Source organism: Dipodomys spectabilis, unplaced genomic scaffold, assembly GCF_019054845.1.
Source record: "Dipodomys spectabilis isolate Male_0828 unplaced genomic scaffold, ASM1905484v1 ptg000043l, whole genome shotgun sequence".
NCBI classification, from domain to species: Eukaryota; Metazoa; Chordata; class Mammalia; order Rodentia; family Heteromyidae; genus Dipodomys; species Dipodomys spectabilis.
The window spans coordinates 9,045,809-9,189,987 of NW_024870720.1; the positions used below are offsets into that span (position 1 = coordinate 9,045,809).

Below are 144,179 nucleotides of genomic sequence, written 5' to 3' on the forward strand. Positions count from 1 at the left end.
GTACGTAAATGTAATAAAGCAAGTAGAACTGATACTGAGTTGTTTTTTTTTTTTTAATGTTTCAGATGAGAACGAGTGAAATTAATAAAGCAAGTAGAACTGATAGTTTTTTTTTTTAATGATCCATATGAGAACAGTGAAATTAATTTTAAGGGATTGTGACTTTTTTTTTGTTGGTCATGGATCTTGAACTCTGGGCCTAGGCGCTGTCCCTCAGCTCCAGCTCAAGGCTACCACTTGAGCCATAGTGCCACTTCCAGTTTTCTGAGTGGTTTATTGGAGATGAGTCTCAAGGCCTTTCTTGCCTGGGCTGGCTTTGAACTGCAATCCTCAGATCTCAGCCTCCTGAGTCGCTAGGAGTACAGGTGCGAGCCACAGGCTCCAGGCGCAAATATTCTTAACTAAAGCTCAAAGTAGTTTGATTTATAGTTATTCTATAGCTCACTCCTCATGATTAGATCTCCTTCAAAGTTGTCACCCAAGTTTTTAATCAGTAGGTGTCACTCTTTCCTAAGATAGCTCCACTCCCTTTCCACATGCTGTTGGACCATTAAATGCCATTTGAAGTGCTAACTCATAATAAAACTAAGGGTCTGAATTCCATGACCCTTTTTAAAAAAATATGCATTAATTCCATATTGAAAGAACAAGTAGTTTTTTTTAATACTTCGATCTCTTACTGAACTTTATTAGGATGTGAAGGAAAAAAGCAAGACCAACCCTGTAATTGGTAAGGAAGTAGCAGTTACTCATATTACCCAGCATTTTTTTTTTTTTGCCTGGTGACTTTGTCTTTTCTGTTCCGAGACAAGATTAGGAAGAGGCTTTGTCTGATACGAATATTCTGTGAGATTGTTTGTGTTCCATCAGAGCTGTGAGCACCAAGCTAGATCTGGCTTCTCACTTTGTAGATCAATCACCTTGGTATCATTCCACTTTCAAGCAAGAGACTGAGGGGGGCATTTACCCACCAGATCCTGGAACATTCCTTCCCTGGCTTTTCTAGCCTGCCCTGCATGGCTGAGGGGCTTTGGAGTTAAAGTCTTAGGCTTGCTAGCAAGTGCTAACAAGTACTTTCTATGAGTACTTTGTTGTTGCTTGCCATCAGCCTCATGCTAAACCATTGAGTGACACTCCCTGTATGAATACATTATTAAAATATTGAGGTGTTCAAAAGAAGTCCCCTGTCAGTATATGCTCTCTAGGAAATCAGTTAATTAGAAGCTACAGTTAGGAGAGACATACAGATCATGGTCTCTTAGGTTTTTGTTTTTGTTTTTCTTGTACTGCTGAACTCATATAACCAAATCAATTCAGTATTTTTCTTTTTCCTCCATATTCAGATATATAGAGAAATGGTACTTATTTTCATCATCATCATTTTGAGGAAAACTAAATACAGCTAGTTGAACCTTTTAGAGTTCAAACTTTTTGTAATATAAAAACATATTGACTTCCAGTGCTGGTGGCTTATGCCTGTAATCCTAGCTACTGAGTGAGAAGCCTGAGATCTGAAGCTTGTGGTTCAAAGCCAGCCCAGCCAGGAGAGTCCATGAGACTCATCTCTAAAGAGTAGAGGTATAGCCTGGCACTGGTGGCTCCTAGCTACTCAGGAGGCTGAGATCTGAGGACTGCTGTTCAAAGCCAGCCCAGGCAAGAAAGTATGCAGAACTCTTAGCTCCAGTTAATCACCAGAAAACAGGAAGTGGCTTTGTGGCTCAAGTGGAGGAATGCTAACCATGAGCTGAAGAGCACAGAGATGGCACCCAAGTCCCACAATGGACCAAAAAAAGAGGTGTGGCTTAAGTAGTAGGGCCCCAGCCTTGAGTGAAAAAGCTAAGGGACAGCACTCAGGCCCAGAGTTCAAGCCCTGAGTACCAGAATGTGCATGTGTGCATACGGGGACACACACACACACACACACTTCAGGTACTATAGCAGGAATATGGTAGATTTGTACTAGATTTGAAAGTAAATGTGGGTTATATTTAACACCTCATTGGAATTCAATAACTGAAAGTTTCATAGATGCTGTGTGATAATATAGCTCAACTAGAGTTCTCTTCAGTCTGTTTTAATGAGTTGTCCTTTTATGTTCTGGTAGAAACTTACTGCATCTTGTTTTAAGAAGAAAAGCACTGAAAGTAGTGCTGTGGCTCAAGTGGTTTAGCGCTTGCCTTGAGCTGAAGAGTGCAGGGACAGGGCCCAAGCCCAGAGTTCAAGCCCCACGACCAATAAAAAAAAAAAAGAAGAAAGGCACTACTGAAAGTTTGGGAGGCTTCCTGGTAGTTAATTAACCTTGGAAAGAGGTATATTCTGAGGTGATGCGTAGGTGATTACTTAGAAGGAATACTTTCTAGGAGGGATTCCATCCGTAGAGTAGTCTTGCCCCTCTTGTGCTGTACATAGAGGAAGACTGACCTACAATGAGTTATGAATTAATATGGCAAGAGAAAATCCAGTACTCTTTTTTTTTCTAAAGCAGATTCTTTTTCTTGGATAGCTTTTTCGTAGAAAATGGTAGGAAAAGAATATTGATATCTTTGCTAATGTGTATTAGTTCATTTAGGAGAAAGAAGGACCCAAGATTGTTTCATTTTCTGTGTCATAACCTTCAAAATCTATTTTTTTTACTAAGCTCAACATTTTAAAACCTTTGTTTCTTGGTTCATGATAGTTTAATTCTAAACTTTTAATATTTTTCTTTGTAACTTTTAAGAATAATTCTTTTCAACATTGTTTTGTAATTTGAGACAAAAGAGCAAAATCCTGGGAATCTAACATTTACAACATGCATATATTGGAACAAATGTTAAAGGGTCACAGAGTAGAAAAAAAAATCATAAAAACTGCTAGATTTATAAGTACATTGCTGCTCTATATAATGCAATGTATTGAGCTAAAAATGTATATACAGTATGTCAGCACTTCTTAGTAACTTCTTTTGAATCCATTTTTAATATCTAATATTGTATACATTGGGGAGTTATATTCTTCAGGCTAATACTATCCAGACTGTATAAATTTATAAGATAAATTGAAAAACTCATCATTCCCCTGTATTCAAGACCAAAACACATAATGCTAATGTAGGGCTCAGAAGGGAAATATAGTTCTCCTGCATATTTGAGAAAATGTGAAGTCCTTTGAAGAAAATCTAATAAACATAATAATCATAGCCTGCTGACACCAAGGAAAAAGGAGCCCATTCGCTCTTTCTTTTATGCAGCGATTTGCTGGTCCCTACTGATTTCCAAATTGGATCACTGTAGTAAATTATCCATGCTGGTACCTGTGAAAGTAAGCCCTGGGATCCATATTTGTTTTGTGTTCTGCTTAAATCAGCAAGAATGATAAATTTGATGGTATGAAATTGGAAGTATCAAGGGCTTTCTTTGGTGATTGAGCAAAGTGATGTCTCCACTTGTAATTTATTGTGACCCTTTTTCACTGTATGTTCTTTGTGTGCCTAATATTTATTTCAATACAAATTAAATTGTTCCTTTATACTGTTTCATCTGAGATTTTATTGATGTAAAAACCAAATTGTATAATAAAAACCTCTGGATTTAAGCAGGGTTAGAATGTTATGTTGCAAGAGTACAGTTATGGTTGGAATTCAGCTTTCCTTTGAGCTTAATTGCCTTATTGTTAGAATAAGGTGAATTTGAACACTTCATTTGTCTCAGCCTGTTACAAATCATAGAAAGTGCTATGATGCTGAAGTCAAACATGAACCTGGAAAATTGTGTCTGAAAGGTTAAACTGGGAAAAAAGAAATTACATTGGACATTTCAGCTGCTCATTGCGTCTATACTTTTTTTATCTAGTGAATTTAAAACTAGTGGGTGAGTTATTTACAACTTTAAAATGATTCACAATATCCAGCCATCAGTCAACATAGAAAAAGATACTGAGGGGCTGGGAAGGTGGCTCAGTGGTAGAGTGCTTGCCCTGCATGCATGAGGCCCTGGGTTCGATTCCTCAGCACCACAGAAGCAAAAAGAAAAAAGCCAGAAGTGGCGCTGTGGCTCAAGTGGTAGAGCGCTAGCCTTGAGCTGAAGAGCTGAGGGACAGCGCCCAGGCCCAGAGTTCAGGCCCCATGGCCGGACCCAAAAATAAATAAACGAAAAAGATACTGAGGAATGTGTTTCCCTTATAGTCACTGCCTAACAGCTAATATTGAATAATATAATGAACGTTATACAAATCTCATCTACATGGAGATTGTAATCTAAAAGGCATTATAGAAATTAGTTACATAAAAGCAGTTCTGAGCCAGGCACCAGTGGCTCACACCTATAAATCCAAGCTACTCAGGAAGCTGAGATCTGAGGATGGCAGTTCAAAGCTAGTCAGGGCAGAAAAGTCCTTAAGACTTCAATTAACCACCAAGAAGTTGGAAGTGGGGCTGTGGTTTAAGTGTTAAGAGTTAGCCTGGAGCCAAAAAGTTTGTTTTTTTTTAAATTTTTTCGGTGAAAATACCGTACAGAGGGGTTACAATTACATGGGCAAGGTAATGAGTACATTTCTTATCAAGCATTGTTGCCAAAAAGCTCTTAAGTTCCTAATTTCAAGCTCTAGAACTGGCAAAAAAACAAAATAAAAAGCTGTTCTGAAAGGTGAAAACACTATTGAGTTGTCTATGTAAACTCAAGGAATCAAAGACTAGGGTACTGTAGGTGTAGCTCAGAGGTAGAAGTGTAGAGTACTTGCCTAGAATGTATGACGCCCTGGATTTGATAATTTGGTACTAAACACCCCTTTGTGCTTCCCTGTGCCACTGGTGATGACAGGTACAAGCCACTTTGTCCACCCATTGGCTGAGATGGAGTCTGGAGATATTTTTGCCTGGATGGCAAAAATAATCTATGCTTCTCAAGTAGCTAAAATTATAAGTTTGAGCAAATGCACCCAGCTTCATCTAATTTTTTGATAGGGCCTGACTTTTTGCCCAGACTGTCATCTTCCTATCTCTGCCTCTAAATTATCTCAGATTACAGAAGTGAAACACTGTGATCCTCTAATCTCATTCTCTTGACTAGCTAGGACTGCAGGCCTGAGCCACTGGAACTTTATGGATAGGTGATTATTCTAATAATTCTAAACAAAGGAATCAGTGCAATGAGAAGAGTAATCACATAAGATATTTAAGACTCTCATGAAAACATGCTACCTTTGCATCATGAACACACAAGTCCTGAGACCTACCCATTAACAGAGCAACTTGGAGTAGAGAAGATTGTCTCCTTTGGGAGCAAGACTCAAGGGGAGTTGCTAGTACTTTACAAAAAGCACCTCAAAAAGACCATAAGACTATGTGTGTTTATAAGTATTGTATTATACATAGTGAAAGGCAAACGTTACATAATTGAAATTTTTCTTCGAACCATATAAATAATTAAAAGGGGCCAGGATATAGCTCAGTGATAAAAGAGCATAGTTCTGCTATCGATTCTTGTACAAATTACCACCACAAAAATCCTATGAACAGCCTGGTAGCATGTACCTGTAACCCCCAGAAGACTGGGCATCATAGTAAGACTTTATCATAAAGAGTATCGGCAAACCCCCGTAAAAACAGTTAAGAACAGTAAAATCAATTTTGGGTGTTTAGAATATATTCAGAATACTATTTCAGCAGCAGTATACAAGTTATTGTATTATTGCAGCACATCACATATCATTGTCTTTGTCACCATGCTGTCACTACTGCCGCTCCCTAGAGACTGGATTAAGAGTTCATGGTGTGCATTGAATTTAGGGACAAGCTGAGGAGATCAAAACTGTGACTTGCTTGTGATTGATTCTTTGGATTTTTGAGTGTATTCAATTAGTCAACATTGCAGCTCTTTCACTATAAACTATCTGTTTTACTAATGTGTATCAGTCAGTTGTCCTTTGCTGTCATAACATAATCCCAGAGACTGCAGCTGCACCAGCAGCAACTTGTTTTCCCTGTCTGCAGTTTGAGAAGTCCAAGATCAAGGTGCCAACAAGGGTAGGATTCATTCTGAGGCCTCTTATGGTTTGCAGGCAGCTCCCACCTCACATAGCTTTTCCCCAGTACACATACCTTGGGACAGAGATTGCTTTCTTTTAAGTTCTATTAGTGCTTAGGGCACCATTATGGCCTCATTTAACCCAAATGACCCTTGTAAACACAAGTGCTACTTAAAATGTTTGAGATTTCTAGATTAGTGTGATTTGGCATAGTAGTGATGACATTGTGTGTGTGTGTGTAGGGCTTGAACTCAAAGCTCAAAGATAGTGCTCTACCACTTTGAGCCACAGCTCCACTTATGTTTTCTTAGTAGTTAACTGGAGATAAGAGTCTCATGGGGACTTTTCTGCCCAGGCTGGCTTTGAACTGCAATCCTCAGATCTCAGCCTGAGTAGCTAGCATTATAGGTGTGAGCCATCGATGCCCAGCTCTGACATACATTCTTACATGCATCAGATAGCATGAACTCTATAACTCTTCATTAAAAGTTTATTACTAGTTGAAAACACATTAAACTGTATGTGTTAATAACACAGAAGTATAGGTCATCAGAGTGTCTTTAAACCCTCAAAAAATTGTGTAGATGGGCCCTGGTGGCTCACGCCTGAAATCCTAGCTACTGAGGAGACTGAGATGTGAAGATGGCAGTTCAAAGCCAGGCCAAGCCAAAAGTCCATGAGACTCTTACCTCTACCAGAAAAACAGGAGGGTGCTGTGGCTTGAAGTGGTAGAGCACTAGCCTTGAGTGAACAAAAAGCTGAGGGACAGTGCCCAGGCCCTGAGTTCAACACCCACAACCAAAGCAAAAGTGTGTAAGTTATACCTTCAAAATAATAGCCACAATCAGACTACTTTTCTTCACCCCCTTCACTCACCAAGTGGTCCATGTGACCTTCATCTCTCAGCTATTACAATAGCTTACTCGGTTGGCTTTCTCTTATATTGGAGACAACCTCTTCCCCAGTTTTCTTTTTCTCCTCAGCATGAAATCCTTCAGTATATTCCACTACTTTGCCCTTGTACCTATAAGTGCCTTTCTTTCTCCATTCCTCTCCCCTCCCCTCCCCCCCTTTTTTTTGAGAAGAGTCTTGCTGCATTGCCCACTTTGGCTTTCAACTTTTGGGTTCAATTGCATCATCTCAGCACTCATCCATTCTCCAAGTGGTTGGGACCCCAGATGCATGCTACTATGATCTTTTTTTCATCCCTGACCTTGCTTCTATTTCATTTGACTTCTTGTACTCAAATAGTAGTCCAAACACATAGCCTACTGCCTGGAGTATGGTTTCCATTATGGTAGTGCAGTCCTTGGCTGGGTATAGGGTAAGCAAACTACTGGGAGCTTTATTTATAGAAATGGAATAAGGGTACGAGTCCAATGTCAGAATAAGTAGCAAGGACATAAAATAATTGGGCTATTATCTCTGACTTCTTTGTACATTCAGCAACTTTGTCAGGAGAAAGCTTACTGGCCAGTTCCAATGGCAATATTGAAGTCTTGACAACACATTGTCATTCTTTATAATCTTCAGTTTGTTTTTTGCAAGTAGGAAGCAGGTATTACTGTTAAATTATTAGACATTTAAGTTTAGAATTAACTGTCATGCGTCAATCCGCTTGCTGAAATAACACAGCAGATGTTACTGAGCAAGTTAATAATTTTTTTTTTTTGTACTCTGGCCTCTTGACTGCAATTCATTTGTCAAAAACATGGGGTTTAGTAATAATTCTGTTGACACCTTTTTTTTTTTGTTGTTAGCTTTTTTTTTTTTTTTTTGGGTCCGGTTGTGGGGTCTGAACTCTGGGCCTGGGCGCTGTCCCTCAGCTCTTCAGCTCAAGGCTAGCACTCTACCACTTGAGCCACAGCGCCCCTTCCGGCTTTTTTCTTTTTGCTTATGTGGTGCTGAGGAATCGAACCCAGGGCCTCATGCATGCAAGGCAAGCACTCTACCACTGAGCCATCTTCCCAGCCCTTTGGTTAGCTTTTTAAAAAGCATTTTGTTCCTAACTTAATTTTCCTTTTTGTCTTGTTTAGTTCTTTTCGATTTATTTTCCTGCCCAATTCAGTTCTTTGGCAAGTCTCATGGTTCTTATGCTCAACAAAAACTGTGCAGAAGAATGTGAAATATTTCAATGAGTTTACTTTTTCTTACTGTAACTAAGGCAATGCCATGGTCAGGCTGGTTAACCATTTTATAGGCATAGTTGAGGCCTCAGCCTTCAAGAGTCTACTTTCAACCTGTCAAAATCATACTTTGGACTCCCTTCTCCAAGGTCTGCTTCTTCTGAACCAAGAAATGGAGCAAGGGCAAGATTTTCTTTTCCATTCCAGTTTTTCTATTGACATTTATGTCCAGAAATAAATGACTAAAATTTATTGAAGTTGGTAAAATTTCACAAAAATCTAATATTTTGATTGATGTCAGACAAAATTACTTCCATTATGCTACCCAAAGAAAAGAGATGTTAGGAAAAAGTACAGTGAAACTGATCATAACAAACTGTATTGTGTCCATGCTGTTAAACTATATGAAAGATGGCTTAGTAGGAGAGGCTGAAAATAGAGTAAGAACCTAGCTCTGTTTTATCATTTCACTTTCCTATCTCTACTCATAGAGATGTTTGAAGTTAGAAGATAGAGGATACTGCCCCCTATTCCTTTCTCTTTGATTCCCAATTTGAATGCTGATGTAGGGAAGTGGCTTCAGACACGGCCAAAGTTGGTAGGTGAAAAAAAAACTAAGGTATATGTGTAAGGATTTAGGAGTTAAAAATTACACGTATACATGTGTTAGGTGAAAGCTGGTGAGCATTGTCTTTATTTTTTTTTGTCGGTCGTGGGGCTTGAACTCTGGGCCTGGGCGCTGTCCCTCAGCTCTTCAGCTCAAGGCGAGCGCTCTACCACTACAGCGCCACTTCCGGTTTTCTGGTGGTTTATTGGAGATAGGAGTCTCTCGGTCTCTCCTGCCCGGGCTGGCTTTGAACCGCGATCCTCAGATCTCAGCCTCCTGAGTAGCTAGGATTACAGGCGTGAGCCACCAGCGCCCGGCAGCATTGTCTTTATTTAGTCAGTCGTGGGGCTTGAACTCTGGACCTGGGCGCTGTTCCTGAGCTCTTCAGCTCAAGGCTAGCACTCTACCACTTGAGCCACAGAGCCATTTCCAGCTTTTCCTGCTTATGTGGTGCTGAGGAATTGAACCCAGGGCCTCATGTATGTGGGGCACTCTACCAATGAGCCACTTTCCAAGCCCCAGCATTGTCTTTAATACGTAGTGCTCAATTGTTGTAGTCTATCAAAAGTAGCATTCAACATTTTGTTGGATGCAATTCTTTGTGAGGTGTTGCCCTGCACATTGTAGGATATTTATCAGCATCTCTGACCTTGGCCTACTAGTTGTCAGTGCTGTCGGTTATGACAGGCAAAAATGTCTCTAGATGTTGCCAAGAAGCTGCACCTAATTGAGAAGTACTGCTGCAAAGGCCTTTGTGTACTTATAAGTTGACATATTGAATTGAAACCCCTTTGTAGAATTTAGCTGGACATTGGTGGCTCATGCCTGTAATTCTAGTTCCTCAGGAGGCTGAGATCTGAGGATTATGGTTCAAAGGCAGCTCAGTTAGGAAAGTGTGAGACTTTTATCTCTAATTTAAAAAAAAGTTCTAAGTAGAGCTGTGTCTCAAGTGGTAGAACGCTAGTCTTCAGCACAAAAGCTTAGGAACAGTGCCCAAGCCCTGAGTTTAAGACCCAGGACAGGCACAGGTGAGTAAGTTCGTGCACGTGCCTGTGTGGGCACGTACACACAAGCACAATATGTAGTTGAGGATTTGGGACTATGGTCCTTGAGCTAGGGACAGGCACTCTGGAAGGATCTCAGGGAAAGAATAATGAGGGGAGTGGAATGGTGTAGATCCAGCACGTAGATTCCTAAGTCAGAAGGAAAGGAGTTTAGATGCGCAGGGAGTTTAGAGAACAACCTTTCTGTCCAGGCTGGCTTTAAACTGTTATTTTCAGAAGTCAGATACTTGAAGAGCTAGGATTACAGTTGGTGAGCCACCAACTGTGGCTTCAGTGAGACTTTTTAAGATGGTAGATCAAATTTCATATATTTATGTAAAAACAGTATCATAGCAAATGGCTAACTGTAGTCAGCATTTGGGAGGCTGAGGCAGGATGATTTGGGAGTTTGAAACCAGTCTAGGCTACATATTGAGAACTTTTTTTTTTTAAAAAAAAACAACAACCCTAAAACAGAGGGAGGCAAGGAAAAGGGAGAGAGAAAAGAAGAGGAAGAAAAAAGTTGAGGCAAATAGTGATATTTCTCCTAAGTTTATGTTTATTGAGAGGGAAAGAAAATTAATCAGGAAAACTATAGGTGAGTTGAAAGTTCTCTAGGGTAAAAGTTGGATAGATTCCACAGAAAATAGATTCCACAGAAATAACCTAATCTCTTATCTGTCTCAATAAAGGAACCTACAGACTAAGGAATTAAGTTATCTAGTTCTTAAAATTTGTGTTTTTTATGTGCTTACACACATTCTGTCTCCCATAGGGATACACAGGGTCTTCAGTACATTAAATGTAGAAAGATGAAGAAAAACAATCTTGTTTAATGATATTCATGTATATTATATTGATTTCAACTTAAGAGGTACAAGCCTCCTAACTTCTGTACACAGTTCCTTTTTAAACTTCAATGCCTATAGTTATCGGCCTCCTTACTTATTGAAACTTTCTTTACAGATATGGAAACTTAGTCCTACTCAGTTAAAAGAATCTCATATTTAGTTTAAAACTTTGCTCCAAGAAAACTACATCCGTGTTCCAACTCTGCATGTACTTCTCCCTTTTCTACATGCAAGCAAAATACCCTAAGTGCCTGACTGTATGAGGCTACTGTCCCCTTTTTGTAGGTCACTGTGGCTTATCCAGCTTAGTGAGGAGACAGGAGGCTCACAACAGGCTACTGAAAATAAGCTCAAGCCAAAGCAGTCCACTGTGCTAATGGAGTGATATGTAGCCCTTGTTCTCTATCAAAACTGGCTCCCAGTTGGCAGTGGTGAATACTGTGTTCTTGTCACACACCTTTTGTCCCATGTTCTGTTTTACAGTAAGATCATAGGACTAATTTACTCTCTGTGATGCCAATTCTTTTTAGTTCTGTAGGACTAGACAGGACCCATAGTACATGTCGTAAAGTATTCACTGTAGTACTATCTTACTATCCTGCTTTAAAAAAAAAATCACTAATATAGGACCACATCAGTAGACTTGCTGGTTGAGCAAACATCCAAATGATGAATGGAGGCATGTCTTCTTTTTTTGACGACAACCAAAACTTTACTAGCACTATGTAATAGGTAGACATTTCTTAAACAGAACCAAAAACACACTACCAATGATGAGCCACATTAAGGACTTCATCATGACTATCCAAAGGAAGATATCTATTACACATACTTATATCTATACCCAACTAGGAACTTATTTCTATAATATATAAATATCTACACATATATAAATATATATGCACACTAGGAAAAAACGTATGCATGAGTATACATATGAGTTTATATTAACCCTATTGTACTGAGTGAACTGCAGAAGGAAGTTTTAATGGAGAGGCTAGCAGGAGCTGAATAGTGCTAGGACCCAGGAATATTGTTATCATTGAACCGTTTAGTTTTTGGAAATTGCAGAGTGACTGTATAGTTATTTCATATAGTAACTGCAACCAAAGAACTGCGTAATGTTGGGGAAAACCAGTCTTTGCCCTCCCCCATAACCTTCACTTAAACATACAAACAGAGTTGGAACTCCAGAACCTGAGTCTCATCCCATGTTCTCTCGTATTTTTGATGAATGAGTGGAGAAAAATCTCTTGATGAATGAGTGGAGAAAAATCTCTTCTCTGAAAAATAAAAGTGAGAATTGGCAACTTCCTTTGAAACAATATCAACTCCATTGTTTATATATACAATGTGTCTGTGTGGATCTACTTCTAACCAGTTGCACAGCAGTGACACCTTGAGTATTGCCAGATGATTTTCTTTTTTATCCATATGTAAGCCATTTCTTTAAAAAGTGTTGAGGTGGGAAAACTCCTTTATCCTCTAATTCTGCAGGCATAAAGAACACGACATCAACAAATACACCTGTGTTCAAAATTAAACATATTGTTGGTAAGCCACCATCTAGATAAAGCTTCTAACATTATTTTGTAATGAATCATCTAGGTCAATTTTCCATATAAAACAGCCAAGTTTGTCTTGTGATCAGAATCATCACTTTCCCAAAGCTATAAAAAGGATGAAACACAGGAAAAATACTTGCTTCAAGTTTAGAATCAAATTTCTGAGCAATGTTGGAGCTTAATAGGACAGTCTTGAAGGAAAATTTTGGTGCATGAGAGAACAAATCAAACCTCACACTTTCCTATTTCTATTTCCATCTAATATTTCCATATATTTAGGCATTATCTTTCAAATCCTCATAAAACTCAGACTATCTAAAACCATGTTGAGCAACCATGTTGATCATTAAATGATGCAAAAAAAAACCTGAAGAGAGACCATAGTGTTAAACCAATTCTTCTGTGAGATTTCACATTTTCTTCCGTAGGACAGTATCCATTGATTGAAAAAGTATAGTGAACTGGATACCAGTGGCTCACACTTGTAATCCTAGCTACTCAGGAGGCTGTGATCTGAGGATGGAGGCTCAAAGCCAGCCCAGACCGACAAATCCCAGAGATTCTGTCTCCAATTAACCAGAACAAAGCCAGAGGTGAAGGTATGGCTCAAGTGGTAGAGCACCAACCTTGAGTGAAAAAGCTAAGGCCCAGTACAGGCGTATTAAAAAAAAAAAAGTGAGTTGGGCACTGTAATGTTTAGCTGGAAAGAAATCAACGCATGGTTCTGGCGGAAGGAGTTTATTGGGGGGAGAACATACTGCTGCCTGCACAAGATGGAGGCGGAGGCTTGCCAGGAAGGGAAGAAGGGTGACTTCTGGCAGGACTGGGGTTAATATAGGGAGAGGGTGGGGAGGAGTGACCGCAACAGGTGTTGACCTCAGCATCTGGGAACCTGCCAAGGTCTGAAGGAGGTGTAACCACATGTCCAGATGTGACCTCAGAGAAAGGGGAGCTAACTGCCCCCAGGTACCAGGTACACCGGTCACCTGGATAATGCAGGTGCTGGGCAGAGACTTGGGGTGGACAAGTGTGGTCAGGCATGGAAAACAAAGGGGAAGGAGGAGGAAGTCTGCGTGCAGGATGGCACATAGAAAAGTGGCCCTTTCCCCAGGCAGACCTAATAGGTTCACACCTGTAATAATTCTGGCTACTCAGGAGACTCAGATCTAGAGGACTGTGGTCCAAAGCTAACCCAGGCAGAAAAATGTTAAATTCTGTCTCCAAAACAAAGCAGCAAAAGGCAGAGCTGGAGGCATGGCGCATGCGACAAGAATGCCAGTGAAGTAAGCAAACCAGATGAGCATGAGGCCCTTAGTTCAAACCCCAGTACTACCAAAAGAAACAAGTAGCACTTAAGAGTGAGGTCCTTGTGCCTTAGTTTTCTTAAGTTCTGGAACTTTTAAGTGTTGTGAATGGGATAATGGCCAGAAAATGAGAAAATAAGCAATGTTTTTACTACTACAATTTAAAATTATGTCTACATAAACTTTGTTCCTTCCAATAGAAAGGAACATTCTATTATCATAGGCTCTATGATAATAGAATCCTGTTTAGTATTACAGGGAAATGTTGCATGTGTCTCAAATACAGTAAAAAAGAAAAAAAAAATCCTAGCCACGTGGCAGTGGCTCACGCCTGTAATCCTAGCTACTCAGGAGGCTGAGATCTGAGAATCACAGTTGGAAGTCAAGCTGGGCAGAACTACAATTAACCACCAGAAAACCGGAATTGGCACTGTGGCTCAAAGTGGTAGAGCACAAGCCCTCAGTAAAAAAGCTCAGGGACAGTGCCCAGGCCCTGAATTCAAGCCCCACGACTAACAACAACAACAAAAAGTAAAATCCCTTAGTAAGTATGGGGCTTCTCAAAAGAATCCAATGCAAAGATAATGCCTTAAGGAACTCTCAAACTGACGTAACATTTCAGCACTTGGGGGAAATTTTATAAAGATAACCCGTGTGTGTGTGTGTGTGTGTGTGTGTGTGCGCGCGCACCTTGAAAAGTGAATACAGTTCGGGGTGTCGGGGTGGCACTTGGGGGAAATTTTATAAAGATAACCCATGTGTGTGTGTGTGTGTGTGTGTGTGTGTGTGTGTGTGTGCGCGCGCGCGCACCTTGAAAAGTGAATACAGTTCGGGGTGTCGGGGTGGTTTATCTGTTGGGAATTTTATATAACCCGTGTGTGTGTGTGTGTGTGTGTGTGTGTGTGTGTGTGTGCGCGCGCGCGCGCACCTTGAAAAGTGAATACAGTTCGGGGTGGTTTATCTGTTGGGAACCCGAGTTTTGAAATCGCTACATCTTCCCTTACACATTTAATGCATCATGAACATGTAATACTTCTAATTTCATTAGGACAGGCCAGACGCGGGTCCGTCACCGGGAAGGCAAAGGAGTGACACTTAACACGCGTACTTGCCTCCACGTTCGCAATGGGCGAGGCGTCGCGAGTTCGGAGAGCACTGAGACCGAGTCAACCTCAGATTGGGCTGGTCTCCGGCGGAGAGAGGCTCACGGGACCTGCGTCTTCCTTTTCAGCCATTTTCCCACGTCCGGCCTCGAAGCCCCAGCTCCGCGCCACATTCAGAAGCAGGCGGCGCCACCAGAAGCTGCCGCTCCTCCCGGGTTTCCCGGTGGCTGAGATGCAGACAACTTCGCTAGACGTTCCGCAGGCAAACGCAACCCTACAGGGATAGAAAAGGAAAAAGATTTTTAGAAAAATCACAAGGCAGCTACCACCGTCCACCCCCGTCACGCGCGGCACCCCGACCGGCCCGCAAAAAGCAGGCCCCGCGTGGGCGCTCCGCGAGTGACGTCACTTCCTCCAGCTCCGACCCGGGCGACGGCCAATGGCGTCGTCGCTTCCGGGTCTCTGAGGTCACGGGCCCCGGCGCCCGATGTAGGTGCTCGCCGGTGTCCGGTCTATGGAGTCAGTTGGCGCGGGAGTCGGCGCGGAGGCAGGAGGTGGTGTCCGAGTTGGGGCCTCTGCGCCTCCAGGATGTTACCGGGCTTGGCCGCCGCCGCAGCCCACAGATGTAGCCGGCTGCCTCTGTGCTGCAGGGCTGCGGCCCGAGGCTCGGGCGACCGCCAGGGTGAGTGTCCCGCGCCGGCCAGCGGCTCCGCGGATCCCGGAGGGGCCCGTCCGGGCCCGGCGTCTCGGCGCCTGGTCTCCGGCGGCTTGTCGCCTTGCTTCCCCCCACCCCCTCCCCCCCTGGAACCCGCCTTTCCGGCCTCTACCTCTACAGGCCAGCCTGTCTGTCCCGTAGTAATGCCCGACCCTGAGGGCGACCCTAACAGGGACACCTTCGCTGCCCTCTCCTTTGTCTCCAACTAGAGGTACGTGCGCCTCGCGGCGGCCGGGGATGACCGCCTGCACAGCTGGAAATGGCAGGTTCTGCAAAGTACCAGCTTTTTTGGGGGGGGGGGGGGCTCCTGGACTCACTTTCGTTTAACACTTGGGGCCGAGATATCCGTGCGTTGCTCTCCTCCTTTTCCCCGCTCGTAATCCCTATTTGGTTTGAATCTCCTGAAAGACAAGGCGAGAGCGTCACTTATCAACGATCTTAAAAAACAAAACAAAACGTGTGAGCCCGTCCCAGAATCCTGGAATGAGCTCATTGGGACCGCAGAAGAAATCAACTCTGTCATTACCATTGAACAGCAGTCTTGTTTTTTGGTGAGCAGTGTCTATTGGAACTCTAATCCAGAAAATAAAAGGAGGTAGATGAGAATTTCCATCTCTGTCGAAATTCTTTTTCTGAACTCAGATTTAAGTGGTCCGAAAAGTTACAAAATGACATTGGGTTTGTAAATTCTGTTCTGATTTACCTCCCATTTTGCTATTCACGTACCCTTCATTCTTGGGACTAGCACAGTATCTACACAAGCATTCTCAAAAATTCATATTTGAAAAACTTGTAACATGTTTGTCACCAACAGAAGTCATAAGTTGCAGCACTCATGGTTTTTAAGTGGCACTGTTGTTATAAACTATGCTATGCGAGCAAAATATCTTTTATGATAAATACAAAAACCGGCTCTTGAACATTTTAAGCGAATTTATTGTAGCATATCTGTTTTGAGGGTTTTGGGGCAGTGGTAGAAAAGTATAGTAGTTATTCTTCCCATATTGGCAATATACCAGGTTGCCTTATGAGCAGAATGAATCATCTGGTTATATCCTGTACTCTTAATATCCTAAATGAATTATTTTCTAACATAACTGTTGCTAACCAAGCAATTTTGACATTTTACACTAAAATTATAGTGACTAGTACAACTTGTCTTTCAAGTATTGATAAGAGGAATAGAAATAGTGTAATTTGTAATCAGTATTCTCCAAAACTGTCATGTCAAAAATTATTTGCTGTTTGTCTCATCTGTCTGTGAAACTGAGATAATAATTGATTATCTCAATAGAATGACTTTGAATAGATCTTTGGAATGTTTATTACAACAAAAAATCATATTTCACACTTTGATTAAAAAGGACCTTGTTTGTGGAATGTAGTTTTAATATCTGAAACATTTGAAAAAGCAGTTATAATCACAGTAAAATTTCAAAACAAATTAGAAAAAAAGTGCTGTTCCATTTGCGTGCATGTGAAAAGATTAATGAAGCACGTTTGAGGGAAATTTTAAAAACATTTTTCTTTGAAAAAGTTTTACTTTTGTATCTTAACGTGCCTGTGTGTCTAGGAAAGTCTTCTAAAGAATAATGATGGGAGGGATGACATTGCTCAAATTGTACTCAGATATTGGCATGTTGAATTGAAAGGCCTTTGTCCAGCTATTTAAAGGTAATAATAATTAAAAAAAAAAAAAGACTGGAAGAAACTGTGGGAAATAATTACTTGATTTGAATACTTAAGATGAGAAACACTTACAAAGGCAAAAAAAAAAAAAGAGGATGGTATTCAAGAGCAGCACTGTCAAAAAGAAAAAAAAGGGTTCCATCTATAGCTAAAGTTGCCTAAAAGTCATATTACAAAAGCAATAATAGATGATATTGTTTTACCTGGTGTATTATTTCAGTATAGTCACTAAAAAGTTATTGAGCTATATTATCTTCTCTTTGTATTGCCTTCAAAATCGAAAGTATATTTTACACTTAGAGCATGTGTACTAACCACACTCGATAATACAACACAGTGTAGGTTCAGTTAGTATACCACATTTATAAAGAATTTTTAGAACCAATGAACATTTCAGTAGGAAAATGGGCAAAGGCTTGAATGAGAAGTCCACAGAAAAGTTCCAGTGGCCAGTAGAAATGCAAAAATGTTCCATGCTTATTAAAAAGTATGGGCATTTTACTACTGCCTATCTTGTATTGGGTTAACTTTTTGTAATGATGATACTGTTTCTTGAAGGTGAAGGAAGATAGCTCTTATTACTGATTTGGAACACAGTTGAACAATATTTTGGGAATTCATTCTTGCCTTGCTTTTTTTGTGTTTCTATGAACATGAACTGTAGTAGGTAGTAACTGACACAATAGTTGGGAGGGAGGGGACAAGTAGTGATCAATAGCAGTAGTGGTCTGTAGAGCTGCAGAGACCATAACAGTAAATTAGCAGGAGATACTTGTGACTAGATCTGTGATTGTTGTCACTGATAAGATACTAGCAATTCCACTACTTTTGCTGGAAAACAGCTACAAATGCAGAAATAAAAAAAGTCCTTGCTTATGCTGGGCACAGGTGGCTCAAGCCTGCAATCTTAGCTACTCAGGAGGCTGAAATCTGAGGATTGCAGTTCAGAAGTCAGCCCAGGGAAGGAAAATCCGTGAGACTCTTAACTCCAATTAACCACCAGAAAACTGGAAGTGGTGCTGTGACTCAAAGTATTAGAGTGCTAGCCTTGAGCAAAAGAGGTCAAGGACAGTAATCAGGCCATGAGTTCAATCCCTACAACTGACAAAAAATGTCCTTGTAAAGGTTGGTAGAACAATAAGTGCCACACAAAAGACCATGATCCTGTATATAGCTTATTCTAGATGTCACTATAAAGAAGAGTATTAATACTAGGTAATATTTTTACTTTTTTTATGTCAGTAATTAATTACTGAATTAATCAATCCACTAAGTCACTCAATAAAATGGTTGTTTCTACCACTGTGAATAGATATTTTTACTTAGTCAAATGTAGTCCTGTATAGAATATAGAATGTATTTGTATAGAACATAAACAATTTTTAATCTTGTATTAGGCATTAAATATATACTTTCAAAGTTTCTGATACCTGAAATTCTACTGAAGTTAAAAATTAAGAATATTTCAAATAGGCAGCAAAGGAGCTAAGACGACTAAAATAGTTCATAAGAATTTGAAGAATTCTGGGCTGGGAAGGTGGCTTAGTGGTAGAGCGCTGCCTTGCATGCATGAGGCCCTAGGTTCGATTCCTCAGCACCACATAAGCAAAAAAGAAAAAAGCCAGAAGTGGCACTGTGGCTCAAGTGGTAGAGCGCTAGCCTTGAGCTGAAGAGCTGAGGGACAGCGCCCAGGCCCAGAGTTCAGGCCCCATGACCGGACCCAAAAATAAATAAATAAATAAATAAACAAAAAGCCTTAAAAAAATTCTTTTGGCCCATACGCACGAGTATTGTCTAAAACATGTCTTCTTTGTAGTAGTTAGGCCCTGCCACCATACTGCTTGGCTGAGTTCACAAATCTTTTGTAGCCAGTAGCTTTCCTGTCACTTCTCTGGCTCTCTTCTCCTGCTAATTAAAACCTTATTCTACTGCCATAGCTACTGCTGCTGCCATAGCCACTTGGTTTTGTGGTTTGCTTCTGCCCCTAAAGTGTCCTCCCTTCTTGAGTCCAAAATTGAAGACTGATTGTTGTAGTTGCCAAAATCATTGTAGCTTCTACCACCTCCAAAACTGCTACCATCATTACCAAATCCATTGTAGCCATCCAAATTGTATTTTCGAGGACTGTATTTGTGACTAATTGTATAACAGGTTATTTTAGTTTCTGTTCTGTGGAAAGTGTAAAGCATTCCAACAAAAAGGTTTTAATGTAGACTTTTTTTCCCCGTTTTTGCACCCATGTTGTTGATTGCTAAATGTAATGGTGTGATCATGATGCTGAATAAATGTGTCTTTTTAAAAAAATGTGCTGTGTAAAATTAGTCAACTCTGAAGCCATCTTGGTAGACTTGCCCCAACAGTGTGGAGTTAGAATTACTTCAAGGTGGTGCCAAATTTCATTTGAAACTTACTCGGAACTACTTGGGCTCAGATGCCATTGTTTTCTGGTGTCATTAGCTGATAGTTACTGTGACATTGATGAAATTTACCATTGACAGGGTGACTCAAGCAAAGTCATGGAATTTTATTTGGTTATGAAAACAATGGTTGGTACATCCTGTGCAATATCTAAATTGAATAATGGTACCAGATAAAATGATAGATGAGAATGAGACTTGTGTAGTATCCATTATCATGTGTAAGCAAGAAACGATTTAATTCTCTGGGAAAAAAAAGAATTTGAAGAGACCCCCATCCCCCCCATTGGCCAAAAAGTAGGAGAGTTTGAGCATTACTCAGGATATTGAATAAAATGCATTAAGATATATCAAATAATGTTTGAATCTATGAAATTATAACGGTACATAAATTAAATATGCAGTGATGACTGTGATATGTATGTAATAAGCTTAGCTTTTTGGAGAACTGGTAAATAAAGGGGAAGAAAAGCAGCTTGACTTGTCTATGTAAATGATACTAGTAGGTAACAAAATAAATGAAGGGAATTTTGTGATATTCTGAATAATAAATGAAGGAATAAAAATATTTCTGTTGTGTAACTAAGTGAATAAATATTTCTAGGCACTGAGCATCAATAGACGCTACTAACAAAGTTGGGGTGGGCGAGTGTGCCTAGTGCTGGAAATCATACCTAGAACATGCTAGACAAGCATTTTACCACGAGCTACATCCAAGCCTGCAGTCTGTAGCTCTTGATAAGAACCTTCATCTCTACTTAAGGGGCGTTAGAAGAGGGTGTTTTTCTCTGAACCTGAATTTAAATAATGGCTTTATACTAATTGATTTATAGAAGATTTGGAAGAGCAGGACAAACAACACTATGGGAATTTAACCAGCAAAATTTAGACTACGAATCTACAGTGACAAAAATTCAAGACTAATAACTTTATTTTTAAAATGCTGTGTGTGTGTGTGTGTGTGTGTGTGTGTGTGTGTGTGTGTGTGTGTGTTTGAAAGAGAGAAAGAGAGCGCGCGAGAGCAAGAGCGCACGCTGTGGCTCAAGTGCTTGAGAAAAAAGCTCAAAAGATAGCACCCAGAACTGAAGAAAGAGATGGAAGGAAGAAGGAAAGGCAGGAAACCGGAAGGGAGGGAGGACATTCTGTAGCTTACATGAGACTTAAACACATCTCTGTCCATCATGGTATATAGACTGCTTAGATATGGTCACATGAAAGCAGAAAAATTATAATAATTGAAAGTGAGGATATTTGATTTTAAGGACTTTTATTTAAAAAGATTGTCCCAGACATACTGAAAAAATTATAAATAAAATTGTGTCTTCAAGATTTGCTTCCTGTTAATATATTGATGTAAAGCTATCAATGCAGGAAGAGCTGAGACAAGATTGACCATAAGTTGAAAATTGTTGAATATAGGCATTATGTGGAAGTTTATTGTATTCTATCTTTGCATATGGTCGAACTTCAATAAACATTTTAAAAATGTCTTGAAAAATATAGCATCAAGTCATGCAAACAAGTCCTCTTCAGAGGAAGGAATTTTAGACCAGATTAATCCTCCTTTAAGTGTCTTAACAAAAACTGTATTTTATCAGTAGGTGGGAAAAAAAAGATGTTGGCAAATTGTCCTTGTTAGGTTGTAATTATAAAAGATACTTTTAATAGTGCTGACAAGTCAGAACACCAATGGCCATAGTTAAGGTGCTTTTCCTAAAACGTAAGTTTCTTAGGAGACTCTGTTAGCCCTTCTTCATTAGTTACCCAAAATACAAAAATCAAGTGCTTTGTCACCAGGTTCTCTTCCACACCTCAGGATTACAGATATGACTCACTGGTACCTGGCTTTGTAAAAACAAAAACAAAAAGCATGCAGGTAACATACAAAATAAAGAATATCCTATGTTTTATATATATATATATATATATATATATACATATATGAATAACTGGCTATGAATGCATATGTATATTTTATGCATATAAAAATATGCATTTAAGATTTTCAAATTTACAAACTAGAGAAATGAAGTGTCTGTATTTTTTCTTTATAAAATACGATCCCTGTATAACTTAGATACCTCCAATGAAGAAGATGACTAGTTAATTGTACACTTGGGAGTCAGTTTGAAATTAATTTTTCTTCTTTTAGGATTGCGGAATTTAGTGACATTTGGAAGCCTTTCATACATGGTTCCCTATAGTCACCCACAGATTTGTACAGTCAGTCAAGTAAAGTTGTATTCTACAAACGTCCAGAAAGGACAGGGATTACAAACTCTCAAAGTTGAAAAAAGACCATCATTTGATGAAACAGGTATGTATAAATTTTCTTAAATTTTTTTCTATACACCGAAATAATTTGTAAGATTAGTTGTTCCTAGAGAATATGATAGAAATTATTTCTAAAACTATTAGGACCTATCTGTTCTTTGTGGGGACTGCTATACTGCTGATGTAATTTCTATAATTTTTCTATTTCTTTTTTCCCCCAAATATCTTAGTTCTGTATTTTTTTTTCCTAGGAATTTATACACTTAAAATTCTTATTTAACTGGGCGCTGTTAGCTCATGCCAGTAATCCTAGCTACTCAGGAGGCTGAGATCTGAGGATTGAAGTTCAAAGCCATCCTGGGCACGAGACTCTTATCTCTAGTTAACCACCAGAAAACTGGAAGTGGCACAGTGGTTCAAGTGGTAGAGGGCTAGCCTTGAGCTGAAGAACTGAGGGGCAGTGCCCAGGCCCAGAATTTAAGCCCCACTACCACCACCAGCAACAAGATTCTTATTTACAGGCATAAAGTTCTCTTAATAGTAAATATTAACAGCAAATATATATACATATGTGTGTGTGTGTGTGTGTGTATATGTGTGTGTGTGTGTGTGTGTGTGTGTGTGTGTGTGTGTGTGTGTGTGTGTGTGTGTGTGTGTGTGTGTGTGTATATATATATACACCATTTTTAAAATTTTCTAATTAATGTTTTCCTTTAGATCTTTTTTCCCCTCAGCTCTGGGCTTTGAACTCCAGTTATTGCACTTGTTACGCTGACACTCTGGTTTTTGCTGTTAGTTCAGGATGAGGTCTTCTGAACTTTTCTGTCCATATTGGCATTGAACCTCAATCCTTCCATTCTCAATCTCCTGAATAGCTATGATTATAAGCACTTACCAGCTTTTTGTTTAATTTTGCCAGGCTTTTTCTATTATTTTTCAGGTGTTCTTTTTTTGTTGTTGTTTTTACTTGAGCCATTATAGTATGTTTATTTCCTATTAATTTCTACTCATTTTTCAGTGTTGAATATTAAAATTTTACTACAAAATTATTTATGGCCTCAAAAATTGAACAAATAGGCACTAAATAGTTTATTCCTGTCATCAGCAGTACATAAAACATACGCTATCATTGACTGGCCCATAGCACTAAAATCTACTAGAACACATTAAAATCTACTAGAACATAATATTAACTGACAGCAGCATCTCAGAAATTTTTACATATGTATATATACACTTATATATATATATATATATACACACACATAATATACAATCCATATTCAGCCATTTTCACATGTTTCAGTACATACAGTTGCAGTTTATTATAGTCACTTGAGTTGTTGCTCTTTAGGGCAATATTAAAACTTCTACCCAGAATTTAGTTTTGTAAAGTTCTGCTTACCAGAAATATTCTCAGAAAAAAATGAATGCTCTTAGCTGGGTGTCAATGGCTCACGCCTATAATGCTAGCTACTCAGGATGCTCAGATATAAAGATCAAGGTTCAAAGCCAGCCAGGCAGAAAATTCCCCATGAGACTTTTATCTCCGATTAACTACTGAAAAACTGGAAGTGATGCTGTGGCTCAAGTGGTAGAGCACTAGCTTTGAGTATAAAGAAGTTCAGCAACAGCACACAGGCCTCTTAGTTCAAGCCCCACAACTGACAAAAAAATTCTCTCTTTAAAATAATTTACACTTTGAAGATTCTAATATAATATACTGATGTCTAAAGTATTTTCTAACATGATTACTTTTCTCTCTTTAATTTTTATTGCTTATAGTTTTTAATATATTCTCATTTCCATTTTGATTCTACTTTGACTTTTGAGTTATTAAAGTATGTTTTTACATTTCCAGATGAATTTTTCTAGCTATGTACTAAACTTAATTTTATTATTTTAAAATCTTTATTTGATTAAGTCATGAAATTTGTTGAGCCTGATGTCCTGTTGTGTCTATTTTTTCATTTTTGTTTTAATTAGCGCACACAAGTGGTACAGTGGCCCGTAAGTGGTACAATATGTGACTTTACACACGTACAATACACTCCAGCAGACTTCTCCCTTTCATCAATGCCCTTTGCCCTCCCTCCTAGTTTATTAGAGAGATGTCAGCAGGTCTTGTCTGTTTTTATATGCACATGTAAAACACACCAGTCATGCTCACCTTATTCATCTTCTGTTGGTCCTCCTCCTCTTGCTTGTAGAGCCTTGTTTTCTTTCCTAGCATTCTGTTTTTCATCATGGTATTTTGCATGTGTGTATATTTTAACCCACATGACTCCCTCTACCCCCATGTTGTCCAACATTTTTCAGTTAGAGGCCTGTTCTAAATAATCCTCATGCACTTTAAAATAAAATAGTGTGTGTGTGTGTGTGTGTGTGTGTGTGTGTGTGTGTGTGTTGTCAGTCATGGGGCTTGAACTCTGGGCCTGAGCACTGTCCCTCAGCTCGTTAGCTCAAGGCTAGTGCTCTACCATTTGAGCCACAGTGCCACTTCTGGTTTTCTGAGTGGTTTACTATTTTTTATGAGTCTCACAGACTTTTGTGCCCAGGCTGGCTTTGAACTGCCATCCTCAGATCTCAGCCTCCTTAGTAGCTAGGATTACAGGCGTGAGCCACCGGCACCTGGCAATAATGTATATTTTTGATTGCTAAGCAAAGATATATATATAGATATATAGATATCTATATATATCTATATAGATATCTATATATATCAATTCCAGTTATGTCGTACAGCTGTATATCCTTTTAAAAGTCAATTATTGAAATAGAATGTATAGCTTCTATGTGCATTTGAAAGTCATATTAAATGTCTATAATTCTAATTCAAAGTCTAAAGATATTTTTAAGTTCCTTTTGAATAATACAAAGAACTTGAATGCTTAAATTCTGATTACCCTTTACAACTTACTATTTGTTTACTAGTATTTTGTATTTATTTTACTTTTTCTACTCTATAAAATATACATTGTTAGTTACTTTGATTTATCCAAATCTTTGGTAATTACTCTTCTTATTTCTCTTATCTTTCTGTCTAATTATGCATCCTATTGAAGTTTCTTTAAGTGAAGTTATATGAGGATATTTTTACAGAAAGTCACGTTTAAGATGCTATTCCAAACTGGACACTGGTGGTTCACATTTGTTTACTTGCGAGGCTAAGATTGGGAAGACTGTGGTTCAAAGCCAGCCTGGGCGTTCATGTAGGATGTCCTCTCACCAATAGATAGGAGGAGCAGTGTGTATGATTGTCATCACAGCTGCATAGAAGGCTGATATTAGGAGGATCATTGTTTCCACAGCCTCGGGAAAAATTTGTGAGACTTTGAGATACAGTTTAAAATAGGCAGATTATTATTCAAGTGTGCACCTGGACAGTACTAAAAAGGTTTGGAGGCAGCGGTAGAGTGCTTGCCTAGCAAATACAAGCCCTTGAATTTAAATAATTTAAATCCCAGCACTCCCAAAAAGAAAAAGAAAAGAGAAAAGATGTCTTCTGGGTTCCAATGTTGCTGTTGTTAAGTGAGTCATCATGCCTTTGTTCTTGTATTTTTATTCTTCTATCTTTTCTATTTGATTGCCTATTAAAATTGATTATTATTTTTTTTTTTTTGTCGGTCGTGGGGCTTGAACTCTGGGCCTGGGCGCTGTCCCTCAGCTCTTCAGCTCAAGGCGAGCGCTCTACCACTTGAGCTACAGCGCCACTTCCATGATTAATTTTATTTTGAATGTAAATGGCAATTTTATTACTATGAAGTTTCTTGACAAGTGTGTCTTTGTATTTTTTCTGCTTGAGATTTGTTGGGGTTCCTGTATCTGACAATTGAATTTTCCTACCATTTTGGAATTCTGTAATTCTCTGTTATCTTTCCAAATATTATTTCTTTGTATTTATCTCTTATTTCTTTCTGGAAATCTAATTCAACATATGTTAGGTCTTTTTTGGGGCCTTGCATGAGCTAGGGAAGCTCTACCCACTGAACCTAACCCCCAGCCTCTATTCATTTTTTTTGCTTCATTTTCAATATCCCTAAATATCGCTATCATATTTCCTATTTCTTTTGTCTTCCTGATCTGCATTCCGGATTATTTCTACAGGCGTACTTAGTTCACTTATTTTCTCCTCTAGTTGTTTGTACTCTTTATTGGTTGATTATACTGTTATTTTCATTATATAATATATAATTTCATTGCTTGAAATTTTTTCCTTGTGTATGTCTCTTATTCCTTGCTTATATTTTTCAAACTTCTCATTTATTACTTTTAGATATATTAACTGTGGCTATTTTGTATTTTGTGAATAAAAATTCTGTTGTGTGAATTCTTTGGGGTTCTTATCCCTTTTTCTCCCTTTATTACAATTATAACAATGCCATAGCTATGTTTTGTAACTGAATTGATCAATTTCCATGTAGTTTTTGTATCTGATAAGGATTTGAGGTTTATGTATATTGAAGTTGCTCTCACCTAGAGCTTTTCATTTACTTCTTTTAAACTGGGAGAAAACTGCGCTTTTGTAAAAATGTGGTGCTAGAGCTTGAACCTAGAGCATTGCACATGCTAGGCAACTGCTGCATTCCCAAATTCATTTATTGACATGAATTGAGACCACACATTTAGATGAGAGGAGCTGACTTGTCATAAGATTTCAGCGATTTCTCTCATCTCCCCCATTACTTACAATCTAAGTAGAGAGATGTCCTTATTGTGTGTATTATTTATTTCTAGTTCCCAATCACACGATGTTGTAGTTTTTATGTGGTGTCTTCTTTTAGACACCCACATAAGTGGGTATTATTAGCGTGCTCATTTATTTTGTGTAGGTCCTTATTTCACTTGTTTTGTACTCTTCGTATCATTTTTAGGCAGATTAAGGATGCGGTTCTTTGTTAGTTTTTGGTGGCATTAGAGTTTGAACTCAGGCTCAGATTTGCAAGGCAGGCACCTTACCACTTGAGTCATGCTTTCAGCCCTTTTTATTCTCTTTATTTTTGAAATAAGGTCTCGCTTGTCCAGGTTAGCCTGGACCATGATATTCCCAAGAAAAAAATCTCCCTAATATGACAGGCATGAATTACCATACCCAGCTTTTTCTATTGAATACAATCCTCCACCTTTTACCTTCCACCTAGCTGGTATTACAGGCCTATACCTGTATCTTTAGTTGGTTTGTTCTCACTAACTTGCCAGGCTGGCCTCAAACTACAATTTTATCTTTAATTCTCATCTCTGCTGGGAAGAAGTGTTTTTTAAATCAATCAATCTAAAGTACCATTGGTCTTTAAAGTTATCCTAATTTAATTTTCTTCATAGGTAACAGTCCTGACTAATATTTTCAGTGTTTTATTTGTTCATCTTCTACTGGTAAATCTCATGACAGGAGGAACTCCACTAAAGTAGATTAAATTTGAGATGATACACAGAGATGATACTCGAAGTTACGGATGTTTCAGACAATGCAGAGTGTAAATTAGGGTGAGGAGATAAGATATTCTGGTACAAATTTCCCAAATCAGTATGAAATAGCTAGAGCTTGCAAAGCAGAGTTAGAGTTGATGTAGCTAGTAAAATACCAAGTGGTAAATGGTATCAGATAAGAGTACTTGAATAATAATAAACATTCCAAAGCCAGCTTTCCTTGAGTTGGATTTTTTTTACAGCAGATTTTCTTGATTCCTTGAGAAACCTTATTCATGTTAATAATGTCTGTTTTTCATCCTCTCTTTGGGCTTAACTGTAGCCAGTTTCTTCTAGGATAAGTAACTAGGTTATTGTAGGAGGAAGGAATGGAGTATAATGAGAATTAAACATGTTTATTAAAGCATTATAAAAGAAAAACATGAAGTAATATTATTATGGACAAAAATGTCTTATAGATGCATTTCTCAATAAAAATATTGTTGATTTGACTATACAGAATTTTTTAAATTGACTTTCATTATTGCATCTCTTTTTATTTGCTGACTGGAATAAAAACATTAATTTTCTTATATTAGGAATACACTGCTTATTGACAGTTTTATTTTGGGCTCTTATTTTTCATGATTTGCCTAGGCCAAATTAGACTTTTTTAGCCATCAAATAGACACCAAGTAATTGCTTGATTGAAAAATGCTTTGTATTCTTGAAGAGTTTGAGGTTGACTTTTGAATAATTCAAGTCACATAATAAACTCAGGAACAGCTCATTAAGAAGCAAAGACTTGCTAAGGCATCCTTAAATTTTTAAGGAGCATTTAGATGTTTTAAATTTTAGTAAAATTAGTTTTAATTTTGTTAATGACACCAGATGTATGGCAAACAGCCAGGATTTGCATGTAAAACAAATGTCTAGAGCTAGTTATGGGTGGAATATCTTGATTATTTGTTAAAATTATTTGTACTTGAGCAATGCAATGTGAATTTATTAAGGTAGTGATTTGTGCAAAATAAGTATTCATACATGTGTTTGAGCCATTTACTCACCTTCTTGTTTATGCGTTGTAACACTGTATATTTAGTAACTCTAGACAGTTCATGATGAGAAGAACATTCAGAAGTTTCCATCTTAGAGCAACTCATTTTATGTGATTTGCTTGAACAGTCATTGTGGAAAGGGGCTTTTTCCTGGAATTTTTAAAAGTAGTTTTCAGTCATTCAGATTCTAGGTGAGTGTTCAAAACTTGCTGTTTTACTTTGACCCTTCCCTTTTTGCTTCCTGCTCTCTGTTCCTCAACATTGATAAGTAGATTTGGGGGGGAGGGCATGATCCTTTTGTTTATTTTATTTTTGTAGCCTAGGCTGGCATCAAATTCATATTCTCTTGCTTCCTCATAAGGTGAAGATAATGGTACCTATGATAGGTTAGGTTGGTTTGTGGGTATTAATACATATGAAGCATGTAGAATAATACACACCACATGTTTAAGTGCCAAGTAAATGTTAGCTATGATTTACCTGTACTTAAACTGAAATTTTTAATTGAATGATGATACAAATTTTAATAAGTCAAAAGTGTTCATAAGGGTGACATTTTTATTACAAAGCATTTGATATATATGCATTGTAATATTCTTGAATAATTTAGAAAAAATAAAATCAGTCTCTTGAGAATTTACCACTTAACATAAGCACCTTCTCTTCTTGATCTCATCCTCTTCACATCTCTATTTCCTGTGTATCCATGTCCCTTGATTAGATTAAAAAAGGGAAGTGGGTGCAGAAATAGCATTATATGTTTGATTGACTCAGATTGTTTTGACTGGTTTTCAACTTTGTTGTGGTGACTTGTATGTGTTTTTTTGTGATTTACTTTTTTCATTAAATTTTGTTACTAAGATTTCAATTGGTATATGTGCCTGTTCATTTTTAGGGTGTTTCGTGTAAGTTAATTCTTGTCAAATGCTTGGAATTGTGCTTGGCACATAGTAAGAACTCAAAAAAGATAGCCAGAATATGTTTATTATTCACCACAGTGTAAAATGATGAATGAATATGTTTGTTTGTGCACTTCCTTGTTGATGGGCATTTGGGTTGCTTCCAGTATGTAACAACAGAGAGGAATGTGGCTCTTAATATCTATGTGCTTCTCTTATGTCATTGTACAAGGCTTTCTTAAAGTTAAATATGTTGACCTCAAATTATGGGGTCATAAATTCCATGTTAGATAGTGCCAACTTCTTCTTTTTAAAAGTACTTTATTGATATTATAGAGGTGATATACAGAGGGGTTACATGCATCAGGTAATAAGTACATTTCATTTTGTATAGTATCATCTGTTCCCTCATTCTCTCCCATTCCCTCCCTCCTATCTCCACCTACAAGTTGTAGAGTTCACTTTTATCGATGTGCAGCTCCATTGCTGCACTTTCTCACCCTTTTTCCTCAGATTCTTTGCCCTACCTCCACCCTCCCATAGATATGCATGTGAATATACTGTATATAAGGTAAAGAATATAAAATCATCAGAAAAAGAAAAAAACAAAAATTTTAAAAAGTCCTTTGTTTCCAGTGAACTTCTTTTTTTTTTTTTTGGTCCGGTCGTGGGGCCTGAACTCTGGGCCTGAGTGCAGTCCCTCAGCTGTTCACCTCAAGGCTAGCGCTCTACCACTTGAGCCACAGCACCACTTCTGGCTTTTTTCTTTTTGCTTATGTGGTGCTGAGAAATTGAACCCAGGGCCTCATGCATGCAAGGCAAGCACTCTACCACTGAGCCACCTTCCCAGCCCAGTGAACTTCTTTTTTAATGTACCTTTTTTAACCGAGTTAATTATGCTTGTTTAAATTTTCAACAGCAGTGTATATATTTCCATTGCTGTGTACTTTTGGCAATGTAAGGTATTCTGATATTTGCACTTTTCCTAACTTAAGAGTTCTAAAATGGCTTTGTTTGGGCTGTATTAATTAATTTTAATGTATTTATTAATTTATTTTATTTGGGTTGAATTATTGATAACTTTTTGTTTGTTTTGTAGTCATGGGGTCTTGAACTCTGGGCTTTGGCACTGTCCCTGTGCTCTTCAGCTCAAGGCGAGCACTCTACCACTTGAGCCACAGCGCCACTTCCGGTTTTCTAGTGGTTTATTGTAGATAAGAGTCTCTTGGACTTTCCTGCCTGGGCTGGCTTTGAACCTTGATCCTCAGATCTCAGCCTCCTACTGAGTAGCTAGGATTACAGGTGTGAGCCACCGGTGCCCAGCTAATAACATTTTCAAGTTTATTGATTATTTATATTTCTTTTTGTATCTGAGATTGGTTGCTCATTTCACTATATTTTATTGATTTGGAGGAGTTTGTTAGTCTTGATACTAATTCTTTGTTGGTTTTGTTTGTTGAATTATCTTCTCCCAGTTTGAGGTTTTTTTTTAATTAGACTCTTTTGTGACCACGTATTTTGAATTTAATTTTTTATTTTTAATTGTTATTATAGGTAATATATAAGGGAGTTACAGTTATATAAGTCAGGTAATAAATACATTTCTTTTTGGACAATGTCACCCCTTTGAATTTTTATTTAGCAGAAATTATCCTCTGTGTGTGTATGTGTGTGTGTATATGTGTGTTCCTATCTTTAAGAAATCTTTTTTTTTTTTTTTTTTTGCTTGAGGTTAGACTATAGTCCTAGCATCCTGGAGGCTGAGGCAGGAAGATAGTGAGCTCAAGCTAGAGTGTGAGCTAGTTAGTGAGATCCTCCAAGAAACAGAGGGGGGTGGGGAGGGAGAGAGAGAAACAGAGAGAGAGACAGAGATACAGAGAGAAAGCTCTTTCTTTGCCACAAAAATATTCTGTGTTATTCTATATTGTCTACTGTGAGGCATATACATGCATTAATATTTAAGCAAGTGATTTCCTAGGATTGCATTTTGGTGAGTAGAAGTCTGTACAGTTGTTTCCTCATCCTTCCTTCACTGAAGTGTCTCTAGAACCATTTTAAGTGGAAGAATTCTGCATCCTTATTTCCATGTTTTAAAGGAATATATCTATACTCTCATCACTGAATGCAGTGTTTGTTATGGGTTTATTAGTCTTAAAGGAAATTTGTCTTTATCATAGCTTTGCATGGATTTGATTCTATTAAATCCTTTTTCTTTAGTTCCTGAAACAATTCTGTGATTTTGTCCCTTAATTGAAGAAGGTAATAAATAGTTTCTATAATGTTTAACTCTCTTTTGAAATATTTACTACTACTTTAGGTCATTTAGGATTGACCCACAATGATCCTGGGACATATTATCATGTCCCAGATATACATTTTATACATTTGCTAGATTAAGTTGGCTAATATTGTTATATATTTATATGAAAGCAACTTTTCAATGTAAACTTGTTTTAATACACATTACAGCAGAAAATATAGGTGCAGAACTCAAAGCTCCACTTAAGCAAGAACCTCTCCAAGTAAGAGGTAAGTATATTTTATAATATCTTTTTTGTTATATTGGCATATATATTGGAGGACTTTTTCTAGTTACATTAAGTGTAAGAATATACTTCTAATTTGCTTTTATTTAATAGATTATAAAGAAATATTTGTAAGCTGTTTTTCTACAACTGCTTTATGATTTTTAGAAAAGTAAAGTGATTACCAAAGGCCTACCTGTATTGTCCTACAACTTGTTCAAAATCAGGTTGTGTGGGCCATACCTGTCTGACTTCTAGGAATAATTGAGTACTCAAAGCACACAGGACTACTAGAATTAACAAAGTACTCAAAGCTGTTATGTGTTTCCAAAGTAGCTGGCAGCACTGTTGCCTTGATGTCAGACAAAACTAGATTCAGTTTGTAGTTCTTGAGTTTAGCAGTTGTCTGACCTTGGACAATTTATTTAACTTCTTTGAGCCTTAGTTTTCTGTTCTAAAGAATGGAAGAAAATGAGGATGGACCCTTTCTAGGGTAACTTTGGAAATTACACAGTTATATTTAAAACAATCAATACTGATCAGGATGTAATGGCACATGGGTATAATCTTTGCATTCTGGAGGCTGAGAAATGAGGACCTCAAGTTCAAGGCCATCCTTGGCCTCCAAAAAAAGGATTATAAATATTGAATTAGCCATCATTATCACCAGTAATCTATGTCAGGGTAGGCCAATACAAAGTTTTAGCTGCTTTAAAGAAATTGCTTCAACTTTTTTTTTGGTAAGGAACTAATATTTTAAAGGAGATATGCAATTATTTTTTTAGCTCTAGAAGTATCTGGATTTTGGTTTTAGGGTTCTTAGAGTAAGGCAGGTTTGAGGCATGAAACATGCTTTTTGCAGATTTCTTTTTGAAATATAAAATTCATTATATAGTTGGCTTTTTTTCAGATAACGTTTTGATTTTATATTGAACTTTATTTTTTCAAATATTCTTATTAAATATGAATTTGCACATTTAGTTAATGTGTCTTAGGAGTACTTTTTGCTTGCTGAAGTGATATTAGGTTTAACTTTGTTCTTTCAACTTGTAAGTAGAACAGAAAACTAAGAAATAAGTAGCATAAAAATGGGTGAGTAGGTGACAATTTTAAACAGAATACATGGGTTTTTATTGTTTTGCTCTTGCTATTTTGATGTCTCCTTAAGTTATTTATCTCTATCATGTGACTAGAGGTTTTATATCATAATGATTTACTAATAGAATAATGTATATTTTTTGGGGGGAGCAGTCGTGGGGCTTGAACTCTGGGCCTGGGTGCTATCCCTTAGCTCTTCAGCTCAAAGCTAACATTGTATGTACCACTTGAGCCACAACACCACTTCTGGTTTTCTGGTGGTTTATTGGAGATAAGAGTCTCATGGACTTGACTGCCTGGGCAGGCTTTGAACCACAATCCTTAGATCTCAACCTCTTGAGTAGTTAGGATTACAGGTGTGAGCCACTGGTGCCTGGCTTTACAATTTTTTTTTTCGGCTTTACAATTTTCAACACCTATAATTGATGCCAAATTAGTATTGTGTTTTTGGTGTCATTATCAGTTTTTATTTTTTATGAGCAGTTTACTATTAGACAATAGTGAAGTTGTTTAGAAGAAAACAATGTTTATCTCTGTGTAAACTTGCTATAAATTTTATTACAAAAATTGTTCTGTTTACTTCAGTTTTGTTAACTGAAATACTCCAGTAGCCTTAAGCTTTTTAAACTTCAGTTCATAAAAATACTACTTAATGACCCAAACTTGTAGATTACTATATATGACTGAATAAAAACTTAACAAAAGTACTTAACCTCAGTTTTATTCAGTATCCTTTGATTACTTTCTGTTTGACTTTTAAGAAAATGATGTTTTACCACACAGTTTGAAAAGCACTGAACTAGCTTGTATTTTTTTTATTGAAACTTTTCCAGTTAGACCCTAAGAAACTTGAATTGTTTTACTGATTTAGACAGCAAGGATACCTTTATAAGGTGCTCATTAGGTTTGCATTTCAGCTGTAATTTTAAATGAACTATGGGGATAAAACTTGGTGGCTAGAAATGACTTGGAAAGATAAATTTTCTATGAAATTTGTTATGAACCCATTTAAGTACCAACATGTATTCGTTTTCAAATTTGACTTTCAGTGTGGTTCCTTACATGTTTTCTTGTGTTATTTGTTTAGTCAAAGCAGTCCTTAAGAAAAGAGAGTATGGATCAAAATATACTCAGAATAATTTCATCACTGGAGTGAGAGCAATAAATGAGTTCTGCCTTAAATCCAGGTATAGTAACTTTAAAAAATATAGTAATACATTCTATGTAAATAATGTAGCCATTCATTTCTTAGGTGTGTTGCCTCCTACCATCCATATGTGGAAAATTTCCCACTGGCTTTTCCCTAAATTAAAGAAGTATTTTTATTCATTTGAAAATGTTAGCATTATGTTAGTTGATTAAACTGAATTTTTTTCCCAACATGAGCAATTTTAATCTCTCTCAAGTTCTTTTTTTTTGCGGGGGGGGGGGGGGGGTCCAGTCGTGGGGCCTGAACTCGGCCTGGGTGCTGTCCCTCAGCTCTTCAGCTCAAGGCTAGCACTCTACCACTTGAGCCACAGTGCCACTTCCGGCTTTTTTTTTCCTGCTTATGTGGTGCTGAGGAATCGAACCCAGGGCCTCAAGCATGCAAGACGCGCTCTACCACTGAGCCACCTTCCCAGCCCCTCTCAGGTTCTTGGAGAGATGAAAGTTACATTCTTTAAAACCTCTGTATATAGGAAATTATATTTATGTTCAAACTCCTAACTGTAGTTTCTGTTTAGTTTTACCTACTTTTTGTATTTTAATTTTCCAATATAGATTATTTGTTGAAAGTGTACTTGTCCCAGATCTAAACATTTCTCCCTCCTTTATGGATTAAAAAAACTGCATTACCTATTCTTTTTCCCCCCTCCCTAGTGAGAGGGGGGAAAACACATTACCATGTTGTAATATAAAGACATAAATATTTCTGAAATGAAGTTTACAACTTTCATAACTAAGCAACTGATTATGACAATATAAAACTTACATTCATATAAAACATACATTCTCTTTTATGTAGAGTGTTTTATGGCAGATAAACTATAAGCAAAATTGATGGAATTCAATTTTTAACTGCTATTATGGTATCAGAACTTATTTCCTTTTTTCCCAATTTTGTACTCAAAAGTGGCATCTTTAAGCTGGCTTTTAAGAGTTATTCAGATAAATTATTTTAGGATGAGGATCAATGTAGTTGTATATTCTACACTTAGTTATCTTTTTAATTTATAAATTGAATGATTTATGATATTATTAAACTATGATTTGAATAAATTCAACATATTTCTTTCTCTAGTGATCTAGATCAACTTCGGAAAATCAGACGACGAAGTCCCCATGAAGATACTGAGTCCTTTACTGTATATTTGAGATCAGATGTGGAAGCAAAGTAAGAACATAGTTTTGGGGTTGTTGTTATTGTTTTTAAGAATTAAAGTGTAAGCCAAATCTAGGATTCTTAAACCACTTTATTTTTATAGCTTCAGTATAAAATGACATTTTAAAAAAGAAGGAATTTAATATTTGTAAACCTATTTATCAGTAATAGTAGTTACTAGTTAACTAACTGTAAAGTCATAATTTATAAGAAAGTTTGCTGTTCAATTTATTCTTGCTATTTAGATTTAATATAGAAAAGTTCCTTAAGTGCCTTATACTTTTCTGTAAAGACCTATGCTTTGTTTTTAGATTCTCATATAGCTAATTTACATTAAAATATAATTATAAAAGTCATTCACAATGTTTATTGGTGGTGGTCATGTGTGTTTGCACAGATCTTTGGAAGTTTGGGGAAGCCCTGAAGCTCTTGCCAGAGAGAAAAAACTCCGTAAGGAGGCAGAAATTGAATATAGAGAACGTAAGTACATTCAGCTTAAAGCATAGTTAATTGAAAGGTAGCATGTAAGAACTATACCTGTAATAACTATGTGTTCTCCATTGTTCACATGATTTGGCTCTGTTGGTTCCAGACCATTTTTATTTTATGTTATTAACAGGTTCTACTATTTAGAAGTTGATAACTTCTAAATAATTTTTTCTTTTTCTTTTTGTGCTGGAGGATTAAACACAGCCTTACTTATGCAAGACAAATGTTGTATTACTGAGTTACATCTCTAGCCCTTGGTTTTTTAAGGCAGGGTCCCTTGTGTAATCCAGGCCAGCCTTGAACTCACCATCCTCCTGCCTCTGCCTTTCAGGTGCTATGATTCTAGCCCTGTATCGTCATGCTGGCCTCTTTGATAAATTTTGGAAAAGAATGATAAGAAGAGAAAAATTATAGTTTGTAGCTTCTGTAAAACATTTTATTATTAAAATTTATGTTCTCATTTATATAACTTTCTTTTTTTTTGGGGGGGAGTCCGGTTGTGGGGCCTGAACTCTGGGCCTGAGCGCTGTCCCTCAGCTCTTCAGCTCAAGGCTAGCGCTCTACCACTTGAGCCTTTTTTCTTTTTGCTTATGTGGTGCTCAGGAATTGAACCCAGAGCCTCAGGCATGCAAGGCAAGCACTCTACCGCTGAGCCACCTTCCCAGCCCCCTATGTTCTCATTTAAAGATTATATTTTGTTATAAAAGTGATAGGCCAGACCGTAATTACTTTCTTATATGAAAGGTCTATTCATACAGCTACTACCTTAATTCTTTCAGCAGGTATTGAGTAGGAATAAGAAGCTAGCTATCTTGGTGTTTAGAGATATAGATGAAAATAAGACTCAGAAAGCTTAATCTAATGGTTTAAAGTTTGATTTTTGGGTAATGAAATATATGTTTTAGATATTATTTTAATTACATAAGCATGTATTTACTTATGACAAACGTTTCATGTATACTTCTGATTAAAAAGAATATGAAGTGTAGGGAGCCAGAGGCTCATACTCCTCAGTATGAGCTACTCATGCCTACTCAGGAGGCTGAGATCTTTTGAGATCTCAGTTTGAAGCCAGTTCATGCAGAAAATTCCTCCATAAATAATCAGCAAAAATCTGAGTTGGAAGCATGACTCAAGTGTTTGAATACCAGCTACACTAGCATGAGACCCTAAGTTCAACTTGTAAACTGGTTCTTCTTCTTCTACTACTACTACTACTATTACTACTACTACTACTACTACAAAGCCAGGTATGGTGCTCATTCCTATCATACTAACTGCTCTGGAGATGGCAATTGGGACCATTGTGGTGGTTTGAGGCCATCCCAGACAACAAATTCACAAGATCCCATCTCAAACCATAAAAGCCGATTGTGGTGGGGCACACCTGACATCCTAGTTATACACAAGAAGCATAGAATAGTCCAGGCTGGCCCAGGTATAAATACAAAACCCTATTCAAAAAGTAACTGAAGAAGTTGGATGCCAGTGGCTCAAGCCTGTAATCTTAGCTACTCAGGAGGCTGAAATCTGAGGATCACAATTTGAAGCCAGCCAGGGCAAGAAATTGTGAGATTCTTTTTTTTTTTTTTTTTTTTTTGGGTCCGGTCGTTGGGCCTGAACTCTGGGCCTGGGCGCTGTCCCTCAGCTCTTCAGCTCAAGGCTAGCACTCTACCACTTGAGCCACAGCTCCTCTTCTGGCTTTTTTCTTTTTGCTTATGTGGTCCTGAAGAATTGAACCCAGGGCCTCATGCATGCAAGGCAAGCACTCTACCACTGAGCCATCTTCCCAGCCCCTGTGAGATTCTTATCTACAATTAACCACCAAAAAATTAGAAGTGGTACTGTGGCTCAAAGTGGTAGAATGCTAACCTTAAGTGAAAAAACTCAGGGACAGCGCCCAGGCCCTGAGTTCAAGTACCACGACCAACAAAGTAAGTAAATAAATGAAAAATAATGAAAGCAAAAATAAGATGGAGTTTGGGTCAGCTGGTGGAGCATTTGCCTAGCAAGTGTGTCACTGATACTAACTAAAAAGTAAATGACTGGATGTATGTATGTACATAAACACACACACACACACACACACACACACACACAAATATTATAACATGCTGATATCTCTAGCAAAAGGATCATGAGTTTAAGGACAGCCTGAGCTAGAAAGTGAGACACTCTACCTTTTTTTTTTAAAAATCAGAAATACGAAGAATTGTAAGCCACCTTTAATTTCCTGTAATACAGTTTCATTTTTTTCCTTACTAGAAGGAACTTGGTTAATGATTTGGTATATATTTCAGAATATTTTCAGTGTACTTTAAAACTTACATGCAGATTTTTTATAAATGGGGTGACACTGTGCATATCCATGTGCATCTTGCTCTTCATAAATACCAGTGTAATCATAACTGCTTTCATATCTATATATAGAAGTCTGTGTCTGTCGCGTTTCAAAGCTGAATTCTAGTGTTTCGATGTAGCAAAAGTTATATTCTCTAGTTTTTCTTTGTTACAAAGAATTCTTTATAGCATGAAATTATTGTGACTGTATCTCAAATGGTCAAATGGGATGGAAATTTTACAATTTGATAGGCCCTGAAGAATTATTCTCCAAAAGAAATAGGTAATAATATGTATCTTCATACATATTTCTTCATACTCTTGCAAATGCTATGTGATGGGCAACAGATGGAAACATTACTCATTACTACTGAGGTTATCTTCTAACATGTTACTGTTCTTTTCTAGTTTTTTTTTGTAATAGTTTTTATATTTTTCATTCATTTCTTAAGATTGTTTGACTTTTAAAATGTTTTGAGAGTCAGTACTTAGTCTTGCTGTGCAAACATGTTTGCTACTTGAGTCACAATTCCATTCTTAGATTTTGTTGTTGTTTTGTGATGGTCCTGGGCTTAAACTCAAGGCCTGAGAGCTGTCCCTGAGCTTTTGTATGCCTAAAGCTGGCAGTTTACCACTTGAGCCACAGCTCTACTGTTGGCTTTTTTTGTTTTGGTAGTTAAATGGAGATAAAAGCCTCACCGACTTTCCTGGCTAGCCTGGCTTCAAACTGCAATCCTCAGGTCTTAGCATCTTGAGTAGCTAGAATTATAGGCATAAGCCACTGACACCTAGCTAGATTGTTTTAAAATTTTTGTTTGAAGCTCTTTGGTGGCTCACATCTATAATCTTTGCTACTTAGGAGGAAGAGATTGGGAGGATCACAATTAAAGCCTAGCCAGGTAGTGCAGGCTAGCCAAATCATTCAAAAAGTACCAAGAGTAGAGGGCTGGGGTGAAGCACCAGTGGTAAAGCACATGCCTACCTAGTGCAAGATCCTGAGTTCAAAACCCAATACCTCTAAAAGATAAGAAGTAAATGACTTAATTTTAGTGAATTTTGGTGGATTTTAACACTTAAATTTTGTATGCCTGAAATGTTCTAACATTATCTTCAATTTTTTAAAATTTTGTTTTCTCCCTCTTCATAGTGGGGCAATTTCAATAATTCCCAAAAGTACAGCAGAAAAAATAGAACCTTTGCCGGGCACCAGTGGCTCACACCTGTAATCGTAGCTCCTCAGGAGGCCTAGATCTGAGGATCACAGTTCAAAGCCAGTCTGGGCAGGAAAGTCCGTGAAACTCTTACCTCCAATAACCCACCAGAAAACCAGAAGTGGCTCTGTAGCTCAAGTGGTAGAGTGCTACCCTTGAGCTGAAGAGCTGAGGGACAGTGCTCAGGCCCAGAGTTCAAGCTGACCAAAAAAAAAAAAAAAGAGAGAATAGAACACTTCATGTAGTTATCACCTAGCTTTATAGTAATCAACACATAAACCACCTTGTTTCTCTCTCATACTAGATAATTATACTGGATTATATCATTTCCTCTGCAAATGTTTCAATATGTATCTCCAGGATGTTTGTCTTTATCAGTTCACATGGCAGTGATGGCTAAACTGATTTAGAAAAGCTGCCCACTCCTTGCAGTGACTTGTCAGTCTTAATAATCTTCTCAGTTGACCCTTTGTTAAAGGTCTAAGATACTCTGATACAGCTTTAAGTTTGGCAGTGATAGTGAATAACCCTCTGCTGCTGCTACTTTTCAAGAAAATTGAAAACATTTTGTCTCTTTCTAGGTAGTAGTGAAGAGGAATAGGAATATATTTAAAATTCTTCCGGTCTGGAATTTATAATATTCACTTTTAACTATATATTCAAGCAGTGTAAAATAAGTCCTTTAGGTTTGGCATTTTGAAAAATATGAGGGGATCAGCAAATCCTAGTGGGTAAGGGTTTGGGCCTCTTAGAAGATGTAAATACCATTGACTATCTTTATCCACAGAGATGCTAAAGAAAACTATATATTATATGTATGAAGATATAGTATATATGTATGAAAATAACAGAACTTGTTAAAAACTATAAAAGAGGGGGGAGAGGAGGAATAGGAGAATAGGATGAATTTGATCAAAGTGCACTGTATGTATTTTTAGATACATCACAACAAACCTCTTTGCAAAATTACTATATCCAAATAATAAAATGAAAAATATTTAAAATTTTGCATATAATTTCTTTATATTAATGTTTTTTTGTAATGTGTCAGTGTAAAATTATAAGGCATAACAGTACTTAAATTACAAGTAATATCAATAACCTATGGTCTTCTTACATCATTAAAAGTTAAACAAGAAATTGTCATCAATTACATTTCAGAGCCCAAGCTATATTTCAAGATATACTTTACAGATCTTCTTGTTAATGTAGAGGAAATATCCATACTTTAGCATCAGTTGAGTTTTGCATGGAGAAATTTTCACCAAACCTTTAATTAGAAATGATTGATATGCTGTATGTTAAAGAGAAAATAGCAAAGAATTTAGTGAAATTCTATAAATGTTTTCTGTTTAATGAATATAATAATTTAAATTATGTGCTTTTAAAAAGAATGGCACATATATGAATGGCACATATATGACAACTCAGGGTTTTTTTTGGTGCAGAATCACAATCAAAAGATTTCACAAGCATTTTTTTTTGGTAGTTTGGCAGCTGGTGAAATTACAATAATAATAAGTAAACTTTATGCTCATAAGTTAATATCAGTAGTACCTATCTAGTCAAATATTATACTTGAATTATATATTTGAACTATTTAAGAAATAAATATTAAATAAATAAAAATAAAATATTAAAATATGAACTATATTTGAATGTAAAGCAATCAAATATATATGTTAAATATATTTCTTTATAGTGAATATATGAAATATCTGAGTGAAATAAAGTATATAAAATCAGATTTTATGTATAAAATAAATGTGTATATATTTGAAGTATTTAATGTGAAATATGTAAAAATCTCAATTATCACTAACACATACATCTACAACCAATTTTGGTTGTGAAGAATACTGACTTACCTGTAGATTTTTGGTTTTTGATGATTTTTGTTGTTGTTGTTGTTTTGGCTTTTTGGATTCAATGAAGACTTTGAGTATGCTAAGCATGTACTCTACCAATGAGCTATATCACCAGTCTCAGAACACTAATTTTGAATCTCACTTAAGCAAAATGTTATCTCACCCTCCATCTCATTAGTAGACCTTATATTACAAACAGTGTGCTCACATGCTTTTATTTTAAGTTTTGCCAAAAATAATTGTAGAAATTATTATCTTTGTTGTGTGTCGTGTAACACTGAATATTACGTTGTATGTACATGCCACATTCTCTTTATGCATCCATGAAAATTTGGATTGCTTTTCCTCTTGACACTTGTAAGTTGGGTGCTCTCGTGAACATGGGTGTGCAAATAGTTCTTTGAAGCCCTGATTAATACTTTTTTTAGATATACATAAGGGGTAGCATTGCTGTTTTATGCAGTAATTCTGTTTTAAAATTTTTGAGTCACTTTCATATTTTGAGAGCACTATTTTTCATTCCCATAAACAATATTGTTCCAGAGCCTCCATGTCTTTGTCAGTACTTATTTTCTCTGTGTGTGTGTGTGTGTGTGTGTGTGTGTGTGTGTGTGTGTGTGTGTGTGTGTGTGTGTGTGTGTGTGTGTGTGTGTGTGTGTGTGTGTGTGTGTCTGCCTGTCTGTCTCTGTGTGTGTGTTTTAAACAGTAGCTAACTTGATGGGTGTAAGGTGGTATCTCACTGTTGTTTTCATTTGTATTTTTAGATGCTAAGTATCTTTCCATATGATTATAGGCTGTTTATTTATCATGTTTTTTTTTGTTTGTTTTTTTGGTGGCACTGGGGCTTGAATTCAGGGCCTTTTCTTTGCCAAGCTAGTGTTCTACCATGTGAGCTTTGTATATCGTCTTTGAGAAATGTTTATCTAAGTTTTTCACCCAATTTTTAGTAATGTTACAAATCCAGATTTCTTACAGTACTTTAGTATTTTTCCTGGCTATTTTTTAACACAATCTCAAAGAGAATGGTTTTGGGCCAGGCATTGTTGCTTGTGCCTGTCATCCCAGCTACTTGGGTGACAGATTGGGAGGATCATGGTGCCAAGGTATGAGGCCATCCCAGGAAAACAGGTAAGGCCCATCTCAACAAATAAACGAGTCAAAGTGGTTCACATCTGTAACCTCCACAAGTGAGGGAGGTATAGGTAGGAAGATTATGGGCTGAGGCTAGCTTAGGAAAAAAAAAAAAAAAGTGATACCCTATCTTATCTATCTTATCGAATACTTTCTAGACCTTGAGTTCAAACCCACGGAGTGCAAAGAATAATTGTATTAATCTAAATGGAAATGAATGTGACTTAAATTTATTTTCTAATTTCTATAGGGCTGTTTAGAAACCAAAAAATATTAAAAGAATATAGAGATTTCTTGGGAAACACTAAGGTAAGGATATCTTTCTAATAATGCTTATGTGTGTTGACCAACAAAATCCTAACATCAATCCATTATGAAATCCTAGCATGTTAATTCAAGATTTTGAGTTGTAATTAGTAGAATTACTGTGTATTCATTCTTGGCTGATTTTCTTGAAATTAAAAAGTCAACTTTGAACATTTTTTTCTATTTTTTTTCTTTTTTTCTGTTTTTTTTTGGTCAGTCATGGGGCTTGAACTCTGGGCCTGAATGTTGTCCCTTAGCTCTTCAGCTCAAAACAAGCACTCTACCACCTGTGGCACAGTGCCACTTCCAGTTTTCTGGTTTATTGGAGATAAGAGTCTCACTGACTTTTGTGCCAGGCTGGCTTTTAACTGTGATCCTCAGATCTCAGCCTCCTGAGTAGCTAGGATCACAGGCATGAGCCCCATTTTTTCTATTTCTTCTGTTCTCTATTCTCATATTCTTCAGCCTGTAGATAGAGAGGAGACTATTAGCAAGTATTTTTATCTCTCATGTGCATGTTGATTGTCTTTGTCTTCACTTCTACTCTTAACTCTGGTCAAACATTCTGACTATCGGCTCCTATTTTCACTGCAGAAGTATAGCTCTTGAAGGAGAAAATTCCACAGCCAGTTTGATACTTCTTCATTATGTGACTATACAAAAATCAGCAGGTTCTTAATATTATTTGACCGTACCACTAAACTCTTTTACTGAGTTAAGCTATTGCCTACCTTTCCTTTTTCCCAAATGTCTACCATCTCACTATCTACCCTTCTACTTTTATTAGCTTCACACTGTATTGAGAAAAAAAAAAATAGATAAACAGATAAACAGATGTGCCTGACTTAAAATGACCCAATTTGCAATTATTGACCTTATGATAGTATGGAAGCATATCCATCTAGCCATTTTGTTTTTAACTTCAGTTTTCTGTAAATTATTATTTGACACATTTAACACTTTCTTTTTTAATAAATATTTTTATTGTAAAGATACTGTACAGAGGGGTTATAGTTACATGAGTAAGGTAATGAGTACATTTCCTATGGAGCATTGTTACCTACTCCTTTGTTTTTCCCCTACCATCCCTTCCCTTCCCACCTCCCCAACTCCTCTCACATTTAACACTTTCTTATGTAATTGGCTTTATGTTGGATGATTTTGTCTAACTGTAGGCTGACCCAAGTATTCTGAATACATTTAAGGTAGGCTAGGCCAAGCTGTGATATTTGCCAGTAGGTTAAATGTTAAATGCATTTTCAACTTACAGTATTTTAAAGTTGGGATGCCTTTATCAGGACTATCACCATCAAATAACTCAAAGAATACCTGATAAATGTTCCTCCTGTTTTCATCACCAGCTTTGTTGACTTTTATCCACATGTGTCAAAATAGTGTACTTTTTCTTCTCTTGGAAGAAATTAATATTGAAAAAAGTGTAACAAATTTGTTATCCTCCCTCTTCTCCCCTGAACCCAGTCCAGGTGGGCTTTCATCCCACCATGTCACAGAACTGACTGTTACCAAATCTGAGAAACCTAAGGCTTTCTCAAGACTGGTCACTCTTTGCTTTTGAATATGTCAGGTTTTCTATAGAACCTTTTGGTGTGGTTGAATTTACGTAATTTAAATTTCTTTGGCTATTTTTCTTTCTAGTCCCCCCCCCCCCCTTTTGTTTATATGGTACTTGTTTAAACCTGTATTTCATTTCCCAGTATTGTTACCCTGTTCCATTAGAACTGCTAATCCTCCCACTGAAGGTAGTGGTTGTTCTTTCTCCAGCATTCAGAAATAGTCCTGTTTGCTGGAACTAAGTGTCATCTTTTAAAATTTCTAGCCGAACAATAGCTCCCTCTGATAACCTAATTTATATTATTTCTTTAATACTCACTCCTTTAATGTGTCTATTGTCTTATGCCTCCTCTCAGGACCCTAATTCTATGACTTTCTTAGTAGAAAACCTTTACTAATCTCTATCATTGCTTAATACACTTATCTGCTTAATAGCTGGATCTATAATTGTTCTATACTTGCCTCAAAATTAAAGAACTTTTTAAATTGTTAAAAATTTTCAGATATATACAAAAGTAGATAGTGGATATTTGGTTTCTGTAATTGTCAGCATTTTGCCACTGTGATCTGTGAAGAGCTCAGTTCTCTAACTGCATTTATTATGGAATCTTGGTTAGTTTCTACAAATTGCTTCTCAAGACTGTTAGGCCTGGCACCCTGTGTTCTCTTGTTTTTCTGGCACCTCAGCGTTACACTGAAAGTGCTTACTACAGGTAGTAGAGCCTCATTTTTCCAGGCTTTCTCTTCATACATTTTTGTGGGGCTTGCCATGATTTCTGATCCAGTTAATGCCAACATGTCTTATTTTCTATAGTCTTTATCAGAGTGATTATGAAAGAATGGATAAAAGTTAATTTACAGTAGACTGTGATAGTATTTCAAGGAGGTGAAAAGTATAAGAAATAAACTAGGGAGGTATACATCCAGAAATACCAAAAGAAAATCTTTCAAGAAAGTACTTTTCTTTAATGTTTCTCCACTTGTTTTCTCTTTTTTTTTCTAGAATCAACTATTTTCATGTGAGGTATTTGTCTTGAGAGAACAGTCAGGGGTTAAATTAGCTGTTCCTTTTTTAACTGTTAAGATATAGTTCAAGATGTAGCTCACTAATGAAAGTGAACTATACAACTTGTGGGAGGAGATGGGATGGGGGAGGGACTGAGAGAGAGAAAAAAAGATATAGCTCAAGGTACAGAAAATTGTAAAGCATAGATTTGAGTTCAGTGTTTTTTCTGTTCACTACTAGTTTCTGTGTTACTAACTCAGATCCTTTTGGGAAGCAAGCAGCACATGAATTACAAGGAAACAAACAAGGTTTTGAAGAGTATCAGGATGCATTTTTTAATTTCTATCTGCTTGCTTTTGAGAAAGGAAATGCTGGAGAAAAGGAAATAAGTAAGCCGTTTGCTCAGAAGTTGGTTTTTTTGTTGATTTGTGTTTTTTGGTTTGGTTTTGGTTTTGTCAGTTGTGGGGTTTGAACTCAGGGCCTTGACTCTATCCTTGAGCCCCTTTTTGCATAAGGCTAGCATTCTATCACTTAAGCCAGAGTGCCACTTCCAGTTTTTGAGTGGTTAATTGGGATAAATAAGAGTCTTATGAGGGACTTTCCGGCCTGGGCTGGTTTCAAACTGTGATCCTCAGATGTCATCCTCCTTAGTAGCTAGGATTATAGGCATGAGCCACTGGTGCCCAAGTGTGTTCAGAGGTTTTGAGAGGAGATAAGTTCTTATGTGTCAGTGGTTCTCTGAAAGATTTTATAAGTTTCCTTTGTTTATTTTATAGCCACGTTCCAGAACAACATCAGTGTTTCTTAAGGGACCAGGAAAAGTAGTGATGGTTGCCATTTGTATGTAAGTACTGAAAAATAAGCTTTTGAAGACAGAAATATACTCTTACTAATGTGTATACCCTTGAGTATATAAATTTATGATGGGTTGCTAGCTGCAGTGAGAGATCTACATTGTTTTAAGAGGAAGCTGAGGAGGGAGGGAAGGGATAGCGGGACAACAACAAGGAAGGGAAGGGGTAACAATGATGGGCAAGTAATGCACTCATTGTCTCACTCATGGAACTGTCACCCCTCTGTTGAAGAACTCAACAATAAAAAAATTGTAAAAATAAAAAATAAGAGGAAGCTGAATAATTATACATTGTCAATTAAGCACTAGGACAGTATAACTCCATACAGACACACATGCTTATTTTTGAGAGGCAAGCGTAAAATGTGATTTTCTTTTTTGTGGGTCCGGTTGTGGGGCCTGAACTCTGGGCTTGGGCGCTGTCCCTCAGCTCTTCAGCTCAAGGCTAGCACTCTACCACTGGAGCCATAGCGCCACTTCTGGCTTTTTTCTTTTTGCTTATGTGGTGCTGAGGAATCGAACCCAGGGCCTCAAGCATGAGAGGCAAGTGTTCTACCACTGAGCCATCTTCCCAGCCCACATGCTTATTGTTGATAGGCTGCCTGAAAATCCCCTCATGTTTTTATTGGAATTTGTAAAAATCTTTTTGAGATGCTAGATTTGGTCCAGGCTATTTTTAGAGTAGCTAAACCAACCTAACATAGCTTTAAAAGAATATACTTGTGCTTGTTTTTGTGACTTACTTTCTCCATCTTCTTGATTCTTACTTTGCCTTTTATCTATTTTGCTGATTAGTCATTTTAGGATGTATAAAATCATCAATTCTATTCACTACTTGCTCTTTTATTTGAATTCTGTACCTGTATGATTTTCTAAAGCATTTTCTGTGGAGCTACAAATAGTCCAGACCTTTGGCCTGGTGGATATTAAATTTGGGCTTACAGAAATTACCATGCACAGCCACTGCTAGTCACCTTTTTTTTTTTTATCTTTTCTTTTTTGGTACTGGGGATCGAACCCAGGACATTGCACTTGCTAGGCAAGCGCTTTGCCACTGAGCTACCTCCCAGCCCATCACTCTTGAATAGTCAGACTGTATACCAATGTATACCCAGAGAGCATGTTGGTTTGGCAGAATGAAATGTCTGTGAGGTTTTTATGTCATCTGCAGAAGGTTCTAGAGCCTGTTCTTAACATTTATAATGAGAGACTGATTGTTGTGAACCTTAACAGGTCTTTTAGCTATTGTGATCATGGATTTTATTTTCCCTTAAGCCTAGGTCAAGCTGTATACAGGACATTCATGTTATTTAAGTGGTGCACTGTACTGCTCTTTACATGGACATTTTGTGCAAGTGCTTTCAAGTGCCTTGCGTCAGGGATTAGGAGCAATTATTTTTTCACGGGACTATGGAAAGCATGTAATTAGGTATTGCTTTAGTATATAACTATTGTAGCCTTATAATGGGTTTCCTTATTGGACTGGAGAAAATACCCTTTAAATTATGACAAACACTCCCTGGAAAATGGGTGTAAGGATTTTCCAAGCATGTAATCATGATGTTTTTCATCAAACATGATAAATGAATAATAAATGTTGATATCCTAAAAAAATGTATCATATACTGTGATAGAATTTGTAAGTATAAGCACATACAATTCTTGAAGTAGTAGGGAAATTAAACTAGACAAAGACATTTACAAAAAATGCAAGCAAAAACCATGTACTGGTGGCTCATGCCTATAATCCTATCTACTCAGGAGGCTGAGATCTAAGGATCACAGTTCAAAGCCAGCCTGGGCAGGAAAGTCCATGAGACCCTTATCTCCAATTAACCACTAGAAAACTGGAAGTGTTGCAGTGGATCAAGTGGTAGAGCACTTGCCTTGAGCTGAAGAGTTCAGGAACAGTGCAGGCCCAGAGTTCAAGCCCCACAACCAAAAAAAAAAAAAAAAAAAATGCAGACAGGCTTTTGGATGGACTAGATAGGAAAACACAGATTAGTTCAAGAAGTACTAAGGTCTAGTGTTGGTGGCTCACACCTGTAATCCCAGCTACTGAGTAGGCTGAGGTCCAAAGAAAGAGATTTAAAGCCAGTCATGCAAAAGTCTTACCTCCGATTAAGCAGCAAAAAGTCAGAAGTAGCAGTACAGTTGAAGTGGCAGAGCACCAGTCTTGAGCCAAAGAGCCAGGCAAGATCATGAAACCCTGAGTTCCAGCCCCAGTATGGGCCCAAAAAGAAAAGAAATACTTTGAGTCTATAGTTCTAAACAGTGCCCAGTCTGGTGTGGATAGTTAAATATTGCACCATTCACTGAGAGGAACATGGAAATAGGGAACAGAGAAAGTAAGGTCATTTTTTAGGTGTTATAGGGTACCCAGACACAGATGGCCAACAAAATTTGTTCTTTTCACCAGTAAAAAATAATTGATTATAGTTTTTCTCATTGGAAGAATGTATGTAATCTTTGTAAACTGGTAAGCATAGTACCTAGTATATAACATGTACTTAGTAAGTATTATTGTTAGTAAATATTGGTCTGAAGCTCAAGACAGAGATTCAAGTTACAGGTGATAATTTAAAGCTGTTGAATTAGTTAAGATAACCTAAGGAATAGTAATTGTAGTTGAAGAAGAAAAAACTCAACACTTAGCATTACCTCTTCATTTGAGTACTTATTGTTGCCATATTTGTATTTTTATATTTTTACTTGAACAATAGTAAAGTCCTTTTAAATTTACTTGTAACAGGATCTAATACAGAGACATATAAAGTTGATTGAGTAAGCTTTTGGTGAAAATTTTTAATCTGTATCTATACCATATTGTTCTCTCTCTCTCTCCTAGCAATGGTTTAAACTGTTTCTTTAAATTTCTTGCTTGGATTTATACGGGTTCAGCAAGTATGTTCTCAGAAGCTATACACTCATTATCTGATACTTGTAACCAGGTAAGGAGAAAAGGGGATCTTTAATATTATTTAAAGTAGTTTTTTTAAGCTATAGTGTAAAAAATGATCTATTCAAAGAGTGAATGATTGCCATAATTGGCTTATGGAAGAAAATAAGCTGCTTTATTTCGGAGCTGTTAGGCCCATGTGGCCTTGTGAGTACAGGTTATGCATCTGTGGTCCACAGCACCACCTTGAACCAACAGTAGGATCCAAGTACTCAGAAAAACATGTATCTTTCAACAAAGCAGCTTAAAAATTACATGTATGCTGTGTAAATTGTATTTTCATTACATGAAAAGTACTATAGAGATAATTTTAAATATTTGAATGTTTTTAGGTCATATGCAGTTACTGTACTATTTTATACAAAAGACTTGATCAGCCAAGTACTTTAAAGTTTTTTTTTGTTTTTTTTTTTTTGTTGGTCATGGGGCTTAAACTCTAGGCCTGGGTGCTGTCCCTCCGCGCTTCAGCTTAAGGTTAGCACTCTACCACTTGAGTCACAGAGCCACTTGGGCTTTTTTCTGTTTTTTTTTTTTTTTTTAATGGTGCTGAGGAATGGAACCCAGGACCTCGTGCATACAAGGCAAACACTGTACCACTGAGCTATCTTCCCAGCCCCAAACTTTAAAGTCTTTAGGTGGTTATAGAATTAACCCCCAGTGATACTAAGAGATAACAGTACATAGGAATGTGATCATTGTTGTGTGCATATGCAACACACACACACACAAACAAATTGTTGTTGTTGTTCCTGACTTTGAACTCAGGGCCCCAAGCTTACCCAGCTTTTTTGGTTGGCTGGCTCTACTACTCATGCCATGCCTCCAGCCCAGATCTTGTTGGTTATTTCGGAGATGGAATCTCTTAGACTTCTCTATGTCATGTCTGCTCTGAACCCGATCTTCCAGGTGTCAGCCTCCTGCAAATATCTACAATTGGAGGCCTGAGTCACCAGAACTGGGCTTATGGTCATAGTTTAAAACAAAATTTTATGCTTTAAAAACTTGAGTTACTTAATATTTGGTTACAAGCTTTTGTGAAAAAATTGTTAACATTAAGTTAAAATTTGCTTTGTAAGTATATCCTTAATAACATAATTAATAAGTTTAAGTTCTTTGGATAAAGATATAAAATAAATATTCTGTGATTTAAAATGTGTTTACATTAGATTAGTGACTTGACTTGCCTTCCTTGAATTTGCAAATGAAGAATTAAAAACAATTAAAGTATCTTCTAATCTCTTGTGGCCCAAATTATGAATTTGAAAAAAACCAAACCTTTGAAAGTAATGCTATTTTAGCTGGGCACTGGTAGATTATGTGTATGATTCTACTCAGAAGGCTGAGATCTGAGGATCATGGTTCAAAGCTAGCTCCAGCAAGTCCGTGAGACCCTTATCTCCAGTTAACCACCAGAAAACCAGAAGTGGCACTGTGGCTCAAAATTGATAAAACACTAGCCATGAGCAGAAGAGCTCAGGACAGCCCAGGCTCCGAGTTCAATCCCCATAATAAAATAATTAAATAAATAAACCCTACAAAAATACTTTTACTTGTGTTCAGTATAAGAGAATAATTTTTCAGTGTTTACATATAATTCTATTTACATTGGAACAAGTTTGGGAGACTATACAGTGAAAGAGTTATAAGAATACTTAAGAGCCACTCATGCCTGTAATCTTAGCTACTCAGGTGGCTGAGATCTGAGGCTTGTGGTTCAAAGCCAGTCAGGGCAGAAAAGTCTGTGAGACGCTTTATCTCCAGTTAACCACCAGAAAATTGGAAGTGGTGCTGTGGCTCAAGTGGTAGAGTGCTTGCCATGAACTGAAGAGCTGAGGGACAGGGGCCAGGCCCAGCGTTCAAGCCCCAGGACTGGCGGGAGGAAAAATATTAAAGGCCTGGGCTGTAGCCCTGTAACATGTTCCATGTTCACATGGATTGGATGCCTTGGGGTTAATTTGTTAAACTTCTCTAAAGTGATCAACCGAACACAACAGTGAACACACAAAATAGCTAAGATTAAAGGCTTGAGCCATCGTGCCTGGCCAGATTTCTAAATTCATATCAAGTTACAGTGGAAAGGGCTTACTAGGAACAAGCATACTAACATCAAGAGATTCCAGTGGATAACTCTTATAACAGGGATAAAATAAAGGGCTGGGAAGGTGGCTCCGTGGTAGAGTGCTTGCCTTGCATGCATGAGACTCTGGGTTCCATTCCTCAGCACCACATAAGCAGAAAAAGATGAAAGTGGCCCTGTGGCTCAAGTGGTATACCACTAGCCTTGAGCTGAAGAGCTGAGGGACAGTGCCCAGGACCATTGTTCAGGCCCCATGACTGACCAAAAAAAAAGGGATAAAATAAAATTTAGAAATTAAAGAAAGGAAGAAAAGAGTGAGAAGTGAGAAAGGAGGGAAGGAAGGAAAGGTCTATAGATCTGGCAATTAAGTTGGTAGGTTGAATTGTTAACAAATATTATTAACATATATTGTTAACACATAATATTACCATATGTTAACAATTTGCTTTATTTATTTTAGATATTTTTTCCAAGAAGGAAAGTTGTTGTTGTTGGTGGTGTTGTTTTTGGTGCAGGGGAGAAGGGGGAATGCGAGGGAACAAGCCTAGGTTTTTAGAAATAATAGGTAGCACGCAACCAACTGAGCTCTATTTCCCACCACCACCACCACCACCTCCAGCCAACAGAGAAAAGGTTTCTTTCCTTCCAAATTGTTCTGTATATGTTAACATAGGTACTTCTTGTACATGTTTTTGGAGTTTTACTATAAGTATGTGTATCTACAAACAGCACATGGTTTTTAGACCTTTTCTCTTTTTTGTTTACAAAAAACATCTTTTAAAACATCAGGTATTATAGGCCACTCTAATTAGATTTTTCTCCTGTGAGTTATAAACTTAGTTTTATTCCTCCAGACTTTTTCCTGTTCTTTATATTGTAAGTACATTACAAAACTGTAAAACATAAATTGTTATACTTACTGTACATACTGTCTTAACTTGCTTTTTCCTTGTGTTTCATTTACTAATAACATAAAAACTTTCTTTGTCATTAAAGTGTTATAAGAGTAATTGATGGTTCTTTACTGGTTTTGCATTTTTCAACCGATGGACTTTTAGGTTGCTTTATGGTTTTCGTCTTTGTGGGAAAAAACGTGGTTTTGAACTCTGCTGAGTTCATCTTTATACTCTTTAATACTGGAAACCAGAATTGCTAGGCCATTGAACATGGGTATGTTAAATGTTTATTATTGTCACCATGCACCCACCAAACTGCCTTAATCTTATATTATCCATCTTACTAATGTTTACTTATCTTTTTTCTTTCTTCTCTATAGGGTTTACTAGCATTGGGCATCAGTAAGTCTGTTCAAACACCAGATCCTACTCATCCGTAAGGATACAGTCTTTATTTTGTTTTTGTTTGTCTTGTCATTGAAATAAAAGCAGCCAAGTTTTAGAAATCTGCAATTTATATCTCTGCAGTTTGTGAAAAATCTGATACTTTTATTCCACTAAAGTATCTAAAGTGCAAAATTCACCTTTGTGTCAAAGTAAATTAAAGGTATCATTTGAAAAGGGAGCTTAAATTACTTTTATGTTAACATAGCATAGAGATCTTTTCTTCTCCATATGATAATTAGTAACAAAGTATATATTTTGATCTGAGTTCTCTTTTATTTTGATCCAAGGAAATATGTATTTCAGATTTATTCTGATGAGCTATCCACTCTAAACTTTTGATGATAGCTTTCATTTAATACATACTATTCTATTAATGCAAAGTTAGTAAACTATTAAATAGTAAATTACAAAATGAGTATACTTTTTGAATTGGGGCACCAGTGGCTCACACGTGCAATCCTAACTAAATGGGAGGCTGAGGAGGATCAGTTTGAGGCCAGCCTGGCCAGAAAATTCCATGAGACTTTATCTCAACAGAAGAAGCTAGACATCTCAATAGTAGAAGCTGGACAAAGTGTTGGATACCTATAATTGCATCTATGATGGGAAGCCTAAAATAAGTGGACCATGGTCCAAGCATGTTCCTGGGCAGGAAGTGCGATCTTATTTAAAAAACAACTAGTATTCCCAAACATTAGGGGCCAGAATATGACAAGGACACCTGCATATCCATGTTCATTGCCACACTATTCACAATAGCTGAGATTCGAAATAGCCCAGATGCCTCATAATAGATGAGTGGATCCAAAAAATGTGGCACCTATACACAATGGAATTTTACACAGCCATTAGGAAGATTAAATAATGTAATTTGTCAGGCACCAGAGGCTTATGCCTGTGATCCTAGCTACTCAGGAAGCTGAGATCTGTGGATTGGGGTTTGAAGCCAGCCCTGGCAGCAAAGTCCCTGTGAGACTTATTTCTCTGTCTGTCTCTCTCTCTCTCTCCCTGTCTCTGTCTCTGTCTCTCCCCTCGCCCTCTCCCTTTCTGGTTGGTTGGTTGTGGGGCTTGAACTTTGGGCCTGGGCACTGTCCCTCTGCTCTTCAGCACAAGATGAGTGTACTACCACTTGAGCCACAGCACCACACAGCACCACTTCCAGTTTTCTGGTGGTTAACTGGATGGTGATAAGAGTCTCACAGACTTTCCTGCCTGGGCTGGCTTTGAACTACAGTCCCCAGATCTCAACCTCCTGAGTAGCTAGGATTACAGGCGTGAGCCACTGGCGCCCTGCTTTTGTATCTCTTAATTAACCACTCCAAAACCAGAACTGGTGCTGTGGCTCAAGTGGTAGAGCGTTAGCCTTGAATACAGAGAGGCTCAGGGACAGCACCTAGGCCCTGAGTTCAAGCTCCCACAACTGGCCAAAAATAAGTCATATGAGGGAAATGGATGGAACTAGAACAGATGATACTGAAGTAAGTCAAGCTCAGAGAGATAAATGGTACATATTCTCTCTGATATGCTGTAATTAGATCTAAAATGCACTGAGATATAATAACTTATACAGGATTCTAGATACATACTGAAACGAACTCCAAGATGTAGAAACAGGATACCTTTTTTTTTCCTTTTTTTAAGTTTTTGATGATTCTGTTTTCTTTATATATGGTACATTCAAGTGTATATCTTTGGAAGGGTTTTGGGGAAGGTATAGAACACAAAGGGAAATGGGTGAAAAAGTACAGCAGTGGAGCTCACTGGACACTGATGAAAGGCAGCTGTATAATTTGTGGGTGGAGAAGGGAGAGAGGGACAGGGAAAGAATGAGGGAACAGAAGACACTGTAGGAAAGGAAATGCACTCATTACCTGACTCCTGTAATTGTAATCCCTGTGTACATAACCTCTATAATAACAATAAACTGAATTAAATAACTAAATAAAAAGGAAAAAAAACTAGTACAAAAAGCAGGCTGATGGCATGGTTTCGTGTTAGAGCACCTACCTAACTGCCAAGCCTGAGACTTGAGTTCAAACAACAGTACTACCCCCAAAAGACGTTATTTTGAATCATCAAATTTCTGATACGGATACTTATTTTTGCCCTATTATGACCATCTAAAAATGTCTGAATTCTGCATGTATCATGATTTCAATTAGCTTCATTAATAGAATTTGGTCAACCTTATGGGTCAGAAAAAAGACATTTATTTCTGTGAAGGTATCTATCATAATGCTTTCTAAATACCTTTCCTAACTTGTAAGCAGGGTACTCCTGTTATAAGTAGTAGCATACTTTAAATGTTATAAACAAGACAGTATAGAGAACTATTTGTTTTTTAATTTACTAATTACACCAAAATAGTTTTATATACCAAAGATTTAAAATGAGAGGGTAAAAAATTTAAAAGTTGTGAAGATTTCTTAAGATTTTTCCCCCCAGTATTCTAGCTTTGCTCAATATAATTTTCTGCAAAATGGAAACATTTTCTCTTTATAGTTAGTCACTAACTTCATATGGCTGTTTAACACTGAAAATGTAGCTGTTGTGACTGAACAAATTTTAGACTATATTTACTTCTAACTAAATATAAATAGCCACATATAGCCAGTGACATTTTTTTTTAATTTAATTTTATTTGTGAACATACTGTACAGAGGAGTTACAGTTACATGGGCAGGATAATGCGTACATTTCTTACCAAGCATTGCAGCCTCCTCCTTTGTTTACCCTTCACATCCCTTCCCAGCCTCCCTAGCCAGTGACATTTTATGGTACAGATCTAAAAATTTTTCAATAACCAACAAATAGTTCAAAAACATCTAAAATGAAAATAATACCTCATCATTTAGATATTAACTTACTTTACCCTTATGCCCAATACTACTTTAGGAAAAATGTTAAGAAAAATAAAAATTTTAAGATAAACTGGTAAAACATTTCACATCTAAAACCTCTGTGACAATGTTACGTCTTTGTTAAAAAAAAAATACAAAAATTTAAAAAGTAGTTAAAAGTAAGAATTCTTGTTTGATCAATATCAAACAAGACACAAACAGAATTTTCTGTTTGGGAATAAATGTTCCACGAATTATATTTATGGGTGAATGATTCTTTTTTTCTTAATTTTTTAATTGCATTAATGATGCACTTAAGAAAATATAAATTAATAGTTGTTTTTGACCAAAGATGCTTAGGAAAAATTGTTGAGATTTTGTTTTGGTCATTAAAATATCCAAGAAACAGTTTTAGTAATAATTTGCAGTTCCTATTTGCTAAACTATTCTGAACCAGCAATAACTTATATGTGCTTAACTGTTTACTATCCTAGGTAATATAAATCTTAGATGTGCTACACCACAAGACCAAAATACTCAATTAGGAGCTGCAATAAGAGGAAATTTAAATTTTATCCTGTTCATTAAACATCTTAATGTAGTTTTTTAAAAGATTAATTTTACCAATATATGTGGAACATAGTAGAAAAATAGCTTTACTAAATCAAATTAAGCTATTCATAAAAGGGATTAAAATAGTTGGATTAAATATTTGGTTTAGTTTTGTGTATTTTTAAATATCTTGCAGTTTTTCTACTTTGCTTTTCTGATTATATTTGACCTTGACACTTACATTTTATTTAAATATGTCTGTCTTCATAGTCACAGAAATTTTTGTTTTCTTTTTCATAGACCTATTAAGCATATTGTGAAAGTAACCATTTTATTGTATAAACTTATCTTCTTTTAATTTTTCAGGTATGGATTTTCAAATATGCGTTACATTTCTTCACTAATTAGTGGTGTTGGTATTTTCATGATGGGTGCAGGACTGTCTTGGTACCATGGAGTCATGGGACTTCTTCATCCTCAACCTATGGAATCACTTCTATGGGTGATCCTCTTGTTTTTTTTTTTTTCCCCTGAGTTTTAATATGACAATGTGTGCAATATTGGTACTAGAGAACGAGAAATAGGGTTGTATATTTGTAGTTACTCTTTTTTAGAGCGTAACTTGACAGGACCTCTTGATCCATGTAATGGGATGTAGGACGATCCATGTGATGTAAGAAGAGCTCTATGAGCGCAATTCTTAAGCACAACCTACTTAATTCAAATGTTGCATAGTCTTAAATTTTCTTCAGTTTACTTTTGGAGAACAGAAGGACTTTTGTGCCAGGTGCCAGTGGCTTACGCCTGTAATCCTAGCTACTCAGGAGGCTGAGATCTGAGGATCACAGTTAGAAGCCATCTGAGCAGAAAAATCCATGAGAAGCTTATCTTCAGTTAATCATGGAACAAGCAGAAGTAGACCTGAGGCTCCTTCAGCAAAAAGAGTTCAAGGACAATGTCCAGGCCCAGAGTTTTATCACCAGGATTGGCAAAAAAAAAAAAAAAAGGACCTCTGTTCAATTTTAATTTCCAAAAGTAGTCTTATTTCAGTAAGTATAGTATCCAGTCCCATGTTATTAATGTAGTTTGGAACCACATTTAAAGTGAAAGCTGTCTCTCATCTGTGGCCTCCTTTATATAGGAAGTCTGCACTGGGGGAGTGCGAATAGGGGTGAATGCTCCTCTTCTGTTTTCTTCTGTCTAAGACTTACAACTTTCTACCTTTGTGGGCAGTGTCCAGGGTTTGGATAGGAGGGAAAAAGTACTAGTTCACAGTGTTACTTTGTATTGGTTTCTACTGGCCTTTTCAGATATTTGAAGCTGTTTTTTCCTTTCATGGGCACTCTTGGAGATTGCACTGCTTAATTGCTCTGATTAGGTCCTTTGACAAGCACAAATTGTTTATAGTACCTCCTGTCAGCTTCTGCATCTCAGGCCCATTTGAAATTGCCCTGCATTTGGCAAGAATGCTTTTTTTTGACAGCTGATTTCTTTTCAAAAGAGTTCTCATTCAAGACTCCATGTCTGGGTCTTGTGTCCCCAAACACAATAATCATCTACTTTGCTGAGACAGCCAACATCAGTGGCATTTCCTGCAGATTCATTGGTCACTTGTGCCTCCACTCTATTTCTGAGCACTTTTGATAGAGTCCACCAAAGAGATATTTACTTTGGGCTACCTTGACTTCTGCCTTCTCTTAAATGTTCTCATGAGTGTAGTGCTAGGATGTGGTTTAATTGATAGAGGTGCCAAGATGGGGGCATCTTCATTGGGAATCTTTAACAGCTACCATAATGGGTCATTTTGGAATGTGGGGATACTTGTATATTTTTCTTATTTTTATTCATAGAAAAGAATTGGTCTAATTTTAACATCCTGTTATGTAACTATATAATATCAAGCCTATTAAACTACGTTTATTTGCTTTTTGGGGAATTTATTTTTGAGACAAGTCTCACTATATGGCCCAGACTGGACTCAACCCTCATGCCTCAGCCTCGTGAGTGCTGGTATCACACCCATGTGTCACCACACCTGGCTTTTATTTCTGTTTTAAGTCCAGGCTTATCTTGAACTACTGTCTTCTCTCAGACTCTCAAGTGGTGGGAATTTAAAGCATGCCACACAGCTGGTGGTCTAGTAGTTTGCTATAGTTTTCATTGACCAGTTTCATACTATATATTTCATATAATTAAAACAAACTGTTCCGTATATTCTGAGAAGGTTCAGCTCCTTTATAGTTCTAGCACTCATCTAATTTTTATATTGCATTACAGAGGCAGAAGAGTCCCTGAAGTTAGATTAAAAGAGTTCAGGTTTTAATCATGTATAAGTTTTAAAACTCTAAAGAGCTCTTGTGTCACTATATATACTCTTGATTACTTTTCTGAATCTGGATTCTCTTGGTACTAGAAATCCAAATTCAGAAGTTACATGAGTATGGCTGTGCATCTTCACTTTATCTAGTGACCATAACCACAGATTCCAAATTTTTCTGCTCATATCTCATGGTCTTCGTTTGAGCACTTTCCAATTAATCTTTATTTTGTAGGATTTGGACTTAGATTTATGTTTCTGTCTTAGATATTAGCAACGTATGTATAAGTAGTTTTGATTCTTTAGTAAAATACTTTTCTCATGCTTTATTTGATGTTTATTTTCTAGGCTTATTGTATATTAGCAGGGTCATTGGTATCTGAAGGAGGTATGTACTGCCACAAAGTCTCTCTTATTCTCAATTTAGTGCTGTATATTCAGTTACCCATTGATTAGAGTTTGCTAACTTATGTTTTAAAAAAAAAAAAAGCAAAACCGTGGAGCAGCTGGGTACATATGGTAATGCATGCCTGTAATTCCAGCACTCAGGAAGTAGAGGCAATTGGACTGAATTTGGGGGTCAGTGTAGGCTAGAGTATATAGTGAGAGTCAGCAAACCAAAAAATGAAAGGAAAGGCAAAAAGAAAAAAGAAGAAAGTTGAGAGAGAGAGGAAAGGCTTTGTATAAGGTGCTGTGCCAGATGAGGACAAGAGAAAAGACGTATTTGTTCTTGAGTATCATAATGCTAAGAACACTGGAAAGAGAACATAAAAGCATAATTAAATTGAGTTTTAAAATGTCTGGTTTTCAAAAGAAGGCTATTTCTGTTTGCATTAAGAGTATTTCAAAGTTTCTGGAATATATAGTTGTAGCAATATTATGTTGTAAATGCTAATATTAATGTGAAACTGCCTGATTCATTGTTGCATATAGTCTTTGTACCCTGAAACATTCCTATTTTCTATGCATGGTATTCCTTTCTTTATTTAAAAAAATTTTAATATAACTTTTAAATCAACAGATTGTAATTGTATATATTTAGGAAGTCCTTCATCTTTGATAGACTAATATGGTAGTAACCTTACCTCATCAAAAGATTAGGAAGGTCAAAAGGTGGGGTTTAGTGAGTTGCCTGCCTAATAGTGCTGCTTAATAAGTTAAGACTTACTCATTTTATTAAATGATTAATTAGCAACTAATATAGAACTTTTCCTTATACCAACCTTGGCATTAAAGTGTTAAGCTTATTTATTTATGTTTTTGATAGGCCACCTTTATAGTTTGAATGCATGAAGTTTTTCCCTTGCTGATACAATCTTTTTCTTTCAGCAACACTTCTTGTTGCAGTAAATGAACTTCGTAGGAGTGCTCAGGCCAAAGGACTGTCATTTTATAAGTATGGTATGTATTTTAGAAGCCACGTACTAATTTTTCTTCTTATGTGCTTAAAATGTTCTAGTGCTATTGCTTTGTTATTAACAGATGAGAGCAAAGTATATCTCATAGTCTTCCCCCATATGGCTTCTAATAAATCAACCTCTTTAAAAAAAGAAATGTAGTGCACTTGGGCTTATAGATAGCTGATATTTGACTTTGACTTATGTAAACTACTCAGTTTCTACATATCAGTAATTTGGGTTTCTGTATCAGTTATTGTTAACATTTGATAAAAAAAACTATATCAGAGTTAAATATGATGTTTTATTTTTGTCCTATAGTTTGGTTTTATATATTTATTAAAATATCTTCTTATAGTATCAAGTTTTCAGAAATTTTTTTTATCTCTTCCTCAATAATTAAGTAATGGAGAGTCGAGATCCTAGTACAAATGTTGTGTTACTGGAGGATACTGCAGCGGTCTTGGGAGTGATGATAGCAGCTTCTTGCATGGGCCTTACATCTGTAACAGGTAATTATTTCTTAACCTGTAGGTGATTTGTTTGTACCTATTAGTTCTCTAGTTTTTGTCTTTGGTTATTGAATAAGCTTAACTCTTAATTCCAAAAGTGTTCATATTACCCTGAATTAGAAATTTATCTAGACTTAACAAGGGTATTAGTAAAGTAATTCTGTAATACCCTATGCTTTTCTTACTATGTCTTAAAATTTGCAGTTTTGAACTTTTAAAGTTTTTACTTATAGTAGTATGGATTATATTTATCCTACTAACTTCATACATTTATTAAGATAATATGAGAGAACTTTAATGAGCTTTAATGAGTAAACTTTAATAGAACTTTTTAGTGAAACCTTGTCTCAAAAAGCACCCATCACTTTCCTTTAAAAAAGAAAAGAAAAAAAGAAGTCAAGTATACTGTTGATAACAAATGTGATAGTGATATGTCTGAAAGAAATTGATTTTTCTATTATACCATTAATATGTATGTGATACGCCTAATCTGAAAATGCTCTAATCCTTAACAACCAGAGAGAAGAATTAAGTTGCATAACAAACTTATATAATGGAAAGCAAGTTGTATTCATCTCCATTTTCTAGTATAGTAAATCTATTTAGAGTCATTAAAGACAGTAAATGAATTGGGAATGTACCTCAAGTCTCTTGTTTTCTAAAGTTCAAGTTCTGATTGTTTTCTAAAACTCATTGAAATAACAGAAAATGTTAATTCACTGATTTCCCGGTGTGCTTTTTTTTAGGCAATCCACTGTATGACAGCCTAGGTTCTTTGGGGGTGGGTACCTTACTAGGCATGGTCTCAGCGTTCCTCATCTACACTAACACAGAAGCACTTTTAGGACGATCCATCCAACCAGAACAAGTACAGCGGCTTACTGAATTCCTGGAGAATGACCCATCAGTGAGGTCAGTCTTAACTCCAGTGATGCTTGAAAAGTTTCTAGCCATTGAAACTCTGTTTCAAAATTCCCATCTTGAAAGAAACCAAGTAAATTTAGGAACTCTTTATTAGGTTCCTTTTAAATTTTGTATAACTTTTATAAGACATAGCCAAATGCTATACGCAGTTGGCTATTTTAGATGGAATCATTTAATATTGAATCTATTTCCCTTCTATTTGTCTCACAATTGGGAATTAATAAAACATAAAAGAATTATTTGTGGAGAAATTATTACAAAGTGAATGCAAAATACATATTTTTGAAAATAGATTGATGTGTGTGTGTGTGTGTGTGTGTGTGTGTGTGTGTGTGAAAGAGAGAGAGAGAGAGAGAGAGAGAATGCACATGCATGTGAGTGCACATACCAATTCTGGGGCTTGAATTCAGCACCCAGGTGCTGTCCCTGTGACTTTTGCTCAAGGCTAGCACTACCACTTGAGCTATAGTTCCATTTCTGGCTTTTATGTTGTTAATTAGAGGTAAGAGTCTCACAGTCTTTCCTACCCTGCCTGGCTTCAAACTATGATTATCAGATCTCAGCCCCTCCTGAGTAGCTAGGTTTACAAGCGAGAGCCACTGGTTCCTAACCTAATTTACCTAATTTTTTGATGTACATATGTTCACAGTATTGCTTTGTTTTGATCCTTGTGTATGTGTGTGTGTGTTATTTGTGTATATGCATACATTCACACCAGTTCTGGGACTTGAAGTTAGGGTCTTATACTCTTGCTTGCCTTTTTTGCTTAACTCTACCACTTGAGCCACACCATACTTCTGGTCTTCTGATGGTTAATTGGTGATAACCATCTCAGGTATTTTTCTGCCCAGCTTGGCTTGGAACTGAAGATCCACATATCTTTAATACCTGAGTATTATCTGTGACCAGCCATGGGACAAATACTTTCTCTTTCTCTTTCTCTTCTTTTCTTTTTTTTTTTTGTCATCATGGGTCTTGAACTCAGGGACTGGACACTGTCCCTGAGCTTTTTCTGCTTAAGGCTATTGCTATACCACTTTGAGCCACATTGCCACTTCCAAGGGCAAATATTTTAACAGTACTTGGAGTCTCACTTAAACTTGTTCTTCCAATAGGTCTCTATACTGTCAGGATTCAATGTTTTATTTCTTCTCATATTTACTCTAAGGAAAAATGTTATGTTGGTCATCATAGGAAAGACGAATTTCTCAGCAGTTTTCTAGGGAAGATTTTACTCTTGGACTAAGCAGTAGGGGCAAAAAGCAGGTATATTTGAGCATCTGTCTTTCTTTCTGGGAAGCAGATAATAGAAAAGATTCCCAGAGTTGGGTGTCTGAAGACCTAGGGTGGGAGTAGGGTTAGGGTGTCTGTGTATAGCTGAACTACCTTGAGCAAATCACTCATTCTCCTTTATCATCTTATCATCTGTAAAATATATTACAAAAGCCCTCATTAAATATCTACTTTATAGTAGGTTATGATATTAAGCATTTTATGTATGTTCATTAGTCCTCTCATCAATCCTATGTGCTAGTTGTAAGAGTGTTTCACAGTTGTATGAAAATTTTAGGAGCTAGTAAATATTTATGTTGTCAGAGTACTTGCCTGGTAGGCAGGAAACTCTGGGTTTGATCCTAAGCACTGAAGTGAAAAAAAGTGATTAGTATACTCTACAGCACTACTGCCAACAACAACGTTGTTGGCAGTAGTGCTGTAGAGTATACTAATCACAAATTTTGTTGTTGTTGTATTTAGTAGTATTTAGAAATAGTATTTAGAAAGTTTTAATAATATTAGAAAATTGATTAGTAGCTATATGAAGGGAAGGTTTATGAGAGAACATGAAACATTTTTTAATCGAAATATGGAGTTGCTATCTTTTTTCTGTATGTGCCATTATAACTCATATGTATACATCACCATATTTGGTAAACGTACAGTTTTATATGGTATTATACACAAACACCTAAATGGACAGGGAACTTTTGGCACTTACTGGTACTTACGATGCTTTCACCATCATAGTCCATATTCAATACTGGTGGGGGAAAAAATTCTAGACCCTGTGCATTAGAGAACATATATGTGTATATATATATGTGTACATATAACTTTTATATGCATTGTTACTGATTGCAGGGCAATCCATGATGTGAAAGCCACAGATATGGGATTAGGCAAAGTAAGATTTAAGGCAGAAGTTGATTTTGATGGACGAGTTGTTACAAGATCCTATTTGGAGAAACAAGATTTTGACCAATTGCTACAAGTAAGTTTGTGTATTTACATTTCCTTCTGTAGGCAGTGGCTAGGCATGCTCAAGTTGTAAAGTCTATGCAAATATTCTAAAACTTAAATTCCATTGCCAATGGTCTAATGTTTTTTATTTTCTATTAAACTTAATGATGGTTTAAATTTTTGAAGAAACTGTCAATGTACCACTGTGATTTTTCAAATTTTTATTTAATTTTTCTGCTTTCATTCTTCTTCATAGGAAATTCAAGAAGTGAAAACTCCTGAAGAACTAGAGACTTTTATGCTTAAACATGGAGAAAATATTATTGATACTTTAGGAGCTGAAGTGGATAGACTTGAGAAGGAATTGAAGGTAAGATAACATTCCTAATAATGTAGTGATAAAGGCAACTGTTTTTGGAATGCTTCATTTGTTTTAGTCACTGTGCTAAGTGTATCACATGCATACATACTCACATACTCTTAGTACCCCCTAAGTAAACAAACAAACAAAAGACTGGATTGGGAGGTTAAATAATAGTGAATTCGGGAATCATGGTTTGAATTTGTTCAGTTCTAAATTCTGTACTTTGTGTGTGTATGTGCCAATCCCGGGGCTTGAACTCAGGCTGTCCTGAACTTCTTTTGCTCAAGGCTAGCAACCTACCACTTGAGCCACATAGCTCCACTTCTGGAGGGTTTTTTGGTAGTTTAGTGGAGATAAGAGCCTCACAGACTTTCCTACCTGGACTGGCTTCAAACTACAATCCTTAGATCTTACCCTCACTCAAGCTCGGATTACAGGCATTAACCACAAGCGCCCAGCTAAATTATCAGTTTATCTGCTTAGTTTCTAAAAGTTAAAGGTTTATGTTTTTAATAAGTATTTTGAAGTATAAATAAGTATTCAAGTAAAGGTAACTAGATAACAGCCAAAAGTTATAAAAACTAGAATGTGATAGTGCACTTGACATTATTTTATATTTTACTTCTGTTTTTTTTAAGTACAATTTTATTGCTATTATTAAGGTGTTGTCTAGATGGGTTACCATGTCATAAGTCAGGTATTGGGTACCTTTCTTTTTTCAATAATGTCACCTCCTCCTTCACTTTCCCCCCGTTTCTGCCTCCAATCATTTTCCACATAGTGTAACTGAATGTCATGACTGTATTTGATCACCTATAATCCTTCCTTTCTGTGTCCCCTCCTTCCCTGCTACAAACACAAAACACCATCACAACTACTACTGACAACAACAACAAAATTCCATTTTCTGGAATTCATTTTGATGAATAGTATTTTAAATGTCTATTTTTTATTCAATTAGATATTATTGCAACTTAATGCTACTGAAATATTAATGATGAAATTGCCTTAAAAATGTCTGATTGTTCTCAAATTGCTGTTTAATGACTTTTAAGTTTGGTTTGTTTACAATGCATAAAAACTTGTAAATGTTCTTTAACATAATCTGTTGAAAGCAGTATATTTTTCTTTAGCAGATATTGATCATTCTTTAATTTGTTAAAAATTGAAGAGATACAAGAATGGAACTAATTCTATGTTTTCTTTAAGAATCTAGACATCTGGTCAATTAATAGAAGTACTTCAAATAACATGATTTTACAGTTCAAAAACTTTCTTTTTATAATTCATAATGAAAATTAACAAATCAGTGCAAAATTGTAAAATACCTTATATTTGGAAACCCTCCAATCTAAATTTTTTTTCATATCATTGTAGAGGTAGACCCTTCTGTCACTCCATGAAGGTTTTTGTATTTGAAATGAAATAATTCTATTGGAAATTAATTCAGTGGAAGACTGCCATAAATTCCTTACAAGTAATGCTTACAGATAAAAGACCTGCTCTGTCGTTTTGATTCTATGGTCACATCTTCCTAGTCACATCTTCTTAATTTCAGTTTATAGCATTGCAAAGTCATATCATTTCGTTTTTAATATCTGCATACGTATTGGAATAAAAACTTCTTGTGGTAGGTGGAAGAGTCCAGTTTGCAGGATATCAGACATAATATGTCCAAAAATATTTGTTGAATAACTCAGTGAAAATTGGGTACAAATTACTGATTTTTCTGTTTTGTGTAACAAAAACCAGTTTCAACTATGGCCATTATATCTTGTTAGATAGTAAGCATAGAGCTTTTAAATTTACTTTTTAAACTAGTATCAGTTAGTTGTACCGAGGGGTTTCCTGTTGACATGTTCATATATGCATGTCGTGAGCGTGTCTTGGTCACACTCGCCCTTCTGTCATTCACCAGCATCTCCCTTAGCTGTTTCCCAAACCAGTCTCAGCAGGCTTCATTGTTCCACTTTTTACAGATGTACATAAGATATTTGACCAAATTCACACTCTCTCCTCCACTTAGTTTTTATTTTCTCCCTTACCACAAGTATTTCTACCCTTCACAAGACCTATTTTATGCTCTTGTTACTTATTTTTTTAAGTATATGCTAATTGTTGAAAGGAGATTCACAATATTTTTTCATACATGCTTACTCTCATTTGATCCTCCCTAACCTTTCTATTCAACAGCTTTCAATGAGGTTTATTATATCATCTTACAAAATGCAGTACACTTTATATTCAAGCATTGAATTTTAAGGACATCAATCCAATTCATTTAATTCATTCAGCAAATATGTGGTATACTTTGCATTTTGCACATATATTTTACAAATTTGACTAGAGTTCTCTCTGAAATTTTGATTTAAAAAATCAGAAAAGCAAGGTACCAAGAAGTGGCTAATGTCTGTAATCCTAGCTATTAAGGAGACTGAGATTGGAGGATCATGATTCAAAGCCAACCTGGGCAGAAACGTCCTGAGACTCCAGTTCTAATTAACCAGCAAAATACGCTGAGCAAGAAAGAAGTGGTACTAGAACTAAACAAAACTAGAAGAGCCAAGAGCCAAGCTCTGTGGCTCATATCTGTAATACCAACTATTTAACAGGTAGAGTTTAGAAGGGTTATGGTTTGAATCTAGTCCTGAAAAAACAAGAGACCCTTTCTGAAAAATAGCCAAAGAAAGCTAAAAGGGCTGGAGACATGGCTTAAGTGGTAGACCAGGCACAAGGCCCTGAGCTTGAAACCCAGTACCCACCTACACCCCCCAAAAAAATAAATTAACTTTTTAGATTTTTATTATCAAACAGTATTTATACAAAGACAATAGTTTCATTATGGTGTTTACATACATGATCATATTTACTCTATTAGTCTTATTTCCCTCTTTTCCCACCCTTTTAAATCCTTTTTTTTTTAATTGTGAAAATACTGTACAGAGGAGTTAAAATTACACGGGCAAGGTAATGAGTATATGTCTTATCAAGCATTGTTGCCTCTTTGTTTCCCCTCTTCCTATCCCTTCCTATCCCCTCTCCCCCCTGTTCCCCCCCCTTCCTCCCCCTCCCCCCGCCGCCGGCCAAAGTTGTAAAGTTTGTTTTTCGACATAACGACTTGTACATCTCATTGTTGCAATGGGTCCACCTGTATCCCTATTTAAATGATTTGTTTTTTCCCTTCCCCTCCCCAAATTATACCAACATCAAATACAGGATTTTATTAAGACTTTTTGATTCGTATATTCAATGTACTTTATGTTTTCTGCCTCCAACTGCCTTTTTCCCTTCCTGCCTCCCTCTGGTTCTTCCTCCAAATAGTTTCCTCTCCACATTTTAAAAAGAGTACATTAATTATATAATGGAGGTGTTTCATCGTGCTTTTTCCATACCAAAAGCTATCCCTTTTATGTCCATGGCTACTTTTTCTTGATGGGGAGGTCAGTTGTGGGGCCTGAACTCTGGGCATGGGCACTATCCCTCAGCTCATTAGCTCAAGGCTAGTGTACTACCATTTGAGCCACAGCGCCATTCCGGCTTTTTCTGCTTATGTGGTGCTGAGGAATCGAACTTAGGGCCTCATGCATGCAAAGCAAGCACTGTAACACTGAGCTACCTTCCCAGCCCTCTTCTTTCTTTAGATCTTGAGTCCACATATACATGAAAATGTACAGTATTTATCTTAGTCTGGCTTATTTCACATAACATGGTGTTCATCCATTTTCCTATAAATGACATATCATTTTTATTTATGGCTTTATAAGACTCCATTGTGTGCATATGTGTGTATATACACATGTTTTGGGTTTTTTGTTGTTGTTCTTGTTTTTTGCCAGTCCTGGGGCTTGAACTCAAGGCCTGGGCACTTACTGTCCCTGAGCTTCTTTTGCTCAAGGTTAGCACTCTACCACATGAACCACAGTGCCACTTCCAGCTTTTTCTGTGTATGTGGTACTGAGGAACCGAACCAAGACTTTATGCATGTTAAGCAAGCACTCTACCACTAAGCTACATTCCCAGCCTTTGTGTATATTTTTATTCATTTATCTGTTGATGGACATCTAGGCTGATTCCATAATTTGGCTATTATAAATAGTGCTACAGTAACAGTGTGCAGTTATCTCTGTTGTATTCTGACTTACATTTTTTCAAGTACATGCACAAGAGTAGAGTAAGTAGGATCATACGGTAGTTGTCACTTGTTTTTTTCAGAGCCTCTATACTGATCTCCAGAGTGGCTGCACTAGGTTACAGACGCATCAACAGTGTATGAGTGCTCTTTCTTCCCCACTAGTATTCTTCCTCATCAGCGTTTGTTGTTGCTAATGTTCTTTTTTTTTTTTTCTGGGTGAGGGCGTCGGTTGAGGGGTTTGAACTCACAGCCTGGGCTCTGTTCCTCAGCTTTTGCTGAAAGCTAGTGTCCTACCACTTTGAGTTACAGTCCCCACTCTGGTTTCCTGGTGGCTAATTGGAGATAAGTCTCTTAGCCTTTCCTGCATGGGCTGGCTTTGAACTGCAGTCTTCAGATCTCAGCCTCCTGAGTAGCTAGGATTACAGACATGAGCCACCAGCGCTGCTCAGATGCTAATGTTCTTGATGATAGCCATCTCTCTGGGTTGATGTGAAATTTTAATATTGTTTTGATTTGCATTTTCCTATGGTTAAGAATGTGGAACACCTCTTTATGTGTTTATTTGTACTAATTTTGAAAAATGTTCAGTACATTTCCCCACTTATTAATTGGATTATTCTTTTGTTGTTTAGTTTTGGGAGATTTTACAGTATTCTGAATATCACTTCCTTATCAGCTCAAGAGCTGATAAAATTTTTCTCCCATTCTGTAGACTTTCTCTTTACTACGGTAATCACTCCATTGATTGTTTATTGTTCTTTTAGTCTCCATCTTATGGACTGAATCTATATTATTTTTTTCTGTCTACTAGTTTTGTCACATTCTTATTTTTCATTAGGGCATTTATTTAGGATCTGTTTTGTTTTTTAGTGTAGGTACTCGTAAACTTTATTTTTAGAATGGTTTTTGCTGCGTCCCACAGGTTCTGATGTTACATTTTCATTTGTCTAAGAATTTTAGATTTTCTCCCTGATTTCTTCAGTGGCCCACTGATCAATCAAGAGCACATTGCTCCGTTTCCATATGTTTGTGTAGTTTCCATACTTTTTCTTGTGATTGAAGTTCGGTTTTATTCTGATAAGATGTAAGAAGTCATTTCTGTTTTCTTACACTTTTTTATGGCCTTGAATGTGATCTATTTTGGAGAAAGTTACCTGAAACTGCTGAAAAGAATATGTGTTCTCTGTCTTTTGGATGGAATATTCTGTAGATACTTTCTAAGTCCACTTGCTCAATGGTACAGTTGAACTCCAAAATATTATTGTTGATCTTTTTGTCTAAATATTCTATGTATTGATGAGAATTGGGGTGAAGTCACCTGCTATTGTTACTAGACCTGTCTGTCACTTCATTTCAAACAGTATTTGTTTTCTAAAATTGGGTACACCAATGTTTAGTACATACAAATTCACAACTGTTTTATTTTCTTGATGGGTTATACTCTTTATTAATAAATTATGACCTTATCTGTTCTAATTTTGGCTTGAAGTCTACTTTGCTAAATATAAGTATAGCTACTCCTGCTTGCTTTCAGTTTCTACTTGCTTGGTCTGTCATTTTTTGTCATTTTCCATCTTTTCACTCTGTATCTTTGCCAATGAATTTGTCTCTTGCAGAAAAAATATAGTTGGGTCTTTTTAATCCAGTCATCCCATCTGCATCTGGGGGAATCAAGGTCATTATTCTTAGGGTTATTAGGGTTATTATTGAGAGCTACTTGCTGGTTTTATTTTTACTTTAGTTTATTTCTAACTTTTTCTGGTGGATTCAAGTTCTTTTTTTTAAATCCTCCCTCATTTTCTGTTCTCTTCTTTCATAGAGGAGCTTCCTGGCTTACTAAGTTTTTTTTTCCTTCTTATTTATCTATTTCTCTTCTGATTTTTTTTTCTGAACTGTTATATTTTTGACTCTCTCATCCGTATGTAGGGCTCCTTCAAGTATCTTCTGCCGTGCTTTCTTAGTGGTCATGAATTGCTTTAGTTTGTGCAATTTTAAGGGATAACTTTGCTAAGTTGGCTAAATCTCAGTCAGCAGTTATTTACTACCTCCAAACCCTGAACTATGTCATTCTATGCTCCCCTAGCTTATAGGGTTTCTATTTTGAGGTCTGATGTAATTCTGATGGGTTTGGCTTTATAAATAAGTAAGTTAGTGGTTTTCTTTTGCCACCTTTGGTATTCTTCCTTTGTTCTGTACTTTTAGTATTTTGGCTGTAATATAATGTAGAGTCTCTTCTAATTATGTCTATTTAGGGCTCTATATGCCTCCTGTATTTGGATTTCTTGTTTTTCCTTGGAGTTGTGAATTTTTCTGCTACAAGTTTCTTTGGTTGGTTGGTTGGCTGGTTACTGGGGATTGAACATGGAGCCTTGTACATGCTAAACAAGTGCTCTACTACTTGAACTGTTCTCTGAACCCTGTCTTTTCCTTGAATTGGTTTCCTATGCATATAGTCCCTTAAGGTTGAGTCTTATTTAATAATTGTAACTTTGTAGCACAGTGACTTCCCCAAGACTATACGAATTTTTACTAAAATATGTCCAACGGTTAGGAATTTTTATTTTGGATTAGTATTGTTTTGCAGACATTTCATTTCAAAAAAGTTTATTTCTAGTGTTTTCCAGTTTTTAGCATATATTAGTTTCTTAAAGCAGTTTTATTTTATTTATTTTTTTGGCAGTAATGAGGCTTAACTCTGCCTACTGCTTGTTAGGCAGCCCTCTATCACTTGAACCAATCCTGTCTCCTAAACATTTTTGTATGACATAACTCAGGGAGTGAGCTGTGTACTGTACTGTTTAGAGAATTCCTGTTTACCTACTGATCGCTTTTTCTTTAACACATATGTCTCTAGCTATTGTGCAATAGTGAAATGGTTTAACCATATGTTTTTAGTGGATCTAATGATTAAAAGAAATAAAGGCAAGATTTTGTTTTGTTCTGTATGAATAATATGGGATTTTTTTTTCTTCTAGAAACGAAATCCTGAAATTCGTCATGTAGATTTGGAGATACTATGAATTACCTCGGTGGGCTCTAGAGACAAATTTATTGAGCCACTTCCTACTTTCCACACTGAAGGAGAGTCAGCACCATTTGGAAGTCTTTTTTTCTTTTTTCTTTTTTTTCAAGATGGAGGAAGTATTTTACATAAAGAGCAGTTGAATAGGCCACAGAACTAAAACTCTTCTAATCATGTTTCTATGCTTCAATAGAGAACATTTTGGTTACTTAAATTGCTCACAATGTCTTATTTTAACAAGTGTGTATTCTAACTTGCAATCATGCTTCTTTTCTTCATATTGGTAGAAGTACTTGTCATCCACAGGATAACAACATTGAAATTTTGTTTCTACTAAATATTTCATTCTGTCAGGCTTTGCCACTAATCTTGAATATTCTGGCTAAATTTGGTATGTTGTTTTTAAATCATCAATGTGTTTTTTAGGTCTGTCCTTCTATATCCAGTGTGGAAATTACTTCTACCTACTTCGTGACTTTGACCTGATCACTGAGAGTTGTACTCTCCTATCCAAATATTCATTCCAGAAATGACTTAGTTACTGAATTGAATGAAGATGTTTCATTATTCTCTTTTGGTGTAGATCATAATAGTTACCATTGTGTAAATTTTTGCCTCTTTTTTTTCCTTATATGGTTTATTTTTCTAATGGTAAGAGACATAAAGTAACCCTGTACATTTCTGTGGGTCAGTGCAATGACTGACTTCTTCCCTCCCTCCCTCCCTCCCTCCCTCCCTCCCTCCCTCCCTCCCTCTCTCCCTCCCTCCCTGCTGGCTTCATTACTATAATGTTTATTTACTAGGAGATAAGCATTTATAAACCTTTTAACCTTCTGTAAGATGGACTAGAAATATTTATAATTTTGCAGGCAGCAGCGTTTTAATTTATTTGAGAGGAGGCACTACTTATATAAATCTGAACCATGGGATATTTCTTTTTGTGAGAGGAAAGTAAATCTCTTACACTGAAACTTGTGTTGTGATTTTGTATAATGTCATAGTCAATTGTGTGTTTATGAGTTTCTTGTAGTTATAAATGGGCATTTAGCATAACATGTTTGCTATTACATATTATGTAAATAGCTTTGTAATGACTATAAGGCATCAAAGTGAAAAAAATTCAATTAAATAAGTTGAAAATTTAGTGGAAAACTGCAGCCGTCTCTATTAAAACTCATATGCACTTTACAGTGTCCTACAGCAGTGAGCATTGCTTCTGCAGAGTGGTGGTGGCCATTGTCTCTGCTGGATGCGCCTGATGCTCGCCAAGGAGCTCAGTGTCTTCCACTGATGATACGGAAGTTTGTGAATTAATGGCCAGTTGTAATGCTAGAAACAAAAAAAATAAATAGTTGTTTGAAGGGTTTGCTATGGTCATTTTTGATCTAGTGATGTCATTTACTGGAAAATTTATATTGTACTTTTTTTTAACCTATAGAAAAGCTTTGCTACTGAACTGTTTTGTGTTTTGAGACAGGATCTTAAAAAGGTGCCCAGGCTGGTATGGAACTCACTATTCAGTCCAAGATTAAACTCACAATTCTCCTTGCCAGTTTTACATTTTAAGTGAAGTAACATTCCAGTTTTATTTTTTAAGATATAAAAGTGTTAGACTATACGGGGTGGTTTTGGATCACTCCTGTAAGCCTAGCTGTTCAGGATACTTAGTTGTAAGGATCACGATTCCATGCTAGCCTAGGCAGAAAAGTCCATAAGACTCTTACCTCAACCACCAAAAATGAAAAGTTGGAAGTAGAGCTGTGGTTCATGTGGTAGAGTGCTAGCCTTGAGAAGAAAAAAAAAAGCTCAAGGACAGCACCCAAGATCAGAATTCAAGCCCCAGGACCAATCAAAACACAAATAAATAAAAAAAGAAAAACAATAACAATCAAAAAAACCTTTGTAACTGATGCCCTGAATCACAGTATGGATCCCACTGTTTCCTTCTCTCTCCATACCACTGGCAACCTGCTACTGCATATGTGGTAACGTGGGACAGCTAGCTCCAAGTATATCCAGCGCCCCCTAAGTGAAATGACTCGTCAAAATTCTGGATAAGAACAACGGATTTATTTTTTAAGACCTAAAAATTGGTGTGTAGACATTCTTCTAAATTCTTAAAATTATTCCTCCCCAAATGGTCAATTCCTCATATTTTTTTTGAATTTTCTAATCTTACTTTCGTTGAAATCATACCTATTTTAAATAATAATTGAAATTTCTTTGTTCCTGTCTTCTAATTCTATTTCTGCGCTGATACTTTAAAGTATGTTTATTTTAATTTGGCATAAAGGAGTATATCTAGAAAATAAAAAATATATATTATTTTTTACATAGTATTAGGAATTGAATTCAAGACCTCATGTTTGTTCTATGTATGCTCTACCACATGAACCAGACCATTAGTCCTTTACTTTTTAGTTTTAATATTTTTAAAGGAAAATATTTGTTGGAAAATAATTACAAAAATAAATGCTGGGAAGAAAGGATTACCCCTGCTTATCTACCCTAAGCTAAAATCCTAAAATCTGGTAACTATCAAAATTGTGACATACCTGTGTTTAGCTTTGGCTGAGAATTGATCGCTGAGAATTGATTGGCTGAGAATTAGACACAGCAGCCCCAAACGCTAGAAGATGGCCCATCTTTTGACTACGGCATTGAGAGAATGAGAACTAATGAAACAACATGATGGCATCCAGTCCCCTGAACATACACTGAGAAACCTGGGAGAATCATACTGGAGCATTATTTCAGATTTCCCCAAAGATAATCTGTGCCACATCTCCCAAACACACGCATACTCAAATCACCCAAAATATCAAACTATCCTAAGACTCAAGACTTGGGCATGTAGTTTTAAATATTGCCTTAATTACCTCATAATTTGAATAATGCTTATACTAAAATCATACCATTAAATTTAACATTGAATACTTTTTTGCAGTAGAATGCTGGGAACTACAGAAAATTGCACAGACATTTGGAACTTATATTATCTTCTTAGATTGCATTTGTCAAGCATTGGCAGCATTTCTTTTAAATGTGTTGACCCCCAATTTGCCAAACTGTCCAAAGTCAGTGAAGCAAAGAATTGAAGGTAAAATGATGATTCAAAGATTGTCTCCCACAGTCCCTCATCTTGTGTCTGAAATGGAACTTTGGAAGGCATTTATATTGGAGATTGGTCTGACAGCCTTTATATTTGCATTTTATACTGGCATCCCTAGACTTTATGAAAAAAGAGAATTTTCATTTCTATTACATTGTGTTTCACTGGCAAGTCAAGATGGCTCTGGTCCCTCAGGATCCTTTTTCCCTTAACAGCTGTCATATCTACATAAGAGTAGCTGTCATATCTACATAAGAGTAACTCATTTAATTTGGGATTTCCCCTCTTGAGTTAATGTTTTTTGAACATATACTTTCTTTAGCAACTATACTAAAGATGAAACTGTATTTTGGTACATTTTACCTTAAAGAATCATGCCTATATTTTTAAATAGAATTAGTCATTCATGTGGTATGCTTGTTCTTTGTAAGGTTTTCTTGGTTTTACCAAAACAAATTGTAGTAATTAATATATTGTCAGAATATTACATGTTTGGTTAAATGCAACTCTAAAAGGCTATATACCTCAGAGATACATTTTTTGTATGATTTGGCAAAACTAAATTACTTACCATTTTTAATTATGTGCGTGTATATGTATGAATGTGTGTTGCTGGAGATTGAACCTAGCCTCCACCGCAATTCAAGTTAAATTTTATACTAAACTCGTAGGAATTACAATTTCTTCTCATGAAAATCTAGACCAAAGTAATTGTTCAAAATAATTTGATATTTGGGAAGGGCATAATTCTTTCCATATTCAAAACCTCTTAAAAGTTAGAAACATTACAGTGTAGAAATGACATAGCAAAATATAGAAGGTTTAAAAATAGAAGTTTATAGAAGCTTAAATAGATCTAAAAGTAAAGCCATCTGTATTGTAATCAATGTACTATTTATATGTACTAATGAATTTGTTCCTCACAGAAAGCCAGTGAAGCAGGGCCCATGGCTCACACTTGGAGATGAAGAAAGTGAGAAACAGTACTGGGACTGCAGCCACTCAGCTGATAAGGGGCAGAGTCAGTATCTGAACTCAGCAAGGCAACTGAACAAAAATTTAGCTGTTCTTGGAAAGTGTAATATTGAGTGGCAAAGTGAGGTAGAGAGAGGAACGTGGAGATGTTAAGAAAGTTGAGGCATTGCCTACCTTTTTAAGTATTGAGAGACAGGCAGAAAGTATTTGTTTCAAGTTGTTAGAAATGGTTATGGATGTTGGGGTGTCCTGTAGGAACAAAGCAGCTAAGTTCAAAGGAATAGGTAAGGCAAAGTTTACTTCTGCAGAAGGATGCACCATCAGCCAAAAATCTGGCTAGCAAGCACACAGAGAGCAGGCAGGCTGCTCTCTTTTTATCCTAAGCCTATCAGGCCCCGCCCCTCTGCTGGCATTGGCTGAGCTGGACTTCACAATCTGCAAAGATGACAGGCTTACTTAACAGGATGTAACTAAGGGGCTTCTAACAGGTTGTCTGAGAAAGTGCACTAGGAAACCAATGTATGTAACTCAAATGTAATTAAGAAGGCACAAGCCACCAGGCCAAAGCAAGAATAGTGATGCTTGCAAGCTCATTAATATGTATTATTACAATTCTATCTGATATGTATATTGTTAATCTTTCTATGCACGATTTATAAATTAGACTTGATAGGATGAATAGGCAAAAGCAGCATATATAGGGGCTTGCAATTTTTTGAGATATTAGGTATCAACTAGAAGTCTTAGTACAGATATCTCACAGGGAGGATTACTATGTAGTAATCTTAGAAACATTTTTTTTTACAGAATACTTAATAATATTGGCAAATTGCTTATGATAAAGAAAAATCTAAGAGTCCATATCTTGGAGCTCAAATTGTTACTGGTCAGTTTGGGGAGGATGAGAGACCGGAAAATATGAAAAAGTATCCATTTTCTTAATTTGAAATTATGCTTAAGAATAAGTAAAGTCTAAAAACAGAATAATCAGAATAATCCCAATTTTACATACACAGGAAAAAGACTGAAAATATACTAAATATTAACAATGATTGTAAGTAATTTTTTCTAACATTTATAGATCTAAGTGAAGTTGATTTTTGTAAGTTAAGCTAAAAGGACATATAATTCTTCAAGGTAAATAAAGAACATTAGAGTACTGTAAAGCTATGATGTGAAAATCCTTATTGAGAGCCCTTTTTTTTAACCTCACTTCTTGGAGAAGAATCAAAAAATTTAAGGGAAAAGACTGAAGAGCAGATTTAATACCTTTAAGACTTTAAAAGGATTCCATGGCGATTCCTAATGCTGGTAGTCAGGACATATATTGGGTATGTTTACTTAGCTACCTAACTCACTAGTTACATAATCTGTGGCCATCGCAAAAACAGATCTGAGACAAAGACCATTGTCCTCAGGAACTAATAAACTAAAAAATGGAACATTTGAAAACAGCCTTTGTATGGCACTCAACAATTGTTTATTTGAGTGCCTGTGTACTAGTCCTGGTACTGCCTCAAAACGACCTAGGCAAGGGGGAGGGGGCGGTTGGTCATGGGGCTTGAATTCAGGGCCTGGGCACTATCCTTGAGCTCTTTTGCTCAAGGCTAGCATGGTACTGCTTTGAGCCACAGTGCCACTTCCTGATATGATCAGTTTAAATTGAACTGTTAGTGAGCAGGTTATAAATGATCTAAACACTTAAAAACAGAGACCAAAGATGAGATTTTAAAAAAAAATGACCTAAACAGATTAATTATAGAATAATATGACAGAGAAAACCCATTTCAACATCAATCAAAAGAAAACTGTAAGGTCATGCCTGTAACAGCTACTCAGGGGCTGAGATCTGATCATCTCAGTTGGAGACAGTCTAGGCAGGGAAGTCCATGACTGTGTGTGTGTGTGTGTGTGTGTGTGTGTGTGTGTGTGTGTGTGTGTGTGTGTGTGTGTGTGTGTGTGTGTGTGTGTGTGTGTGTGTGTGCAGTGTGTGTGTGCAGGGAAGTCCATGACTGTGTGTGTGTGTGTGTGTGTGTGCAGGGAAGTCCATGACTGTGTGTGTGTGTGTGTGTGTGTGTGTGTGTGCGCGCGCGCGCGCTGGTCCTGGGTCTTGAACTCTGTGCTTCTATGACTCTGCTTTTTTTTTGCCCCAGCACTTGAACTACAGCTTCACTTCCTGTTTAATTGGAGATAAGAATCAGACTTTTCTGCCCCGGCTGGCTTCCAACAGTTATCCTCAGATCTCAGCCTCCTCAGTAGCAAGGATTACAGGCATGAGCCACCAGTGCCCAACTCTGACACTCTTATCTCCAATTAATCACCAAAAAGCTCAAAGTGGATCTTTGGCTCAAGTGATAGAGTGCTAGCCTTGAGCAAAAAAGCTCAAGGACAGTACCAAGGCTCTGAATCTAAGCTCCAGGACCAACACAACACCAAAAGAGAAAAGAAAAGAAAACTAGGATGGATCCAGTAATAGACAAGATATATTTAAAATATTAGTTACCTGTCTAAAATCAGAGCTTCCAAATACAGGAAGCTTAAGGCAGGGTGTGTGAATCCCTAGCAATGTCAAAGCCCTGAGTTCAAACCCCAGTCTCACCAAAACACAGACCAAAAAAAAAAAGGAAGCAAAAGAGAAAACTCGTAAGAGAAATCTATGTAACAACTCATAATAATCAATAGGACAAGCAGGCAGCCAGGGGTGATTGTGTGTGAGACCCTGAGCTCCAATACTACAACAAAGAAAACCATACCAACTATAAGACAAAGCAGATGAAGTCAGTAAGTGTATAGAAGACATGAGCAACAACACGACTCACTGGACTTCCTGGCCAGTACATTCCTTCCATCCCAGGCTAGCAGAGCACAGTCTTCTGAAAGGCAATGGGAATAGTTACCAGTAAAGCCCATCTGCCCCACCCCAAACCAAGTCTTAATACAACTCACAGGATTTAAATCACACCAGGTATGTTCTTTAACCACAACAAAATAGAATTAAACACCTGTAACATGGAATATTGCAATATAGGACAACATTAGTGCCAAGGACAGGGAGGGAGAAGAAAAGGGCAATGTGAGACTTTTTCATAAAGCCCCATGACTCCATTGCAAAGCGGACTGCGTAAAGGTATATGTCATGAATCACTACAGCCATTAGCAAAGAGCAAACAGGCCCAGAGTAGAGATAAAATAGAATCATAATACGGAATTAATCAAAACCAAGTCAATTCTCATTAATTTGAAGAGGTGGCAATTATTTTGCAGAAAAGGAAACCATTTAAAATAATTTTCCTGGGGCTGGGAATGTGGCTTGATGCATGCAGGATGCCCTGGGTTTGATTCCAAAGTACCACATACACAGAAAAAGCCAGAAGTGGTGCTGTGACTCAAAGTGGTAGAGTGCTAGCCTTGAGCAGAAAGCTCTGGGAGAGTGCCCAGGCCACAACCAAAAAAAGAAAAAAAAGTGAAACAAATATATCCTCTGACACCATAAAGCTAAAAAGTCCTAGAGGGGAGACACAGGGTTTTTGTAGAACACACACACATATCTAGGTACAGTGGCACACATCTGTAATCCCAGCTACCATGAGTGGGCTAAAGCAAGAGCTCCTCAGCCTAAGTGTTGAAGGCTAGCCCAGACAACACTGCCTCTGTCCAAAATAAAACATACAAATATAGCATATTGTCCTGAGCGCAATGGGGGAAACAGAACTGCATGTCGGAAACAAGCACCTATCTGGAGCAACAGGAGAAGAGATAGCTCGCCCTCCCACCTGCGCCCCAGCTCTCAGCAATCACGGACTCTTGGCCCCATGGTTTGACCTCTTCCAGAATGTTGTGTTATTGGAGTCGCATGGTTTCTGCAGTTTCTGCTTGAAGTTTCTTCCATGGCTTTTCATGGCTTCATCGGTCATTTCATTCAGTATTAATATTCCACTTGTGGATGTGTCACCCAGTTTTTACCCATTCACCTACCAAGTCACACAACTAAAAGAATGATTCTAAGAATGAAATTTCACTACGAGCTTTTCATCATAACGTCGTCTTCAGGGGGGAAATCTACCCACTCTCTCAGGAGCCCCGATTTAAAATGGGTGCATGTGCACATTTTTTCCAAGCTGGAAGAGAAGTCGTAGCCAATGTGGACCTCTGCCTGTGAGGGACATGCTACGCCTTCAGCAGTCAAGAGCTATTAGTGGGAGAAGATAAGCCAGGCCTGGAGGCAAGATTCACTTCCTATTTTGCCCTGGCTTGAACCTATAGGAGCAAGTTTTCATTTCCTCCAAATGGAAGCCATGAGTCTGAATCCAACAAGCAGCTGCAGCTGGAGCAATGGCAGCCCCATCTCCCATCTTTCTCTGGGTGATAGAAATCAGGGGACAATAAGGTCAATTAACTTAATATCTAAAAGAAATAGAAAAGCAATCAGAATTGGCCATGCAGTTGTTTCAGAGGCAAGGAGGAGCCTTTGCTCAAGGCCAGCCTGGGCTACGTGGAGACCCAAGCTCAAAAATAAAGCAAAAGCAATTGGATTGCTGTGTGGTTACTTATTTGTAAAAATATTTATTTTTAGAAACAACTTTAAATGGCCAGATTTTCAGTATTCTCCCTAAGTATTTTCATGGTTAGGCAGTAGAGACAGCTGTTCACGGAACAGATACCACTGCACAGAGTAAAGTCACTCAAACAATTCTGTTTGCTTTACTGATTAGTGGAAAGGGGAGGGAGCAGAGGGCAGGAACGTGCAGGGTGTGTCGGTGGTGGCAGATGCTGCAGTCTGTGCCTGCTTGCAATATCAACTAGCAAGCTTGTCTGGTTATCAAAATGGGAAGGGTGCGAAGCACTGAAGTGTCCTAAAAAAATGTTTCCTGGAGCTAGACACCAGTGACTCACATTATAATCCTGGTTATGTGGGAGGTTGCAATTGGAAGGATTGTAATTCAAGGCCAGACCAGACAAAAACTTGCTCATTGACTCCACCTCAATGGAGGGAAGTTGGACTCTGTGGGTGGCACCTATTGTCCCAGCAATGACAGGAAGACTAAAATAGACTGAAGTCTAGGTGTGTGCCTGGGCAGGAAGCAAAACCTTGTCTCAAAAATAACCAGCAAAAGCCAGAGCTGAAGGAGTGATTCAGTGGTAAAATGTCAGCCTAGTAAGTGTGAAACCCTGAGTTCAAACCCCAGCATAGACATGCTTCCATGTATTTTAAAAAATTTTTTATTGTGAAAATACTGTACAGAGGGGTTACAGTTACATGGGCAAGATAGTACATTTCTTATCAAGTATTGTAGCCTCCTCCTTTGTTTACCCTTCCCATCCCTTTCTAGCCCCTCCCAACCCCCCCCCCCCCACCAAAGTTGTAAAGTTCGTTTTCAACATGACAACTTCTCATTGTACTTCTCATTGTTGCAACTGGGTCCACTTGTATCCTTATTTAAACGACATGTTCCCCGCGCCCCCGCCCACCCACCCCCCTTCCAAGTATTTACTTGGAATGGTACAACCTTGCTTTTTGCTGGTTATCTTGGAGATGGAATCTCTATCCCTGGGATGGCCTTGAACTGAGATCTAGAGTTCTGTGTCCTGAGTAAGATTACAAGCAAGCATAAGCCAATGGTGACTGGCTCTGTGTATATTAAAAAAATTATTGTAAAGATGTTGTACAGAGCAGTTACAGTAAGATGAGTACATTTCTTGTCCAACATTGTTACCCCTCCTTTGTTTTTCTCCTACTAACCCTTCCCTGCCCCACCTCCCTCACCCCTCCCCACCTGGAAGTTGTAAAGTTAATTTCCAACATAGTGTCTTGTGAGTTTCATTGTTGCAATGGGTCATCCTGTGTCCTTGTTTAAGCATTTTGTTATTCCCCTTCCCCTCCCCAAATTAGATAAGTGCATATATGAGATGCAGGGTACCAAGATCAAATACAGTGATGACAGGAAATATACCACAGGGAGACAACATACCAAAGAAACAAAAAAAAATGCATAGTATATTAAAAACAACAACAAAGAAAGACCTTGTTTCCATATGGATCTTGGGGTTCATTTCACTTATCATTATCTTATATGGTCATATGTATATAGATTTTGAACTTTTCTGCTTATCTGATAAGATTATCCTAGTCATATACTAATTATTGCAAATAGGGGAAACCATGGTGAATGGATCAAGAAAATGTAGTATATATATTATATATATATATATTTTATATACTTATACACACAATGGAATTTTATGCTTCCATTTGTTAAGAAATGGAAAGGTTTAGAAAAAATGATATTAAATGAAGTAAGCTAGACATAAAAAAATATAGGTCCCATGGTTTCCCTTATCTGTGTGTTTTTTATATTTGTGTGTGAACGCGCGCGTGTGCGTGTGCATTGAACTCAGGATCTGGGTGCTGTTCCAAACCTTGTTTTACTCAAGACCAGCAACTCTACTGCTTGAGCCGTAGCTCCACTTTTTGCTTTTTAGGTAGTTGTTTGGAAACAGGAGTCTCATAGACTTTCTTGTCCAGACTAGCTTCAAACCATGATCCTCAGATCTCAACCTCCTGCGTAACTAGGATTATGAGCATGAGCCACCAGTGCCAGGTTTACTTACATTTATAATAGACAAATGCAAGTGTTTTTCTTTCACTTGGGACCAGTGATTACCTTGGGCTCTTGGCACAGACATAGACTGTCTCTATAGGGCTTTGAGATCAGTCAGAACAAACATTGCCAAAGGCCCTGGAATTGCAAGTCATTTCAGTCCACACTGAAAGATGCAGTTTATTTTGCTCAGCCAGAGCTGGGGAGAATTAAAAAACAACCTGTTATCAGCCTAACATTGCAATTATTTTTTCTGTCTTGAACTCTTAATGATACTAGTTTCAAAAACTAGTTTGCAGGGGCTGGGAAGGTGGCTCAGTGGTAGAGTGTTTGCCTTACATGCCTGAGGCCCTGGGTTCAATTCCTCAGCACCACATAAGCAGAAAAAGCCGGAAGTGGTGCTGTGGCTCAAGTGGTAGAGTGCTAGCCTTGAGCTGAAGACCTGAGGGACAATGCCCAGGCCCAGAGTTCAGGCCCCATGACTGACAAACAACCAAACAAAAAAACTAGTTTGCAAAGCAGGTAAGTGTGAGTTGTATGAGTTTGAATCCTGGATCTGCACGGTAAAAGCATTGTGCACCTTGTTTCCTCACCTATGGACTGGGGATGATATCGATGCTTATTTTACATGCTCACTGACAAGATTCAATGAAAAGAATAACAGTAACACACTTAACCCAGTGATTAGTAGGACTAGGAATTAAGAGGTCATGGGGCTTGAACTTTGGCCTGGATGCTGTCCCTTCATTGCTCTATCACTTTGAGCCAGAGCACCACTTCCAGTTTTCTGGTGGTTAATTGGAGTCTCATAGACTTTCCTGTCCAGGCTGGCTTTGAATCTCGATCCTTAGATCTCAGCCTCCTGAGTAGCTAGGTTTACAAGCATGAGCCACCGGTGCCTGACAGCTCTCCTGATTTCAATGATGCAGAAGCAAAGACACCTTTGAACTATGGACTCATCCCTTTCCCCTTGCTGCAAGCTCCCTGTGAATGTGGGTGGGCTCTCCTGTTCTGGGGTGTGTTCTGGCTCCTCCCCTGCAGTCTGCAGTCTAGCTGTGGTCCTCAAGTGGAGATCACATTTCTCTAGTTCCAGAGTCACCAACCCTCTATCTTGCCTCTTCTGGCCGTCTGGACCCTGCCCACACTGTCACACCAAGCGACTCTCAAACTCTTCGAATTGGGTGTTTCCTGACAGCCTCTGTCATGCCACTAAGGACTGTCTGTGAGGTCTCACCAGCAGCTGTCAGGACGAATGGGAGAAGAGAAAGGAGAAAAATAGTGACTCTACCAGACTTGGCAGCACAATGAATCATTAATGAAAGCTTTGAACTGTCACATACCACAGCTGAGACAAAGTTACCTCTTGGTATGACATAGCCAGCCTTAGGGGCACTTATTTTCTGTCACTTTTATGATTGTTTCAGACTTTTGAAGACAGTTTCATTTGGGGAAACACCTTGGGATCTTCTTCATAATTAATAATCTTCATAATTAATCGCTTCTTGTAATTTCCCTCCAAATAGTAGCTACTCAGCCATTGGCTACCAGTTTAAAAGGAATTGATATATATATGTATATATATAAACCAAATACATTTATATAAATGTATATGGTTTTGTACATATGGTTCCTTAATTGCATAAATGGTATCTTGTATGGCATCTCTTAACAATCCACCAACTTAGTATTTTGACAACTCTGGATATTTCATACAAATTGAATCATCTGCACATGAATTATCTCCAGATGGCCTTTTGTGCCTGGCATCTTTCACTTACCACGATTTTAAGGTCCATTCATCTTATCCTGGAAGAACTCCATGCCCTTTTTTTTTTTTTTTTTTTTTTGTGGTCCTAGGGGGCCTAGGCTTAGCTCCTTTGCTCAAAGCTAGTACTCTACCACTTTGAGCTACAGCTCCACTTCCAGTTTTCTGGTGGTTAATTGGAGATAAAGAGTCTCAAAGACTTTCTGCTCCAGGCTGATTTTGAACTGCAATCCTCAGCTCTCAGCCTCAAGGAGCTAGGATTACATGGCATGAGCCACCAACACCCAGCACTTGATGCCTTTTCACAACTAAGTATTAATAACATGGCTATATTGTCTTGTACATCCATTCATCAATTGATGGGTCTTTTGGATTCTTTTTGGTGATTATGAATGCAATTAACATGTGTACAGATTCCTGTGTATACAACATGTGTTTTTAATTCTCTAGGGTATACCACCATGAATCAAATTGCTGGGCTCTATGACGAACTTTTTCTGTCCTGGAATTAAATCCAAGGCCTGTGAACGGTACGCAAGCACTGAGCTACATTCCTTGGCCTTGATAAAACATTTTAAGGAGGTGAAAATCTGTTTCCTAATATGACTACTTTCCTACCAGCCGGGGTTTAGCCATCCTAATGAAGTGATTGTATTTCCATTATGATGAATGGCATTGATCATCTTTTCATGTTACTTGCTTAATTTGTCTATCTTCAGGTATTAGATAGATCCATATATATCCATATATATATATATATATATATATATTCATTTGTCTATTTTTAATTGGACCACTTTTCTTTACTGCTGAACTGTTCAAGTTCTCTATATTCTGGCTTTTCTTTTTCTCTTGGGACAAGTTCTTACAGTGCAGCTCAAGCTGGTCTTAAACTTGTGATTCACTTGCCTGTGTCCCTTGAGTAGCTGGGATCATAGGCCTGTACCACCAAACTGACGCTCATCATATATGACTTACGACTATTTTCTTCTGTGAATTTTGTCATAGTATCCCTGTTTTTCACTTGGTTGAAATCCAACATTAAGAATGTTAAGTATGGGGCTGGGAAGGTGGCTCAGTGGTAGAGCGCTTGCTTGCAAGCCTGAGGCCCTGGGTTTGATTCCTCAGCACCACAGAAGCAAAAAGAAAAAAGCCAGAAGTGGCGCTGTGGCTCAAGTGGTAGAGTGCTAGCCTTGAGCTGAAGAGCTGAGGGACAGCGCCCAGGCCCAGAGTTCAGGCCCCACAACCAGACCCCCTCCCCCCCCCAAAAAAAAAGAATGTTAAGTATTCTGGTATCATTAATAAAACCACTAAGACCCTGATTTACTTGTCTTCCTCCAAGTCTTATAGTTTTAACTCTAGAACTTTTAAGCCTGTGACACATTTTGAGTTCTATTTTGCATGTGGTCTTATCGTCCCAGCTTGATTGGCTAAAGTCTATTACTGACCCACTGAACTATCTGGGCACCCTGTCAAAAACTTAATAAGGAATTGTGGCACAGTCCTCTTATGCAGGCTAAGCAGAGGTAGGAGGATCTAAGTGGAAGCCTGCCTGAGCAAAAGCATTAGAATGCTTGCCTAGTAAGCATGAAGCCCTGGGTTCTGACCCCAGTGCCGCTAAAACATAAAAACAATTGGACATAAATATAAGGGCTTATTTTTGTTGGCTTTGAGCTTCCTAATTTCTGCAAAGACAGCTAGATAGTAGCTGATTCTACTGAATCTGGAGACTGAATATTGCTTTAATAATATCAAGTCTTCTACTCCATCACCATGGGCTATCTTTCCATTAGATGCTTCAAAATTTTTCCCAGTGGATTTTTTTGTTTTTTAGTGCCAGTCCTGGAGCTTCAACTTGGAGCCTGAGTGTTGTCCCTGGGCTTCTTTTACTCAAGGCTAGTGCTCTACCACTTGCACAGCTTCACTTCCAGAATTTTGTAGTTAAATGGAGATAAAAGTCTCAGACTTTCCTGCCCAGGCTGGCTTTGAATCATGCGCCTCAGATCTCAGCCTCTTGAATAGCGAGGATTACATACATGAGCCACCAGTGCTTGGCTCCAGTGATTTACTTTTAAAAAATTTTTGTTAAATTTAATCCTTCTGAATGTTTTTTCTTATGAGTGTGCTTTTGGTTTTGGATTATTTATTGCTAGACTATAAAGGTAGAACTGATCTCTATACTACTGTGTGTATCCTGCAACCTTGCTCACTTTACCTTGTGTGTACCATGCTATGGAATGCTCAATGACTTAAGCTACTTAATATAATCCTCTCAGTGGTTTACAATATTATTTAAATAATAAGTCTAAAACTGCCAGGAATAAACTATTGCTTTTCATCAAAACCATTGACTAATCTCTAGAGCAAAAATAAAACACTGTTTTGTGTCCCTTAAGATGAAACTGTCTTGTTCTAACTTTTACTTAGTCTGGCTTATGAAACAAAAATGTACTCAATTGTAGTGTTTCACAATCACATCAGATACATATTATATGCAGTAAGATTGGGGAGCCACACCCATGCTACCATACTTAGCCAAGCTTTTTTGCTTTGTGCCCAGAGCACTGTCAAATACCAGAAACCATCACTACGTATTTTTCAAGGTCTTGAAGGGCAGCTGCCATGGTTTTGCTTCATGAAGGGATGGTATGAGGAGAGAGAAGTACGAGTTCAATGTAGGAGCATACAAATTACGGGATGGAAATCCAGTCACTCCCAGTCATCACTTCCTGACTTCTTCCAGTCATGAGCCCAAATGAACTGTTGAAGATTACTGCTCACTTCTCTGATATGTCTGAGTAGTATCTGGGTTGTTATAAGCATGTGGTATTTTCCTTGCATTTCAGAGATGGGCAGAAAAGCCTCAGCTTCTGGAATGCTAAAGTACCTTATTTTTTTTAAAAAAAGCTTCTATAATGCATTAGGCAAAGATGCAAAAAGAGAAAATCAAAACACTTAACAGACTTGACATTTATTGTGCAATTTTATTCCCAACAGAACATGTGGCATTCTAGAGGTATATGAGGTAATAAAATCAATACTCCAATTAGAACACCTGAAATAAGTGGCTCTAGTAACAAATGTCTCTCATAATTAAAAATATTCAATGTTTAAAAAACTCTTATAACATTTTAAGTTCCTAAAAGAAATGTGCCTAACACTTAAAAAACAACTTACTCTTCTATATAAATTGTTCACAAAATTTTTTTGCTATTCTATATTACACTATGCATTTGTAGTTTTATTAACATGTCCCTAGGGAGTATTAACTCTACACAATACAATCCAATAGAAATTATTCATAGAGAATCCACAAAGACTCCAACAATAAAAATCTTAGGACCAATGGATTTGTCACAGTTTCTTCACATGTGTTATCATAGAAAATAGAATAAAGGCAAGTTGGCCCCAGTGTTAGGCTGCTACATGAAGTTCTGGAGAGGAGACACACAAAGGCAATGCTGACATTGGGCAGGGTTAGGATGGACCAGTGACCTTGAATGTTTTATGACCCACCTATGACATGCTCTACTCCCTAAAAGCAACAAACCAGGCCCCTCATAGCCTCGGCATGCTCTCGAACTTTAGACACAAAGAGATAGTATGGGGTGGTAAATTAAAACCCTCTGCTCCCGACCACTCAGCAACACAAAACTAGCAAATATGAAGCAAATAGAATGTTGGCTAATGCCCAATGCCATTTCTAAGGGTTCTCAAACAGTATTCCTTTACTAGGTTCAATCTTTTCCTGCATTTTTATATGGGAATGAACAGTGGCTTTAATTTACTATTTCTTTCTAGAGATGTCTATCTGGCTTCCTCTTACAGATGTTACTTATAGGTCAAGCCTTATACAGAAACCTGAGCTGTTTTCATAGGGTATATGTTTTCTAAGTATGAATAAGATGCTTTGGAAGTAGTTTTCAGGAGCATATAAACATCAACTTTCCCTTGATGGCATGAATCAAACAAAACTGTTCAAAGTGTTGGCAGGTTTCAAGAACTATGCTTCACTATGGAGAAAACTAAACTGCTTCATAAGGCCAAAGAGACTTCCTTAGTTTGAGTAAATACTCTGGCTGTCTTTACCCATAATATGAAGATAACAGTAACAGTCTTTCAGGGCTACTGCGAGGGTTAAAACTAGACAATTCATCGGAGGGTGCTTACCAAAGCCACTTGTGCAGAGGAACTCACTAGTTACATGTAGCAGTTGGCTTTAGTTAACTATTGCTGTTGGACTGAGTGGTTTTGAAGGGACCATTGTTCTCTACCATGCCCTGGCACATTTGGCCATGTGTACTGGTGCAATGAACAGGTTCTGAATGGGTCTTACTAGCAGACATATCTTTGTTGCAATCCGGGAAATTATTTCTGCCTTTCTATTCGGCAGCAATGGAGGCTTATGAATGCAAAGACTTGTTAATTTAGTGCTTTCAAAAATTCACCAAGCTGGTTGCAAGCAGAAAAAAATTCCTGTTCTGTAATGTGGTCTGTAATGTATCGATGAATTAGGCAGAGTTTTAAAGTTTATATGTAGGAAGTGCTGATGGGTTCTCACTGCCCTTCATGTTGTCAGATGTCAATTCTCCCCTCTCCTCTAGAAAACACAAATAAAGAACCAGTGCTACTGGCTGATAATACAAGTAGCTCTGCCATCATCTGAGTGACATTCTCCTGTTATTCCAAGTGAAGTGGTTATTTTTATCCAATACTTGCCCGACGGAAAGAAGCCATCACTGTGTTTACAAAAATACATCATAATGATACATACTGCTGTTTAGACACATTTACATTAGAGTTCTGACTCAAGCGTTCTATTTGACATGTTTTGCCAAGCAGTTCTGGCAAATGTCGCCACATTTAACATACACCAGCAAGACTTGCACCATATGCGCAAAATCATTTTCTATTACATTTCTACAAATTTGTATAAGAAAGCTGTCAAAAATTAACACAGATCTGTGCTGTGAAATGACATTGCACTGAATGAGAAAACTTACATCTAAATCTCTTCTAGGAATGACCCTTTTAAAGGTAATTAAAATCTAAGTGGAAATTAAAGAGGTAGTCAAGAAGGTATCCAGTTTAGGTCCAGGGCAATATAGAATATGGAATGCAAATGGGGGCCGAGAGAGTCCCTGGGTTAAATCCACAGCACTGCAAAACGAACACACAGAGATAAAACACTCCAAAAAAAACAAAAACCATCACTAGTGAGGGCACTGCATGCTTGCTCTTCTGAATGCACTGTGTTTCCTTGTAATGTAATGATCCATACATTTTCTGAGAGCAGCAGAAAGGAGAAACAAGTCACTGAAGTACCAGAGACAGGTAGAAATCAAGAACCTGTAGACTTGGTCAAGTTTGGGTTATTGTCCAGATTTTGTGTAAACATTATAGTATGAGAAAAGTTATGGGGCGTAAAAGCTGATGCCACCTGAAGTACAGTGAAGCCATGTATTCCCTTATCCCCAACACAGCCACCCACCTACTCTACAGCTAATGAAGTGGCTACACCTATCTCTCAGTATTCCTGTCAGTGGAGATGCACTCTCGTTATCCCTCACCTTCCTGGTGAAGGCTGTAAATCACAAACATGAGTCACCTAACCACTCTAGTTGGCACAAGGAATGCCAGGAGAGGATGGAAGAAACACTTTAAGGCAGAAGATGATCCATATTGAAGTGTTTACAATGTTTCTTGAAAGCATTTATTGCCGATTTTAACCAAGGCACTGTCAAAAGACAGTAAAAGATGTAGCTTTATTAACTGCTTGCAGAAGACTATGGCCCTCCATGGGTTCCTGGCCAATGTCCAATACAGGTCATTCCAGGATTATCTTGACCTTGTGGGAACTGTGCTGGGGGTTTCCATGCACTGCGGAGAGCAGGTATGGCCTCTGACCTTTTTGTTTGGAAAATACAGGACACTGCTGGTGCTTTTAGCAGAGTCCCACTGATAGTTGGGACTCTGGACCTATCTAGTCACAGCCAACAGCAGCATTTACTCTCAGTGGTAGTCAGAACACCTGGCACCCTCCTTTTCTCACCAGAGGCAGAGCACAGATACATCCTGAGCTGTTTTACTTCAACTTGTTTCCCACCAAGAATGGAAAAAGTTGACCTAAGACTAAGCTTCTTGTTAGGGCAAATCACCAGGCAAGACAGAGATGTGGAAAATCCACTCAATAAGATAAGCAGTGCCTTCAGATGTCTAGAGATCAATTAAAAGGCTGATAGAGCAACAATGGCATCAAAGTTAAGTGACGAACTTGTAAGCTTTTCACACATGTAGCTCACCTTACCAAAAGGCAAAAGGACATCAGTTGTAAGCCCTGATTTAAGTATTAGGTGATCATGAAGGAAACCATGATAAACCCAAGTAGCACAGCAGTCTTAAATGCTCAGGTGGCTAAGGAGAGGATCCAGCAGAATATCTAAGCTGATGCTATAGCACAGGCCAAATGGATGTTAGTACCTGGGGACAAGCAGTGGGGGTTAAAGAAATACAGTCATTAGTCAGCATTAGAATGGAATATGTTGACTTAGGAGCTGAGAGAATTCCAAGTTCTAGGCTCTTAGACATTAGAACTGGCTGTGGGTGCTGAACATCTTATCCCTGCAGGTCTGGGTTTCTTCACGTGGAGGATGGCTGGTCAGTAGTTCCATTGGAATAAAGGAGAGAAGACAGCCTGTGTGCTTTAGGAGCAAAGCTGGTGTATAAACTATCACAGGTGCTTTCTCAAGTGAACACTGCAGCCCTCACTCACACCTGTGATGAGGACATGTCACTGTGAAGGCCATAGAAAGTGAGCACACAAAGCTTCTGTCACCCTAAGGAAGACCAGAACCAAACAGGACTCCAAGATGATACGAAAGAAATATGCACAAATCTTAAACTTAGAGAAAAACAAGACAGACTAAAGTTTTTCTAACTGTGGTCCAAGACTGCTGCTATGGGAAAAAAGAAGGGCAATGAAGCAAGAATGCCTAAAGCCAGTGCAGAACAGAGAAGGCAGGCGAGAGACAGAGGAAGCCATGGTGGTCTTCCTCTGCTGGACTTCACAACATCAAAGAATCTCTTAAGACAGACTGCCAAGGCCTCTACACAAGCATCAAGAAGTTCTTTTTGGGGGCTGGGAAGGTGGCTCAGTGGTAGAGCGCTTGCCTTGCATGCACTGAGGCCCTGGGTTCGATTCCTCAGCACCACATAAGCAAAAAGAAAAAAGCCAGAAGTGGAGCTGTGGCTTAAGTGGTAGAGTGCTAGCCTTGAGCTGAAGAGCTGAGGGACAGCGCCCAGGCCCAGAGTTCAGGCCCCTCAACTGGACCCCACCGCCCCCCCCCCCCCAAAAAAAGAATTTCTTTTTTAACTCTGGACATACTCTCACTGTTGTCATAAACAACAGCACATCTGCCCATATAGTTTCTTTTACTTCCAAATATTACTGCTAATTTTCCCCCATTGAGATTTCAGTATCAATTTTCCCTACACCTTTTGACAAATCTGTCAAATCTCTATAAACATTAAGCTTATCAGCGGCTGGAAGCCAGTCAGAAGAAAAGCAGAGAGGAATGTGCTGCAAAGAAGGAATTTACATACACTGGATACCCACTATTATTCACTGCAAATGGTCATTTATGATTTTATTTTGGAAAAAATGGCCCAAAATAGCTCATAAATGGATGATCATCACACCTTGAATTTCTGTCCTATTTTCAAAACTTTGGTGTTGGTAGATGAAATTAATAGCTTCCAATAAGGCTATTACTACAATGTTTCCCATTTAACTTGTTGCTCAACAAAGAAAACTGTGATCTGGACAAGTTGGGTAATAACTGAAATAAATACCTGCTCACATCCAAAGCTGAACGCTCAGAAATAATGATTCTAGCACCTCTGTAATGTTTCTGGTAAGGAAATGTTGCAAAGACACTACTAATTTCTTGTATGGAAGTGAATAAATTAAATAGGGGACATGAGTGGGAGAGGAACAGTGTGAACTTAGCCAGAGCTTGGGAGTCTTGGGGAATAGTTGGGGGAAAAGAAGCAAACACACATAGAAGTTTCACTGATGAAATCTGGCAAAATAACAGCAAACCAAAGTTTCATACAAATTCTAAACATCAAGTAGGCACACAAAGGCCCTCACCTTTCAGAAAAACCACTGACAAGCCCATTGCATGTAGTCAGGATGCCTCAGAGCTGTGTCTACATGCCAAAAATCCTGATCAATGCAATAAATGCCATCAGTTATATCATGCAATTGGTCTTCAGTGCCCCCAAACGGAGAGGAGTTCTCTTTGTTCAACCAATCACATTGGCGTGTGGACAAAACTGGATTAAGGCTGAGCAAAGGGCGGATCTAGGTGTTCAGGAATTTGAGTATTTGAAAATGGTTTTGGATCTTTGGGTGTTTCTTGAATGATATAATGTAAAAGCTAGTTTGTAAACTCCAGAGATCACAAAAAGACTTTCTAATCAACCCAAAAGAACTTTTCTCTAATAGAAAAAAGTAGTCAACTACAACTAACCACCTGTTTTCTGAATTTTTTGTTAATAATGGACATTGTAATAATGTATGGGAGCATAGGTGTCACCCATTCCGTGTCTTTGCTGAGAATTCTTAATTCAAGTCTTTGGAAAACATAAAGACAACTTACTTGAATTAAATAAGAGAATGCTTGTTCCTTAAAATCAGTCTATCGGTAGGAGCTCTCCCTAGAGTAGGAACATTAACCCTCTCTCCCTTGGGGCTCAGCTCTGCTCAAGAGGCAGGGCTTACTTAAAGATTCAGGACAGTTGACTAGGAGTCCTCCTACTTCCCCCACGCTGACTGTCTAGCCAGTAATCAACTTTACATCAACTGTGGTTTTTCTTTTTCTAATTGTCCTAAAGTCTGTAATGGGTGCTGGAGACTTCCCAAATAACCCAAAATGGATTTCTATTTGGGAATGATGGCAACAAGTCAAGTTTTAAGGTTGAGAACATGTAAAGTATTATAGGAAAACATGCTTTGGATTCTCAGGTCACAGTAAGTAGAAATTCACAATTGGAGCTCTCAAAAGACCAGCTGCTGCAGTGGGAGATTCTGTCCACTAATCCCCAGATCCATCCTGCGAACTTTTATTGAAGACTTCATCCTGTGAAGCCTGATGATCGATCCCTTCATAAAATGAGCCACCGTTGTGCAGGAAAGTCCCCACTGCCCGTCCCTGTCGGGCATGACCCACGGCATCGCTGAACACTTTGTTTATCTGCTCCTCTGAAGGCATCCACCAATCAGGGTTGGAGGTACAGTGCATCCTAATGAATTCTGTGGGAATACACACAACAGTAGGGGAGAGAGAGAGAGAGAGAGAGAGAGAATACAGCTAGTTTTGGCAGAATTTAAATGACAGGACAGGCTGCTTAACTTAAACGGATGCTCTATCAGAGAAGTTGCATGGGAGAGCCAACGCAATGCTATGATGATGTCACATGCCACACCCAGTTTATTCCACCCAACTTTCTCAACATGTAGCTGTTGAAAAGAAAGGTCAACTCTGATTAGGAAGACATGGTATGCACCATGCCTAGTGTATTAGCACATTCCCAAACCTACATTGTTACATGCTTGAATTTCAAGAAAGTTATCCCTAGAAGCACAACAAATATCGTCAGCAATTGTTTTTGTTTTTTTGTCAGTCATGGGGCTTGAATTCTGGGCCTGAACACTGCCCCTCAGCTCTTCAGCTCAAGGTGAGTGCTCTACCACTTGAGCCACAGTGCCACTTTTGGTTTTCTGGTGGTTTATTGCAGTTAAGAGTCTCTTGGAGTTTCCTGCCTGGGCTGGCTTTGAACCACGATCCTCAGATCTCAGCCTCCTGAGTAGCTAGGATTACAGGTGTGACCCACCGGCACCCAGCATTCGTCAGCAATTTTTAAGTAGCTGTTAGTTTGAAGATAGAGTACAATAAAATCATAGGGTCTCAATGCATGAGGTAACTTTATCATATTTCAGAAAAGCTTTCCTTACTCTTAGAATGCTGCATGATGATGGGCTACACTCCCTCCTCTGCTGTAACATCTGCATAGGAACTGGCATAGTACTTTTTCAATGCCATGTCATCTAAGTATTTAATTTTACCAGAAGGCAGTTGCATGCCTAGAAGAGGCAACAGTTCAGCCAGCACCAACAAACAGCCCCCATTTCTTGCCTGTGTGTTTCTTACCTAAGGGCTGGGTAGGACTCCATAGGAGAGGTATGTTGGAGACTATAGGCACTGGCTAGGCAGCCTAGATGGCACCTCATAGTGAGACAGTGCATCAATCCAGAGGTCCAGCAGGACTGGACCTCTGTGATGTGTTTTAATCTCTGTTTCCCTAACTTGCTTTTAAAATATAAAATATGAATAAAGTTTCTGCAGAGGGATTCAGCTATGACACCTGTTTCCACTTGACTCCTTGAGTGATACATAGGTAGAACCTGGTAGAACCCTTAACCTCAATACTGCCTCTGGTTTGTAACTCTGCCATCTTTCATAATGCTGGAATGAGGGAAACTGAGAAGAGTCTGCTAAGATACACTCTGGAATTTCTAAAACCAAGAAGATGCTCTGGAGCCCTGATACCAATGTTCATGATATTTTGAGTTCAGGTGGCTTCCTCAGGCACCAGCCAGCTCTTTCAAAATCAGAGGGCACCATAACCAGAAGCATGTATCCTTTCCCATCCCTGCTCAAAGAGAATCTCTGGGGTGGACTAGGCAATCTCAGCTGCACTCTTAGGCTCCAAAGACTTCAGAATGCTCTGTCTAAGGTTAAAGCTGCATCCCAACAGCTAAAGTCTTACCAGGGACACTTACAAAAATAAAAACCCCTATAACTACTAGGAAAATTTTGATTAAACCAACAATGTCTTTAAGGTTGATAAAATTACTATTAAACTGCTTATACAAGTTAACATCTGAGCTTTCTGAGAGGCCTATTTCAGTGTGAGTGTGTGTGTGGTCTGTCTGTCTATCTTTCTGTCTGGGGCTTGAACTCAGGGCCTGGGTGCTGCTGTCCCTTAGCTTTTTGCAAGGTTAGTGCTCTAACACTTGGGCCACAGCTGTTTTGGTGGTAAACTGGGAATCAACAATTTCATAGATTTTTCTGCCCAGGCTAGCTCTGAATCTGGATCCTCAGATCTTGGCCTCCTGAGTAGCTAGAAATTACAGTCATGAACTATCATTACCCAGCGCTAAGAAATACTTTTAACACAGGAACTCTTTAATCAAAATAGGAAAAGTGTAACTTCAGGCACTAAGGAAAACCAAATTCCACACAAATTTAAGGAGTTGGACCAAGTATTCTTGAGGAAGAAAGCTAGATAGAGAGCCCAGGCTAGAATGGAAGCTGATCATTTTTACCATTTTTCTAAAAGAAAAAAAAAATTCCCCCTGTTCCAGCTGTGCTGAAAGTGACCTTCTTTGGTAGCAAAGAAAATCTGAATTCAAAGCGTGAAAATGACGTGCTATGCAATGCTTATGTACCATAAGTGAGAACAACAAGACTAAAGCAAACGAAGATTGTTTTGAGCTTCTCAATACCAAGTAGATGGGGCACATGAAAAGCCTATAAGATCTCAGTGGCAAGAAATCAAAATACAGTAAGGCTAATAAACACTTGTACTGGGAGCCACAGCCAATGCGGTGAAATGGGATCACGGATGGTGGACACTGAGCGGAAGGATGCAGTACCTCGGAGGCATGTGACTTTAACTGGATCCAGAGGGCGTCTTTCAGGACCTGTCTCTCCTGACTGCACTGACCTTTTCCTTTTCCCAAGGCCGCATGAGTACTTAAGCTCATCGGTTGTGAAAACAAATCTGATGAGGTATCGCAGGAGCCGTCTCCCATCTTTCTTTGAAGAATTTACAGCCTCATCCCACTGTTTGCTCGTTATGTAGACAGGATAGTTGTTCAACAGCTGCTTGCTTCCCTGGAAAAGCAAAATATTTTCTCATTACCTACTGAGCCAGCCAGCCAGAAGCCAAAGTGATCTCCATTTCAAAGGCAAACATGCTTTTTAACCAAGTGGCTGTGCTGACAATGAACCAAGTACTGAAGAGCACAAGTAATTGCTCACACTCAAAAACGGGCACTTTTCAAATTACATTTGCATTTTCTATAACAAGAGCCAATGAGGTATAATGAACACCTTTGAAAGAGGAGCTATTTATAACTTGCATTTTAACAGGTAGGTTAAAATGTGTCAAGATCCAATGACAGAGAACACTATTTAAATATAACCTGTAACTTTCCTTTTCAATCTATTAAAATATGCAAAAATGACTTTGAAGAGTGCGATCAAACAGGTCCCTTCATCCTTTGGCTGGCAGTTAAGTACTTCTAGAAATGATGCTGTTGGTGGTCTATTTTAATAAGATATTACTTGTGTTGAATGTGCCTAATATCTGATAGTCATTGCATTACAGTAGATGCAACATTAAAGAGTGAATTTTTAGAAAGAAGAAAACTGAAAACTTAGAAAATACAATAATGCAAAACATTTTCTCAAATTATAGCTTCTGCAAATGCTACCATGTCAACTCATTTTTTTTTTTTTTTTACTTTTCACCTTCATAATTTATATCTGCTATAAAATTCCCCGGCTAAATAGCTGCAGAGGGACTAATTACAAGAATTTCTGTAACATTTATAGGCCATGTTGAGTCAATTGCACCTACATGACCATTACTTTAGTTCTGGCTGTCCATAAAATTCTACAATCCAGGACAAATTAATTAACCCGTGATCTCAGTTTTAATGTACTCCTTCCTCAGTAATTAAGGTGCACAAAATAAAAAAAAAGGAAAACTCATTCAACAGTTTTATAACTGTAAATTTACTATAGGTTATAAATTGGGCACTGTTTGGGTCTGACAGGGTTTTATTTTTTAAAGCGTTCTGCTTATTTAAGCATCAATAAGGGTAAGTAGTATAGGAGCAATAGCAAAGAGGTGGCGCCAGACTTGGTTAGGAACCATCAAGTGAATTGCACACATTTTCCTGAAACCAATAAGGACTTATATTTTCCTTTCGTAAGGTAGGCAGTTAAGGTTGTAGTTTGTGCTTTGAAAGGTGGGGTTCAAAGTCAACACTGGTTTCATGTTTTTTGAGATGCACTTCAGCAAGTTACTTGAATTTGTTGGACCATACTTTCCACCTTATAAAACAGAAGACCTACATCGAATGGGCGTATTTGGTGCCAGGTGCTGGTGGCTCAGGCCTGTAATCCTAGCTACTCAGGAGGCTGAGATCTGAGGGCTGTTCAAAGCCAGCCCTTGGAGGAAAGTCCCAAAGACTCTTATCTCCAAGTACCACCAGAAAACAGAAGTGGAGCTGTGGCTGAAAGTGGCAGAGCACTAGCCTTGAGCAAAAGAGCTTAGGGATAGTGCTCAGGCCCCCAGTTCAAGCCACACAACTGACACACACACACACACACACACACACACACACACACACACACACACACTCACTCACTCTATATATAATAAGCGAATGGAGTATTTGGGTTTACAAATGAATCCCTAGCTCTGAGGGCAATAGGAGTTCAAGCCACACAACACACACACACACACACACACACACACACACACACACACACACACACACACTCACTATATATATAATAAGCGAATGGAGTATTTGGGTTTACAAATGAATCCCTAGCTCTGTGGGCAATAGGAGACCGTTTCCAGAGATAACTGGATGGGGAGCAGTGAGCAGAAGATTCATAGGCTCTTTCAGTCCAGACTGCAGGAATCAGGGTGAGGCATGAGTGGGTCTGAGCAGTGTTGAAAGAATATGAGAGGGGCTGGGAAGGTGGCTCAGTGGTAGAGCACTTGCCTTGCATGCATGAGGCCCTGGGTTCGATTCCTCAGCACCACATAAGCAAAAAAGAAAAAATCCAGAAGTGGCTATGGCTTAAGTGGTAGAGCACTAGCCTTGAGCTGAAGAGCTGAGGGACAGCGCCCAGGCCTAGAGTTCAGGCCCCATGACTGGCCCCCCCCCCCCAAAAAAAAAGAAGAAGAAAATGGGAGAAGCAGAAATGAGGAGAGTAGGCAGCCAGTTCAGAGAACTAGGGTGTGGGAGACAGACAACAGATGATCCTAAGTGAGGTGGCAGTGGTTGGAACAAAGATAAGGCTGAGGGCATGAGCAAAAAGAGGAGGAGCAGCACTGTTTCCCTAAAAGCGAAGAACTTATTAGGTTCTGAGCAGTTTACCCTCAGCCCTCAGGGCAGCCAGGTGTGGTCTGGGGAAGGTAGGAAAGGTGGAATCGAAGGTTGGTTGGCTTGTAACCACTAATTGCATCAAAAGCATTTCTGTGAAAGAACCTTAGTAATAGATGTCACCCATTTATTAAGTGGCTGATAACCAGTCTGAAGTGCTCGTCCCAAGCACTTTGCACACAGGGTCCTTTCTCTTTGCAGGAAACAGCATTCAGGCAATTACAAAGCTGGACTCTGGGTTCTCTCTGGGGCAGTGACTACCTTTCTCTTAACTTCAGCTCCAGCCTGTCAAAATAGGGATAATGATGGCAGCTTGCTAATTGTGGTAAAGTGTCCACAGATCTCCCAACAAAGAGCTGTTGAGAATTGGTTTTAAGCAATACTCTGCTCCGAGGGTGTAGAATAGCACCCGCCTTAAAGTAGTGCACTTTCACCTGACTAGCTCAGTGCAATGCTGGCTGTACCAGCAAACACAGCAGTGGAGGTTACAGCTAAGCACTTTTGGTTTTTCATCATTGTGGAGCTGGACATTCAAGCCTTTGATGAATATAAATTTGCAAACTTAAGAAACTTCTGAGACCAATAGAGACAGGGACCATTAAGAAGGAACCCCATCCATCCTTAATTAAGCCCCTCTTTTAACTAATGGTCCCTTATATACTGTTGGCCTTAGGAAAAGAGACTGTACAAGGTGCTTTTACAATTATTAGCACAATATATATTTTTTCTTTTTTTCATTGGATGTGCAGACTGAACTCTGGGCCTGGGCTCTGTCCCTGAGCTTTTCAGCTCAAGACTAGCATACTACCACTTGAGCCACAGCACCATTCTAGCTTTATCTCTGCTTATGTGGTACTGAGGAATTGAACCCAGGGCCTCATGCATGCGAGGCAAGCACTCTACCACTGAGCCAACCTCCTAGCTCCATACTATATAAGTTTAAAACTCCCCTTCAGTATGTGAGTTCACTTGCAAAGTAGATTATTTCTCTACCAAAGAAGGTGTATCTTTTCCCAAGATCTCACACCTTAGGGACAGAGCTGGGGAACTCTGTTCTCCTTACCCCTAATGCTATTCCCCTAAGAGAATTCTATTTTAAGATGGGAGGTACTTTAACAATCCAAGAGCTAATGATCCAAAACAGGGGTTATGTCAAATTCTTAGCAAAATCTACCCCCAGAAGAGCTCAGCATTTATTCAAACACAGAAGCTCCACATAAAATATGCATCTCATAAAATATAGAAACACCAGTTGGAGGCAATTTTCACCAGAAAACAGAAAAGAAATAGAACAACTAATTTACAGTCCCAAATACAACTCAGAATGCCCTGTGGGTTATGGATGAGAGTTATAATCCTAGTTTTAGCATATTAATTAATGGAAATAAAATGTGATAAATAATAAAAAGGAGAAAAAGCTCATGTGCCTAAAATGATACTAAAAATAGTATATTTGCTGGGATGGCTCATGCCTGGGATCTAGCTATTCAGGAGGCTGAGATCTGAGGATCAGAGTTCAAAGCCAGCCCAAGCAAGAAAGTCCCTGAGACTCCAATTAACTACCAGAAAAACTGAAGTGGAGCTGTGGCTCAACAGGGTAGAGCACTAGCCTTGAGAAAGAAAAAGACCTCAGGGAAAGTGCCCAGGCCCCTAAGTTCAAGGCCAAGACCAGCCCCCCCACCCTTGCCAAAAAAAAAGTACAGTAATAATGATGATGGGTATTAAAGGTTTAAGTGTCTTTTCCTAGGAAAATACAAATTATTTTTCCTATTTTTATGGAATTCTGATTCTATACCCTCTTCAAATAGCCACCAACTTTGGCCTATTCTTGGGCTGTTTTTGAAAAAAAAAAAAAAAAAGCCAACAAAAAAACCCCCAAAACAAACAAAAAACCCAAGATGAATAAATCTCAAATGTCTTCACAGATTCATATCCATGGAAGACATGGGTATACATTTGCTAGTAAGTCATTAAGCAGCTAGTTCTAAATTAAGACTTTTGAACAACATGCCACATGAGCATGAAGCGGGAAGTGTGGTCAGAGAGGTTTCTAGAGGAAGTGAGCTTTTCATCTTAAGGAAATTATATACAGAACTTTCTTTCTCTTCCCAGAGGCCTACCTCGGTTGGCTGGTCTGCAGGTTGTGGCATCAAGAGCTGGTTGTGGTGCTGTAGTACTGTCTTCAGATAATCTAGAACAGTCTGACAGGGCACTGGAGGAGAAAGCAACAGTTATATCAAAAAAGTTCTCTTCATCACAATATACTCAGAGATCTAAAAAGATGTAATGTGAACTTAAAAAAAAAGATTTATTTTCCAAAGGAAATAGAATCTTTCGTGTTCATCGGACATTGTAGTTATTTCATTCTGTAAATACTGAACAGATGCTATAGTTTTAGGATTAGCACAATTTGATAAGAGCTTTCAAGTCGAACTTACTCCAAGAGACATTTGAGTCAACAATGGTAACCAGGAACACCTCACAGAAGAAACAGGCTTCATTTTCTTTGACTCTACCTGTAGCCTGAATATCTAGGGACTTTTTGAAAGTAAGGTACTGAACTAATGTTTCATAGATTTTTCTTTTTAAGGTACTAGAGTTTGAACTCAGGGTCTTGATAGACAAGACATGCCATACTACTGAGCCACATTCCCAATTCTCTTTTGCATTAGTTCTAAAAGACAGGCTCTTACCTTTTGCTCAAGTCTGTGTCTGGACTGTGCTTACTACTCTATTATGTTTTGCACTGTACTTGAGATAACAGATGTGTGCCACCGTGCCTAGCTTCTTTCACGGAAACAGAATTTCACAGAACTTTTGAACTCAGGCTGGCCTGGAACTGCAATCCTCTTGATTCAAGGCTCACATGCTAGGAAGACATATACACGCCACAGAGCCCAGCTCAGTGGATGAAAAGGGGTCTTGGAAACTTTTGTGTGTTTTTTTGGCTCGGCTGACTTTAAACTGTGATCTTTCCAATATCAGCCTCCCAAGCAGCTAGGATTATAGGCATTTATTGCTGCATCTGACCACAGGTTTTTGTTTTTTTTTTAAAGCAATAATATTCACACTGTTCATGTGCTGGCAGCTTGGCCCTTAGTGATGCTGAGAGATGGTGGAATATTTTAAGAGGAAGAGACCAATGCCTGGTGTCTGTGAAACAGACGATGGTCTTCAAAGAAAGCAGTGGGACACTGAGATGGATCCAGAGAATGGAGTTGTTATGACAGACTAAAGCCAGCCGCTCCTTGTGCTGTCTCTCCCTGTCTTACCACATAAGCTCTTCATCTCCTCTCTGCTCCCATCACTGTGCCATCTGCTATGACATAATACAGCAGGATCCTTGCCAGTCCCAGCACCATGTTGTTTGGATTTTCAGTCCACAAAGCTACAGACTAAATTATCTTTTCTCTATAATCTACCAGTCTTAGTTCATTACAGTAAAATAAAATGGACTAATACACTCTTTTTTTTCTGTTCCAGTACTATGGCTTGAAACTCACGGGCCTGGGTGCTATTACTCAGACTTTTAGCTCAAGGCTGGAGCTTGAGCTTGAGACACAGCTCATCTGCAGGCCTTTTGGTGTTTAACTGGATATAAGAGTCTTATAGACTTTCCTGCCTGGGCTAGCTTCAAATTGCAATCCTCACATCTCAGCCTTCTGAGTTGAAAGGATTAGAGTGCCCGGATTAATACACTCACTTTGATAGATCATTCCCAACTCATCAATAAACAGGAATCCCATCCAAGCCAGCGCCGGTGGCTTTCACCTGCAATCCTAGCTATTCAGGAGGCTGTCTGAGGATAATGGTTCAAAACCAGCCCAGTCAAGGATAGTCCTTGAGACTCTTATCTCCAATTAAGCACCAGAAAATCAGAAGTGGCAATGTAGCTCAACATGGTAGAGTGCTCACCTTGAGCTGAAGAGCTGAGGGACAGTGCCCAGGCCTACAGGTTCAAGCCCCATGACCGACCAAAAAAAAAAAAAAAAAAAACCAAGAATCCCATCCAATTTAGGTTTTCTTCCCAATATGAATATCCCTATCCTTCTCTGAAGAAGCCCAACTGACTTGATCCAGTTCAGATGTGACTATGTATTTCACTGACCATGGCACCATCTTTGTGAGACATTATCTTATAAAATCATCGAATAATTACAAAAGTCCCTGACTGCTCCAGCTACAGAAAGAGGTATATATTAGGAGGATTTTGGTCTGAGACTGGACTTAGTTAACAAGTTTGAACTCCATATAAAAATTAACTAAATGAATAAAGAGACTGAGATATGTATTAAGTGATAAAGCACCTGCCTAGCCAGCATGAAGTTCAAAGCCCAATAATACCAAAAAAAGAAGATATTAACTCAAGATAGATGCAATTTTATTGCATCGTTGCATAAATGCCTACATTTTAAGATTTGTTAGAGTTCTTTCAGAAGTATTAACTAATTACTCTTAAAGGCAGCTAAATTAATAATCTAATTTATATGAATTGTTGCCACTCACCTTTCTTTGCCTGTGTTTTAAGTTGTTTTTTGTCACATTAAAGTAAATAATAAATATTTAACCTAAGCCCCAATTTTAACTATCACCACCAAACTTTCTTCACCTGCTTTTCTTACTTTTTTTTTCAGATGGCAAACATATTTATCTTCATTCACTTCATCCACTGTGAATGGCTTTTGGTTTTTAGGCAACATCACATTATTACATAAATATAGAACTATATCAACATTGCTTAGAAGAATTTAAATGGCAGAAAGTGGGAGGCTAGGAATTTTTTCTTCTGGCCAAAAGGTATTTTCCTTAAAAAAAAATCTTTATAGGCCCTCAGTCATGTCCATCCATGAATTGTCATCTGTCATTTGACTATAGTGTGTGTATGTGTCTGTGTATGTCTGTGTGTGTGTGCGCGCACACATGAATGTATGCAAATACTGGGGCTTGGACTCAGGGTCTCATACTCTCATTTGGCTTTTTTGCTTAAGGTTGACACTCTACTCCTTGAGCCACACCTCCACCTCTAGATTTTTTGGAGTTATCTGGAGATAAGATTCTTGCTGACTTTTCTGACCTGGCTGAGTTTGAACCTCAGATCTCAGTAGATAGGAGTACAGGCATGAGCCACCAGCACTTGGCTTTAAAAATATATTCTTCAAACTGGCTTAGGTATTCACTGAATAACCACCAAAGATAACCAAAAGAAGTTGCAGCTGCTTGAGTTTGAAGTGTGCTACTAAACCAAAGTTGAATAATAATTAAAAAAACATTAACTTGAATTTCACCAGCCTATTAAAGTCCAATCCAATTTACTGGTGCTATAGAATACATCCTCTGGGGCTGGGAAGGTGGCTCAGTGGTAGAGCACTTGCCTTGTACGCATGAGGCCCTGGGTTCGATTCCTCGGCACCACATAAGAAAAAAGCCGGAAGTGGCACTGTGGCTCAAGTGGTAGAGTGCTAGCCTTGAGCTGAAGAGCTGAGGGACAGTACCCAGGCCCAGAGTTCAGGCCCCATGACTGGACCCCCCCCCCCAAAAAAAAAAAAAAAGAATACATCCTCTGGATTTAGACATTCAATATGAGAAAAAAACAGAAGAGTCAGGCGTAGTGGGGCATAACTGTAATTCTAAGACATGGGAGGCTAAGGCAGGAGGACTACATAGCCTGAGCTATGTAGTAAAACCTGTGTGTGCGCGCACACACACACACACACACACACACACACACACACACACACACACACACACACACACACACACACACACACACACACACACACACACACACACACAGAGTTTGAGAAACTAAGGGATACAGGCTACAAGGGATACAGGCTACATTTAGTTCTGGGTGTTTACTCACTGTGTAACCTTTAAAACTTTTAACTTCTGTATCCCAGTCCTCTACACGGGACTGAACAGGGAGATCCTATAAACCTAGTTTATGATTAGGATAAAATGAAACGGTACCTATGGTACTGCCACGTGAAGTGACTGGGGCAAAGCTGAGCCCTGGACAAAGCTTGGAAGTTTAGTAACTGACTAATCAGGATTTGAACAAACTTCCTTTGATCTCTCTATCCTTATTTTACAATTTTAAGAATGAAATATTTTTAAATGAAGTATAAAAATGTTTCCAATGAAGCCTATTAAACTGAATCTCCAGTGTAACTTCAACCACATTAAAAATAATGTGTGAAAAAGAGAAGGAAGGGCTGGGAAGGTGGCTCAATGGAAGAGTGCTTGCCTTGCATGCTTGAGGCCCTGGGTTCGATTCCTCAGCACATATGCAGAAAAAGCTGGAAGTGGTGCTGTGGCTCAAGTAGTAGAGCTGAGAACCCAGGCCAGAGTTAAGGCCCATGACTGACAAGAGAGAGAGAGAGAGAGAGAGAGGAGAAAGAGAGAAGTATAAGCTGGGTACTAGTGGCTCACACCTTTAATCCTAGCTACTCAGGAGGCTCAGGTCTAAGAGGCTGGTTCAAAGCCAGCCAGGGCAAGAAAGTCCGTGAGACTCTTAACAATTAACCACCAGAAAACTGGAAGTGGTACTGTGGATCAAAGGGGTAGAGTGCTAGACTTGAGCAAAAGAGCTTAGGGACAGCACTCAGGGCCCAAGTTCAAGTCCCAGGACAAACAAACAAACAAACAAAAAAACCATACACACATAAAAAACAGAAGGAAAGATCAAGCCAATATTAATAATCACCAACAATGATTTACATTTTAGATGTGGAATAATGGCTGTGATTATTCCTTTATCAGCCTTATAAAAATCAGTACAGGTTTAGTATCCCAAAACTGAAAATTTTTCACGATGCTCCAAAATCTTGCGCCAACAAGACAAGCAGAAAATGCTACACTGATCTCACTCATGATAGGTTGCTGTTAACATATAGGTATACCAAAGTAGTCTGTAGTGCACAGGTGAATCTGAAACGTAAATGGTTTCATATTTAGACTTCGGTCCCATCTCATTCATTCCTCATCTACTATGTATATGCAAATATTCCCAAATCTGAAAAAAAAAATCAGGCATCTGGAACAGTTCTGATACTAAGCATTATAGATGAGATATTCAACCTGTACTGTAAATACAAAACTTTTGTTACAGTAGGCATAACAACTGAATGGTTGTAAGAAAAGTGTCTCTATAACTGTCTCTCTCCCTGATCTTACATCTATGATCTTCAGAGTTGATCTCACACTTCTGGAGGAGCTGCCAGGCCAATTCTCCCACACTGCACACATCTAACATTTAGGCAACACTGCTAAGCTCTGACCAAGGCCAACTGATTTACATGTTGGGAGAAGATGGAATTGTTTATGTGTACTTACCAGATACTGGGGGTTCTATTTAAGCAGTGGGCACAATGCCTGGGCACAAGGCTGAAATCCAAGAAGGCTGAGGACGAAGCTCATCCCTAGCTAATAACTACTCCCTAGAGCACTCTAAGTGACACTATCTTTTAGTCTCTCCCGTGAAGTTCTTCAACCCTGGCCTTTAAAAGGCAGAAGCTTCTAGGTGCTTCCTCTTCATGCTGGAATATGGAATATTGCTCTTGGCTGGGGGCTCTTTGGATAACTGCCTAGATTTACACAAGGAGGCTGCAAGGTCAATTACATATTTTCTGTGAAAAAGCCAAAAATAAGTCAGTAATTCAATCTGGAAGATGGAGATATTAGAGCAATGCCCCATTGCCTAGAGAAACATGGAACACACCGAGAGGGAATTATGGAAATCTATTCTCCTGCCTCTTTGTTCTTTAAGTCTATAGCACTGTGGACAATTATAGTGTGGAATTTCCATGTAAGGATGTTACCGTTACCTTCCAAGATAGGGACTAACCAGCCAGTGCATCATATGTGGTTCCAGTCCTTCCTTAGGGCTCCAAATAGGGAGCTGGGTCAAGGCTTACAGCTGTTTAAAGATCAACAGGGGCTGGGCATTGGTGTCTCATAACTGTAATCCTAGCTCCTCAGGAAGCTGAGAGCTGAAGATGGCAGTTCAAAGCCATCCTTGCCAGAAAAATCTGTGAGACTCATTGCCAATTTACCACCAGAAATCTGGAAGTGGAAGTGTTGCTAAATGAGGTAGAGTGCTAGCCTTGAGCAAAAGAGCTCAAGGACAGCACTCAGGAAGAGTTCAAGCCCTGGCTTGAACTGGCAAAAATAAATAACTAAATAAAAATTTTTTAAAAATTAATAGGGCCCTAAAGGAGCCAATTATGCCCTGCACAGGTCTTCCCCAATGCAAATCATAAATTTAAGCAAATCACAATAGCTGATGGAAAGATTGCAGCCTCAGAACTACTAGGAGATTCCATAAAACTCATTTCTATATTCTGCAGAACCTACCAGATACTAAGTTTAATGAGAGAATAAATAAGGAACCAATGCCATAGAAAACTCCACTGGAAGAGAAGGGTGTAGAGGAAGCTTTTCCGTGTCAACAAGAAAAAGGAATCCTCTATAAGAAGACTTTGTCACGGCCAAGGAAGGGTAGTTAACCTAACACAAAGTCTTTAAGGCATTCCAAGATAATGTCAGTACTGTTTGCAAACAGGCTCTGGAATTAGTCCTAAAGCAATGGTGGGCACTATTTTTTCAATGTACGGACCAACTTTAGGAGATTCCGGGAGAGTCACTGAACATCTCAGAGATTCCACTATCTTACTTCTAAGACCAAGGTAATTATCTGTTGTGTACTGCAAGGACTAACTGAAATGTAAGAAAGTACCTAATAGTGCCTACTGCCAAATACCAATAATTTAAGATAAGAGACTAGTTTATTCTTCAGAGGCTCCCTTAATGCTGACTTCCTGCTTCCTATCCAAGAAGCTATTAGTGTTAAAGTTCTTTTCCAAAGCAACTACTCCAATTCTGGTTTTGCTCACATTAAGAATGAATGTGTGTATGTGTGTGTGGAGGGGGGTGGAATGTAATTGTAGAGATGGGAGGGAAGGGATGGTAGGAGAAAAACAAAAGAGGAGGCAACAATGCTTGATAAGAAATGTACTCATTACCTTGCTCATGTGATTGTAACCCCTCTGCACAGTACTTTCACAATAAAAAAAAAATTTAAAAAAAAAACCAGAAGAAAAGAAAAGAAAAAGAATGAATGTGTGGGGCTGGGAAGGTGGCTCAGTGGTAGAGTGCTTGCCTCGCATGCCTGAGGCCTTGGGTTCGATTCCTCAGCACCACATAAACAGAAAAAGCCAGAAGTGGCGCTGTGGCTCACATGGTAGAGTGCTAGCCTTGAGCTGAAGAGCTGAGGGCCAGCACAAGCCCAGAGTTCAGGCCCCACAATGGACAAAAGAAAAGAAAAAAGAAAAGAATGTGTTTCTAATTCCTAATTTTTTTTGAGACAAGGTCTGATTATGCACCCCAGGCTGGTAGTGAACGTTCAATCCTCCTCAGCCTCCCAACTTTCTCTTCACTTCTCTTCTCAGCTACTATGTTTCTCTAGACTTTCCTAAAGCATTATTTAACATACTTTGCAAAACATATTTTTGGAAGGCTTAAAACTTTTCAAAATATGTCACATACAAATTTATTGGGAAGCTGACATTTCTTACTGTCCTCTTGACAATCTGTATACTTAATCATTGTTAAGGGTCCTCCTCACATTGTTTCTATAGCATATAACATTCTAAAAACATTCTAGAAATAGATGATCCGCCACAAGTAATGCTCAGCTTAAAAATGCAGTTGTGATGTTAGGCGAAATGAACCCCAAGATAAGGATTCAAATGTTTTTTTCTTTCTTGCAATTGTTTCTAACGTATTTATAAAATGATTTCTTTGTTGCTTTGTATGTCCCTCCCCCATGGTATAACCCCTGTTTTCACTGTATTTGATGTTGGTCTAATTTGTGGAGGGGAAGGGAAAAAACAAATTGTTTAAATAGGGATACAGGTGGACCCACTGCAACAATGAAATGTACAAGTCTTATGTTGAAAAACGAACCTTACAATTTTGGCAGGGGTCGGTAATGTGGGGATGGGGATGGGGGTGGGGGGGGTGGGAAGGGGAAGTATAGGAGGAGGCAACAATGCTTGATAAGAAATGTACTCATTACCTTGCCCATGTAATTGTAACCCCTCAGTACAGTATTTTCACAATAAAAAAAATAGAAGAAAAAAAGAAAAAATGAAGTTGTATTTTTGATAATGACAACATCCTGTTTCAGTTCAATTAATGTGTACAGTTGCAATGGTATGCCAGACAGTGGGCTAGAATATGAGAATTCAACCAAGAGAGGCTAAATCTCTACCCTTAAGGACCTCACATGACTAGCCTCTCTTATCAGGGCATCAAGAGAAACACACAAAGCAAACACTCCCTTTATGACAACCTAACAAGTATGTACTGTGAACTACAGAAAGTCCTTAACTTTGCCTTGGAGCTGGGGGAAGGGTCTATTACACAGGAGAGCATCTGTGTATTCAGGATACCCAGGAATTTCTCAACTGCATTAGGAAGATTAGCAGGAATAAAGAAGACTAGAGGTGGGCTGGGAAGGTGGCTCAGTGGTAGAGTGCTTGCCTTGCACGCATGAGACCCTGGGTTCGATTCCTCAGCACCACATAAGAGAAAAAGCCGGAAGTGGCACTGTAGCTCAAGTGGTAGAGTGCTAGCCTTGAGCTGAAGAGCTGAGGGACAGCACCCAGGACCAGAGTTCAGGCCCCACAACTGACCAAAAAAAAAAAAAAGAAGACTAGAGGTATAGAATTATCTGGCTGCCAGAGCCATAAATTGTCCAGTAAACTGGAATGCTGGGTAACTGATAGGCAGTGAGGGTTGTATTTCTAAAAACAATGACCTTGGAACTAAAGGGCCTCAAGGGTCATCCTGGGGGTTCTAGAATTTGCTCCACAGAGTATGTCTAGTCCTTATGGTTTTCTGCCAGTTGGGACCTTGGGGCTGCTAAAGCAGAACCGCTGGGAATTTGGGAAAGGAGCAGTGAGACCCTTGCAAGGATCAGTTATGAGATGGGCCTCAATGAAGGCAGAGGGAAAAGGAGGAGGGTCCAAACCCACAGATCCATGAGAAGTGGAATCCAAGAATGGCAAATGACTGAAAGTGGGAAGAGACAAAATACAGTGGACTGAAGACCCCTAATAAACATGGCCTCTTTAAAAGGTCAGAACAGTGACTTTTAACCCAGGAAAAGTACTTAAAAGCACAGAATGATCTCCCTCTTTTTCTTTTCTCTTTGGGTTAAGACAGGGTGCTAAGAAGCCCAGCCTGACCTGGAGCTCAGGATCCTCCTGGCTCAGGCTTCCCAGTGTTGACATTGTAGGCATGCACCTGACAACTCTTACTTCAAGTTGACATTTGCTCACTGGAAGAGCCAGGTACCCACTACTTACTGAATTAGTACTTTCAGAACGGTTAAGCTTGCTTAATGAAAGAGGAAACTGAGACTCAGAATGTAAATGATTTGCCAAAAGCCACAGCTAGCAAACAGCACAAGTCTGCAGCCACTAGAAGGACCTTTTGTTCTTGTAAAATTCCTTTATCTAAAACCTGACATTATTGATCTATAAATTTTTAATCTTTTCACTTGGAAAATAACAACAGTGTACTAACAGGATCATTATTACATAATCCAAGGTTAGTTTTCTAGTCTGTAGAATTTAGCTGCTCTTACCAAAAAAATACCATAAAAGGGTAACTGAGGTGGGTGTTAATTTTTTCACTATAGTAGCCTTTGTACCTGTATCCCATAATACTATGTCACATAATTACATACACAAAATAAAAATTTGATTAAAAAAATAAAGCCAGGTGCTGGAGGATCCTATTTGTAATCCCAGTTACTCAGGAGGCTGAAATCTGAGGGTCACAGTTCACAGCCAGCCCAGGCAGCAAAGCTATGAAACTCTTATATCCAATTACCCATCAAAAAGCAGGAAGGAGAGGTGTAACTCAAGTAGCAGAGTGCCAATCTTGAGCAACAAAGCTCAGGGACAACACCCAGGCCCTGCGTTCAAGCCCTAGTACTAGCGTACCTGCATGCACACATACACATACATACACACACACACAAATTTAAAAATTTTTTAAATCAGTAATAAGCCAGGAACTGGTAATTCACATCTATAAATCCTAGCTACTCAGTAGGCTGAGTCTTGGAGGATTGTGCCCAGGCAGGAAAGTCCATGAGACTCTATCTCTAATTAACAAGTAAAATGCTGGACCTGGAGGCATAGCTCAAGTAGTAGAGCACCAGCTGTGAGTGAAAAAGCCAAGGGAAGCCGGGAGCGTACGCTTCCGGTCGGCGTGTTGCCTGTCAGTGGAGTGTTGCTCGTGGTCAGTGCGGTGTAGCCTCTGGTGAAGCATGTCTAAAAGTTTACAGAGTAAGTAGAAAAGGAAAATGCGTGCTGAGAAGACAAAGAAGAATGCCCCAAAGGAACTCAACAGACTTTAGAAGTATTCTCAAAGTCAATAGTGATATTTTCATGAAAGATGTTGAAGAAATACCAACGTGGTGGCACCCAAACATTGCCAGGAGAAAATGGGTTGTGTGGAGAAGGATGAAAATGATGACACAAAGATGGAGACTGAAATTAAGAGAAACAAAAAACTCTTTTAGACCAGCATAGACAGTACCCAGTATGGATGAACCAGAGGCAAAGAAAACGGCTGAAGGCAAAGTGAGAGAAAGGAGAGGGAAAAAACAAAGCAAAAGCAGCAAAGGGTCTGGCCTGGTCACCTCTTAAAAACTTGAAATGTATCAATGGGAGAGATGTTTGATTAAAATGTATACCTTGAAAAAAAAGAAAAAAAAAAGCCAAGAGACCCTGAGTTCAAGCCCTGGTACTAGCAAAAATAAATCAACAAACAACTTAATCTTCCCCGTATTTGGCACTTAATGAATTTCAAGGAATTTTATTTACCACATCTTATGATCATAGGCCCATAGGTTTTGCTGTCTATAGACATTGTGTCTTAAGAGAATTATAATGTACAATTAAGATTTAACAGTGTTCTTTTTTCTATTTTTAGTGGAGCATAAAGATTGATTCTCATCAGGCAACTGATCATAAGATTGATCTCATATCCAATGGCATCCTAAATGAGATGAAGTACAGGATCTTATATCCACCTTTCTCAGTGATTGTGCTTAGAGAGTTGAGACGACCTTACTTTACCGAGAAATTCCACTGTTTGTTTCATTCCAATAAATTCTCGCTCAGTACTTCCTATAGCTAAACCAAATAGCATTTCCTTTTGTGACTTTTTTCCTTTAACTTAATTCCATTTCTTTTGAAAGAAATTTTATCTTTTTAACACTTTTTTATATGCACTGTGATGATCTAATACAGTAACACATACTTGGCCACTGGTGGCTCACACCTATAATCCTAGCTACTCAGATGCTAAGATCTGCATACCCTACTTTGAAGCTAGCCAGAGCAGGAAAGTCTATAAAATTCTCATCTCCAATTTACCATCAAAAATCCGGAAGCAGAGGTGTGGCTCAAGAGGAAAAGCAGAAACCTTGAATGAAAAGTGTTTTCACTCTTCAGATTAAGACATGTTGAAGTGCCTCATCCCAAAATTATTTGTCATGGGCAGGCTAAGGAAGCCTTGGCAAGTCTATTTTTCCAAATTTTCTAAACTGCTGGCAAGAATAAATAAGTTACATACAACATCTATGCTTACAGATTAATAACCAAGACCAATGAAAAGAGTTGCAATGTCCTGCAAGTAATATGGCAGCATACCTGGGATGCTCTCTAGTTTCCTTCTGAGCTCTTCATTTTCCTGCTGCAGTGAAATAACCTCCTGCTCCAGCTCTTGGCATCGAGGACAGTAGCCTTCCTCTTCCTCCTCTTCTTCCTCCTCGGGCAGGGTAGAAGAGGATGGGTGACCATGAGATTCAGATGTTGCTGGAGAAGTCCAACCACCTAGTGTATGCACAGGGGAGGTTGAAAGAGGATCCACATCGGCCAGGTGGCTATACTCACTCACCGATGATGTGTTTGGAGTCGGGAAGCTCCCCGAGAGTAGGTAATTTTGGAGGGAGTCGGTAAAAACTCTCAAAAAGGCAGAAGTTTGTTGTTTCCTTTGCATATATTGCATCTCTATGTCGACATTGTCTGAGGTCTGGCTGTGGACCCCTTTCCCAATGTGACATGGTTCTTGTCTGTCATTGTAACTAGAGCCTTCTTGCTTTATGCAAGAAATCATAGATTGAGAATGGTTGGAGTCCAGAAGTTTTCCTCCACAATTTAAGAGACTAAGAACACGACTGCATTGCTGGGCAAAAGCATCCAAGATCATACGACTCTCTGAAAAGAAATAAAAAGAAACATCAGTGGCTGACAGCCAAAGGCAAGGAAGACGCAAAGTCCTCAATTTTGACTTGATGTTCAACCATATTTTAAAAAATAGGCATTTCTAGCTTCTGTCATAAATCAAGGAAACGAATCCCCTATTAACAAGACACAGATTCCTGAAAAGCCTGATGAGGGATCCCACCCTTTCTTCTAAGAATGAACTGGGCTTTGATCCTAGGCCCCATGGAGATTTTCCTCTCTGTAGCATTCATTGGTCTGCACAGATCTAATTGCATACCTTTGGTTTCATTAATATCTTTACTCTAATGAATTGAGCTGGCCACTGATACTCAATTCTTCATTGATAGGAGGGCTTACAGCAATCATTACTTCTATTTCTGGAGTGCCCTCATGCCCTTGCTATTAATCAGCTGATACAATCCCTGTCGAAGAATGCAGCTCCAGATGCAAAGTGGAGAAGAGAGATAAGTCTTTTTGTAGAGCTCACTAGAAATCTCAGGTAAAACAAAGAGTGTGTCTATAAGCAAAGGATGAGCACAAAACTGTGGTTTATCTAACAAATGTGTTCACTGTGCTGCTTTTTAATTTACCTGCTAACTTGGATTCGTCAAGGTTAATGCTTATGCTGCCCTCAATCAGCATCATTTGAAAAATCACTCGTGCCTCTTCTCAGAGACACTTCCATCAGACTGTCAGATCTCCTAATACGGCATCAAGTAGCCCACATTCATGAATTCTAAAGCATCTAACAAGCAGTGAAAAGCAGAAAGCAAACCGAAAACCCAAGCAAAAATAAAGAAAAAAAGCCCTCCCAATTTGTGAAAAATGTTACTGCTGTCAGCCTAAGGTTCTTGAAAAACAGCCTGAATGTGTCATAAGGCAGCTTCTCTTCTTCCTTGCTACACTCTACAATGGGCTATTATAAATGAAGTGATACTTTGCAGGACTTACATAGTGGTAAGAGGATGTCTCTTATTTCCCCTCTGCTTACCCCCCACCCAAAAAAAAATTGGCAACAACAACAAAAAATACTGGACACTGCAGATGCCAATAATTCTATGATAGAAATACAGCTAGCCACTGGCTGTCCCTGAAAATGCTAACTAGCTGCACTTTTTTTCTGGAAGAAAAAGAAACTTTTAAGGTAAAACATGATGAGAAGCTTAAGGGCCTCCATGAGGCTGGAAAGATTGTAATAAACCCTCTACAAGATATAAGACATGCAGCCATAGATACAACACTTTAAGAGGCCTCTGTGTTAAACAGGCACTGTAGTGTGCACCTGTAGGTATACTTGGGAAACTGAGGCACATGGGGAGGGAAAGGAAAAAGGGAGGGAGGGAGAAAGGAAAAGGAACAGGGAAGGAACATAAGAAGCAGAAACAAACAAACAAAAAAGCTGGAAGTTGTGGCTAATACCTATAATCCCAGCTGCAGGCCCAGGAGTTTGAGACTAGGATGATCATAGTTTCAGGCGAGCCTAGGTAAAAAGTTAGCTAGGTCCAACAAATAGGCCAAGTGTCATAATGCATATCTGTCAGCTCAGCTATGTGATAAGGACAGGTAGGATGATCTCAGTGAAGGGGCCTTCCTATCTGAAAAAATAACCTGAAGCAAAAAGGGCTTGTGTTAAAACTCCAGTGCCATCAAAAGAGTAACAGTAATAATACAGCCAGACGTGGAGACACAGTCCTGTAATCTTAGCTACCTAAGAGACTGAGAAAAGAGGATTTTGAATCCAAGTCTAGAAACTAGCAAAACATTTTGTCTCAAAAAAAAATCTTTCAAAAAAGGGCAGAGATACAGATCAGCAGCAGTGTACATGCTAGGCCTTAGTTTCAATCCACTGACTCAAAGGATATTTAGAAAGTCCATAGGATAATGCTTTGTACCCCTTACTTCTCCCCAATCTGTATGATGATACCATCCCAGACTTTTCCCAACTTAGAGACCAGATCTCTTCCATCCAAGTGATTAGACTACACTGAGGAGGAAGGGCCTCAAAAATACTGACTGGGCCAGGCACCGGTGGCTCACACCTGTAATCCTAGTTACTCAGGAGGCTGAGATCTGAGGAGCACAGTTCAAAGGCAGCCTGGGCAGAAAAGTCCATAAGACTCTGATCTCCAATTAACCAACAGAAAACTGGAAGTGGCACTGTGGCTCAAGTGGTAGAGTGCTTGCATTGAGCTGAAGAGCTCAGGGACAGGGCTAAGGCCCAGAGCTCAAGCCCCACGACCGACAAAAACAACAACAAAAAACGGACTGGATATGAGGGAGGGGTTCTTATCAGTAACACAGAGACCTTGGTTCATAGTATTTCCAAACTTATTTGCCTGGGGTGGGATGGCAGGTCCACCTTAAGATGGCAGACACCACCCTTGGGATAGTACTTCCTTACTTTCCCAAGCCTGACTGACCCTCCTCTTCCAGCCTATAGCAAAATCCTCAAGATCTACAAATTCCCTACATAAACTTTAAGGGGTTAATGCTGGCCTCTTTCTTGAGCTATCCATCCAGATAGACCATGGTACCAGAGCTCAAAATATATACACTGGGCATTTCTACGTATGTGAAGTCTCTCCTCAGGATGGAAGATGAGGCAGAGTAGAAAGAGAAGACCATGCGTTTGTCTGAAAATCCCCAAAGGCAAGTCTGGTCATTATGAAAGATATCTGTCAATGCAAGTGAATAAATGAAATGTATTTTACTTTACAGCAGATTAGCTTCACTCAAACTTTTCAATTACTTCATACATGTTACACGGGCCTGCTTTACATTTCTGTCCTAAGTCTCATAAATACTTTGGATGCCATTTCTTTACAATGACCTAACTATTTAAATAAGAAAGTGAAGGCTTAAGATGTTCCACTCTCATTATTTTACTTCCTGGTTTTTGTTCTTTTATTAGTAAAATCAAAGAATGATATTGATTGGGAATGTTCAATTCTAGCACAACAGCAGTTTTCATTCATTTTAATCCTATAATCCCATTCTAGACCTGAAGTTGTATTTACTGTTTGCATTTTAATCAGCCTTGTCCCAATTGATTTCCGTCTATACACCTTTAACATAACCTTGATAAAAGGGACAAATATACAAGGATAGGCTGAAACAGTATTGCTTAACAAGAGGCTGCTCAAATATATCTGTCCAATGTCCTACAAAACACTCAGTAGTTTTAATCATATTGATGAATCACATTATAACATAGATTTTTAAGGGGAAAAAAACTGACTTAGGGACAAGTGTGATTTGTTTTCTTAATTGAAGGATAAACTCATAACATGCTGAGAAAAAAATCATTATGTAATATACTACATTATGAAGATAATCTATTAAAGTACACTCAATATCAGAAAAGAGTTACAATCAAAATAGTTCTTGCCTGCAGTTTTGGAAAGGCTTCATTCTACATTCATTCTCTGGTATAGAAAAACTGGTAAGGGGGCTGGGAAGATGGCTCAGTGGTAGAGCGCTTGGCATGTATGCATGAGGCCCTGGGTTCGATTCCTCAGCACCACATAAGCAAAAAGAAAAAAAGCTGGAAGTGGCACTGTGGCTCAAGTGGTAGAGCGCTAGCCTTGAGCTGAAGAGCTAAGGGACAGCGCCCAAGCCCAGAGTTTGGGCCCCAAAACCGGACCCCCCCCCCAAAAAAAAAACCAGTAAGACATTTCAAGTTAAATTTTTCCTTTTTCATTACATTAATTTATCTTAACAGTATGATTTTACACTAATAAGCAAGGTTTTGAAAAATATGACTACTACATTTGGTGGAAGAAACAGCAACTCTCTCCACTTTATATTGCAAATAGTGATACTTAAGCTTTCTAGATGAATGTAATTAGACATGTAAGTGCAGTGTGATGCCCATTATAAGTTTATAGTTGTCATACCAACACAATGGAATGTCTGTTGATCATTGATTTTTCTGTTTTGATTGGTTGTAGGTCTTGAACTCAGGGCCTGGGCACTGTCCCTGAGACGCTTTGTGCTCAGGGCTAGCACTCTACCATTTTGTGCCACAGCCTCACTTCTAGTTTTTGAGTATGTAAGTGGAGATAAGAATCTTATGGGGACTTTTCCGCCCAGACTGGCTTCAAATTTCCATCCTCAGATTTCAGACTCCTGAGTAGCTGGGAGTACTGGCGTGAGTCACCACCATCCGCTTTGATTATGATTCTTCTTTTTGCTTTTCTTTTTTTGTTGATCCTGGGGCTTGAACTCTGGGCCTTGGCCCTGTCCCTGAGCTCTTCAGCTCATGGCTAGCACTCTACCACTTGAGCCATAGCACCACTTCTGGTTTTCTGGTGGTTAATCAGAGCCTCAGGGACTTTCCTTGCCCAGGCTGGCTTTGAACCTTGAACCTCAGATCTCAGCTTCCTGAGTAGCTAGGATTACAAGTGTAAGCCACCAGTGCCTGGCTTTGATCATGAGTCTTAACTGAGCATAGTATGAACAAGTATTTTGATTTTTTTCAACTTTGTTGTTCTAGTCAAAGATGGCAGAGAATCCGAGTCAACAGCATACAAAGGGGCTTTAAAACTGCCTGCTTTATCCCAACTTCACTAAAAGGAAATACTTGAAAAATAGTAATAAATCGCAACCACAAAGCACTTTAAAAATGACCGCTTCTCGTTCATTTTGCTTTATTGTACAGCCTTTTGGGAGACAGTATCATACTGCAAATGATGCTTGGTCTGATTCAAAAAAATCTCAAGTCATGCCTTTATTTTTTAATTAAAAATTTCATTCCTAGAAATTCTTCTGCATTTAAATGTTTAATCCATCCTAAATCTGATAAGTGACTAAGAGAAGGGAGGGGAAGTAGACAATCACGCAGCCTCCCTACTTTAATGCCCTGTTTGTAAGGAAAGACTGCACAGAATGTGCCAGCACAGAAGATCCCTGGGAGAATCCTGTTTCTATGGGGGAGATCACAGTAGTCAAGATTAGTGGTAACCTTTTGATTTTAGACCACTGAAGGGTGAAATACATTAATATTAAAAATGGAGAAGCAGAAAATTTTTAGGGGCCTGTCATATATTCATATATCTTCCATAAAAGCTTTCAAGTAGTTCAAAATAGATGATTTCCTTAAAATACTAAATTCACGTCTTTTTAAGAGAGGAGTTCTTGGAATAGAAAATAAAAGTTCGGAAATGAAAGCATCACCCTTTGAACAATGTCTTTTTTTTTTTTTTTTAAGAAAAATGCCATCCAATTTTTTTTCATAATGACAACATCAACACAGCAAAACAGCATGCAATTTTTCTAAATAAATAAATCAATGATGTGTCAAAAATTAACAGATGAGTTAATATACTCGGTGCTATCAAAACCAGATGGTGCTTCCTAATATTCATCCTGCTCAGTCAATCCCTGAATATTTTCTGGACCATCGGTATATAAAATAGGATACTGCTATTTGTGATGGCAAACAAAAGCAATCATGCCTGCCAAGCACATACTATAACAGGCAGCATTTCAGCTCTGCTAGACAGAAAGTAATTAGAATGCTTTTAATGTCCAAAAGAATGATGCTGATAGGCTGCCACAGATGTGTAGATTTATGAATATTTATATGGTGGTTTATAGCTGACACTTTTATCAGTTGAAGAAGATAAAATATCTGCCTGACTCAAAAGCTTGACAGTCAGGTTAATAAAATCTCATTAAAGAGAATGACCTATGCAATTATATAGGATTTATTGTAATTCATTTTTGATTGTACTCTGCTTAAAGATGCAATTTCCCATTTCCTGATGCCAAATTTAGGCTGCATATCAAGATCTACGTGGGTTTTAACTCTAAGCCTCCCACTGAGGAAAAATATGCTTTTAAAACCATGGTGTATTACCCCTTTTAAGGAAAATTATACTCTTCATAAGATTTTATAAGATTGTTGAAAAAATCTATTTTTAATCATGTTTCTCTTCTCAATGGCTTATGGCACTTAATAGCAAATAAAATTCACTTCAACCCTTTCATCTTTTCACTGCATTTACCTTGGACAGTCAGCTTTGCTTCTCCTATCCGGACTCAAGTGATCATATTGAAGTTTTACAATTTTCAGTTTACTAGGTGGTATGCAATACTGCAGTCAGATATCACATTGTTCTGAGGGTTCAACAGGCAAAGCTCCCACCAGCAGGCCCCACCCCATGTGTTTAAATGGCCCTGGTGTGTACATGAGCTTATTGGTTCAAAGTGGTACCATTAGTTCCTCCAAGAACCAATCAGCGATCTAGGTGCTGTCCTTCTGATGGCCACTCACATCTCTGTGCCTGTTGAGATGGCTTTGTCCACTGATGAGTAAAATGACCACAATCTGTGATTTTATAGTTCTATGGCCTTTTCCATCTTTTGCCTCTGTAATATTTTACTCAATTCGTGGAAGTAATCTACATTCCATTTCTCATCTTTCTAACAAGTAGTAGGCAGTCAGCCAGTCTCTGTGCTATCTACTCTCCCTAGCACTTCAGAAGGTTGAGTTCAACCCCAGGACTGCCTAAATAAATAAATATTTAAAAAGTAGTCTTTAAAACAGGGAAGTTCGAAGGGCATCCAAAAAGCTCCTTCACACCTTTATAGTGAACAATGTTCATGTCTACCAGAGGTCAGTGACAAAACAAACAGAATGAGAAAGAGGGTTGGGGCCACAAAACAAAATCCCACCACATGAGGGGAAAATAGCAGAGAAACTTTCAGAGCCAGAGGAACTATGGGAAGATGGCAAGTGTCTGCAGCACAAAGAAACCTACAATATGGACATGTCCAGGAAAAACAAGGTTAAGCTATAGATAAAAACAGGAATGAGAGGAGGCAGATTTGCAATGTATAAAGGGAAGTAAAAGATTGGAAGATAGTGAGCAAAGCCTGAAAGGATGACTACAAGGAGATGAAAAGCTGAACCAAGCTCTTTTGTAAAGGGGGGGGGGGGGGCGAATCCCCAGTGGACATGGTGGAACCAAGGTTAAGCAAAGAATAAACAAGATGGAAAATGGACCCAAACTGCAAAAGAAACAACATAAAAAAGGATATGCCAGAACAGGGAAATAAACGCGCATGAATAAGATCCCAATCTCCAGAGGGTACATGAACCTCAAAGAAGAAAAATGAGGGAAATGCAAGCAGGCAAGCAGCTAACAATGAATATAAAACACAATGGAACATTGGGCCAACTGCAACTGGAGGTGGGGGGAGCCCCCCCCAAGAATGCAAGATTCCCACTCAAAACCTTCACACGTCTCCAAATCTGTGAGGGATGTGACAGAACATCCCTGATAACCTGTAATTAGATTTTTCTTACTCAAAACCAATCCCTCACGTGTCAAAATATTGACAAACAGTTGAACGTTTAGCTCATCTATAACTCATTGAGAGACAAAGCGCTGCTATTTTCACTAGGGAAAAGAGGGAGAAAAAAAACCACTCCCGTTTACTAATAGGCAGAATTTAGAAAACTTTAAAAAGCGCAGTGAGAAGGAACTTTAGTTCACACAAGCTAATGAACCGGCCTGTGGGTCCTCAGGGAGCGGGGCTCGCCCTTGGGTGCAGGCCTCAAGCAACGGCCTCTCCACCAAGCCGCGTCCCTCCCAACAGTTCTGCAGTGCGCCGGCCTTCCCCGGGGTCTGCTCGCAGATTCCCGATCCAGAAGCGTCTTGAGACCCCCCCGGGGCGCGTGCGCTTACCCCCCCCCCCTTCCAAGAGACACATCTACAACGCGGAGGGGCGGGGGGGGGGGAAGCTCGGGAGGAACAGGACACCGCGGCAAGGCGACCAGCGTCCCAGTGGGGATGGCGCTGGGGGTGCCGGGGAGGAGAGGGGAGACTGCCGCCCGCAGACCCCAGCCCTACGCTTCGAGCGCCCGAGGGCAGCGTCCAGCGCACCGGGCGGAGGAGCTACCTGTCTGGGCCGGCCGGGGCTGGGACTTTGGGCGTGGACGCGGCCAGGGGGCCGAGACCCGCCGAGAAAGGGCTTACTGGGAGCTGGAGTGCTCTTGGAGTGATCGCGTCCAAGAGATGGAGGAAAAGACCAGGCGACCGAGACAGAGCGAGACACAGCGATAGACAGAACTGGAGAGAAGGAAAAACAAACGTGGGCAGGAGGGGGGGCGGATAGAAGTGTTGGGAGAAGTGGGGCATCCGAGGCTGAAGCGCCCCAGCGCCCCGTCCCCTCGCAGCCAGCCGCCCCTGGACTGTCCCTCACCGCCGTCGGTCGCGGCTGTCACCTCGGGGCATCCGCCCCCTCTCCCCGTCCCCTCGGGTCGGGGGGACCCCAGCCACCCACCCGCCGCCGCCGCACCTCGAAAGGAGCCACCTGTTAGGAGCGCGCGGGCGCGCGCCGTCGGAAGCCGGGAACCTGGAGGCGCCGGGGAATCTTCCAGAAGTTGCTGCGGGCGGGGCGCGGGAACGGAGGGAGGCCTCCCGGACTGCTCTCCCCCCCCACCCTACCGGCTGGGCGCAGCGCCCGCTCCCGCGGCCCTCCCCTTCGATTTCCCCTGCCCGGGCGCACGCGGGGTGTCGCGCCCCCCCCCTCGCCCGGATCCCTCCCGCACCCCGCCGTGGCGGGAAGGGAAAGTTGCGCCCCGGAGTTGGTACCTGCGCTGAGTTCCAGACTGACGCTGTCGCTAGCCGCGAGGCTGCCGCCCGCGGCCCCCGGTGGGCCGGGGCCGTACCTGACGACGGCGGCGAAGGAGGACGACGAGGAGGCGGCGGGGGCCGGGGCCGGGGCCGGCGGCAGCGGCGGCGGCGGCGCCGGAGTCCTCAGGTGGCCCTGGGACGCGGCGGGCGCGCAGGAAGGCGACGACGAGGAGGCGGCGGCGGCGGCGGCCCGGCCGGCCGCGGGCGGGTAGGAAGTCTGCGTCGGGAACGGCGGCGGCGGCGGCGGCGGCGGCGGCAGCGGCGGCGGCGGCGGCAGCGGCGGCGGCTCGCTGCTGCTGATGGAGACGGCGGCGTGGGGCGCGAAGGGCGGCGGGGGCGGCGGCCGCCCCGGCGGCAGCTCCACCAGGGTGGGTCGGTCGTAGCGCTTGGCCAGCGCCGGGCGCTTGCTGGGGAACGTCTTCAGGACGCTGTAGGGGCTGCGCTGCTTGTAGATTTTGGGGACGCTGGGCCCCTCCTCCGCCGGCTGCATCTCCTCCTCCATTCCGCGCCTCCGGGCCGGGTCCCCGTCGCGCGTCTCCTCCTCCGCCTCCTCCTCCGCCTCCTCCTCCCAGCCTGGCGCTGGGCTCCGAGGGCGCCTCGGCCGCCCGCCCGCCGGCTCCGCTCTCGAGCGCGCGAGTGGGAGGGTGTGTGTCTGCGCCGTGGCCGCCGCCGCCGCCGCCTGTCGCCGAGCCTGGCATCTCCGAGCCCCCGCGCGGGGGGCTGCCGCCCGAGCGCTGATTGACAGGCCGCCGCGCCAATGCCTGCAGGGAGAACGGAGGTAAAGAGCAAGTGTTTAGGGTAATATCTGCTAATGATGATGGGGGCGGGGGCGGGGCCTGGCGCCGCCGCGGGCCGAGCGGGCCCGGGCGCCCCGAGCCGCGGCCGGGGTGGAGGGGGTAGGGAGAGAGGGGGAGGGCTGGAGGGAAAAGGGGACGTCTGGGGGCGGGGAGGGGGGGACGAGACCTGGAGGGCGTCCTGGTAACAGGTGAAAAGAGCTGGGGACCCGGGTCCCGGTGAGGGCGAGACTTGGGAGACCCAGAGGTAGACTCGAGGCGTCTGCGGCCGCCGGCGGGGTTCGAGCTACGGAAATGGGCGGGAGGCGCCCCCCCCCCGGCGTGACCTCTCACTCCGGGAGTTGCACGCAGGGGTGGGGGGTGGGGGTGGGTCCTGGCAATTAGGGCGGGGTCGCGCGAGCGTCCGGGTGGAAGGTGCGGGGAGTTCTTCCAGAAGGAAAAGTGCTCCCCAACATTCGGAAGAGAATGTCAGAGAACTCGGTCCACGTCGAGGCTTGGAGTTCGCGCCGTCCGGGGCGGGGGGGGGGGGCGCCCCGTGCCCTCCGACCCCGGCCCCGGCCCGCGCGTAAGCAGATCTCAGGGGCGCGCAGGACACCGTATTTACACATTGATTCCTTCGTTCCCCAGACGGAGCCCCGGAGAGAGCCTGCATTTGTACCCATTTCCCTGACGTGCAGGCCCATGTCAGACGCGGAGGAGAGCATGGTTCAGCCACACAGCCGGTGCAGACCTTTATTATCATTATTATTATTATTATTATTATTTCTGGGCAGAGGGGAGGGGTGCCTTTTGAGACTGCAGCTTTTCCTGTAGCCCACACTGGCTTCGATCGCACCAGCCATCGGACTGTCCTGCCTTGTAGCCCACACTGGTTTCCAGCTTGTCCTGCCTCAGTCTCGTCTTAAGTCTGGGATTACAAGCACGCACTACCAAGCCTGACCCAAGTCCTTTCTGCTTATAGTAAGTAGACTATACAATGGAAGGGAATATTAACATAAAAATAAACGACCGACCGCTGGCATTGGGATAGTGAGTTCTTACCACAACATTGTTTAATATACATACATATACGTGTACTCTGGGAGTGCCAAGGTGGCCTAAAACCTCTTTAACTCTGAATTACCCATAGTCACTGAAGCTGGTGACAGCAGCAGGTTGGAGAGCACTCAATTTCAATGGTTGTAAGAATAAGATCTCAATGGTTTGGAGGAGCCCCCACCCTGGCCTCAGGTGGCACAAATATCTTCAAATACAGAAGAAGGTCCTAGCTTCTCTCAGCCCCTCTACAGTAGAGTCCATGCCTCCCTATCTCAAAGTAACCTTCCACTGCGCCAACACCAATACCTGCTCCAAGGTTTAGTTTCCAGCCTTCATTCTGGTAATACAGATTACAGTCATGGGTGCTCCTTCATGTAAAGCAGTGATTACTCTGAAGTTTCCTCTGCTGAGCTTTCCTTTTAGTGTTGGGAAAGTGACCCATTATTCTTCTGGGGTCTGAGGCTTTGGCCTCACATTTCACAGGGAGTCTCCCTTCCTTTGGATGACTTCTCTCTGTTCTTTGCTGGTTCAGCTTCTGTGTTCCTCCACCCCAGACTGTCTCCCTCTCTGCTGCAGGCTCCTCAGAGGGTGCTACACACCCCCTCCCTTTATTAAAGATGAAATAAATAATGCCATAAATAAAAAGTATTTGGGAGTCCAGGAACTGTCAGGGCTGATTAGGGCATAGAGGACATTTTCTTTCTCATTATGCAAAAGCATTTCATGGGGAAATAAAAGAGGTTTCATTGTAACTCATGCATGTCATATTTCAAGGAATTCAAGATATTAATCATATTTAACATTATTTGCAACGTTTCTCCCTGGCTTCTGAAAATGGCTAAATGAGGACACGTGGAGCACTAGGAGAAAGGGAGACAAGCAGGAGAGGGACAGTTAAGAAATAATGAAATGCTGGTGAAAGACACAGAGAGAGAATGAGATGCCAGGGAGAGGTTTCTTAGGCACATAAGTGAGAAATGGGGGAGCTACTCCGAAGATGTGAGACAGCTGAAATTGAATGATATACTGGAGGAAATAAATGATAACAAGCCTTCCCACACTTCCTTTTCTATAGAGCAGCTCTGAATCTTGAATCGAAAGATTTCTCTTCTTCTAGACTTCCAGATTATTTGCCAATAAGTCTTGGCTTTTGAAAAGAAATTAGCATGTGGCATGGAGCGTTCTGGAGAGAAATCCTTGTTTTTCTACAGAATATATGATTTCCTGCATTTGGAGATTTTCTCTTCTATTTAGGTATTTTTAAAATTTATTTCCTCTTCACTATTTAAACACCATAAGACATTGAGACTAAAGGGGCCTGCTATCCTTATATCAAAAAGTGGTCATTTTTTAATCAAATTGACCGCTGAAATTAGTTGCTATGGTTTGAATATTCTCAAAGTATATATTGGAAATTTAATCCACAATACAAAGTATTGGAAGGTGGGACATAAAGAGAGATCTTTTAAGTCAGAAGGGATACATCCTCATGAATGGATTAATGACTACCATAAAAGAGCTTCAAGGGCCAGGCATGGTGGTATACACCTGTAATGTCAGCTACATGGGAGGCAAAGGAGGATTATGTGTCAGAAGCTGGCTGGGGCAAAAGCATAAGACTATGTAAAAAGCTCAAGTACATAAAGCATGAGTCCTTGCTCAAAACCCTGACTTCAAAAACCCCAGTATTGAAGAAACTAAAATCAGCAAACAAAAGAAACTTAAGGCTGTGAGTTTAATCTCTTTCCCCACTGCCATGTGATACCTTCCACCATCTTATGACTCAGAGAGAGGGCCCTGAACAGATGTGACCCCTTCAGTCTTAGACAACTTGTCCTGTTAACTGCATTAATAAATCTCTGATCTTTATGGTTCCCTGTTTCTGATAATTCTGTGATGGCAGCACAAAACAGACTAACACAAGAAATAGGTAAGAATTTGGAGAAACTAGAAGAATTTGGATGAGCAGGTTAGAAAAAGCCTATGATTGTTGTGATTGGAAGGAGTGTGAAAAGCAATTCTGGTGAATGGCCCAGAAGAAAAATACTATATGGAAAATGTGGAACGTCTTACAGGTTGCTTAAGTAGTTTTGTTCAATATGCTGGTATAATCAGACATACTGGTACATAACTGTAATCCCAGAATTTAAGAGCTGAGACAGGAAGTTCAAGAGTTCAAGGCCAGCCTGGACCATAGAGATGTATTCTTGAAGACATTGGCAGAATGACCCTAGAGGCATTTCAGAGATCTTTTTTTGTTTTTTGATTTGGTCTGTTGTGGGGCTTGAACTCTGGGCCTGGGCGCTGTCCCTCAGCTCTTCAGCTCAAGGCGAGCACTCTACCACTTGAGCCACAGCACCACTTCTGGTTTTCTAGTGGTTTATTGGAGATAAGAGTCTCACGGACTTTCCTGCCTGGACTGGCTTTGAACCATGATCCTCAGATCTCAGCCTCCTGAGTAGCTAGGATTACAGGTGTAAGCCACCGGTGCCCAACCATTCAGAGATCTTGAAGGTAATCTAGGACTGATGAGACGTTCTTCTGAAATACGCCTTCAGAATCTCAGCATTTGCTGCCCAGAGCCACCCTTGGGACTCTGGCTTCCACTTTCTGATGCAGTACTCCTGGGCCACCACAGGCATTACTTAAGTGGGCCTAGATGTGGCTCTTGCCATATTTCTAGCCCTGTAGGGCACAAGTGGTAAGTCATGGAGGTGTTCACCTAGGGTTGACTCTACAGATTTGTAGAACGTGGGGCCATAATGGTCTCCACTTAGATTTCAAAGATGTGCTTGGGATCCTAGAGGACCAGGAAGAGAATAATTAGAGGGGCAAAACTGCCACAGGGAGCCCTCAACTATAGCAGTGTCTACTGTAGCCATGGCATTGAGACCATCTTAGAGTTCCCTAGAACTGTAATAGCTTGGGAGAGCTGCTGACCTGGGCTCAGCAAAATCTTAGAAGCAGACCTATGTGGCACTTCTGGGGTCCAATCTATCTCACATGACTAGGATGTGCCACATGCATTCAGAGAGTACTGTGGAGGTTTAGGTTTTAATGATGGCTCACACCTAGCTATTCAGGAGGCAGAGATTGAGGAGATGGAGGTTCATGGACAGCCCTGGCAATAAGTTAGTGAGATTCCCAGTCTCAATCAATAGGATCACACTTGTGATCCTAGCTACAAGGGAAGCGTAGGTAGGAAGATTACAGTAGGAGAGCATGAGACCCTATCTGAAAAATAAAGCAAAAAAGGCTGGAGGAATGGCTTAAGTGCTAGAATGCTTGCCTAGCAAGCACAAGGCCCTGGGTTCACAACACAGCATTACAAAACAAAAAAGAAAACCAGTATTTAATGTTCGTTTAGAATTTTGAACTTGCTGGTCTCACCATTATGTTTTGGAAGTAGATAATTTGCATTTAAAGGTATCACCTGGGGATGAATTGTGCCTTTAGCCTCACCTAGGTGTGATTTAAAATGAGACTCTGAACTTGAGATTTATATACTGATGTACATTAAGTTTGGGGCTATTGGAATAGAGTAATGTATGCTGGAAGGACATGCATTTGAATGTGTTCCCCAAAATACATATACTGGAAACATAGTCCCCAGTGTGACAGTGTTGGAGTGAGGCCTAATGGGTCACAGTTATGTCGTGAGGGTTCCACTGCAGAGTATAAAGCAGAGTGTAAGAGGGCTTGAGGCTTTGCATCAATCTCTTGGTCTCCTTCACCTACATGATGTTTTCTGCCATGTTGTGATGAGAGGCAGGACCCCTCAGCCTTGAATCCCCTAGCCTCCACAGCTGTCAGCTTTCATTGTTTATCATTTGCCCCATCTTGGCCATTCTATTATAGCAGTACAATAATGAAATAAATATGTGATTTAGTTTAAAACACACACCCCAATCCAGAGTGGGCTCCCAATGGAAAAGTATTAGAAATTTGAATGTCATCACTTTCAGGTAGATCCATAGCCAAAATAAAAAATACTTAGCTGGGTGTGGTGGCACATGCCTATAAGCCCTGCTATACCCAGAGGCAGAAAGTGGCAGAAAGAGGCAGGATGACAAGATTATATTAAAAAAATAAATAGCTGGCCACTGGTGGCTCACGCCTGCCTCTAATCCTAGCTACTTTAAGAGTGTGAGATCTGAGGATAACAGTTCAAAGCCAGCCTGGGCAGGAAAGTCATGAGACTTTTATCTTCAATTAACCCTAACCAGAAACTGGAAGTGGAGCTGTGGCTCGAAGTGGTAGAGAACTAGCCTTGAGCAGAAAAGCTTAGGGACAGTGCCCAGGCCCTGAGTTAAAGCTCCACAACCTACAAAAATAATGCTAGTGATGGGTGTAGCTTAGTGGTAGACCACCTGCCTAGCATGCACATGGCCCTAGGTGTTCAATCAGCCTGGGTTCTATCCCCAGCACTGCAAAAGGAGAAAGAGAAAAGAAAGAAAAGAGAGAAAAAGGGGAGGAGGGACTTAACAATGTCTTAATAACTTAAGGATCTTTAGAAAACAAAATGCATAATAATCAAGGAAAAATGTGTATGTATTCTAAGGGTGGAATTATATGCAATTTTAAAATTATAACTCACCTTTCCTTCATGCCTGGAGTTGTATGAAGTGAATACTGTACACAAATGTATGAAGCTGAATTTCTCTGAAGAAGCCACATCTATATTAAATATTCTGCAGACTGCTTAGCCTTAACCAACTAGAACACTGTAATTGTGGAAAGATGGAATGTTGCAGGTTTAGAGCCAAAATGGTCTTGGATTGTCTTGGTCCCTTTAATGACCATTTACTTCCAGCCACTGTATCTGATCTAACACCCATGTGACTACTAGGTCAAAGGATTGCTAAGCTTAGCTGACCTCTAGCCTCCATCAGCCCTAACACCAAGCAGGTTTTAACATCTGCCTTGCTGTAGCCTCCTATCTAATATCCACACCAGTGTATCTGGTAAATGTATTGATTTATGGCCTTTGTTCTGTGGCTATAACAGTTCTCATAACCTCTTCTACAACAGGACATGTCATTCATGATAACTGGAGTCCAGATCCTGGGCCATGGTCACTGATAGTTAACTCAGATTCAACTACTATTCCCTTGAAAGCCAAGTTGTTATTTTTACAACTCTTCATTACAAATGTAATGTACTGAAGTGTTTATAAATCACTAGCAGTACTCAGTAAACATCTTGCTCTAAACTGTAGTCTAAATGATCAGATAGTAACTTTGCTGGTATCTTCTCTTGGGGGGGGGGTCTCATAGGGACTGATAGGATGGTAATTACATTCATGCTTTGAATCTTTTCAGATATTTACTCTTATCTTGAAAAAGAAAAGATAGTGAACTTTTAAAAGCCAAGGGAGCTATTTATGGACAGGGTGATTTTTTGATTGGCAGCATGTCAATTCCTTGAGCCACTCAGAATATAGCTTTTAAATAATAACTCAGGCATGAGAAATGCTTTTTATTGCACCAATTTCAATGATATTTAATGAGCTTCTGATTGACTGTTTGATCTCCCAATGTTTTGTGCTACTTTTAATTCATTTTGTATAATAGAAAAAAAAGTAATTGGAATAAAATTTTGTGACAAGATAATGACCTTCCACTTTGAAATTAAATGTCTGATTAGCTTCAACATTTTAATGCTGAGATGATATTGCAGCAGGCGCAGGAGTGGCACACTATCATTCAGTGGAAAATGACTAAGGAGTACTCCTTGGCTTTTCCTGTGCATACCAAAATGGGTGTGGTGGGCACAGATTCATAGGATTAGGAAGGAATTTAGTTAGTGGTTTTTTTTTATCATTGTGACTGAGCCTATTTCCACAGCTCTTCAACATTCCTGTCAAGAGATTGTAGAACCATGCTTATAGCCAGTGATGGGGATCTCATTACTTCCAGAAATATCATTTATTCAACAAACACTTATAGCATGTCTACTAGCCGCTAGGCACATTGGTGCATAGTACTGCTGGATATAATGGTGAACCAGAATCTGAGACCCTTGGAGGAATGAAGAGCAGATAATGAAAAAGACTGGTAGCTAGCCTAAAAGTATTATTTCAGATAGCCATATGTTGAAAAGAATAGAGTGGGGTGGTACATTTCATTGAATGACTGAGAAGAACTCCCTGGGTTGGTCAGGAGAACTGGTTCACGTGGGAGAAAACTGTGCATGAGAAGAGCAATCCAATGATAAGGTCTACCAGTGCTGTCAGAGGAGCACGCGAGTGTTCTAGGACACCTGAGAACTGAGCAAATGGTCAGAAATGCCAGCTGGGCCCAGGCCTTGCAAGGCCTTGTACGCCAGAAAAATGTATGTAATTCATCCGAAGTGTGCTGGGAAGTCTTAGAGAGGGTTAAACTGACAAGTGATGGGACCAGATTTATGTTCTTAAAAGGCAATTTTCGGGAAAGGTAAAATCGTGACTCTCATACAGACATAAAAATGAACGTGTTAAAGATTTTATTAAGCTTACCCAATTGCCTTGATAGTGTTCAAAGGAGATCACAAGTTTGTAAGGAATAAAGGAATGTTGGATTGAGGATGTACATTGATTTTCCAAGAGAAGTGGGGGGCAGACAAAGGGAAAGGGATCCCCTACCAGACAGGACAATTTGCATGTCTATTGGTTATATAAACTTTAAAAATTAGAAAAATGGCTTACACATCGTGAAAGATGTCACAGAAAACTGTGAGGAGGGTGCTCTAGGTACTAAGTCCATAGTTTTCCACGGAAGCACAGTACTTTTCCTAGAAACTCATTTTGAAATAATTTTGAAATAATTTTTTCATTTTGAAATAATTACATGCACAGGAGTTCACAGAACTGGTACAGAGAAGTCCCAGGCACACTGCATCCATGCTTCTAGTAGGTAATCTTGGGTACCTATAGTTGTAGAATTGTGCCATATGTGGCCTTTGGAAACCTTTATTCTTAAGTCTGTTGGGATCCATTAATATTAATTTATGTATTAAAAGTTCTTAAATTTTTTTAAGACTGACTGACTTAATTGTGGTGATGGAATTCTGATCTCAGGGCCTTGTGCTTGCCAACCAAGCACTGTAATACTTGAGCCATGCCTTTAGCTCTTTCTGCTTGTGTTATTTTCAAATAGGATTTTTCTTCTTTGCCTAGGATGGACTGGATAGTGACCCTTCTTTTTATGCTTTCTGAGCAGCAGCTGAGATGACAGGCCTATTCCACCAGACCCAACATCTTTTTGGTTTGAATAGGGTCGTGTGGATTTTTTTGCCCAAGCTGGACGTAAACCTCTGTCCTCCTGATCTCTCAGCATCCCAAGAAGCTAGGATTACGAGCATAAGCCTCGATGCCCAGCTCTTGCTTCTTTTTATTACTGAGTAGTATTCTGTGATGTGGATGTACCATAGGTTTTTAACAAATTGCCTTCTCTAGGGCATTTGTTTCCTTTTGGGGGCTATTACAAATACAGCTGCTTTAAATAATGTGCAAGTTTTGTGAGGATATAAGTTCATTTTTCTGAGAATAAATATGTAAGAATGGATGATGGGGTCATTTCACAATGTTTTAAATGATTCCTTCTGTTTGTGGATAATGAGCTTCAAAGTAAAAGATTGGCAGCAGAGAGACATTTATTTTCAAAACAGCAGCTGAGTGATCCTTTAAAAATGTAATCATGCTGTTACTCTGCCTCCATTATCTTATTCCTTCCTAGAATGAAACGCAGAGTCACAATTGCCAACATGAGGTTCTCAGGATCTGCAGGGCCCCTTTCCTCTCTGAACTCTCATCCTGCTCCAGCACAATGGTCTCCTTGAACAAGTCAAAAATGTTTTACCTAGGCTGAGTGTGGTGGCTCACACCTTTAATCCTAACTACTCAGGAGGCTGAGATCTGAGATTGCAGTTCAAAGTCAGTCCGGGCAGGAAAGTCCTTGAGACTCTTATCTCCAATTAACCATCAGAAAATGACACAGTGCTGTGGCTTAAAGTGGTAGAGCACTATCCTTGGTGAAAAAGCTCAGGGACAGTACCTAAGCCCTGAGTTCAAGTCCCAAGACTGGGCAAAAAAAAAATTTTTTTAATTACCTAAAATGTTCTTTCTCTAGACAGGTGTTCAGCTACCTCCATTTCCCAGCCATTACACTAGTCTGCTTTTCTCAATAAGGTCTTCCTTGAGGCCCTGCTCCTTTTCTTTGCAGTTAAAACTCAGCTCCTCCTCCTCCTCTTCCACACACTATCTCCATTCCTATCTAGCACTATCCCTAACTGCCTTTCTGTGTATTATACTAGTTTATCCTTCGTTTTTTCTCTTAAGAACAGGGAGTTTTTGTAGATTTTGACCTGTGCTAGGTCCAAGGCACCTAGGACAGGGTGACACAATGACTATTTCTTACAGGTAATCCTAGGGGACAGTCCAGAGAGTGCTAAAATTGCTTGCGACAGGGTAGCCATAGTCACATAGAAGGAAGTAAAGATATGCAGAATATACTCAGAAGGCAACCTGTTCTATTTTATTCAGCTCTCATCAGTGGAAAGCTCATTCTTGTTTGAGCTGAAATTTATGTCTTCACTTTTTCCAACTATTGGCCTTTGTGGCTACTCAGAGATCACTTCCTCCCTCTTCCTTCTTTGGAATGAAGCTTGTACACTTTCCTTTGCGTCCTATAAAGGTTTCTAGGATCTTTATTGAATAGATACAACTCTTTTAAAAAATAGAAAAGGACAACCATCTTTGTTCTAAATGGTTTTTTTCCTAATAGAAAGCTGAATTCATTAGAGCTCCGTAGTAGTAAGTGATTGAAACCCAACTCAAGTGGATTTAAGCATAGAGTGTGCCTCATAGAACAGTGAAAGCCAGAGATTTTCTTGTAAACTAAACAGGCATGAATGGGATCTTATTAGTAAGTTACTCTCCATTCTTGCCACCTGAGTTCTTTATACTAACTCATTCTTTTGCAATTTGTGTGTTTCTTGGTTTAGTGCCCATTTAGCTACTGGCAGTTGTCAGATATACAAAGAGTATCTCCTTCCTATTGGTTCCAGCAGAAAGACCATAGTTGACCATCACTGCCTAATTGGGTCTTGAAAATGGATTCATTTGTTTATGAGCACTTGTAGGATTATGATGTTGGGGCCATTTCCTTTTAAGTGAAGAGAACTGAAGAGCCAACAGTTGAATAAATTTCCCCACAGACATCCAGCAAATTATTGAAGAGTTTAACTGAAGTTCTTCTATTTAACCAAAGTAGCAAATGCACCTTGTCAAGTTTAATAAAATTAAATCTTTCATTCTTTTATTCTTCAACCCTTTCCAATTTTTAAAAGAACATTGCTGTCAAAGATCTGAAAGTACTATGGACAATGAGTATGCACTTGAGATATCTAATAGAATAAAGTTGGATATTAACACCAGAAGGGAAAAAGAAAAAAAAACAAAAGGAGAGCTGTCATTTCATGGTTCATACTTGTAAGCCTAGCTATTTAGGAGGCTGAGATCAGAGGATTGTGGTCTGAAGCTAGTCAGGGTAGAAAAGTCCATGAGACTCTGATTTTCTAGCAGAAAAACCAGGCCAGAGGTGTGGCTCAAATGATAGTCAGTAGTGAGCAAGCAAACTGAATGAGAGCTTGAGGCTCTGACTTCAATCCATGGTGAACACAAATATAAACAATGATATTGTACCATTCATAAAGAAATGAAAAGGCTTGGAAAAAATTATATTATGTGAAGAAAGCCAGACCCAGAGAAACACAGGTTTCATATTTTCCCTCATTTGTGGGAGCTAGAATGTGCCTAGAAACCTAGAAGTAAAGATACTGAGTGATATCTAAGAGCTTATAAATTATATAATAGACACTATGGAGAGCACAAATAGTATTATTCTTTAGAAAGACTAAGTCAAGGGCCTGGGAAGATGGCTCAGTGGTAGAGTGCTTGCCTTGCATGCATGAGGCCCTTGGTTCAATTCCTCAATACCTTACAAGCAGAAAAAGCGAGAAGTGGCACTGTGGCTCAAGTGGTAGAGCGCTAGCCTTGAGCTGAAGAGCTGAGGGCCAGTGCCAGAGTCCAGGCCCCACGACCGACAAAAAAAAAAAAAAAGAAAGTCCACAAGTCCCCTACAAGAAATGTACTAATTACTTTACTGATGTAACTGCAACCTCTCTGTAAAGCATCTTTACAAGAAAATGAAATGAAAAGAAAGTCTACAAGTATCTTATTAAAAACGAAAAAGAAAGACTAAGTCAAAGCCCAACAAAATAAGTACCAGGAAATGGGTACTTGCAGGGGGAGAGGTAAGGAGAGAGGGATAGAAGAATGAACAGGGGACATGAGTAGAATGCCGGCAAGAATGCATTGTATATGTACCACAGAACTGAGAAAAATAAGAAAAGAGGTAGGTGGACGGATGGTGAAGATGTTGAAGGGATGACCCAGATTAAGATGCATTGCACACATAAATTGCTTTGTTGAATGGCAAAAAATTCAACATATAACCTAAAAATTAAGAAAAGTGAGGGAAGGGTTGGGGTGGGAAGAATGGATGAGAATGTTACAAGGGGTGACATTGATCAAAAGAGCATTGTATTCATAAACTGCTCTGTTGAATGGCAACTCCTTTGTACAACTTCTTAAAGACAATGGAAATATTAAAAACATAAAAATGCATGTTAGTCTCAAGTTTTACTAGATATGGAACAACTGAAGTGCACAGTGATTGAGCAAATAGTGCTGCTGGTGGGTATGCAAAATGCTGTAGCCACTCAGAACCAGCTTAGCAGTTTCTTAAAACAGTAAATGTAAATATCTCATATGACCCATTATTTGACCTTGAGCATTTGTCTCAGAGAAATGAAAATACATGTTAGCCAGAAATGGGTGGCTCACGCCTATAATCCTAGCTACTCAGGAGGCTGAGATCTGAGGATCGTGGTTCAAAGCCAGCTCGGGCAGGAAAGTCCAGGAAAATCTTATCTCCAATAAACCACCAGAAAACCGGAGGTGGGGCTGTAGTTCAAGTGGTAGAGCACTAGCCTTGAGCTCAAGAGCTGAAGGATAGCGCTCAGGCCCAGAGTTCAAGCTCTACAACCGACAAAACAAAAACAGAAAATATATGTTCATATCAGCATTGTGGTAGTAATCCCAAGCAATAACTTTTTTCCCCCATTTTAGTTACTTCATTTTAGATTTGGGGGCTAGAGTCTTGCTGTGCAAGCCCAGGTGGATGGGTAATCATCAGCCTCCTGACGCAGCCTCAGAGGAGTTGGGATGACAGGCACACCTTTCTTGGATTGTTCTAATTCGGGTATTTGTTTTGTAGATTTGTTTTTTTCTTTTCCTTATCATGGCCAGGTGTGATGGCCAGTGCCCGTCATCCTAACTACTCAGAAGGCTGAGATCTGGAGATTATGATTAAAGCTAGCCTCAGCAGAAAGTCCATGAGACATATACTAGATATTGCAAATAAGGGAAACCATGGGCCCATGTACAAATTGTTATGTCAAAAACGAACTTTACAACTTTGGTGCATTAGGTGGGGGGCGGGGGGGGGGGGAGGATGGGATGGGAAGGGGAAACAAAGGAGGAGGCTACAATGCTTGATAAGAAATGTACTCATCTTGCCCATGTAATTGTAACCCCTCTGTACAGTATTTTCATAATAAAAAAAAAAGAAATGTATTCATTATCTTGCCCATGTAATTGTAACCCCTCTGTACAGTATTTTCACAATAAAAAAAAGTCCATGAGACTCTTGTCTTCAGGTAAGCAGTAAAAGGTGAAAGCAGAGGTATAACTCAAGTGGTAGAGTACCAGCATGGAGTGAAAAAAGCCAATGGAGAGCACAAGGCCCTGAGTTCAAACTCCAGTATCAGAAAAAAACAAACATGTATTTTAAAAAAATGCAAACAATGTACCCTACCAACCTTATTCCTTCTATCATTCTCCCATATTCCCTTTCCCCTCCAGAAAACAACTTCAGCTGATTCATTGTTCTGTTTGCATATCCACATTTAAAACACTTCCACCGTGCTGGCACTCAGCTACCCTCTCCATTCACCCTACAATGAGTATGTCATATGTAACCAGGACAATCTATGAGCCAAGGTAAAGGCCACCTATAAGGGCTGTGTCAGAACCTCCCCAGGCGCAGACTTACTTTGTGTGGAGTATGGCTTTGCATGTAGTTCTGTGAGCTCCAGGTTCTCCTAATCAGCCCTGCCATCAGCACACAGGAAGCCTGCATCCGTGAAGCTACTGTCTGTTCATCACTACTGACCTACCCACCATCTACTGCACTACCTCTAACACACTGTGAACCCAATCTTCATCCTGGCTGGCTCTCAAGGAGGAAAGGGGAGGGGATTAATATGACCACAATGGAAGAACCCCACCTACAGAGGTGCAGGGGTGACAGGAAGGGCTGTGGGACAAGAGGAACACAACATTACTAATTTAGTGTGTTTGGTGTGATGACTTCTGTTCAGCCTCTTCTTTTGTCTTTGAGAATTAGCGAATGATAAATGTCATAAACTGCATGAAGATCAATAATGGGCTATAGCTTACTGTTTCTAGATGTTCAAATGACTGCGTTTTCCCCTCACTATGGCATCAAATGTGAATGATTACAAACTCTTAAACTACTTTTTTTCCTATAAGAGTCTTTATTCATTTCCTAAGACTGTCGTAACAAAGTACCTCAAACTGAGTGGCTTGAACAAAAATATATTTTCTTGAGGTTGCTTTAGGACCAGAGGAATGTTCTATACCTCTTCCCTCCTCTCTTCTAGTGAGTTTTCTGGCAATCTCTGGTGTTCCTGGGTATGTGGAATATCACCTGTCTCTGCCTTTGGCTTCACAAGGCATTCTCCCTGTGTGCCTGCCTCTGTATCCGTATTTCTGATAAACCACCCAGCTTGTGGTACTTTCTTACTGTAGCCCTAGCAAACTAATACATAAACCATATGCCATCCAGGTTATATGATCATCTCTATTAACTAGAAAGAATTATGCATAAAAGATAAACTATTCTCTCTCCCCCACCTTTTCTTAAACAAAATCTTTACTTAACTGCAGGCACTGATAATATATGTTAGGGTACATACCTTGGGTTCTTAGGAGGCCACAGAATACAGAGGCAAGGTGTGTCTGTGAAGAACGGATATCTCTGCATATTTCCACTGAGGCAGAGGCATGAAGGTCCAGTGTGCTTTCATGGACCTCCCAGAAAACACTCAATGACAGATACCTTCTTTCCAACTCTGCCACAAAAACAAAAAACAGGGACAGAGAACAAGTTATTCTAGTTAAGATGCTTATAAAAAAAAAACCACTGAAGCCATGTGTAAATAAAAGAAAAGAAAATTTCAGTCAGACAATTAACCTTGACAGGGAGAATTTTGAAAAGTATTCCTATCAAGGTCCCTCTCTAGACTGATTAAAATAAAATCCCTTGGATGAGATCCTGGCAATGGCATTTTGGAAATCTCTGCAGGTAATTTTACTATATGGCTATCTTGAGAAACACTGTTTGAAGTAATGTCAATGTCATTGGATAAAAACATCTGTGTATCAAGATGTGTTTACCTTGGGTACCCAAGGTACCCACTTGGGAAGACCAGAACATTTTGCCTAAACTTTTTGCCATTTATGAGTAAATGGAATATTTTCCTGTCTTCTCCCCAAACAAAAATATGGCATATGTCTGAGTCAAGCAGAAAAGGTCAGATAAGTTGATGTTAGGGAAATGAACCCTAAGATATGTATTCAGTTGTTTTTTTCTTTCATGTGATTGTTTCTAACACAATTATAAGATTATTTCTTTGTTGCTTTGTATGTCCCTCCCCCACAGTATAACCCCTGCTTTCACTATATTTGATGTTGTTATAATTTGTGGAGGGGAAGGGAAAAACAAATCGTTTAAATAGGGATACAGGTGGACCCGTTGCAACAATGAGACATACAAGTCCTTATGTCGAAAACGAACTTTACAACTTTAGTTGGGGGGGGGGGGGGGAGGACGGGATGGGAAGGGGAAACAAAGGAGGAGGCTACAATGCTTGATGAGAAATGTACTCATTATCTTGCCCATGTAATTGTAACCCCTCTGTACAGTATTTTCACTATAAAAAAAATACGGCATTAGAGAACAATTGTATTTTCCTCAATTCTGGAATAGGTGCAAAGTAAAAAAGACAAATGATTTTAATGCAAAAATGACTGAGGCTAGTGACCTGCTTACTGGATGTATATATATACATACATATATATATATATATATATATATATATATATGTATGTATATGTATATATAGACCAGTGCTTTCCAAGGGAAGAAATACATTTGGTTCAGGCAGGTACCTGCTGTGAGAGGTCAAACCAGCAATTTAAACTCTTAGTCCTTTATCTGATGATTTTTTTAGTTGCAAGGGAAAAAAAAATTCAACTCAAAGCAGATGAAGCACAAAGCAAAATGTACTGACTTACTCAGCTCTGAAGGATGTTAACGTATCTCATAGGAAGGAAGGACTTGCAGGAAATTTTCTACAGGATTAGAAGTAGGCTCACTGATGCCAGAATTTCCTCTTTCCGTTTCTCATCTCTATTCGCTGGCAAGGGGCCTGTAAACCTCACTATCTACTATTTGTAAACTGTTGGGAAAACCCAGGAGAGAGATGGTGAGGTAGGCATGAGTAGCAGCAGAGCTTTAAATCTACAACAGATATAGCTGTTGTGCTATTATATCCTAGTCTTGAACCAGTTATTACTGCCTGAATGTGAAGACCTTTGTACGGGTAGGCCTGGGCCACAGGCCACTTTCAGAACTTCACATGGAAGGGGCAAAATTCCCTACTCAAAGGATGCTGGGTTCACAAAAACAACTGCTGTCTCCCCCATCTCAGAGTTAGTGAATAGCTCTACTTTCAACCTTTAATAAAAGACATTTCTGTGGGACAAAATTTTCCCCAAATCAAGTAAAAAGCTGTAAAACTTTTACTTGAAAGGGAGTTAGTCATAAATGTCGAAAGTTTGGTCAGATGATTTTATGCTTTGCTGTTTTTGTTCTAGTTGATGAAATCTAGGAAGATTCATCAGGACTTGTTTGTCCACTGATATACCTGCATAGAGGCTAGATGCTGCTCTAATGACTTTTTAAACTGGGCTGGGAAGATGGCTCAGTGGTAGAGCGCTTGCCTTGCATGCATGAGGCCCTGGATTCCATTCCTCAGCACCACATAAGCAAAAAGAAAAAAGCTGGAAGTGGCACTGTGGCTCAAGTGGAAGAGCGCTAGCCTTGAGCTGAAGAGCTGAGGGACAGTGCCCAGGCCCAGAGTTCAGGCCCCACGACCGGACCCCCCCTCCAAAAAAAAAAAGACTTTGTAAACCAAGTCAGGTATTTTCTATAATATCCATTGACAATGCTTTACTTAGGTTCCTTGCCTTTAATGAAAGAATCTAATTGTTACTTCTCCCTTCCTTCCCCCCCCCCCCCCCCCCACAGTTCTCCAGAAGTCTCATGGAAGGCCATCCATTAAGAAGATAAGGAATGACCTTACCTTGGGTTGCTCATACCTTGAACCTGTGGGAACATGTATTTTTCAGCCTGTTGAAAGGTTCACCTATCTGTTATAGCTGTTCCAAATTTCCAAGAACACAGATTTCATTTGAAATAGAGATTTGTCATTCTCTTGAGTTGAAAGCGATCTCTATTTTTTGTTTTAGAAATTATAAGCTGCTCATGTCCCAGCTGTCTTATTTGCCAGTAGAGGATAACATGAGTGTTATTCTGAATAAAAGTACAAGTGCCCCAGAGTAGCATTATGAGATAGGCTGTGTCAACCATCATTACATGTATGTCTGAGTGTCTGAAGCGTGTGATGCAAAGAAGTTAGGAGTAGGGATTCCAGGACCAGTTGTCAAGGCTTTTTCTTTTTCTTTAAAAAAAAATTTTTTTTTCCTTTTCAGCATTGATGTTTGAACTCAGGGCCTAGTTCTTGCTAAGCTAGTTCTCTACTGATTAAGCCACACCTTTGGTCCTTACCTGGGCCTTTCTTTGGCTCTTTCACTTACCAGGTGTGTGTCCTTGTATTGGGAAATCTGCTTGTCATCTATAGGTGACAATAAGAGTGTTACTTTGAAGCATTGTTTGAAGATTAAAAGAACAAATGCACAGTACTTGCCTGGCACACAGAAAACGTCCAGGAAAGAGTGGCTTTTATTTTTCTCTTCATTATTTGACTCAAATGAATTCCTGTGTTTAGATCTTTCTTAGGGTATTTGAAGGTCAAGTTGCACTGCTGGCATCTTGACAAGCCACACAAAGTGCATTCCTGGATCCAGATTCTCTTTTCACTGTTTTTTTTGTGAGATCTAGGTGAGTTGTATAACTCTGGACAGATTATATCTCCCTCTGGGTCCTGTTTTCCGCAAGTATGGAACTAGGATGGTCACTCTGAACTCACTCTTCTGGAAGTTTGCTTCCTCCCACCTGAGGCTTGGCACTGTAGGTGGCATTGGGAAGTGAATGAGGCCACTCAGGGTATACGCTGGTATGCCCCAGCTCCTCACCATGTTTCTGTAAATGGATGACATCCTATACTGCACCATCACTTGTTCTCAAGTCTCTCATTTTATCCCTATTTCACTCCCAACTTTTTGCTATTCTGGATTTCAGAAAATAGTTCAGTTGCCAAAATTGGTTGAATGAGCTACTTTTAAAATTTGTCAAGTGATACAAAGTGCTGCTCTTCAGAGTGGTTCTAACAATTCCTTCACAGTACCATCCTGTAAGGCAGTGTTTGACAAAAGAGGAGGATTTATAAAATTCACATCGAAAGAGCTCATTTTACTGTCCACTCTCAGGAAAATCCACATGTCATATAAATCTTCCTAAACCAGAGGAGCAAGATAAATCAAGACATGGATCATCCCCCAAATAACCTTACTTGGCGGTATCCAAAAGATCAACATTTAAAATTTATTACTATTACTTTTTTGGGTACTGGTTTAGCCCTGACTGGATGGCCTCAGGTTTTAACCTTAGCTATTTAATTTAAAATTGGTTCAGTAGCTCATGTTTATGGATAAATGAACAAAATAGTAAAGATCAAAAGCAAAAAATAAAATTACTATGGAATTCAATACTTCAGAAGCCAGAGCTGGGTAAATGTTAGTGAAGTGTGGCGTTCAGAATGAAAGTCCCCCACTTATGATAATATGCCTAACAAGGAAATGAGATTGACACAGCAATTCTCTGTGTTTGTTGTCCCCTGAGGTTAGAGATTATGCAGTGCATGTTTCTGTTTTTAGCTTCTTTGGTAATTCCTATGGTGAGAGACTACACTCTGCATATTTGTCACAGTTGCACTTCTGTCAGGTGCCAGGGTCTTTGAGGTTGCACAGGAAGTGCTGTTCTCTTCTGAGCCTTAAACTCCCCCCCTCCGTATGTTTCTAGATGCTTGAAGCCTCCTTCCTAGGACTGGGGCTGATTTTTTTTTTTAATTGATGTTCAGTTGCCAGGAAATTCCTCAGGGAATCATGATTCTATCTCAGGAGGAATTGTTGCTAGGTGAATGATGTCTAAGTAGGAGACCCAATGACAAGAGGTTTACTTCCTTATTCCATGCCTCATTGTAATCCTGAGGCCTTTCAATACTAATTGAAGGTAAATTAAAAACAGGAAGATCAGCATGGAGTAGAATGAAAAATAAACTAGTTAGGCTTCTTTTATGACAAAGACATACGTTTAGATCTCTTGACTATTTGCTAATGTTCATTGTGGCTGAACTTTGGATACAAGTGTCCTCAACAAACTATGTAAGTCAGAGTTCTCCAGAAAAATAGAATGTGAATACATACATAGGTAGGTAAGTAGGTAGATGAAAATTTATAAAATGAAATTACCTTGAACAATATGGAAACTAAGAAACCTCACTATCTACTATTTGTAAACTGTCAGAGAAACCTAGGAGAGATGGTGAGGGAGTTTCAACTAGGCATAAGTAGCAGCAGAGCCAATAGTATTTAGTTTCTGTCTGCAGGTGGAAGTTCTAGTTCAAGTTCTGGAGAAGACGGAAGTCCCTGTTAGGCAGGATGGATCAAGGAAAGTGAGACTGGGGAAACAGGGCACAGAAATTCAGAGGAAAATATTTTATTATTGCATTGTTTGATTAAAAGCACACATAGACTTTTTTTTTTGCTTTTGCTTCTGCTTATTGTCTCCCTCACTAACCTGCAATATAGAGTAAAATACAAAACAAAACAAGATAAAATAAACACTTCTCTCCCTCTAACCTTGCACATTGCCCAAATGATTACTTTGCTCTGAGATCTGAGCAGAAATATCTTAAAGAGAAACACTTATAATTAATTACCCCGGGAACAAAATATTTGCTAGATGATCCTTTGATCACGAAAGTGCTTAAAAAGGAAAAACAATTGGTTTTTTTGAAGGTAGGACAACTGTCTTGAAAGCATCCAATGAAACCCATCCTTTATTTAAAGAGATGCTCAAGAAGCACAGACATCTGTGTCATAATGACTCGAATTCAGTAAACTGATTAGACTTGGTATCTCTAGGCCCAACTGATAATGTCAAAATAGTTTAACAACAAGAATGATTGAAGTATACCAGGTATCCAGAACAAAGATAAGCACTTATTCAAAGGTGAATTTAAACTGAACCTCCAGCCCACTTTTTCACCATCAACACCCCCGTGTTGGAGCACTCAGTATGCTTATCAGATATGCCTGCCAAAGTCTGAGTGTATACTGTCTTTTCCTTACCTTTTGCTTTATTTTTTTTTAATTTAATTTTTTTTTGTGAACATACTGTACAGAGGGGTTACAATTACATGGGCAGGATAATGCATACATTTCTTATCAAGCATTGCAGCCTCCTCCTTTGTTTACCCTTCACATCCCTTCCCTACCTCCCCCCTACCTTCCCACCACCCAATCCTCCCCACCCCCACCCCGCACCAACGTTGTAAAGCTGGTTTTCGACATGACCTTGTACTTCTCATTGTTGCAACAGGTCCACCTGTATCCTTAAACGACTTGTTTTTCCCAATCTCCTCCACAAGTTATACTGACATCAAATATAGTGAAAGCAGGGGTTATACTGTGGGGGAGGGACATACAAAGCAACAAAGAGATAATCTTATAAATGTGTTAGAAACAAATGCATGAAATAAAAAAGCATTAAAATATATATCTAAGGGTTCATTTTCCTAACATCACATTATTTGACCTTTTCTGCTTGACTCATACATATACTAGATATTGTAAATAAGGGAAACCATGGGACCTATGTTTCTTTGGGCCTGGCTTACTTCACTTAATATAATTTTTTCCAAGTTTTTCCATTTCCTAACAAATGGGGCAGTGTCATTCTTTCTGATGGAGGCATAGAATTCCATTGTGTATATATACCACATTTTCTTGATCCATTCATCTACTGAGTGGCATCTGGATTGGTTCCATATCTTCTTCTGATGGAGGCATAGAATTCCATTGTGTATATATACCACATTTTCTTGATCCATTCATCTACTGAGTGGCATCTGGGTTGGTTCCATATCTTAGCTATGGTAAATAATGCTGCAATAAACATAGTTGTGCTGGTAGCTTTAGTGTGGTCTTGTTTGTAAACATTTGGGTAAATGCCCAAAAGTGGGATTGCTGGGTCATAGGGGAGCTCTATGTGAAGTCTTTTCAGGAACCTCCATACTGCTTTCCAAAGTGGTTGAACAAGTTTACACTCCCACCAACAATGAAGTAAGGTTCCCTTCTGTCCACATCCCCTCCAGCATCTGTTGTTGTTAGAGTTCTTGATTATAGCCATTCTAACTGGGGTGAGGTTTTTTGTTGTTTTGATTTGCATTTCTTTTATGGCTAGGGAGGTTGAACATTTCTTCATGTGTCTATTGGCCATCCTTCTTTCTTCTTCAGAGAAGTTTCTCTTCAAGTCTTTAGCCCACTTATTTATTGGGCAGTTGTTTCTTTGAGGATTTGTTGTTGGGGGATTTAACTTTTTGAGTTCCAAGTATATTTTAGATATGAGCCCCTTGTCTGTTGTATGGCTAGTGAAGATCTTCTCCCAATCTTACCTTTTGCTTTACTAATAAACTTTCTCTGTCTCTACCTTCCTCTGTCCTAAAATTCTTTTTTCTTTTCTTGTGATGTCACACATTCAAATTTCAGGGGCCAGGAAAGAAATTTTGTCTTTCTTGTAGATGTCCCAGGAGCTTCATCAGTTCTAGTAACACATGATGAAAACCAAAGAAAGAAATGTTTTCCTCCCAATTGCCCTTGACCTTTTGAGCCATGTTTCATTAGTGCTGTAGTTATTTTTCAGATAAGGTCTCATGCTTTTGTCCACTCCAGCTTCAGACCGTGATCCCACTACTTCTGCCTCCTAAGTAGCCAGGATACCAAATAGGTACTATCGAGCCAATCTGTTCCTTATTTTTGTTCTGTCTGGGTTCTCTAATGGATTAGATGAGGCCTACCATTGCTAATAAAGCAATCTGCTTTATTAAGGATAAAGAGTCAAATGCCAAGCTGTATGCTGGTAGCTCACACCTGTAATCCTAGTTACTAAGGAAGCTGAGATCTGAGGATCACAGTTCAAAGCCAGCCCGGGCAGGAAAGTTCATGAGACTCTTATCTCCAATAAACCACTAGAAAACCAGAAGTGGCACTGTGGCTCCAGCAGTAGAGCACTTGCTTTGAGCTGAAGAGCTCAGGGAGAGCACCCAAGCCCAGTGTTCAAGCCCTATGACAGAAAAAAAAAAAGAAATGCCAATTTTATCCATAAGTACCCTCACAGGCACAGTAAGAATAATGCTTAACCAAATAGGCAGGCACCCTGTGGCCCAGTCAGACTGATTCATAAGATGAACCATGAAAACAACTCAGACTAGCTTAAGAAGAAAAGACACATATGGACTAATGTATCTGGGAAAGATAAGAGGATAGCAATCAAGTAACGCTAAAGAAACCAGTAAGGTCTTGGTGCTGCCACGGCTCCTTTCTTCCTATTCTTCCTTGTCTGTATCTCAGTTTCTATTTGAGTATCAACCTCCTTCTTTGCTACTCTATGTATGCATTAGGACACATGGTCCTCCGTCCAGCTTTATATAGCAAAAAAGAAAAAAAAAAAGGAGGATTATCTCATCCATGGTTTATACATAGATCTCACAGAAGGACATTGATTCACTCTGATTGGGAATATATGCTTAGCTTTTGGATCAATCAGTATTTTGCCAAAGGATATTGTTATTGGTTGACCTTGGTCCAGTGCTCATCATTGTAGCCAGTGCAGAAAAGAAACTGTGCCTCCTAGCCTTCTCTTCTTTTTATTCTATTTGTGACAATGACTTCTATATGCTTTCAGTTAAGCTTTGTGAATTTCTCCCTAGACTTTTATTATTCTTGTTTGTTTTAGAGATAGGGTCTAACTAGATAGCTCAAGTTCGTCTCAACTCATGATTCTCCTGATTTAGCCTTTGGAAGTGCTAGGATTACAGGCCTGCTCCACCATGTCCAGCTTCTTCCTGGATATTTTGATGACTTGTAGAGCCAATTGGATACAATAATGAAATAATGACTGTCTTGGAATTGCCAGGGCCACAGGTCAGAATAAGTGTTTATGATCCAGTAGAGAGGGTACACTTTAGTCTAGGAGAATGGTCTCTGGTTCTTTCATAAATATAGAAAGTTAGGATTTAGTTCAGGCCTCTTGTTAATTTCTTCTCTCTTCATGTACTCTGCTCTCTCTGCTCTTCCAAAATGAGGAGAGCAATAAGCAAACAAAAAAGCAAAAACTTATGACTAGACCAAAACTGAGTTCTGAATACATTATAGAAGTTGTGATTCAGGGAAATATATAACTTGACTTTTGTGCAAGAACATACCTTATTCTATCCTGCACACTCTTGGACCTCTAGGACATTTTAAATGACAGAAGTGCTGTTTTTGCATTAGTATTATATAAAATGACTTATCAGCCTAGTTTTGTTTTGTTTTTATTTCTTGGCAGTGCTGGGTATTGAACCCGGGTCTTTATCTGTGCAAAGCAAACACTATACCACTGAATTACTACACCCATTCAGTCTAGTTTTGAAAACCTCAATGGGAATGTTTAATATGGATTAACAGTTGGGAGGGAAAAGCTGGCTGAGAACAA

The 144,179-nt window shown here is 39.1% G+C and overlaps 2 protein-coding genes and 1 pseudogene across 4 annotated transcripts; 2 read left to right on the forward strand and 1 right to left on the reverse strand.

Annotated features, from left to right (window-relative positions):
• The first annotated feature begins 15,056 nt into the window (after window positions 1-15,056).
• Window positions 15,057-71,686, forward strand: Slc30a9 (solute carrier family 30 member 9). 2 transcript variants are annotated; one of them, XM_042678014.1, is made up of 18 exons: window positions 15,057-15,284; window positions 21,576-21,740; window positions 31,530-31,589; window positions 33,771-33,870; window positions 34,965-35,057; window positions 35,443-35,525; window positions 42,335-42,393; window positions 45,745-45,812; window positions 48,670-48,772; window positions 52,134-52,189; window positions 55,959-56,094; window positions 58,258-58,297; window positions 59,239-59,310; window positions 59,711-59,818; window positions 60,565-60,730; window positions 62,882-63,011; window positions 63,237-63,350; window positions 70,452-71,686. In XM_042678014.1, the coding sequence occupies exons 1-18, from the start codon at window positions 15,191-15,193 to the stop codon at window positions 70,494-70,496; spliced, it is 1,692 nt and encodes a 563-aa protein (XP_042533948.1). In that variant the 5' UTR covers window positions 15,057-15,190; the 3' UTR covers window positions 70,497-71,686. The 2 variants fall into 2 exon arrangements, with proteins under 2 accessions (XP_042533948.1, XP_042533950.1); XM_042678016.1 differs by having other exon boundaries at window positions 31,533-31,589.
• Window positions 71,687-91,775: 20,089 nt separating this feature from the next.
• Bend4 (BEN domain containing 4) lies at window positions 91,776-120,662 on the reverse strand. Of its 2 annotated transcripts, none has more exons than XM_042678469.1 (5): window positions 120,119-120,662; window positions 110,940-111,506; window positions 99,327-99,418; window positions 94,672-94,912; window positions 91,776-92,265 (listed from the first exon to the last, which is right to left on the reverse strand). In XM_042678469.1, the coding sequence occupies exons 1-5, from the start codon at window positions 120,660-120,662 to the stop codon at window positions 92,048-92,050; spliced, it is 1,662 nt and encodes a 553-aa protein (XP_042534403.1). In that variant the 3' UTR covers window positions 91,776-92,047. The 2 variants fall into 2 exon arrangements, with proteins under 2 accessions (XP_042534403.1, XP_042534404.1); XM_042678470.1 differs by having other exon boundaries at window positions 92,188-92,265; window positions 94,743-94,912.
• Window positions 109,550-109,965, forward strand: LOC122106800 (annotated as a pseudogene).
• Window positions 120,663-144,179: the final 23,517 nt, after the last annotated feature.

Excerpts from the sequence above, each read along its gene's own strand:
- Slc30a9 (XM_042678014.1), top strand. The coding sequence starts at position 15,191 with ATGTTACCGGGCTTGGCCGCCGCCGCAGCCCACAGATGTAGCCGGCTG. Across the intron at positions 21,741-31,529 it reads ACCATCATTTGATGAAACAG|CAGAAAATATAGGTGCAGAA; the intron begins GTATGTATAAAT and ends TACACATTACAG. Across the intron at positions 59,819-60,564 it reads GGGCCTTACATCTGTAACAG|GCAATCCACTGTATGACAGC; the intron begins GTAATTATTTCT and ends GCTTTTTTTTAG.
- Bend4 (XM_042678469.1), bottom strand. The coding sequence starts at position 120,662 with ATGGAGGAGGAGATGCAGCCGGCGGAGGAGGGGCCCAGCGTCCCCAAA. Across the intron at positions 111,507-120,118 it reads CAGTCTGGAACTCAGCGCAG|AGAGTCGTATGATCTTGGAT; the intron begins GTACCAACTCCG and ends ATTTCTTTTCAG. Across the intron at positions 99,419-110,939 it reads GAAACTAGAGAGCATCCCAG|TGCCCTGTCAGACTGTTCTA; the intron begins GTATGCTGCCAT and ends TTTCTCCTCCAG.